Source organism: Cygnus olor, chromosome 2 (genome assembly GCF_009769625.2).
Source record: "Cygnus olor isolate bCygOlo1 chromosome 2, bCygOlo1.pri.v2, whole genome shotgun sequence".
NCBI classification, from domain to species: Eukaryota; Metazoa; Chordata; class Aves; order Anseriformes; family Anatidae; genus Cygnus; species Cygnus olor.
The window spans coordinates 48,303,180-48,444,944 of record NC_049170.1 but is presented as its reverse complement, the minus strand read 5'-3'; the positions used below and the strand labels follow the sequence as shown (position 1 = coordinate 48,444,944).

The 141,765-nt window shown below is 41.6% G+C and overlaps 4 protein-coding genes across 7 annotated transcripts; 2 read left to right on the top strand and 2 right to left on the bottom strand.

Annotated features, from left to right (window-relative positions):
- The first annotated feature begins 36,402 nt into the window (after positions 1–36,402).
- Positions 36,403–62,064, top strand: KCNG2 (potassium voltage-gated channel modifier subfamily G member 2). Its single transcript, XM_040547665.1, has 2 exons — positions 36,403–37,226; positions 57,452–62,064. Exons 1-2 carry the CDS (start codon positions 36,483–36,485, stop codon positions 58,259–58,261), a joined length of 1,554 nt encoding a protein of 517 aa, XP_040403599.1. The 5' UTR covers positions 36,403–36,482; the 3' UTR covers positions 58,262–62,064.
- An 896-nt stretch (positions 62,065–62,960) lies between these two features.
- Positions 62,961–117,242, bottom strand: SLC66A2 (solute carrier family 66 member 2). 3 transcript variants are annotated; one of them, XM_040547666.1, is made up of 6 exons: positions 117,134–117,242; positions 116,630–116,934; positions 107,294–107,427; positions 103,274–103,327; positions 82,509–82,725; positions 62,961–66,109 (listed from the first exon to the last, which is right to left on the bottom strand). In XM_040547666.1, the coding sequence occupies exons 2-6, from the start codon at positions 116,830–116,832 to the stop codon at positions 65,902–65,904; spliced, it is 816 nt and encodes a 271-aa protein (XP_040403600.1). In that variant the 5' UTR covers positions 116,833–116,934; positions 117,134–117,242; the 3' UTR covers positions 62,961–65,901. The 3 variants fall into 3 exon arrangements, with proteins under 3 accessions (XP_040403600.1, XP_040403602.1, XP_040403601.1); XM_040547668.1 differs by lacking the exon at positions 103,274–103,327; XM_040547667.1 differs by lacking the exons at positions 103,274–103,327; positions 117,134–117,242 and having other exon boundaries at positions 116,630–117,052.
- An 8,431-nt stretch (positions 117,243–125,673) lies between these two features.
- HSBP1L1 (heat shock factor binding protein 1 like 1) lies at positions 125,674–129,013 on the top strand. The gene is made up of 4 exons (XM_040548537.1): positions 125,674–126,158; positions 126,586–126,652; positions 127,673–127,767; positions 128,711–129,013. The coding sequence occupies exons 1-4, from the start codon at positions 125,979–125,981 to the stop codon at positions 128,714–128,716; spliced, it is 348 nt and encodes a 115-aa protein (XP_040404471.1). The 5' UTR covers positions 125,674–125,978; the 3' UTR covers positions 128,717–129,013.
- Positions 129,014–130,128: 1,115 nt separating this feature from the next.
- On the bottom strand, positions 130,129–139,313 carry TXNL4A (thioredoxin like 4A). Of its 2 annotated transcripts, XM_040548536.1 has the most exons (5): positions 139,063–139,212; positions 138,709–138,882; positions 137,487–137,564; positions 131,876–131,979; positions 130,129–130,794 (listed from the first exon to the last, which is right to left on the bottom strand). In XM_040548536.1, exons 4-5 carry the CDS (start codon positions 131,917–131,919, stop codon positions 130,623–130,625), a joined length of 216 nt encoding a protein of 71 aa, XP_040404470.1. In that variant the 5' UTR covers positions 131,920–131,979; positions 137,487–137,564; positions 138,709–138,882; positions 139,063–139,212; the 3' UTR covers positions 130,129–130,622. The 2 variants fall into 2 exon arrangements, with proteins under 2 accessions (XP_040404470.1, XP_040404469.1); XM_040548535.1 differs by lacking the exon at positions 137,487–137,564 and having other exon boundaries at positions 139,063–139,313.
- Positions 139,314–141,765: the final 2,452 nt, after the last annotated feature.

Sequence of the window (141,765 nt, the reverse complement as noted above, 5' to 3'; positions counted from 1 at the left end):
ATTCTTTTCCCTCTTTATAGCTACAGAAATAATTATCTCCATGACAGGTACCAAAATTTTGCTGTCTGTCTCTCTGTCCCTTCAAAAGCACACTCAGCAATACTTTGTGACAATCTATCAAAATTACTGCAATAATGGTTTTTGACAGTCTTCACAGACACTTTCACTTACCATCTCTGGGATTTCTCTCTGCTATTAGAGTTGAGGAGTGGGAGTCAGGCTTCCTGGGGCTTCCTTTTATCTCTGTCACTTATTTTGAGGAGTGAGTTTCTATACCTGTCGACACAGTCTACAACACATCACAGGCAGTCAAAATTCACAGTCACCCATCACCTTTCTCTCTCTTTTGGGATTCATCTTTTTACATGAGAATAACACATCAGCTTCAGCTTCTGCTTGATGCTGGTGTTTCTAGGCATGTCCCCTGCAAAGACTTCCAATTTACCCCTTGAGACAGAAGGAGACAATTCGGTTTCCAGATAACACAACCTGGCTGACTGGGCCACCAGGATGAAACTGCAAAATTACTCTGCAGCTTTAGTATGGGTTCTTACTGCCTAAAGCCATGTCCCATTTCTTTGGTCACCAGTGAAGTAATTTAATCATGGTGTCTCAGTTTCTCCATCTGTAAAACAGGAGTACTAATACCTATATAAACCTTAATCCCTAATACTATTATTCACAAAAGAGTCCCAGGAAGGTGAAAATATTTATAGAGTGTTTTTCAACACCCATCTGAAACATTTTATTGACCCCACAAAATCCTTTCTGGATTAGATAATACAAATCCTAAATCAATTCATCATGGCAGTGATAACAACCAAGGTGATAAAATAATCTAGAGAAAGCAACAAGCAAGTAGTGTTAGGGATGATCCTACAGTAAATCTAGAGTATGGCAGCCTTTCCCTCTTGATAGCTCTTGGATAACAGTCTATTTTTTGTCAGTTTTCAGATAACAAACCTTTAAGGATTGCACTACAAACTGCTTTTTCTGCGTTAGGAAAGTAGGTCTCAGTGAGCACTGCAAGCATGTCAGGTGTAAATGATTTTAAGTTTATAAGTTTAATTTATTTTCTAAATGGTTATTTAAGACATTTTAAACTAATTAAACAAGTTAAACTGATGTATGCCCTGGCTTTGGTGTTTGCCCTGTCATTGTCATTGTAGCTTTTGTGGAACAGAAGCAACGGTAACACTAGAATGGATCAGGAAGAAATGGGCAAACACATCTGCAAAGCATTTAACCATGCTTTCTTTGACATAATTGGGACTTCAGGTGATAATTTCATTTGAAGAAGAAGCAACTAGACCAACTAGAAACTGGAAACTTTAAACTGGAAGAATGGTGAGGCTGTACACATAAATTCATGTAAAAAATAGCTCTTCAGAGAAAACCATAGAAATGTCTTTTTAGTTGCAATAGGAAGGCTTGATTGTAAAGAAAACCTGAGACATTTACCTCAGGCAAGCACTGGAACAGGAGTAAGAATGAACTGTAGCTCTCCCGCTCTTCTACAGGCACGGGCATGAAGCAAAGCTGCCATTCTGCATTTTGATTTGTGGCCCAGTATTGCTGCTATGGTCTTCAGTAGGATTGAAAAGGAGTCTACAGCCTCCCTGCTGCAGTTGTGGATGTTGTGTGAGGAGGCATGGAAAGACATGCATGAGACGGCCCGTAAGGAACACAAGCTCATAGCAACACAAAGGCAACATCACCGTGTGAAGAAGACTGGAGGTGGAGACTTGGCTTTCAACATCAGTTCTGCCATGAATGTACAACTATGATCCTGTCCAAACCAGTGAAGTGCTCAATGCCACCTTTTCTCCATCTGTTTGTAAAACTGGATGTGTATTTTTGAGGGTAAGTGGCGTGGACCCTATAAACGGCATACTGCTCTTTATCCTGCCCTCTTCACCATCACAGTTATAGAGTCTAGTAGAGAATTTTGTTCAGATGTCTAGGAACTCAGTGGAATTTGGAGAATAAAGACATTGTTAAATACTTTGGACATATTCAGATGTGAAATTACACTTGTACAGTCTTGTACAGTCATGCTCACTTTTCACTTCTGGGACACCCAACTAACTGCATGCAGAATGGCTTGACCCACTGCAAGCCAAAAGCTAACTTCTGAAGTTCACCTGCACGTGAACAGAATTGGGCTCCTAATGTCCACAGACTTCTCAAATTACTGGTTAGAAATTAGAGGAAGAAATAATAAAGGTATGCTTCAGCATTTTTTTAACTCAGAACATTTTGATAAAACACCAGCTGTATATGGTGAAGCTAAGTGGATAAATAAACACAAGAACATTGGAAAGTAAATGGTAGAAATCTCACGCCAGCGGAAATATGTCCTGGGCTGTGTGTGCTGCCAGGCAGCAAACAAAATAAAAAAGATCTTGCTGTGAGAGAAAGGCAAGTGGTTTTGGATATTTCTTTAGTATGGGTGAAAACAAGGTCAGATCCTGAGATGCCTGTCTCACTGCCACAGACTTCAATGGGAGAGCTGAGGCGATGATTCATGGAGAGAATGCAAGAAGGAGTGCCAAGAAAGAGCTGAGAAGGACACACGGAAGGGTGAAGAGGTGGTCCTGTTTGTTCTTTTTTTCCAAAAAGCAAGAAGAGAATATGAAATGAACTTAGAAGGCAATATATTTAAATTGATGGCCTCTTCTTCAATATTACTTTGAAAATCAGATACTTAAGAACAATGAAGTACTCCCTTGAGACCTGATGGACTTTTGTATTAAATGTAAGCAATAACTTGTAGAAGGATGAAATGTCTATGTACATACAAAGAGAACCTCTCTAATGCCTACAGATTGTTCAAACACAACTAAATGGGGACAGAGAACATCATGCAGCATGAGATGTGCAACCCACTGGCTTCTTTCGCCAAGCTTCTGTGAGTGGGCATCCTCAGGGCTGCTTACAGCAGATAAGGGTTTGCTGTTTTCTCTGAGACGTGCAGAGCTGGCTTCTTGCAGAGGCAAGGGGCTGCTAGAGACTGGCAGTTTTCAATCAAGTTTGATGGTTCCTATATTCTTGCATCAGATTCACTAACATAGAAAAGACACTAATAATACAAATACAGTCTTTGCTTTGGTCTTAAGACGCAAAAACCCTAACAGAAGCCAGTATTAGCCAGAAGGTTCCCCAAGGAGATGGGGCAGAAGAAATACTAAAAGAAATTGGAATGAATGCTACCATACACAGTAAATAAATTAAAAAGACCGACAAAAATCAGGAGCCAGATACTAAGCACAGAGACATATTGAAGAAACTGGGTAAGGAGACAGGAGGTACCTCAGGAAACATATTTCAAACCCTCTTGCAAATAAGGTGCCTAGAACAACTTGATGCAAGGAAGTCCAGGACGGTGTTCTCGTTATTAAAAACACAAAAATTGCAGGCATTATGTTTCCTGTTTGCACGGTGAAGTGGTACACATGGGCAGACCCTGAACACACACTGTCATCAAAAGGCTGTACATCCTCCTGAATCCCTGCATGCAGACCACAGGCTTCAGGCAGGGAAATGACTGTCCCTGTCCGTCTGTGAACGCTGCTCCTGGCTCTGCTGGTCCGACAGGTCCTGCACACCCCACTGGCACCTGGAAGAGGGTCTCTGCACACCCCCCGGGGTGCGCTTTGCTGGGGTCCTGAGGCACTGCCTCGAAATGCATTTCCTCGGCGGGCTCCCCGCACGTAGCCGCACAGCAGGTGCACCAGAGTTAAGCAGAAACTTGGGAAGAAGACGGCTCTCCCGAGGCGTGGAAAGCACTTCTCTCGCGGTGCGGGCTCGCTGACAGCTCTCGCCTGGCGGAGCCGAGCTGCATCCGCTGCACCGATCCTACGAGAGGGTTTTGGAACGGGGTGAACTTACCCGAGATGGACGGCGCGACCGGGGCGAACCCGTCAGCCGGGAGGGTGCCTTCACGATTTCGGAAGGTCCCTCCCTGCCTCCCCGCCTCCCCGCGCCCAGCCCGGCGGTGAAGGGCTGCGGGCAGCCCCTCCGCTAGGCAGCCCCGGCACCGTGCGGCGGCTGGCACGGGAGCTTGTCCCGGGAGAGGCGAGCCCCCGGCGGCAGGCGGCGCTCGGAGGGGCGCCGAGTCCATCCCCAGCCAGCGGGGCCCGCCATGGAGCCGAGAGCACCCGGCGGCGAGGAGGCAGCGACTGAGGTGAGAGGGGACCGCGGCGTGCGGGGACCCGCGGCCGTGAGGGACCTCCCCGCGGGCCCTGAGGCGGCGCCGGGCTCGGGGGGGCTCGGCCCGGGGTCTATCGGCGCCCCGCTCGCTCCTGCCGGCCGCCGGCCCCTCCTTCCGCGGCTGAAGGTAACGGGGGGCGTCGGGGGGGCTCGGCGACGCACGGAGATAGCGTGCTGTGGCAGGAGACTACCCCCGAGCCCCAAATCCTGTACTTTTTGCATAGGCAGAGCCCCCGCTGGGTTCCGAGGTCTTAAGATCTATTAAATACTCGGTCGGGTTGCCACAGCCGCTGACTAGCATGTAGAGCCAACGCGATTATGAATTTCAGTCTGGATCTTAAGCAATTTTTGCCCTGAATATGCACGTCAGTCGTAGTCATGATTTGTTAAACGTCTTAGAAAATGCAAGTGTTGACAAATTCTCGGTAAGAACTGGCTGTAAATTGAGAATAATTATGATTATTACTGATTCAGAACCACACTGTACAGTTTTAATGTGCCGTCCCGAAAGCAGGGGTTAAGATTTGTCCCAGGGAAGAAGATTTTTGTCTGTGAGACCCTTGATAACCTTGATCGCTTCTAATGGCATTTTTCCATAAGAGATGAGCTCTCTTTTCCTGGAAGTGTTGGTGCCAGAGTTACTTTTGCACAAAGGAACTTTTTGTCACTTTTTTTCCTGGGGAAGATTGGTTGGGTCCTTAAAAAACGGGAAACCTTCACGTGAGGGCATATTTTTGGCACAGCCTCCAGCACCAAAGCCGTTTCGGAAGGATTGGTGTCTTCCAAGTCTGCTTTTCCACCCTTGCTATTTCTGTGGTTCTGAAATGACTTGGGGATGGCATTCAGAGGAGGAATTCAACTTTGTTCAGAGGATTTCAGACCTCTTCTGTTTGCTCTTCTTAAGGCTTCCCTAAAACAAGCAAGTAGAGCATTTAGAAAGAAACCTACGGTTGAATATTCAGCACTTCCCTTCCCTTGAGGGAAAGCTGACAGACATCCCCACTTGTTTTGGATCCCAGGAAGGTTTCTAGCCAAGCAAAAAAGATCAGATTTGATACTGCTAAAGGACAAAATGGGGCAGGGGAAGGGACAGTAGTCATTTTTTATACATCATTCCCTATGTGGAAGAAGAGGGTTAAAAACGAGCAAATTGTCTCAGATTTTTTCCAGGTCACTGTTATTTTGGTTGTTTAATCAGTGTGTCGGTTTCTGTGAAATCTCAAGACTTCTGCCTTTTAGATAATATTAGCAATATTGCCAGATATTTTCATGCAGTGTGTATCCGAGACACAACTGCACTTGTTAGGAGATTAACAGCACTTGCCCTTGCACCTCTGTTCCTGTGCCTATTAGCAGCAGTGCATTAACTGTCAGTACATGTCTGTCATCTCTTAGGGCTTAATTATGAAATGGTTTTAAAATGGCATGCAAGGGAAACTTTCAGCTCAGCTTTTAAATTGGATACAGCCCTGTGTATGAGTAACTCTAGTGGTGCCCAGACCTGCTGTCCTTATTAACAGAGCCCTCCTCTGTTCCTGTGGCTTCAGTTTTGAAGCCCTAAAACACGTTCTACTTTTTTATTTATTTTCTCCTTTAATAGTGCTGTGTTGATAGAACAGAGAAGTGAACAGATGCATTTTTTTCTGGAACAAGATGCTTAGACAGGATCACAATGGTCATTGTATGCTTTTTTGCCTTTCCCCTTTCTTTGCTGTTGTGTTTGATTCTCAGAGAAGTAACTTTAAATGCCTGACTATGATTTCAGAACAGTCTGAGGTTGCTGCTAGGTAATTCATCCTGCATCGGGCACTGAACCCATTTCTGTCTGGAAACATACAAGCCAGTGTTGGCTTTTTTTTTATATGCTGTGAAAACCCTCTGTAAAAAAAAAAAAAAAGTCATAGTTTTGTAGCACAGGACCTGTCTAATTAGAGAAGCTAGGGCCAGAAAAGCTGGTGGAAACTGGATATATGGTATCTAACCTACACTAACACCATGCACCAGCACTGTTGCTACAGGGTGAGTGTATCCAGACAGTGAGTAGAATAAGCAGAGTAAGTATTGTCTTTTGAAGTCTGAGCACAGCTTTTGTCTTGTTAACTTGCTTGTAGGCAACTCTTTGGTTGCTTATTTTGAGCAACTGGAAGAAGGATGGAATTGGATGTGATCACCATGTCCTCACATAGTTTGCAAGGCAGAAATATGGGCAGCAGCATCTTGAGATTGAACAGACAATAAAATAAATTTCTGATTTGAGTGTTATTAAGGGAAGAAACAGAAAACAGGAGATAGTGAAAACTCTAAACATTTTCTAAATGTCTAAGTGATTGAGGAGGCATTTTCCTATTTTAAAAATTACATAGGCACTCTAGGACCAGAATTTTTGAGTTTTTGATACGGGTAGGTCTCATTAGGGGATTCAGAAACTTTGTCAGATGTATGTAGGTGATGAGCGTCGAGATTGTTTCTTTTCAATTTTTTTTGTAGTATTCCAAAAAAATGAAAAAGCCCTGTGCGCTCTGATCAGGTACCCCTTTAAATATACAGTGTGTATTGCATTGCATTGAGTAGTTCATTTGCTCAATTAAGGCATCAGTTCAGAGTTAATGTGACTTACACATTTCCCTACTCAGATTAATGTCTTCATCACAGTGAATACTACACCATTTATATTCAATGGACTTTAATGTTTTGTTTTTGTCAGTCAGGCATTGCTAAGTACTCATTAATTAAACTAGACAACTTCAAGTCACTTCATACTTCTTTCCTGGTGAGTTTGTATTCTTGTTCTGTACCACAGCTGAACCTATCTCCCATTTCAGGATGCAGTTTAGCTATGTGGGAAGTCAGACTTTTGTTTCTTTTCCTCTTGTATAATCTTGTGGGCTTGTCTTCCTCTGTGGAAGACTTTTTAGACTTTTTCCCTGGTTCCTCTTTTTTTTTTTTTTTTTTTTCCCCAAAGATACGAAAGTGAATTCAGGTTCTGTGCAATGTGGTTAAATGTTGAGTAGAACCAAGATTTTAAAAAATGTATTTTGAAGATGCTGGCACTGGTCATATTGTCTGATATGAGACAAGTGCTCTCTGTCTGTGTGTAGCTTTCCCCTGGCTTGCCAGCAGAATGTGTGGATGCTCCCCTTGTTATTCAAGATGAGAGAGGGGCCACAGTCCCTCCACTTTCTCATTATTGTCCTTCTGCCCTTACCAAACCAAAAATCATCTATGATATCATACTAAAAAACAGTGTGCTTTTAGTACTGCTTCCAGTAACTTTATGTGCATGTATTCCATTGAAGAGCAATTTCTGGAGCATAGTTCTGATTAAATATTTACAATCTCTGTATTTTTTTTCACCCTGGAAAAAAAGATGAGGAATATACAGTCTCTCAACTTTCTAACATGAACTGACATCTCTGTTAAACATTCAGGTTATACCAACATATTTGCCATTTCAGAACCATAATGATGATAAAATTTAAAATACTGAAGTGAAATAGATGTTGAGGTTTGTGGCATGTTTTCCTAGTGACAGAAAACTAAAGGAGGAGCTTAGACTACTATAACTGAATTGAGTCACTTTAAAATGTTTCTACTCCTGAGTAGAAAAGGTGCCAAATGATCTCTTTCTCTTTGTCTTTCTTTTGTCTTAACCAAAATTAAAAATAATAAGGATCATTAATACTGGTAACTGTGATGCCAGCTATTGGGAAAAAATATCACAAAGCTGCTGTGCTTACAGGATATCTACACAAATAATGGTTCTCCATGTTACTTGGTTAACTAGTACCTTTCATTTTCTGAGCAATCTTGGTAGAACTTGTGAAGTTTGTTGAAAACAAGGGATCCAACTAAAATGTGTTAAATTGGAGCTCTGCACAGCTGGCAGGAAGTAAATCAATATTAGACAAATGGGAAAGAACACAAATATTTAAAAGGAAAAATATTGTACTGAAGATTTCAGGAATACTAAAGCAATAAAGACTAAACAAAAATAAAGCATTAAAAACATATCCTTTCAGCATCACTTCAGAAGGTAAAGAATTACACATGCCAGAGATTATTGAGGTTATTATAGTCTTGTTTTTCAGAACTTCACAATTCTCAAAGAAACAAATACTGATGCTACCCACAGGAAGCATTTTGAAAGATCAATGGTGTTGGGTTGTTTTGACAATTGAGTTAGAACCATTTGCCTGAGCCTTCTATTGATGATTCTATTAGTAGATTGAATAGATTGATATCAATAGGTCAGGGAATAATTGGTCAGCTTTAGGGCTGCCTGGGTTCAGAGTTGTCCTGTGCCGGGATGTCCAAGTGTAGTTCTACACTCCCTTTGCTGAACAGGAGCCCCACAAGAACAGCAGTGGGTGTGCTGGTGATACCTTTCTCTGTCTGAGCTGAGTTTCATATCCAGTCATTGCCTCACTTCCCATGTGGAAAGGGGAGCTGACAAATATGTTTGTTGGCTTTGCTTGGTCCACCCAGAATTTGAGCATGGTCCCCTGGAAACTTGGGAGAGGAATGATAAATAAATTCAACTTTCTGAGAAGCCAGTCCATTGCCACACTGTGATTTTTTGTTTTTACGTTTCCAGTCAGACACCATTGTAGTGAGCTGAAAATGCAGTTTCTAAGGTGTACTGTAAAGCAGGCATTGCGTGTTGGCTGCAAGGCAAATTCCTCACATCTTGTTGTTTTATGTATATTTACCCCACTGTCTGAATTATAAGACATATGTAATTTTAAAATGTTTAGGAAGAAACTGGACAGGTCAAGGAAAGAGGAGAAGAGTCAGATTTAGGATAAACCTCTTCCTCCTCTGTCTGTCCCTTGCCATTGCTCAGTCAGATCATGAGCCCTGGTTTCTGTGCCTTACACTGCTGCTGGTTCAAGTAGGTTTGGGATTATTGGGCTGTTACTGGCCTGAGCTGGAAGAACTTCATTCAGATCTAAACTGAAAATTTGGTTACAGCTAAAGAGATTCTGACTTGGGTTAGTAATAATGTAACAACACCATATTCAGCATCAACAGCAACAGGAACACGCCGGTTTAACCATAGAAAGGATGTAGATTAATGATGTGCATTGTAAACACTGGAAAGGTCAAAAGAATAAGGGACAGACTGAGCTTGAGGAAGGTGAGGGTCTTTGAACTTCTCAGAGTGAAGTGCAAGAACCTTAGGTCCTCCCTGCTGAGCAGATTGTGGTGGACAGCAGTAGAAACAGTTGCTTTCCTTCAAATTCAGTGCAGTTTTTTTGAAGTGATAAAGGCAGGAAGCTGGAGATTCTGGAAATCATAATATAAATTCATTCAACAGAAGTCTGAATGAAAGCCAAGTCTCTTTAGTTTAGAGCTTTTCAAATATTATTCCAAGGCTAAAGTCTGTATAGGTTAGGATGATACTTTATTCTGACCTGCTCGAATGAAATTTTTACATGGCTGTCAAGAATGATTTCTCGTTCTTTCTAGACTGCCTTTGATAATGGGATTGATTTAAGGAGGAAATACATTAAAAAGCAATTATTTCCCAGCAGTTATTAAAAAGCATCCTCAGAAGTTCTAGTTTGTAATTCTGACATCAGAAATTATTCCTTATGGCGGTCACTGTGAAGTGTTTCTGGTTTATGAAGATTTTGATACATTATCAGGATTGATACCATATTTATTTACTTCTCACTTCCTTTTATCTTTTAGTTTTCTCTGTAGTGAATTTGCAGTTATATTTTGATGGCAGAAATTTGCTATGTGTCTCCACAGAAAAGCTACTACCATCACTGTTACTGGACCTTTTGCCATCTTTTCAGGCTACACAACGTTGTTGATCAGCTGAACTGGTAAATTTGTTTACAAGAAATAGACCTGGTTCTAAGCTAGTTCTAAGCTTACCCCACTGTTCAGAATTATGACTGATCTTAGTGATCTTACCTGCCACCAGTTGTCAGACCTAAGCAGTCAGTGAAGCCACAAGAAGCTTGTTTGGGGTTTCTGTTGATGCGTATGTATGCTTACTTTGAATTATATTCAAATCAGTTCATTTTCATGAATTAATTCATAATGAATTAATATGAATTTAATTCATATTATAATTCATTTATATGATGTCTCTCAATGTGCACAAGTACACATTAAAAACCTTGACCCTGTTATATTTAAACACGGAGACAATTCCTGTGGCAGTAGTCACATTAACATACAAAGCCTTACTTCCAAGTTAAGTTTTATGTACCTCCTCCTACGTGCCATTCAGCTGAACTTGAATTTGTTGAATAAGGGAAAGTTGTGGTTCCACAGCAGTGCATTAGACATGCACCCTTCAGCCTACAAGAAAGGAAGAATAACTCCAGGCATACCAGTTTGAGTTCACGTATAATTGGTTTCCTCTAAGTTCTGTACATAGAATAATTTTCTTGCTGTGTTCTTCTTTCTCATGTTTTTCAAGGTCATTTATTCAGGGTTGCCTTTCAGCTGTATTTTTTACTGGTATTAGATGTCTGCCATGTCATCAAAGGTGTTTCGGGAAGGACTTTACTGAGTAGGACTGTAGATGGTGAATCTTCCCTTTTGTGTGTCTATTCTTTAATGTAAATGTCACTAAAATATTCTCAGTTTAGTATTAAATTTAGTATTTCACTAAATCTCTTACTCTGAGTTCAACCTCTCTTTGTGGTTTTATGAGGCTTCGTGCTGTGAAGGTTTCATCTGACTGCAGAAGGACTTGAATTTGTTCTGGAGACTGCTGCTAAGGGCTCTGCAACGGAAGCAGTTCCTGACTAGATGGCAGGGGAATGTTCTTTTTGGCTGTGCCAATGTAAATCAAAGGAGCCTGTCCAGAATTACTTTGGTATAAGTGAGAACACATCCAAGGTCTAGATGCTTGTTCTAGTATTTCTTTGTACTTGTACTGTAGTCTACGGTTAAAACCTTCAGTCATGGATTGATAACATATTGCCCTTGGGCTAAACAAGGGTAAAACTTCTGATTTGATTTCTTTTCTAACATTAAAATAAAAATTTGTGAAAAGAGCTTATGTTCAGTGTCTGATCCTGCAAGACTTTTAGTCTTTATTGGTAATTATTCACATAAACATTGCTACTGAATACATAGGTATCCTGACGGACACCTGAAGGAAGGGGTTTCAAGAGTGGGTCCTTACAGAACATTTAGAAACCTTATATTTATTAAATCTCATGCATTTTAATTACTAGTTCACAGTTCCTATGCTTTGTCATGTTAATAAGTGTGCTGAATCATTTTTAATAACTATTGCATTTCTCTGTAGTCTCTAATAGTCTATGTGGTAGATTGTGACAAATAACACCTGTTCAGATTCTGTAGATGTATGTGTGCATACTTCTCAGAAGTGTGCTTTTTAGTTTCATATCAAACAAGCTGCTTATGCAACAATGTATTATTATTCTAAATGATGGTGTGTTTTTTTAAGATTGTCTAGAATAAATTTATTCTCCAAATGAAGGTATCTTCCTTCAGCTTAAGTGAGACAAGACCAGTGTATGCACCCAAGACTCATACGTCAATGAACTGGGTTAACTGCACTACTTATAAAAATATGTTATAAGGGGGTTACCTTGCTGTATGCATTTATCAGCCTGAAAATCCAAAGTCAGATAGGGATTTGTCATATATAATGGTGGCAGCTTGATTCTTCTCTTAAGCCTCTGGAGTCAACATTTCCCTGGGGACTTTACTTGCTTCCCCTTCTTAGTTGAGAAGACTTTTCAAGGATGACCTAAAAATCAAAGAGTGTTGCTGACATGATTTTATTTCCCCCCCACCCCTTTGGCTTCCTTGGGATCCTTTGTTCTGATTATTCATACTTGAATATCCTTGCAAATAGGATAGTGTCTATTTGTTCTTCTTTTACTCTGGAAGTATGGCTAATTTGGCTAATCACAACTATAAAGTAAGGTTGCTGTTCATTGTAAAAGGCTAATATAAGCACAAGAAGTGAGATGAAGCGTAGGCTCAATGGTAGCACATGCAGCGGTGAGCTCTGCAGATTAATGCCTGTTTACACTCTGATTGCATCTCTCTGGAAGCAAGAAAGAAGCCAATTACTACCGTCCTGGCCATGATGGGGTTAGCAGTAGCTTTGACAAGATAGATTTCATCTTTCTTTCCAGTACTCTTCCATCATCATCACTTAAGAGATCTCTGCAGGATCCTGGCATCACATGCTGCAGTCATTGCCTTGAACTTTGTCACAAGAGCTATATGAGGCCCATAATGACCTATTTAAAGGATTTTGATAGTACCTTCCTTCTCAATAACCTAGTTATTGCCTGTGTACTTTCCATAGCTTGACCAACCTCAATTGCAGGCAGAACTGTTGAGACAGAGTGCAGATCTCAAAGGAGTTCACAGGAATAATTTGCAGTCCTGATAGAGAGCAATATTTTCTTAATTATCTTTTACCTGGAATCTGAAGAATCCACAGGAGTATGTCACTTTATGCCACTCTTGGCATTCTTAAAAGTGGAGCATTGTTGAAAAAAAAAATGTAATTGTACTACAGAATAATCCTACACTACAATTTTTAAGTTATTCTATGCATCACTGGAGCTTTCAGTGCAAAATAATGAAGCAAGGGAAACAGCTGCAGTTATATTAAATAGTATAGAAAGGTATAAAAGAAATCAGACCATTTATTTTCAGAATGTAAATGAAAATGCACTGTCTGGGTTTGCCCTCATAAGGGCAAGATAGCCATTACTGTGCATTATGAGGTTCCTTGAACATTCCAGTGAAATATGTTATTTTAGCCACTGATTTTTACCTCTTATTTATATTAATGAAGGCTAGTAGGGGAGGTCTGACTTTGATCCATTTGTTGCTGGTATTTCAGATGGCCATCAAATGTATTAAAATGGACATAATGTAAGCAAAACAATAAGAAGTAAGTGTAAAACTGCACAGACTGGTATTCTGACTTCAAGTGGTACCAGGTCAAAGTAGGACAACAGTATTCAGGCTGTTAATCCACACACCTGGCAGTATATTTAGTCCCCTGCTGTCCTGAACACGAAGAACAAGTTTTGTCCCCATTCACTTAACCATTCAGAGAGTTAACTGATGTCTCAAAGAGCCATCTAAAGTGGCTTTGCAGCCACCAGCTGCATAATCTCTGAAATAAGACATAGGTGCTTACAAGCTAGGGTCTGCAATGCCTAATTTGTAGGCTTCTAAATCAACTCCTAAACCCAGGACTGTGCCCTAGGTGTTAGCGCCTGTATTAGTGGTGGTATGTAGCTTGCTTCTCATCTAGTGAGAGTGGATGAAAAATAACAAATTAACATGATAAAGCAATGGGTTTCCCAAGTCAACGTGGTGAGAGGAGTGCTTTCTGTAACCTGGCATGGAGGGCTTGGCAGGAGAGAAGACTTAGGTGAGGTTACGAGAGGGAGGTCTTGGCTGGAGCTTCCATTTCAAAAAGATTTTTTGAGGGTAATAGGTGATAAGGTTTATTTTACTGTGGAAGGGTGGGAAGCTAGTGTTAGGGTGCATGGGTGGCTAGGGAAGAACGGGGACAAAGCTATAAGGGCTTTCAGTAGTATTGCACGAGACAGTTCTGACTCCAGGTGGGTGTTGGTGTTGTAGAGCACTTCAGAGAGTCTGTCTTTATGCAGAAGGTACTGCTCAACTTTAATGATAGGTAGTGAAGCTGTTGTTTTGTTATAACAAGTGTTAAAGGCAAAGAATTGGGCTGGGCATAGCAGAGGTTTAGCTCTTCTCCCATTGCCTTTCTCTCCTGCTCCCCTGATGCAGTGCAGGGAATCAGAACAACACAATGGGTTTCCTCCACCACCTCAACCCTGTGTGCTACTCACAAGGAGTCAGAGACAAAAAGACAGTCCTAGCAAAAGACTACCCCTTCTCCCTATCATCTGCTTTGTGTCTTTGGCTTAATTTGCCATGGACGCTCACATGAGCCCATGTCCCTGTTGCATCACCTAACGCAACATCTGTGGAAAAGATCTATATGCTTCTTTTAAAGGCACCTAAAGCACTGAAAATGTATTTCAGCACCTTGGGGCAGGGTGAGAAGACACATCCGTCTGCAAGTAGATACCAGTTGTAAAGTACAAAATTTTTAGGAAGTCTTAGTGGACTTAAAGTACAGAGAGCTGATGTCCTCCAGAGAGGATGTGAGTGAAGGAGAGTTAAACAACATCATATGGCATTTTGGCTCTGAAAAGGCACTGTGCAAAATGACACCTCCATATTTAGCAGATTCATTTCCTCCGTGGGAGCAGGACCATGTGCCCTAACTTTCATTTTGTAGAAGACCTAATTCTTTCCTTGACAACTGAATGGTTTTAGTCTGGAAATGGAAAATCTCAAGGTTCTGCTGACTGAAGTTTTTTCCAAAGTGGAAAGACACTATCAGCTTCAAGGCAAATAACATACGTTAGAGGAGAATTTTAGAAGGCAGTATACCAAGATTTTAAGCCAAATCCTTAGAAAACATTTCAAAAGCATTTCAGGAGTAACTGCATACAGAAGAAAGAATTATGAAGAAAAAGTCCATTTACTTTCATAGAATTATAGAATGGTTTGGATTGGAAGGAACTTTTGAAGACATCTAGTTCCAAGCACCTTGCCATGGATGGGGACGCCTTCCATTAGATCAGGCTGCTCAAAGCCCCATCCAGCCTGGCCTTGAACACTTACAGGGATGAGGCATCCACAACTTTGTTAGTTCATGTTCAGTTTTTCATTCACCAATACCCTCAAGTCCTCCTCAGGGCTGCTCTCAGTCCAGCCTTTATTTGTGCTCGGGATCACCCTGACCCAAGTGCAGGACCTTGCACTTGGCCTTGCTGAACTTCACAGGCTAACCTCTCAAACCTGTCAGGGTCCCTCTGAATGTCATCCCTTCCCTCCAGCATATCAACTGCATCACACAGCTTTGTGTCATCCACGGATTTGCTGAGGGTGCATTCAACCCCACTGTCCACATAACCAAAAAAGATGTTAATTAGTGTTGGTCCCAATACCAGCCCTTGGGGAACATCACTTGTCACTGGTCTCTACCTGGTCATTGAGCTGTCGACTGCAACTCTTTGAGTGCAACCATGCAGCCAATTCCTTATCCACTGAGAGGTCTACGCATCAAATTCATATCTTTCATCTGCTTCTGAGCTGGACAAAATCAAAGGAAGATCTTTGCGTAACCACAGACACATCTTGGAAACATCTGCAGGCTGACACTTCAGATAACCTACTTCTTCCTGCTCTGAAATATCTGCAGGACAGGGAGGGGAAGTACAGGTAGGAGGAAACTGGGACTTAGTAGAAAGAGAAGTTATGTTTGGTGTGACCAGTTGCAGATTTTATTGTCACTTGAAGCTACCTTGAGCTTGGTCTCATGCTCTGTGAGCCACCTTGAAGAAGCCATGGAGTGCTGCCATGAGGTGTTGAGCAAATGATAGATAGTTGCTGATGAAAACTGGAGTGATGTGGTTTGAGTAGACAGAAGGCCAGATAAAGAAAAATAGCTCAGTGTAACTAACTGAGATATTGTTTCGTATATTCCTGGCCCTTTTATGTTCAAATCAGCATGAGAAATATTCATTTCCAGATCAAAAATTAGAGCAGGAGATGTATAGAGTGTTTCCTTAAATTTTGACTTTTCAGCATGTTGGTAATCTGGTATACAACTTGGTGGCCTCACCCTCCTAAAGAAAGATATTAAAATAATCTATATCCAACTACGTTAGGGAAAGTAGTCAGATGGTGTGATTTCAGCCAGAGTACTTGGAATCTTATAAAAGCGAGGACTAGAAGGAAAAAACTTTTTCCTTTTGAATTTGAATTGCTTCTTTATCCGTTGACTAAGGAATGAAGGAATAAAATAATATTTTTTCTAGGACAGGCATATGTTTTGGGTTTTTTTGGTTCATATAGTGTGCCTCAGGTATACTTGTAGCCATTGCACGGTAGATGAAGTAAAACTAGTCAGGGCTAAGCAGAGCTGTGTGCTCAAAATTTGTCATACTCTCTTGTCAAGATTATAAACTGTCCTTATGTCATCCCATACTGATATTGAATTTCGGCAGACTAAATTCTGAAGGTTTTTAGAACTCCAAGGTGTAATCAATTGAGATAAATCTGTGGAGGGAAAAGATGTTGATGGAAGATGAAAAGTGCTGACATTTTATTAATTTAGTAAACTGTAAGCTTAAAGGTTACATATGCCATCTAACAGGAAGAAAGAAGGCTAGTGAAAAGAAAGGAAATTTGATACTTTTCTTCGTCCTAGAAGGTAAAAGATTATATGAGAAAAGGGGGCATATGTAAGGTTAAATGTAAGTATCTGCTAAAGATACTCACAGTAAGTTTCAAGCAATAAATTTTGCAGAACTGAACAAAAAGAAATGGGAGGACTTAGAGTAACATTCATTAGAGCATAAGATAACTTACAGGAAAAGGTTCCAAGAACAGAAGGAATATAAAGTCAGTAAAGTAAGTTTGAAATAGTCTCCATGCACTAATCATTCAGGTCTGCTTGTTCTATTTGTGGGAGCTTTTGCACATTCTAAATTTTATAGTACTCTCTAACCAGATTTATTTTCAGTGAATCACATGTGATTCTTTTCATGCACAAACTGCAAATGATGAATGGGGTATTAAGCAATAATTTATAATATTAAAACTTAGATTTTGTTATTCAATATGCAATATCCTCTAGCATTAATAGCCAAATTTTTGTTGGGCTTCTGTTTTGTGTGTTTACATTCATTCAGATATGAAAAATCTGTATTTGCGCATACAGAGCTGCATTTGAGGAAGCATTTGAATAGCTGCTTAGCTAATTAGCTGATACATCTATGTGGGCATACTTTGTGCATACAAACAAAGAGACAGTGAAAAATGTAACCTTAAATATCACTTACTTTTGTCACTGTTTGGATAATTAAAAAGCTATTAGTCATTGCTTATTTAAAGTGTCAGGAAATTTTTGTTGACCACGTATTCCCTCTGTGGTAATAGTAGCTCACAAATCCAGTTGTGTCAGAGCACACAGCAGCAAGCTGTGAAGAACACAGATGACATCAAAAGAAGAACAGATGACATCAGAGCACAGAGCAGTAAATGAAAAGGCAGAATTAAATTAACTTCTAAAACAAGTACCAAATAAAAGTTTACCATTTGAAAAGCTGATTTAAGCCCTCTTTCAAAAATCAGTTTCAAGGCCTGTGTGGATCAGATCACAATAGCTTAGAAGGTAGGACTTAGGTTAATAAATGACAAATTTTCAAAACCCAGCTTCAGTAATCTGTATTCAGTCAGAGCAACCATAAAGAGCAACCTTTATGGCTTAGATTTGATGGTTACATATAATTGTAATAATTGTGATGAATGAAGTTCAGTTGTGGAAAACAGTTGCAGGACTATTTTTTAGAACGCATGACCAAATTATATGTGATTTATATATACTAAATGGTATGTCTCTTTGGAAGAGAAAATTGATCTGATAATGAGGAGACCGAACTGATGCATGATGAGTTGATACTGTGAGATGTTTATTTGGGGTGAAAGGGTCTGTAAAGAGAGCATAAGTATGTTGCTGTAGTGGAAAATGACTTGGAGAGATGGTGAAGAAACTGCTGCACCCTCAGTAAGTTTGCAGATGACACCAAGTTGGGGGGGAAGTGTCGATCTGCCAGAGGGTAGGAAGGCCCTGCAGAGGGACCTGGACAGGTTGGATCGATGGGCAGAGGCCAATGGGATGAGGTTCAATATGGCTAAGTGCAAGGTCCTGCACTTTGGTCACAACAACCCCATGTAATACTACAGGCTTGGGTGAGAGTGGCTCAAAATCTGTGCAGAGGAACAGGATCTCGGGGTGCTGATCGATGCTCGCCTGAACATGATCCAGCAGTGTGCCCAGGTGGCCAAGAAGGCCAACAGCATCCTGGCTTGTTATCAGGAATAGTGTGGCCAGCAGGACCAGGGAGGTGATTGTCCCCCTGTACTCTGCTCAGGTGAGGCCGCACCTCAAGTACTGTGCTCAGTTTTGGGCCCCTCACTACAAGAAGGACATCAAGGCCCTGGAGCATGTCCAGAGAAGGGCTACAAAACTGGTGAAGGGCCTGGACCACAAGTCCTGTGAGGAGTGGCTGAGGGAACTGGGGTTGTTTAGTCTGGAGAAGAGGAGGCTTAGGGGAGATCTTATTGCTCCCTACAACTACCCGAAAGAAAGGTGTGGGAAGCTGGGGGTCGGCCTTTTCTCGCAGATAACTAGCAATAAGACTAGAGGGAATAGCCTCAAGTTGTGCCAGAGGAGGTTTAGGTTGGAAATGAGGAGGCATTTATTCTCAGAAAGAGCAGTCAGGCATTGGAACAGGTTGCTCAGGGAGGTGGTGGTGTCACTGTCCCTGGGGGTGTTCAAGGAAAGGTTGGACGTGGTGCTTAGGGACATGGTTTAGTGGGTGACATTGGTGGTAGGGTGATAGTTGGACCAGATTAAGGTTTTTTCCAACCTTAACGATTCTATGATTCTATTATTTGCTAGATTGAGAATTAAAAAAAAAAAAAAAAAAAAAAAGTAGCTCCATGCCTTTTTATTATGAAAGTAGCAGAAGCGTGGCTATTAGAAGAACAGAAGATGTTTTATTCACAAATTAGGAAAAAGAAGCTCAAGATTTCATTGGGAGGAGAGAGCATTAAACACTGGCAAGGGTGTAAGAGTCAATGTCTAAAAGGGAGGTGCTTGGCAACAATTATGGCACATCCAGGAAAATTTGGCATGAAGATGTTTACAGCATCTATAGGTTTCCTCTCCACTATCCACCTGGGATGGCTTGGCTGGGGGCAGTGGAGCTTTCACTGTTCCAGTCTTTCCAGGAATTAAAGCTGTTTGGGAGTGTGACATTGTGGGGTGGAAAAGAGGATATGTGTTGCCCCTTCCCTTACCTTGTCCTCATCTTATTGCTACTATTTTGCACTCTGTTTCCAGGAAGGCTCCTATTTAGTGATTTCTCATTCTTTGCTTTCCTCTTTTTCATCTCATTCAGTGGAACCTCACTGGATCCAGTAGGTCTGCTGGAGCTGAGGAAGCACTGTTTTTTGTGTGTGCAAATTAACTACAAATCTGAAAATCTTAACAGGTTTTCAGGAGTGAGGACATTCTACGCTGTATGCTGTACTGTATATCCAGAATTTAAATGAGCCTTCTTAATTAAGATACAAATAAGCAGTCCATGTTGCGAGACTACATGTACAATTAAGGGATCTTTATTAGCTGGGTATTTATAACATTTGATGACAGTGTGACAACGAGCACAATATATAAGCATTCTGAAATAGCTACCAATTAATGCTTATTTGATATTTGTACATACATTATGAAAAGTAGCTTTTTATTTTTTTATTTTTTTTAACTGTTGTGGACTAGTGAATTCAATGACTGACTTTCCTATCGCTGTAACAAAACGCAAGTTGCCTTAAATCAGTGGGAATACAGAAAATACATAAAACAGAGGCAAAAGGTAAACGCCTGAGATCCTTACACAGGTGTTACAGAAAAGGATATCAAGTTGATTAGTTATATTATTTTTTATGACTGAGCTTTGTTTCCATATAAGTAAAATGAATAGAGAGATTTCTAGGGTTTAAAGGAAACTTGCATTTTTTTGTTGTGATTCCTGGGGAATGGAGTTCAGGAAGGGTATCTCCTATTTTTAGCTGACAACATTTATCCAGCACCAGAAGAGGTGACACCAGCTGACAGTCTTTGACCCTTGCACTGGCTTCTCTTTTGCAATATGACTCTTCTTTATGTACATGTGCCTTAGAATGCATGTGTGAGCACTGTCTGAAAGGAAAAACACAGCCCTTTTGTTACATGAGGACTGTCAAGGTATGTTCTTTCCAAATCCAGGAATAATGTATTCTGTTTCTAGCTTAAATACACATATATTGTCATAAACACACATACATGTATTTCCACCTGCTTCCTGTGACAAGTACCTGTGTATGAGTAGACACTCGATCAAGCTGTGCACATTGGAAATTTGAATGCATAGGCTGAGTACAAGCAAAAAAAAATATCTGCAGAAATTACATTTAACAGAAGAAATAGAAGGGGATATACCCCCTAACAGAAATTTTTGGAACATGTTCTGCTTCAATAAAACAAGAAGCATTTAGTAATAAATATACCAGCCTATTGTGAATCTTATGGAAAACTTCTTCAAGCATAGCACTCAATTTTAATTACAGAACATTTTAGGTTTATGTGCACTACAAAACTGTAGAAATCCATTGATTTTTAATAGTATTTTTGCTGTTTCAGCCAGTATCTTCTTTGAGAGATCACTTGATACTCAGTGCTGACTTCTGAGGTTAGAGTGCCATACTTACAAAAGTTATAAATGTGGAGGATCTTTTGTTACGGACGGGGAAGGGGAAGGGGAAGGGGAAGGGGAAGGGGAAGGGGGAGGGGAAGGGGAAGGGGGAGGGGGAGGGGAAGGGGGAGGTGGAGGGGAGGGGGAGGGGGAGGGGAAGGGGAAGGGGAGGGGAGGGAAGGGGAGGGGAAGGGGAAGGGGAAGGGGAAGGGGAAGGGGAAGGGGAAGGGGAAGGGGAAGGGGAAGGAGAAGGGGAAGGGGAAGGGGAAGGGGAAGGGGAAGGGGAAGGGGAAGGGGAAGGGGAGGGGAGGGGGAGGTGGAGGGGGAGGGGGAAGGGGAAGGGAAGGGGAGGGGGAGGGGGAGGGGGAGGGGGAGGGGAGGGGGAGGGGAAGGGGAAGGGGAAGGGGAAGGGGAAGGGGAAGGGGAAGGGGAAGGGGAAGGGGAAGGGGGGGAGGGGGAGGGGAGGGGGAGGGGGAGAGGGCAGGGCAGGGGCAGGGGCAGGGCAGGGGCAGGGCAGGGCAGGGCAGGGCAGGGCAGGGCAGGGCAGGGCAGGGCAGGGAAGGGAAGGGAAGGGAAGGGAAGGGAAGGGAAGGGAAGGGAAGGGAAGGGAAGGGAAGGGAAGGGAAGGGAAGGGAAGGGAAGGGAAGGGAAGGGAAGGGAAAAGAACTATTGGCTGAGGATACATGGGTTGTCTGGTCTGGAGAAAAGAAGGCCAAGAGGCAACCTCGTAGCTCTCTACAACTTCCTGAGAAGTGGAGAGGTAAGCGCTAGTGCTACCACACACATCACATCTACATCACATCTGCCATTCTCAGACATTTCCGGGTGTCTCAGATTGCCCTCTGGGTGGGCACCAGATTCAAGCTTCCTTGTTTCCACTGCCCCTTGTTCCTTCCCTGCCCTGTGCTCCTGAGGGCTGAGCTTGGAAATGCACAAGTGTTTCATGTCTCAAATCTCATGTCTGTCGTTGCCCTGTCTGTTCAGGGGAATATATCTGTATGTGTGTGTGTGTAATATATAGATGTATGGGGAAAATATGTAAGGGGAATACACACACACATATTTAAGCTTGTCCTTGGTACCAGTTATGCATTTACTTGGAAAACAGTTTTCTTAGGTGATATTGCAGACTAAAGGCCTGGTTCTGAGAGAGGCAGAGAGCTTACTACTATTATATTTTGCTTGGCACTTACTAACTTCCATGTGCAGGGACTCAGTATATGCTTGGATTAGGCTCTAAAATAATGAAGTAGCTGCTTTATACCATATTTGTCTCTATTCAAAGCCTTTTATCCTTCACTTCCCCTCCTTCACAGCATTTCAGGAAATTACATATTTCTTTTTGACTTATTAGTTGTTGTAAGCATAAAACCACCGAGCAATCTTAGTTCATTATCACAGTTTCTCCGCAACAGTACGATTTACATTTCTTTGTCGACCACAAGAGGTTTAGCTAAGTGATTTCTCTTTCCCATTCTCTTTCTGTAAACCCGTTTGTGTTAGCTCATGTTTTATATTTATTTTACATTTTGCTTAGTTTCTAGATCAAGGAGCTATTCTTTACAGCCCCAAAAGATCCATGTAATGACTACAAACACAGATACTTATATTGTGAACCGGACTCATTGTGTGACACTGATAGGATCTTTTCTACTGATTAGCTCTATCAGGCAAGCATTGCTAGTAATCTCCTCTGTTCCATCCCCTTAAAAGCCTGAGGATTTACCTCCCCAGAAGCCTGTTTCCATAGCCTTTCAATTCCTGTTGATTCAATTGAGGCTAGGGCTTATGGAGTATGATAGTGTACTTCAGCACAGTGTTTATGAGACCAAATGGGGCTGCAAATTCCTGTCAGGGTGTAGAATTATTCAGCAGCTTAATATTTATTTCATGTAGTTGTACGGGATTGACTTTGGAGAGCTAATTCTCTTGTAGGGAAGGGGACTGAATAAACTGGAGAGCAGCTACTTGTTCAGAGCTTAAGCTAAACAATTCTGTGTCAGTGTAAGCTACTGAGACTGCTAAATGCATTAAATAAAAGTGTAAAATAAATTATGCAAAAAGAATTATGCACTACAAATCAGATTACATGCTTTCCTTTCAAACATCCTCATTAAGTAGCTGTTATCTACTTATTTACTTATCTTTACCTACATTTGTAGATGCTGATATCCATGTTTACTCTTCACTTGGTGAGAAAGCAAAGCGGATATGAATTTATATTTTATGAAATGTTGTATTTATTGGAAATTTTCAGGAGGACAGAGGACAAAAGTTTTTTTTGTGCACATTTCCTCAATGCCTTCTGTATGAGCAGTAGAAGTGGCTAGCAGGAAAACAATAAAAAAATAATGAAGTTTTGTTTGGGAGTAATGCCATAGGATAAGTAAAATAGAGGTAGGTAAATCTGGGGTGTTCTGTTTTATTGCATGATGCAAATATCACAGAGCTGTTGAGCATATAAGCAATGTGCCATAGAAACACTTTTACTCAGTACTTTCGCTATGGAGTGAAAGTGCCTTTATAGAGACCAGGCTCTAAATTCCTTACTAGACAAGGCATATTAGATATTTGCCACTCACAATACAAACTTGAAACTGAGATGGCTCATATCTTCCTTTTTGTTGTTATCTGTGAAACTCTGCTTTCTCATTTAGCCAAGCATCAAGCTTCTCTTCCCAAACAATGCTGGTAATGCAGTGCTCCAACAACAACAAAAAAACTGTGACCTGATGAGTTAGACCAGCTTATTCGACTGCAGAACACCTTCCAGGGAGCCTTCTTTGGCAGTCAGGAGCATTGGTCTGAGAAAAAGAGGTGCAAAGTTACGCCTACATGTGGCAGTCTCCAGGTCTTCTGAGAACATGCTGGAGCTTCTGGCAACAAAGAAAGTTAAAGCAGCCTTCCACTGCTGAAAAAGGAATAGTCATACATATCCTCTTAGCTGAAAAAATAAAATGGCTAGCTACTATGCTGGCCTTTCAGGTAAAGGTGGAATGAAGAAGGAGCAAGCAACCTGGAGTTGCAAATTGGGAAGAAGGAACTTAGAGAAGCAAATTCCACAACTCTACAGGCCCAGATCACCAACATCTTCATCACCTTTTTCTTTTCCATTGGTAATGGGGTTGCCACAGGTCTGTTGCCCTTTGTACAAGTTGTGAGCAAAGTCATGAAGGCAGGCACTAGGGTGATCCTGCAATACACGGTATTTATGTCCAGACTTGAAGTGTCAGATATCCAACGTAATCCAGGTGTAGGGTAAATTAGTTTATGTGGTTGTAGTGCTTTTGCTGATGTGAAACCCATTGTGGGTCTGCACAGTACCACATAATAACCCTACACCTATGGAGCTTTGTTATATGTAAGTTGCACTGGGAAGTTAGAACCATGTGAGAATGATCATCTACTGGGAACTCTGAAGAAGCCCTGGATTCTGTAGAGAAGTCCTACACACCTTCTGAACAAAGCCCTTGGGTTAATTACCTCCTAAATTTCCATTTTAAAATGATGAGATAGTGCAGCTCATGGAGCCTTCCTCACAGAAGAAGGTTGGGTGGTAATGGGCTGCAGTAGCTTTAAATTCCTGGTCATCTTTCTGATGGTAATGAGATTTACGATATAGGGGAAGAACAACTTGGAGAAGAAACCCATGAGGATTGGAGTGTGCCAGAGGTACTGGGATTTCCCCCCCTACACCACCCTTCTGAGTCCCCACCTGGAGTACTGCATCCAGCTCTGGGTCCCCCAGCACAAGAAGGACATGGACCTGTTAGAGCAGGTCTGCAGGAGGGCCACAAAAATAATCAGAGGGCTGGAGCACCTCTCCTGTGAAGAAGGGCTGAGAGAGCTGGGGATGTTCAGCCTGGAGAAGAGAAGGCTCCAGGGAGACCTTTTAGCAGCCTTCCAGTACCTAAAAGGGACTCATAAGAAAGATGGGAAGAGACTTTTTACAAGGGCATGTAGTGATGGGACAAGAGGTAATAGTTTTAAACTGAGAAAGGGTAGATTTAGATTAGATATTACAAGGAAATGTTTAACTCAGAGGGTGGTGAGGCACTGTCACAGGCTGCCCAGAGAAGCTGTGGATGCCCCATCCCTGGGGGTGTTCAAGGCCAGCTTGGGTGGGGCTTTGGGCAACCTGGTCTGGTGGGAGATGTCCCTGCCCATGGTGGGGGGCGGTGAGCTAGAAAATCTCTAAAGGTTCTTTCCAACCCAAACCATTCTATGACTCTATGATCTGGCAGAGGGATTTATTGTTTGTAGAACTTGCAGAATAATGTATGCTTTGTGAGTAACAACATGTTCTTCTGCAACATGAAAATAACTGCTCAGAATCAACCCTCTGTCAGTAGCACTGATGCTGTAAAATGAACTCCATAGCTTTATTTTATCCTGATATTTCTGTGTATCTGCTGGCATTTCGGGTAGAACAATGGTGAACAGTTCTGCAGAAGCAGAAGGTGTTCTGAACACAGGTGTGCTTTCTCATGGAGGGCATCAATTGTACATTTGCTAGCACAATAAAATACCTGCTAAAACAATTAGTAAATAAATTACTAACCTGAGCATCACCCGAAGGCCTGGATTGTTTTCTTAACGTACTGTTTTCTTACCTACTTTCATTGCCCCAAGAACTCTCCTTACTCAGTGGTTTTTATAAACCTGTTGGGTCAAAAACCTCTAAAGAGTAGGCACGGTTAGAGCTGAGCTTCTTGTGTTTCTGTCACTGAAGCAGTTCTTTTTAATGTTATGCCAGAGTCTGTATTTGCAACCTCTAGTCCACCAGTGTTCTCCAGCAAGTCAGTGCAATGTTTTCATCTTTTACACACAATTGTTGTCTGTCACCCTACCTCTTGCACCTGTTCCAGGGTTTTTGGAAAGGGCTGTGATTTTTGAAGGGTTCAATGTGATTGTTGAAGATATTGCACATAATTGGGACAGTCATATTTTACTTGATTTTAAAGCCATCATGTTCACAGTGAAATTCCCTCATTGCCACTGTGTCACTTAGACAAGACCATCAAAAATACAGATGTATAGAGAGCAAGGTCTTAAAATTCTATCACCATTGCTCTGCGAGCTGCCTGAAGTAAGAGAAATGAACAAACATGTTTAGTGAATTTAAGGGTTTCTCTGCAGAATGCAGCAATGGCAAGTAAGGGCAAGGAGAAGTGGGATGCTGATGAGATGAATTACAGAGATTCCTTGGACTATTTTGGGTCATTTTCATCCTCAGAAATTTTCATCTTCATTTTCAGTAGGTCAAGAGTGTGAGATCTGTTACACCAAACTGCCAAAGGTTTCTGCTGTCACCTGATTGAGGAAAAATATCCAAGCCATCTACTGCCATTCCAGCAGCCAAAACCAGCAATGTTTCCACCCAGAAGCTCTGACTTCGTCCTGTCAGCTTTTTTTAAGTAGGTTAATGTTGTTAGTACAGGCACCTGCCTAGGAGGAATTCAGAACAGATGTCGTGAAATTGAATGGTGTTTCAAAATGGTCTTTTATGTTTAAAATAATATAAGCACATGAGGGATACTTTTCTAGTTATATTATTCATTTTCGTATTTAATTCAGCAAAAAAAAATATTTTTTTAATTTACTTCAAGCTGCTGCAAAATTTCCAGTTCACCACACCTGAAAGCTGCAAAATGTACATGTCACTTGGTAAAGACTACACAGAATAGAAAGGCTCTGGGATCTTCATCTCCAGACAATGAAGCTTATTAGTTGTGAAAATGGAACATGTATACAGGGCAAGATCTGGAGAGCCTTTTCATTTAAGAACATGTCTGCATTCATTAAGAACATGCAGACAGGATTCCCTAATTCTGCCCGCAGAGCAGAGGACAGAGAATGCTCACTGCGTTATGCAGCAGTTAATTGCATTTTTTTCATTATTCCCAGTGTTCAGTGTGTGGCACCATGCCTCATTGGAGCTCTACCGTAGAGTTAATAAACCCTCTCTGTTTAAAGGTCACCTCACAGAACAGTTCTAAAACTGCAGCCTTTTTTGTATTGTGCTAAGGTATTTGTCCCTGTGCATATGCACAGAAATGGGAGAAATGGGAGTGAAGTTCAGCCTTGGAAGAAGAGGGGGTGAGGGGAAGGTGTTTTTAATTTTAGTTCTCACTATCCTACTCTGTTATTAATTGGACATATATTAATCTTCCTTGAGTTAAGTGTGTTCTTCCTGTGACAGTAATTGGTGAGTGATCTCCCTGTCCTTATCTCAGTCCATTAGCTTTCATAATCAGTTCTTGTTTTCAGAACGTCTTAACAAGGTACCAGATATGAACAAAGCCTAGCAATGGCTAAAGTGAACAGACTTCAGATCAAGAGCTATACTTTAGAGTCCAAGGCGGTTAGATTGCACATGGAGTACTGTTTGATCCTGTTAACTACAAACATAGATCAGTCTCAAGATTTTAAAATTAAAATGTGTTCTGTCTGCACTTGCTTGGTCAGTGACCGAGCCATGCTAACAGGGTACCTTTGATCCTGAATCCTGGCAGCCACTAGATGATGAAGTTTCTATCCTTCTATGAATCATACATGAGTTTGTTCTAGGAGATTTAAAAATTAATCCTTTTTCTATCCTGTTTAATCAACCTGTGTAGGAGACTCAGATATGGTTGTGTACAAATACTAAACTTTGCTACTTATGGTGGTGTTAGTTGCCAATCTGAAATATTTCTTTCCATGCCTTTAGATTGCTGTATTTCAGTATAACTAATCGTCAGAATCCAGTTTTTTTAAATATCTACTTCAGTAACGATTATGCATCCACAGCTGGCCTAAGGTACAATGTGAATGGTACTATCAAATGCAAGTGACAGACTGTGTAGTGTGTTAAAACAGCATTGTTTATTCCTCTCACCCAGGAAATTAAACAGATTATCTCATTTCTGTTGCCAAAATTCTGGCAGCATGAAAAAACAAATGAGTTACGGTGTCTTTGCAAGTCATGGAATTATGATTCAGGTGTTCCAGTGGATCTGCATCACTGCAGTAGGGAAAGCAGTTTATAGCTCCTTCTCTAATGCAGATACCAGTATCTTTTATTTCTGATCTATCCTACTGGTTTTTGCAATTCTATTCTTAGCAGTTTCCCACCCAGATGACTAATATACTTGATTTAATACAAAATGTAGCATTTATACTCCTGACTGGAAATACGAAGTTCAGACTGTATGATGCCACTCTCGGCCCAGTTTCACATTCAGATGTTCATGATGATTTGCTGGGGCACTTTTCCTAATAAAAGGGTGAGTGTACCTCTTCTTATGTATCTTTTTGGGCCATTTACAGGTTTGTATGAATGGTTATTAGATATATATGTTCAAATAGATATTTTTTTATCAAGTGCCTGTAGGTTTTAAATCAACATCTAGGCTTTTTTATCTTCTGTATGAAATCCTTTACAGAGAAGATAAAGTGTTTGTATAAAGATGCGTCTTGCTCCTTTTGTTAGATTTAATTAGTTAACACTGGATCTTATGCATTTTCTTTTTTTTTTTTCTTGCTGCTGACATTCTTTCTCTCATGTGTTTCATAACTTATTTGTGTATTGCCATGAAGAATATTCCCATTTTCTCTATTTAAAGAGAAGTTTCCCTTTGAATTCAACATGATTTTAGTTTATCACTAATGTCATTGCATAGAATACCTTTTAATTTTAGACTTTTGAGACTGTATACTTCATCCATGTTTGTAGTTAACGGGAACTGCAGGGAAAATCTTTTCTGCCTAATCCTTGTAGGATCTGCCCAAATCTTTTAGGTTCTTCCATTTTTTTACTGCTTAGGATCCATCAGTTCCCTTTACTTAAATACACTTTGAAAGTGCACTCCAAATTTTAAGATGTTTGTGACATCTTCAGGCTTGCTAGCCTGAACAAAATTCTGTAATTCTGGGGAGAATGTAAAAGCAAGCATTAGTTCCTCTCATTTGTCCGTTTTCTAGCATGGCTGTCTTCATCTGCTGTGCAGCTGAAATGTGCAAATAGCTTCACAGAAAAAATAAATAAATTCTGTTTAAGGACAGTGAAAGCTTGTGGAAGTGCAGAAAAAGGTTATTTTATGCTATGGAGATACAGATAAGGATCCCATACCTTAAGGTTGGACCAACTCTCTGATTTCTTAAGAATTTCACAGTGATAATGCTTTCACTGTACAGCTCTGGCAAGTGCAGATAACTCATAATCTGCCTAATGGAGCTATTTGTATAGCTATGGACGCATGTCAGAATAATTAGTGTCGAGTCAAGTTATTTGACTTGTTCATTTTACAAATTGAATTATTTCAGCTAATTGTGCAGCATGGCATAGATGTGGTGAGGGAAGACAAGAAAACTTCCTTTTTTCCTCTACTAAATTAATGAAATTGTTAAAAGAAAATGTACATTCAGGATGTGCCAGCAATGTCCAGCTTCACATGCTGAATTTTGCAACTACCATTGCAGTGCGACTCTTCCTGTTTTTGTTTTGTTGTTGTTGTTGTTGCTGGGTTAACTGATGCAGCATCTCCCTGTAGCCCCAGACTACTCTGGAGAAGGCTATTTCAGCTTTTCTGATCCACTGTGAGGAGCCTGTCTTTCTCCGTTAGATGGGGACATCTCAACTAGGTGCGTAAGGCTGTGCTCCTGCCTCCTGTAACTGATGAAGAAATGAAAAAAAATAATAAAGGATTGTTCTCAATTTCAACTTGTTGGACTACTGCCTTTTCTAAGTGCGCTTAATAGGTTATTGATAATAAAGTTTATTGATAGTAAATACAAAAATACATAAAATTCAACTCTTTGGAGTTACGCAGAAAATATTCTGTGTGAAATTAAGCCATCTCCTCTTTGTCCTTTGTGGTATACCCTTTACTAGTTTATAGTAGTTTGTGCTAATTTTCTTTCTTTTTTTTTTCCCCTTTGAGTGTTTTGAGAGTAAAGCCAGCACCATACATAGCAAACAAGTTGTATTTACATGTCTTCATGATTTTTGAAATCTAGATTAATTCCAGAACTGCTTATCAATGATGTCTCTACTCCAGAAAGTTTGCAGAAGGGTGCTTTAGGTGTTTCTGGGTTAACCAACGTTACTGTCCCACTTTCATTCCTTATGAAACAACACTCTGTGATGTGAAAGTAGGAAAGCAACAGGCAGAATTCAGGCCCTTGTTGTGCTTGGAAGGGTACAAATATGCAGAAGGATTGTTCTTGCTTAGAAAACTTGAAAAAAAACTTGAAGAAAAGTGTGAGACAAATGCTGTCCATGTCTTTTATAAAGATACTTTAACATAGATCGGAGAATTGAGGTACAAAGTCTTGGATCTGTATTGCTGTGGTTGATCTCTTCCCAATTTTGTGTCCAAGTTGTAGTCCCTTGTTGACCACACTGTATATGTCTTGGTTTATAGTTTGGTCTACTTGTACGCATGTAGAATAGTTCCTTTAGCAAGGGAATTTGAATGTAGATATTCAAACACTGCTGCCAGAAGTAGTCTAATGCAACCCTTAGAGTTATGAATGCTCTGCCTGTATGGACGAGTATCAGACTGCAAAAATATTTGATGTGGACAAACTCAGAAACTAATCCCCCAGATCAGGAGAAGTCTGCTTTTTTGCTAAGATGTGTGTTTTATTGTTTCCATGTCCTCCTAGTCTCAGTTTCTTTTTTTTTTTTTTTTTTTTTCCGTTTGTCTATTGCATCCCACCTGTTCTATATTGTTTAAGCCCCTGGGGCAGGTGCTGTCATCTCATCATCTCTGTCATCTCTTCAGGTTTCCACAGTGTCTGGCAGGGAATCCAGGTTCTACCAAAATGTAGTAAGTGTAAGGGTAACATGGATTTCCTGAACGTTTTCATCCAAAGCATTAGCTGTAATACCACCACATGTAAGGTCAATTGCATGTGTAAGCTTTACCATTAAAATAATTGTGTACATAGTAAATTATAAATAATGTCACAGTAAGCTGTGGGCACTGCTTTGGAGTAGGCAGCAATGTCAAGTTCCAACATGTCTCTGACTGAAAATGGCTGAGTGCTGCAGAATGAATTCACTGACTCACCTCTCTTTGGACTTGAGAGAAAGCATCTTGTGTTCACCTTATTTTATGCTTCATGTCTACGACTTCAAATTATGACGAAGTAACCTGTGCTCTGTCAAAGTGTGTTTCATTTCACAAGGAAAATTTTAAAACTTTAATTACTAAAAAGCCTCTTGGCTTCCTTTTGCTGCCATAGTATGAGTATAAACCTTCAGAACTTTGTAACTTAAAGCAAAAGTTCAAAAGAGCATATTCACAAAATCACAGAGTAGTTGAGGTGGGAAGGGACTTGTGTAGTTCGTTGAGTTTAACCCCTACTGCTTAAAGAGGTGTCAGCTAGAGACACTCTCTCAGCATTGTGTCCAGTTGTGATCTGAATATCTCCAGGAATGGAGAGCCCACAGCCTCTCTCAGCAGCCCGTGTGACCACCCTCACAGTACCAGTTTCTTCTTACATTTAAGAATACAGGAAATGCAAGAATTTCCTATATGTCTATTTGTGCCCATTGCCTCTTGTCCTTTCACTGGGGACCACTGAAGAGAGCCTGGTTCCATTTTTAGTGGCTGCCATCTCATACACATCGATCGGATCACCCTGAGCCTTCTCTTCTCCAGGCTGAACAGCCACAGCTCTCTTAGTTTTTCCTCATACATTGGATGTTCCAAGCCTTTGATCATCTTTATGGCCTTTTGGTGGACTTTGTCCAGTACATCCACGTCTCGTTTGTACTGGGGAGCTCAGAATTGAACGTGGCACCCCAGATGTGTGGCACCAATATCCCACCTCCCTCAGCCTGCTGACAGCAATCTTCCTAATGGGCAGTCCTCCAGGAACCCCATTTCCTTTCACAGTTCCTAGCTGATTGGCACCCAGCTTGTACAGATGCACGGGGTTATCCTTTCTTATTCTTTCCCAGGGGAAGGACTTTGCATTTCACATTTGTTGAACTTCTAGAGGTTCCTCTTGGTGCATTTCTGCAGCACGGCCAGGTCCCTCTGAATGTCAGCACAACCATTTGATGTATCAACAGCTCCTCCTGATTTCATATCATCTGCAAACTTGCTGAGTGTGTACTCTGTCCCATCATCCAGTCATTGATGAAAATGTTAAAAAGTATTGAACATCGCTATTGACTGCCCTCCAGTTGCACTTTGTGCTATTGATCAGAACCCTTTGGGCTCAACAGTTCGGACAGTTTTCAGTCCGCCTGACTGCCCATTTAATCTAGTCTGTATTTCCTCAGTGTGTCTGAAGATTCTGCAGGCATCCCTGTCATTGTTAAAGTCAAGATAAAACATCATCCCTGTCATTGCTAAAGTCAAGATAAAATATCATCCCTGTCATTGCTAAAGTCAAGATAAAAAGAATCCACTGCTCTCCTAGTCCACCAAGCTTGTCATCATCACAGAAGGTTGTCAGGTTGGTCAGGCACATTATCCTCTTCATAAATCCCTTCTGATGACTCCTAGTCACCTTCTCGTGATTTCTTCATGTGATCAGAAATGTTTTCCAGGATTATTTATTCCATCGGATTCCTGGGGATCAAGATGAGGCTGACTGGCCTGTAGTTCCCCAGATCCATCTTGCCCTTCTTGAAGGCAGGAATAACATCAGCTTTCTTCCAGTCCTCAGGAGTGTCTCCTGACTGAAAGATTGTCAAGGGTGGCCTCAGAATGACATCAATCATCTCGCTTGGTACTTGTGTGTGTACACTGTCAGGTCCCATGGACATGTGTATGTCCAGCCTGTTCAGGTGTTTCCTATCCTGATCCACCTTCATAAAGGGCAAATTTTCCTTGCTCCATACTTTACCTTTGGTCTAGAGAGCTTGGGATTCCTGCAGGCAAGTCTTAGCAGTAAAGACCAAAGCAAAGAAGGCAATAGATACCTTGGGCTTTTCCACTGTCACTAGGTTCCCTGTGCTATTCAGCAGCAGGCCAGCATTTTCTCTCCTCTTCCTTCTGCAAGCTGATGCACGCCTGCTATAGCCCTTCTTGCTGTCCTTCATGACACTCATCAAATTCAATTCTAGGTGGCCTTCAGCTTTCCTAGCCATTTTCCTGTATATTCCTCCTGGGTTCCCCGTTCCTCCTTCTGGCCCGCCAGCCCTGACCCCCAACCTCTTGACAGACTCATTGCCATTGCCAGCCAGAGCCCTGTGCATTCCCCCTGCTCTCTCACATGCAGGACAGCTCTAGCTCCTTGCCATCCCAGTCTGTCATTCAAACTGAAACATTTATACGGCATTTCTTCCACAGCATTTTAAATCGATGAACAACAAATATAGAGCCAAATTCTGTCCTGTGTCACTGTACAGGGAAGAGTATTACAGGCTCTGCTTTTATAGTCCTTCCCGCACCTATGGTAGGCATATGGTAGGAATGTCAAATGGATGATAATGTACCATCATTTCTGGAAGTATTGGCTTTTAAAGTTAATCTTAAATGGGATGCTTTTCAGTAGGCATGTGCATACGTTAAATAACCATGGCATGCAGAAAGTATTTTAAGACCCACATAATTTTGAAATACCCTTTAATATTTAGCGAAGGTCATGGTACGTTCCATGCACGTAAGATCAGAAACAAACTTTCTAACGTTATTTTACTTCTCAGTACAGATTTCTGATTGGGAGCCCGCATTAATGTCTTGTTTTTCTGTAGGGCAGTTACAGTGGCACAACAAGCTTTTTCATGCCATTCCACTGACATCTCAGTCCTGGTCTTGGGCAACCGCATCACAGAGGTGTCAAGAAGAATGATAATACAACTTTATACACATGCTTATCTCTTAGCTGAGATTTCCAAAACAATTGCTGCCAACTAATAATGTATACTGTTATGAATTATGGAATCTGGAGTGTTTGTCTTACAAAGAATGAGGACAAAAAAAAATTACTTTAGGAGCTGAACAGTCTAATGTCCAGAATCAGCCTATTAAACTAAAGGCAACAGCATCTGTAACTACTTCTAATATCAATTTCTATTTATCTACTGATGATCCCAAAAAATAAAAATAAAAATGAATAGATACTTCCTTAAGCTTTACATTTAACCAACATAATTTTATATTCGCAACATAAAAAGCTAACCATCTGTAAGCCAGAGATTTTGTAATAAAAAATATACTTTCAGATTTTCACATTGAATTAGCTGCTTCTTGGAAGAAGGAAGAAGCAGATATAAGGTTAGATTCAAAATAGTTCTGTGAAATGTATCTGATTCCTTTATGCAGCGACTTGCTACATGAGGGAGAGGAGAAAAGCAAACTGGACTTGATGTCAAAACAATGTACATTACTTTTTAAGTGTTGACTTGTGTAACAAGCAAGGCATGAAAACAGAAGCACAGTTCCCAGAGTAGCGGCAGTGAATATTTTATCTTACTGACAAAAAGCAACAAGAGAGTAAATTCTTAAGGCATACACTGTGCTTACAATGCACTCTCATTGTGACAGTAATGGTATTTGCAATCCCAGCTGCACTCAGGCCTGTGATATGAAAGCACCTGTTTCTCAGAGTGAATCTTGCTATCATTTACCCTTTACTGGCCCTTAGTCAGAGGAATGAGATTTGGTCTGCTGTTCGTGTTGGCGCATGTAAAGAAATGTCTGAAAAACCTTTTTTGCCCTAAATTAAACTGGAAACATTTTGGCATCATTGGCTCTTCTGAAATTTTCTCAGTGCCAAAAAGTATCTTTTGGTGACTGAGCACCTTTTTTATATGTAAACCAGCCTTTTTCTGACTTCTTACAAATATACAACATAAATGCCTTTCTAAAATTTTATGTCTGTATCTGAAACATAGAAGCAGGAGTACCACTGCAATTGCCGTAATTTAGTTGGATGTGGTTGGTAGTATTTAGTGGGTGACTCATGGCCTTGAGTAGCAAACGTTCACCACTTCTTTTTTGGAGATTGTTTTGATTAAGTCTGATGAACTCAGAGATAGTGAGTTGATTATGGATAAAGGAATATGCGTCTCTGGGAAGGTGCTGTAATTTTTCTTGGCACCCTTTTCTTCAGTATCCTCTCCAGGCTGAGACATGAGACTCAAAGGGAATTAGAGAATGTTGCTTATAAATTATGGAATTACAACCTCATGGTTACCATCTTGTTATCAGTAACATTAGACCATCCTTCACACTTCAACTTTTTCTCCTGTCCTTTGTCAGCTTACAAGATTTCTACATTCTCTTCTTAAAATCATTCACCATCACTGCATCCATTCTCTGTCCAAATCTTTCGTGTGGAGTCTCAACACTCACGCCAATTTCTTGTTTCCTACTTTACATTTAAGCAGTTGAGGAAATTTTAGGTGATTCACTAATGCAGTTACACGGTAGCAATTCAAGATATCCTAGTACTGTTTTGGAGAGACAGCCCTGGAGAACTTTGGTGGAGAGCTCTGGAAAAGGTGAGGAAACAACACAGGTGAAAAAATATGTTCAAGAGATCTGTGGATGATGGTGTGATAAAGGACGTGTAAGCAGAAAGTGCAAACTGAGTCCTGGAGTTACCCATAATGCTTGATTGGGTAAGGCAGAGTGCAGCAGCATATTAGCCTACTTAGCTGTCTGAGCAAAACTTCTTGCAGCAAGAATCTTTCACTTCACATTAAAAAGCTGCAAACTTCCCTTTTGTCTTGTAGCCTGACTAGAAAAGGAGGGTAAAATCCAGTTCCCAGCCCCTTGCTTTCTGCCACCCCTTTGAGATCAGTGGGAAAAATCTATCTGATTTCACTCTGGTTATTTGTTCAGGAACATTTGTCAGGAAGAGGGCAGAGCAATCACTACCTTATACCTACCTCTATTAAACTGGGATCAGCTGGATTCGGCATTATCCAGAAGTAAGAGCAGCGAGCAGGTCGCCTCCAGCTCTGCTTTGTTCTGAGGTTCAGCCTCCCATTTCAGAAATGCTGCCAGGCTGCAGGGCATTCTTTCCACCTCTGTTAGTCAAAACCACACCAGAATCTCCCAAGGTTCCTGGAGTGATTTCTCTTCCAGACTGCCACCTCTGACAGCCTCCACTCAGAGGCAGGATGTGCACCTCCCTGCAGGAGATTGCTTTAGACTGTATGGCAGTTACCTAGGCATGACAGCACAGTTTTGCTACTTTTATCTACTGGTAGATATGCCCAGTATAGCTTTTAATGCATTTTGATGGGACAACAGTAGCGAATGAATCTCAGTAGTACAGACTTTGTGCTCAAGCACCCAAACTGGCTTGGGTGCTGGCTGCAGACTTGATTCTCAGCTCCAGCATATTCATTGCTAGTAGTAGCTAAACTTGGTAAATTTAAAATAGGAGTTACCAGCATTACTGCAATCACATTTCCGATGGTACTGCAGGCATACATTTTATCCTCACACTTCAGGCATTTTTTTAATAGGTATTTTAAACAGATGGGTCAAAATAATCAAAAAACATTTGCAACTAATTTCCTTCCTTAAGTTGCTAAAATGTAAATTCCCATTAATCTAAAAGCCCCAATTTCCCTTTGCTAGCGATCCAGGATAGAGCTTGAACCTGTAGAAGAGAAATTGCTGAAAATGTAACACACTGGTTTTTTTCCATTCATTCAGTGACTAAACTATAGAAGTATGGACATGGCTTTCAACCTTACTGCAGTTTAAGTTCGTACTCTCCAGTGGGTATAGGGCGAATATGGTTCTAACATAGTAGGGGGAAAAGTAATGTCATGGAGAAAAGTTTAATGAGATGAGATTGTTTTTCACCTAGCAAAGTACTCATTTTGTTGTCATTTAAAAATTCTGTTTCACAGACCAACTCTCCAATCAAGGACCAGACGCTCTTGTTTGAGTAGCCTCTACCTCCCTATGAACTCCACACATGTATTAAGAAATGGCATTACTCACTGGAAATGCAGATCCTGCGTTCAGCTCCTACTCCTTCAATAACTTGGAAAGCTTGTATGAAGTGCAAACCGAGAAAGGACTTTTCTACAAAAAGGCCAAACTTCTGCACCCTGGGGAAGACTTGTGCTGCTTAGCCCGCCTGGATGACCGGACCAGGTTTGTGATCATCAATGTAGGTGGCATTAAATACAAAATCCCGTGGACCACCTTGGAGAACTGCCCCTTGACCAGGCTTGGGAAGCTAAAATCTTGCAACAATTATGATGAGATCATGAACATCTGTGATGACTATGATGTTAGCTGCAATGAATTTTTTTTTGACCGTAATCCTTGTGCCTTCAGGACAATCATGACTTTCCTGACAGCTGGGAAGCTGAGGCTGCTCAGGGAGATGTGCGCTCTTTCTTTTCAGGAGGAACTTGTGTACTGGGGAATAGAAGAGGACCGCCTGGAGTGGTGCTGTAAAAAGAGATTGCGACAGAAAGAGGAGGAGGCAGCTGAGGCCAGGCTATATGAAGGGGAGATGGTATTTAGTGAAACTACGCAATGTGCCTTCCAGGACAATAGCCGGTTGAGTTTGTGCATGAGAAAGCTCAGGGATATGGTGGAGAACCCCCACTCAGGGATCCCAGGAAAGATCTTTGCTTGTATTTCAATCTCTTTTGTTGCCATCACTGCAGTCAGCCTCTGTATCAGCACCATGCCAGATGTCAGAGAAGAAGAAGATCGGGTGAGTGCAGCTTTTCTCAGAGTAAAGTGTGTTTTGTGTTGTCTCCTTGGGGAAGGTGATAGGCAAAGTCACTCTGGCAACCACGCAGGTATTGTATTCGGTATTTATGATGTGGAGAGCTAGCCAGAGTAGAACACAGAAAGCATTATGCACTTAATATTGAGGGAAGACTGGGCCAAGCTCTGTCTTGCCAGCACATCTTTGCCAGTTTACACAAGTTGATAGTTTTATCTAACAGATTTGTTTTCTGTTATCATGACAAGACGACAAACTAGCTGTTGTGGTTATCAAAATTAGCCTTGCTTGGGAGTTAATGCTTTGAAGAGCATTCAGAGTTAAAAGCTAACAGATCAGTTTTCCTTAGAAGAACTTTAACATACCCCTTTTAATGAACTCTCAGTAAATCATTGTAAAAAACACATCTAAAAATATTTTAATGTTACAGGTGAGTTAAAGGGCAGGGAAGCTGAGGCAGAGATTTAACTGTAGAAACAGAGTAAATTTCCCAAGAATTTAGTACTTTGTTTGTGCAGAAGTTCAGATTCCTAGAATTAGCTGTATGTAGGCCGAAGAGAGCTCATGTGAAGACTGATAAAGGAGGACTTTCACAATTGAACTCAATATATGCTGGAATGCAATCTAATGGGTTTGGAGTGGCAACTTTTGGCAGAGTTCATGGCCTCTTTAGTTTTATTCAGATCATAGAATAAAATCATAGAATCATAGAATCATAAAGGTTGGAAAAGACCTCCAAATTCATCTGGTCCAACTATCACCCTACCACCAATGTCACCCACTAAACCATGTCCCTAAGCACCACATCCAACCACATTAAACACCCCCAGGGACGGGGACTCCACCACCTCCCTGGGCAACCCGTTCCAATGCCTGACTGCTCTTTCTGAGAAGAAATGTTTCCTCATTTCCAACCTGACTCCCGCGGCACAACTTGAGGCCATTCCCTCTAGTCCTATCACTGGTTATTTGTGAGAAGAGGCCGACCCCCAGCTCCCCACACCTTCCTTTCACGTCCAAGAAAGATGCTAAATGTTTGGACTTCTTTTCCAGCCCAATAATCGTTAAGTGTGTCTGTGAACTTGACCTCCCAAGACAGTACTTCATCCAGCCAAATTCTGTCTACTAGTTGAATACTAAGCTCACGTTAAAGCAGATCTCATCTTGTGTGCCATCTCCTAGCTGCTGAATGGCTCATCACTCACTGCTATTAAAAGAAAGAGTGTGGTCATTAACTGTCAGAAGACATTTAGTGTTTTGTAGTGTTGGAAGTAAAAGCATGCAGATGAAAAATGGGTCCAGCAATTCCACAGAGACTCGTGCTGCATTTGACTGAGTACTTTGTGTGCAGTTAAATCAACCTTTGCTTGTATGCTTAGGTTAGATTTCAACTGAGTTGTTGGATTTGAATCATTCAATAGCAGGAGTTCATGCCAAGAAAAAAGAAAAAATATTTCATATGTTGCTTAATGGTTGATTCATTATGACACCTTTGTTTTCAAGGCTTTTTATCACACAAAATTTGAGGATAGTAGCTAAACTGGGTAATAGGTAAAGCTATACTGTCCTAATAATTTAAAAAAAATTATTTCCAAAATATATGCCTTGTACTCTAATTAAACAACGGTGCTCCAGTATGCTAGAATTTTAAGCACAGGGGGAATATTTTACTGTTGAATACTGAGATGTATTTTATATTTAGAGGTTCCTTGCTTTAAATGAGAGCTGAACAATTGCTTTCAGAATAATCTGTTGGAGTTTAGGCTCCTTACATTTTTACCAATGATCAGAACGTGAATAGCGACTATTTGCTAATAAAATTTCTTGGGAGGAGAAGGGTAATGAGGGGGATAGAGCAAACATATGAGAGAAGCATGGAGTTCTTGGTAAGCTGTGGCCATTAAAAGGAGCACGTTTTCATTCAGGCAAGTACAAAATTGTACAACGAAAATGAAGGCAAACTTACTTTTGCAAAAGTGTGGAGTCTCTAAAAAGGATTTAGAGGACAAGCAATGGAATACAAGTTCCTTTTGCAGTATAAAATCAAAAGGGTTAATACAATCCTTGAATTTGCAAGCTTAGGGAGTAGTGATTAGAAGCTGAAAGATAATTTTGTGCCTCTATGCAGCATAGGTGAGAGTGACACTAGAATACTGCAATCAGTTCTCACATTCACATTTTTAAATGTTGTTTTAAAAAGTGGAAGAGGATGCAAAAAACTATCAATATTAGACACCTGGAGAAAATGCCATACAGTAAGAAACTTGAACATTTCCATTTATTTAGATTATCAAAAGGAACATCAAGGTGACTTGATTAATCAAACAAGAGTCTTTTATTGGGGGAGGGAAATACATAAACTAAAAGACCTTTAAATTAAGCAGAGAAAGGATGTATGGTTAAAAGCTGACTCCTAATAAATTCATATGGGAAACTAGGTGCCAATGTTCAATACCATGGTGATTAATTACTGGGGCAGTACGAAGAGAATTATTGGATTTTGTGTTTTTTGATATTTTGAGTTCTAAGCTCAGTGCCCTGCTGGAAGGTAGCCTTTGGCTAAACACATGCTAATTCATTCAGAAATAAATTACTGATTTCAGTTCAAGTTGCAAAGGTGAAATGCTTGTGATATAAAGGAGATCAGAGTAAATGATCTGATGTTTTCTTATGCCCTTAAATTCCAAAAGCACAGACCTTCTGCAAATAAGCTTTGTTCTGTCCTTTCCACAGAGAAGGACTGTGGACAGACTGGAAGCTGATATTTTGTTTGAGATAAAGGTAATTCTGTAGCACAGAGCACAGGTGAGGTATCACTTCTTACATAGCTTATTTCATGTCATGTTCCTGGCCTACTACTGAGTCAGAGCAGGTCAGCGCTCTGAGTTGTAATTAGTCATGCCAGGAGTCATACACAGTGACTGATTTTGGTCCTGCACAAATGGATGTAAATACTTGTGTAGATCTTTTCAGCCTCAGTAAAGCTGGGCAAGGAGTCAGGCATCTGCCCACATGGAGTGGCTTGTAGGAGCAGAGACCTAAGTTACAGACTCCTTGTGTGTCATCTGTACGTGGCTCGGCAAGGCAAAGCAGCTCCTCAAATAATAGGTGTGGAGAGAAGAGAGCTCATGTGAATTCAAAGGCATGTTAATCGTCCTGAGCTGTATCCTTTAGTACCTACTATAATATTCGTACTCAGGGATAGCTCTTTGGTCTGATTTTGCAGTCTCCTAACAAGCAGAAATGTGTCTGCATCTCTTCTGGCTAAGGAACAAAAACAAACAGTAAATATTATTTCAAGGACACGCAGTACTCAGTGTGTACATTTTCCAGGCTGTCTGGCTGGAGTTATTGTTGTTATGATTCTGTGTCAGAGCTATTGCGGTAGGTACTCTGATTAACAAGCGGTGGTCTTTTCCCTGAGCTGGCATTTTCTAGAAGAGATTTATGTGCCACCTATCTGTCCTGTTATTGCTGCAGGGAAAGAGAGGACCTTATAATGAACTAAGTGTGCTGGAGAGCAGTTTTTCATACCCTGAGCCTTTAATATGATCCGAAGGGACCAGCTGTTACTACCAGTGATGTCTTGCAGAGGTGTAAGTAAATGTGGGATCTTAAAAGCCTTAATTACCAAGTATATGAGGAAATCATAGAATCATAGAATCACTAAGGCTGGAAAAGACCTCCAAGATCATCTGGTCCAACCATCACCCTACCACCAATGTCACCCACTAAGCCATGTCCCTAAGCACCACGTCCAACCTTTCCTTGAACACCCCCAGGGACGGTGACTCCACCACCTCCCTGGGCACCCCCTTCCAACGCCTGACTGCTCTTTCTGAGAAGAAATATCTCCTACTTTCCAAACTAAACCTTGCCTGGCACAACTTGAGGCCATTCCCTCTAGTCCTATCACTAGTTATCTGCAAGAAGAGGCTGACCCCCAGCTCCCCACAACCCCCTTTCAGGTAGTTGTAGAGAGCAATAAGGTCTCCCCTGAGCCTCCTCTTCTCCAGACTAAACAACCCCAGCTCCCTCAGCCACTCCTCATAGGACTTGTGTTCCAGGCCCTTCACCAGCTTTGTAGTCCTTCTCTGGACACTTTCTTTCTGGACACCTTGATGTCCTTCTTGTAGTGAGGGGCCCAAACCTGAACACAGTACTCGAGGTGCATTATTTTAGGTATCTGCCTGTGTCTTTTCAAATACAGAAAAAGAATCAATCATACATTTTGTTGACTTTATTAGCTGCTCCAGATGTTCTAAATGACAGTGGCAATGCCTAGTGTCAGGAGTGGGAACGGGTAGTGTTCCCATGCACTGCAACTATCTTATTCTCATTAATGGTCACCCTGATTCATCTCAAGTTTTACTCTTTTTGGAAGTAGTATCAGATTTCAGGTGCTGTACAATTATTAATAAAGATGGCAGAATCAGATCCTAAACTACTTTTTACTTACCAAACTATGACATGCTGTTGTGGTTTAGCCCGGCTGGCAGCCAAACACCACACAGCCGTTCGCTCACCCTCCCCCTCCCTCTCTGGGATGGGGGAGAGAAACGGGAAAGTGAAGTCTGTGAGTTGAGATAAAGACATTTTATTAAGACAGGGAAAATAATAACAATAATAATAATAATAATAATAGTATCAATAGTAATAATGTGTACGAAATAAGTGATGCACAATGCAATTGCTCACCACCCATTGACCGATGCCCAGCCTATCCCCAAGCAGCCGGCCCCCCCTCCACCCCGGCTAGCCACCCCTATATATTGTTCAGCATGACGTCAGATGGTATGGAATACCCCTTTGGCCAGTTTGGGTCAGCTGTCCTGGGTCTGTCCCCTCCCAGCTCCTGCTGCATCCCTAGCCTGCTCGCTAGCAGGACAGAGCAAGAAGCTGAAAAGTCCTTGGCTTGGTGTAAGCACTGCTCTACAACAATTAAAACATCAGCATGTTATCAGCGCTCTTCTCATTCTAATCCAAAACATAGCACCCTGCCAGCTACTAGGAGGAAAATTAACTCTGTCCTACCTGAAACCAGGACAGATATATTCTATGATTTTTTTTATCATTTAGCTTTTGCTTACTGATTAAATCAAATAAAACCCACCAATCCAGTGATGCACATGCTAACTGCTTCTGAAATTTTCAGGAAAGTGAAGTGGCTTAACCAAGTTGGGAATACATTACAGTAAAAGCTTTAAGAACACAGCAAGAGCTGAACAATCAAAAGACTTTAAGAGATTCATCTGAAAGCCAGGTGGTCATCATACTAGACTCTTCATTTTTCTTCTTGGAGAAAAAAGAAATTTCAACCATTTCTATCTGAAGAAAGCTTCTTTCTTTTGTTAGACAATCTTCCTCATCACAAAAAAATACGGTGAACAAAGAGATTAACATCAGCCATTTTGTCCTGATTCACAAAAGCATTTGTAGGGCTGAGTCCCACTGAGCTCAATCATTTGTAGTGGTATTGTGTAAAAGCAGGAGAAGAAAATCAGATGGTACTTCCTTCTTCACTATGCTTTCTAATGCATTGGGAAAAGCTAGGCTAATTAAAGATGCTCTGATAGGAAGTTACAGTTCAGTAACCTTCAGCTGAAGAACGTTACAACAAAGAGAGAGACTCATAAATAATGAAGTTAATAATAGCTCATAAAGAAGCCTGAAACTATTTAACTTTCTAAGCTTAATTTGCACACTGTGCTTCGACTTTCATGGAGAGTAGATAAATTTTGAATGTGTGTTTTAAACAAAGTCGTGACTAAAGACTTCGGTTCGCAAAGGTACATGACAAACCTAATCTCAGACAAGGTTAAGAGAGTCTTGCATAACGAGTCATCAGGAGAAGCTGTTGATGTATGTATGGGCTGGATGAGCAGACAGTGAGGTGCGTTGAAAACTGGTTGAATGGCCAGGCCTAGGCTGGTGATTGGTGGTGCAAAGTTTGGTTGGAGGCCAGTCTGGTCGGGTGTCCTGGTGGACACCAAGTTGAACATAAGCCAACAATGTGCCCATGCTGCCAAGAAGGCTAATGGTATCCCGGACTGCGTTAGGCAAAGTATTGCCAGCAGGTTGAGGCAGGTCAACCTTCGCCTCTACTCAGCGTTGGCGATGTCACCCCTGGAGTACTGTGTCCAGTCCTGGGCTCCACAACAGAGTACAAGAGAGACATGGAGCTACTGGAGAGAGTCCAATGAAGGGCCATAAAAATGATGAAGGAAAGGTAGAGAGAGCTGGGACTGCTCAGCCTAGAGAAGAGAAGGTTCAGAGGGAGTCTTATTATTGATACCTGAAGGGATGATACAAAGAGGATGGAGGCAGGCTCTTTTCAGTGATGCCCAGTGACAGGACAAGAGGCAGCAGGCACAAAATGGAACGCAGGAGGCTTTGTCTGAACATGAGGTGACTTTACTGTGCAGGTGACTGAGCACTGGTACAGGTATTCCAGAGATCTAGTGGAATCTCTCTCCTTGGAGATATTCAGAAGCCATCTGGACATGGTCCTGGGCAATGTGCTGTAGGTGGCCCTGCTTGAGCAAGGGAGGTGGACCAAATGACCTTGACCTAGAGGTCCTTTCCAACCTCGACCATTCAGTGATTCTTTGATTATTAATGTTGATTTCTTTAGGTTTGTAGTCTAAATAGGTCATTAAATGAGGAAGAAATATAAGTATTCATGGACTCGGGGTGTCAGAAATGCCAAACATTTTGTTGAATGAATGATAGATACTACCTCATCTCAAAAGTCTTCCAGTTTGAGGTACTTCTAGGTGGGGAAAACTGTCATTTTTACGTTAAGTCATTTACTGATTTCAGTGAAAAAGTATTGTAGAGGATTTTAACTCAGCGGCATTTGTGTTGCATAGATAATTTGTTTTCGTGAATGAATGTCTTAATAAAATTGTAGCTTGTGTTTTTCTTTTCTTTATGGAATAAACTGTTATAGGAATTACCACACAGTCAACATAAAACATGTATTTTAAAAAAATCCCATCTGGAATTACAGATAACTATTTATAGCATATAGGCACCAAGGGTGAGGTTTTATAAAAAGAATCTTAAGAAATTGAACTAACTTATTTCCCTAGGGATCATTGGAGAATGCTTTATACCATTTCCACAGCTCTGTTGCTTAAACGCAAAAACAATGAGCTTTGGCAATATCATCAGTTAAGGCATCTGAACTGGCAGTACATCATACTGATGTATTCGTCTCGCATATTGCTAGGTTGCATTTTGTGTTCACTCTGGGCAGTCCAGGCCACAGCTAGCTGGGGGGTAGGGATGGAGGGGACCAAATAACTTGCTAAGATTTGTGACCTGCCTTTTCTACAGCATTGTTGTCAGTGAAGTTCCTGCAGACTCCTAAGATTCATGTTCAGTTTCACTTTCATGTAATACTCACACCATTGCAGAGCTGTATTTTAACTATAATTGAAGTGTTCCTTTTTTTTTTTCATCATAAACTTAAGGTACATTTTCTGTTCAGATGGTGCTTACACTAAAATATTAACATAAACACCAAATTATAGGCTTTGAGAGCATCCTTTACCCACAGCTTTAGTCATCAGAAATAAGCAAAAGTTTGTTTCAATGTTTGCATGCTCCATCTATTTCATGTAGTTTGATCTCCTGTTTTGTGTAGTCTGTGTAGGGTAGTAGTTTTGTGTAGTTCAGTTAGATTGTGATGCTTTTGGACAGAAAGCCTGAATATGTTTGGGGACTTTATCATCACAAATAAAAATTGCATCTATAATGCTGTTCAGATACAAGTGCACGTTCCTCATATGTCAGCCTGGGAGCTAGGTTTCTAAGTAAGGATTTTTTTATTATTATTTTCATCAATGAGACCATCTTAGTTCATACAAGATGCAATCACTGTATGATATCGTTACTATCTCAGACTGAGGAATAGCTGCAAGGTTTCTTGCAGTGCAAGTCTGAGTCATCGTAGTGTAGTCTCCCAGCTCCTATCTGACGGTCAGAGAAATTTGCTGTGCATGTTGCCTTTCAGGCAGCTGAAGGCTGACTGAAAGTGGTTGGAAATGATGACGTTTGAAAAATAAAAGGGATGTTGCTTCTGTGGGTCACACACATACCTTTAAAGTCAAGGAATTAAGGACCTCTCCACAATGTTGAATTATGTGGGTTGTTGTTTTTTTTTTTAGTTGTGTTCATCTTTTATCTAATTCCCATGGAATCTGCAAATAAAAGACTAACAGCAAAATGTTCTCTGCAAATACAAAGAAGTGGTGATAGTGGTGATAATGTCCTTTGACCACCACAGCACAGGGAACTGTGCTTCGCCTGTGATTCATCTGAATGGTACAGCCCTTAATGTAAAAGGAATATGTGTATTAATCTTTCTTTTGTGGATCTGAATCTAAATCTGTATTGGTTATCTGCAGAGTGTTTCTCTGTACTGTTAGCTGGGGGATGAAGTAAGAATTGGGTAAGATAAAATTCCTATTGACTTGTTGATAACTTTATGATATACTAATGAACTCTCAGTTTACAAGGTATCTTCTCATGAATAAATAGCAGGCTTAGGTTTTCTTTTAAATATTGTATAAATATACTGCAATATAACATTAGTGATAAATAATTAAACAGCTAAGACTCTTCCATAAAAACATTGGTAATTCTGTCACGTTAACTTGTGTATGTTCAGTGCAATGTGTCTCACCCAGCAAAATGTACTCATATTTAGTTTCTTTTAAATTTCTGTGGTTCCACTGCCATAAATATCAATACCTACCAGTGGGCTTATTCGCCAGATCTCCAGGTAAATCATCCAGGAAGTCTTTGAAGCAATCTCATGATAATAGTTGTGTGGTCTCAAGTCATATTTGTAAAATTAATACAGCTACTAAGTATAGCCTGGATTGTAATATTGTCAGGGTACAGCATAGCTTCTTCACCCCAGAGTTTGTGCCACTGCCTTTTGCAAGACAGCTTGTGCTGTATGAGTATGTTTAATATCGTCCTAGTGTTTTGAAAGAGAGGAATCTTTTGTTGATTTGTAATAAAAATAAGGTCTGTGTATTCATCTCAGATCTCGAGGGCATGTTGCTGTCCATCCCAGGGGTTTCGAATAAAAGAAAGAAACCAGATTTTTGATTGGCTAGATCTCATAGAAGTAGGCTGAGGTAATGAGCTGACTGGGCTGTGCACTAAAGCATTTAAATTTATACTTACATTTTCATTGCTTAGCATGTCGTGACTGAGATGAAGTGTAGAAGTTCTTGAAATTGAGGACTTTTTATAGTGTTCATGGAGACATTTAAATTCAAGACAAATTAAGAGAGGAGTGGTATACAAATAGGAAAAAAAAGGTTAAAAATTTTGCAATAGCTTTTTAACAAAGGCTTAAGAAAGGGCTTGAAGAAAACTATAAGGTTGATAGACTCTAAAAAGATAAGCATAATATTAGTTCCAAGTAAAACTATTAAAAAAACAATTCTAGTCTGTTCAGAAGACGACTCAAACAATATAATTTTATAAGATTATGAAGTTTTCTGGAAAAAATAACTTCTAGTGTAGGTACTTATACTTCTGTAAGATATTTAATTCAGTGCCTCATATCCTTCTTTAATTAAAATGCCATTTTTCAAAAACTTACCTCCAATATTAAATGTTTTACAAATTTCTATTAGATTTCAAAGTAGCAGAAAACTAACATGAGAAATCATCACCCAGTGACAGTGTATGTGGAAAGTCATGAAACTGTTTCTGGTTTTGGTTCAGAGCTGCTTAGGTGTTTTGTTGGTGGTTTGGGAGAAAATATAAAACAATTGCAAATTAAATTTACACATAGCACAGAAACAACACGCTAGTCAGGTGCTAGAAGTACCTGTCACAGTAAACTGAACTGATTTGAATGTGGCCAGCTAACTCTATGTTCATCAGCAGAGACCACAACTTTGTAAGTGAGTGTAAGTGAGTATGCCCAGGATGAAAGACTCTTTCAGAAAGTGGGAACGCAAGAGAGGATTTGTAGATGCTGGTGAACAATCAGCTGTATGCAATTTCCCGTGTGAGAGTAATTAACAGACAAAGCACGAGGCTTGAGATAGTGTCCAGATCTGGTATCCATTAAGCAGGTAAATTAGCAAAAAAAAGTGAAAAGAATTACTTAAAACTTGAAAAATCTGCTTTACAGTGAGATAGTGAAATATTTTTTAATGTGATAAACAGCAGAATAAGAAAATGCTTGTGGACAACAGTGAACAAGTGTCCAGAACCCGAAGGTAGACAAATCCATGCTCTAAATAGGATATATCACATTGTTGGTAATTAAAACACCTAAAGATACTGGAGTACATCTTATGTAGTTTTTAAATACATTCTGTCAGCCTTTCTAAACCTCTCTGGGATGGCAGGATCCTGAACCTCATCTGTCACTGACTGTATTGGCAGGGTGTCCTACAGAGGCTGGAGCATCTTACAGTCAAGGTTTAGTCTCAGTGCTTAGCTCTGTTCAGACTTGAGCTTGCAGCTTCAAGCCATTCAATACATCCTGAGCTGTGCTTGGAACAGAAATTCCAGCACCTTTTTGAAAAGTTCACACACACACACAGAGTTTCTGTGGGCAGAAGCTGTGGATATTTCATCCAAGACCCTAGCTTGCTGCCTGTGTACACAGTGTACACAGAACTGTGTATGCAGAACTTCTGCCTAATTCTAAGGTAAGTCACCCAGTTCTGCTCTGCTTCAGCGTCACAGGAAACACCGTTGCCTTGGGCAGAAAGAAGAAATATAGAAGAGTGCAGGGCTCCACAGTGGTCAGATTCATCATGCAAAAAATTCACCCACTTCACAAATTCAGGAATACAGCTTAGGGTGTTTTAGTGCAAGGGCAATGCAGCAGCAGATTGCCAGCTGCGACTGAGCCACTACAGAGCAGGGGAGCAAATCTGCCCAGAGGCAAGACAGGCAAATCCTTCGCTTGTTTTCAGCTAATAGGATAAAGTGAAAGAGGGGGTTAAAAAAAGCAGGTTTGGAAAAACACGTAAGAGGAAAAGAATAAGCTTGACTCTGTCCTTCATTCCTCCAAGTTGAAAAAACAGACACCCCAACTTCTATAGCAGGTTGCAGGGTGGCAGGAACCAGTAAAACTAATGTGGGTCAGTAAAATAGAACCAGCAGTGAGTGGGAGGCAGGAGGAGGAGAAAAGCGTATAAAATGGATTGAAAGAAAGGGAAAACTAGGGAAAATAATCTTTAAAATGCTTTAAAGAATCAGTTGTTCTTTTTAATCCAATTAGCAAGTTACAAAATGTGTGTGTGAGAGTGAGAATAAGAAAGATTCTCTTTTAGTGTGTGAAGCAATCTTGAAAAGAAGAAGAAAAGAATATGATGCTGGGCTTACAAGCTTGAGAAGTGGGCCCACGTGAACCTAATGAGGTTCAACAAGTCCAAATGCAAGGTGCTGCAGCTGGGCCGGGGCAATCCCAGACATGAGCACAGGCTGGGAGAAGAACACACTGAGAGCAGCCCTGAGAGAAGGACTTGGGGGTTCTGGTGGATGAGAAACTCGACACAAGCCAGCAGTGCGCACTTGCAGCCCAGAAGGCCACCTGCATCCCGGCCTGCATCAACAGGGGTGCCCAGCAGGGCGAGGGAGGTGATTGTGCCCCCTGCTCTGCCCTTGTGAGGCCCCACGTGGAGTGCTGCATTCAGGTCTGGGGCCCCCAGCATAAGAAGGATGTGGGGCTGTTAGAGCAGGTCCAGGGGAGGGCCACAAAGATGATCAGAGGGCTGGTGTACCTCCGCCATGAAGAAAGGCTGAGAGAGCTGGGGCTGTTCAGCCTGGAGAAGAGAAGGCTGAGGGGTGACCTCAGGGCAGCCTTTCAGTACTTAAAGGAGATTTGTAAAAATCAGATATTGACAGGATGAGGGGGAATGGTTTTAATCTAAAAGAGGGGGGATTTAGATTAGAGGTTAGGAGGAAATTCTTCACTCAGGAGGTGGTGAGGCACTGGGACAGGTTGCCCAGAGGTTGTGGATGCCTCTTCCCTAGAGATGTTCAAGACCAGGTTTGATGAGATCCTGAGCAACTCCACCAACCAACTAGTGGGTGGTGTCCCTACCAGTGGCAGGGGGTTGGAACTGGTTGATCTTTGAGGTCCCTTCCAACCCAAGCTATTCTATGATTCTTAGGAAGTTCACAGTTGTAGAAACAGTATATCTGTATAAAGATAAAAAAGAAGACCTGAAGGTCTGAAAAGACCTCTAAGATCATGTGGTCCAACCTTTTAAAAATCATCATTCTTTTCTGTGTTACTGTTGGTAATACTGGCAGTGGCACTGATAAACAAATCCTTTGCACTGAGTCCCCTGAGGTTAGGCTGGGCAAGAAATGCCTGGTCCAAGCATGGCAGGCTTTGTGGGAGCCACATACACACATTGCCCCGGGTGGTTCCCACGGGGAGGATCTGCTGCAGAACAAAGCTGCTAGAAAGAAAGTGATATGGGCAGTGCCCTGTGAAATCTTGCTTTGAATGCTGTGGGAGTTCTTGAATTTCAGATATAGTATCTTATTCTCATGGACCTACGTCTTCTTGTGTAGCTGTTAATCTTCAGACAATTTCCAAAGGTCACTGGGAGGTTATAAAACTGCCAAAGCAGAGCCCAGATACAGCTAACTGCTGTTTTGACTCAGAATATCTGGTCACAAAAATGATGGCAAACATGTTCTTGAGGTCGTAGGGCTCTAAATGTCATTACTAGCCCACTTATAGTCTTACACTGTCCTTTAGATTAATAACAATCACAGAATCACAGAACGGTTGAGGTTGGAAGGGACCGCTGAAGGTCCAACTCCTTTCTTCGAGCAGGGACACCTAGAGGTCACTCATGACCATGTCCAGATGGCTTCTGAGGGAAGTGAGGGAAGTTTGGGTTATCCTGTTTGTGCTGAAGAGGACTAAAGAATGATAATTAAGGGTTATGCAATAACGAATTAAAGATTGAAAAGGATTAAGTCCCATTCTGTGGACTGAGCTGGGGACTAAACATCCAGGCAGTAGATTAAGATTACAGTATTTTCAGCTAGTCCACATAAATCTGTGTGAGAACATTTGACCACACCATTAAACAGTGCTTCTCTTCATCTCCTTGTAATATTTACAGACAGCAACTGTGCCTCTTTTCCGCCTTCATTTGACGATGGCAAACAACTCAAATGCAATTAATTGTCTGTTTTTAAGATAGTTTTTCCGTTCCACTAATCATCCAAGTAACCTTGGGTTATTACTTTCTCAACTCATTCCAGTTTGAACCATCCTTCTTGAACATGAATGGTTCTTGAAGAAATCAAATCCTTCACTTACATCTTGCAATCTGTCAGTGAGCTCCACATACAAATGTTGTTTGTTTCTTCTGAAGTAGCAGTGTAGTCCCTCTCTCCTCGTGTGTAGTGTGATCAGACTGAGAGATAGCAGCAGCTGGCTGCTGGGGCACATACCATTCCCTCAAGTCAGTCACAGAGTCTGAGGAGTTTTTAAGGTCTTAGATGTCTTTACATCCCCCCAGCCTCTCCAGATGAGGTACTGTTCCATTACTGATAGGCATCTGAAGAACAGGGAGGTTGATCGTGTTCTGTTTCATGGATATTTATGGTCTCTTTTACTCTTTACATGCTTCTTCCTTGCAGTTCTCAGTTTTTGGTTGCTTTCCATAAAGTGCAGCCAGATAACACTCATTTCCCTCCAACAAATGCTGTTGGTTTTTGAGATGTGGGTTTTAAAACTAGGTGCAGCTGTGAGGAAAAACTGGTTGAGAAGCAGATGCTTATGACAGGATGTTTTGTGCACCTGTAGCACTAGTTATCTGCTTTCCATTCTTCCCAGATATTCCTGTGTTTTCCTCCAATATTCATATATACACACCCAATCTGTGCAGTCAGAGTGCAGCTGTTAAGAGGTTTACAAGATTTTCAGGGAAAAAGGTTAAACAGGTCTCAAGGTTCAACATTTTTAGCTTAGGAACATTTATAGCTGGCGGTTACCATAGTCTGTAGGCATCTCTTGTTCCTGTTGGTGTTCCATGGTTATTTGCAGCTTCACGAGCAGATTAAAAGTTACAGGCTGAAAGGTATTGAAAAGTGGTGATTCGTGGCTGTGTTGTATTGGAGGTCAAAAGGAATTCAGAGAGAGAGCAGGTATAGCTCTTGCCTGTCTCCTCTGTTCTCAATAAAGTTCTATGGGGAAAAAAAAAAAAAAAAAGGAAAAGGAAAAGAGCTATCTTATATCAGTAATACCACTGCAGACTGTTAGTGACAGTCCTCCCCAATAAAGGCAAGGCTCTTGTTATCTTTTCTAGCAGCTAGATGAAGCACAAACTGAGCACTAGCTCCAGATCAAAGTGTCTACAGCAAGAACCAGAGGGTTCTTCTGTGGCCCCTTGGTGGCTTTACAAACAGATAACACTACTTTGAATTCACAGCCAGAGAGCTGTGAGGACAGACTGTGCAGTAGCTGAATCATCTTTGCTCAGGAGCACAAGAAATGCTCGCAACAGGCTGGCTGCCAGTTCAGACTGACCTCAGTTTTAATGGCAGAGGTACTAAATTGCAGTAACAGAGTCTGTCGGTAGCCACCAGGAGAGGGGAGCATGCCTGTGCCCGAGGCGGGGGGTTGCTCTGCCATTCCAGCACTCCAGCGGTGGGTCACATAGCAGGAGTCGTACACCCATCCTTGCTGTGAAAATTGACTGGGTACTTTTATCAGAAAATCGGTCTTCATCCCGAAATTGTTTTTCATCAGAAAATGCCAGTGGGAGCAAAATCTTTGTGTCTTCTTTGTGTGTATGCCTGGTAATGCTGCTGGCTTTGCTGGAACTTCTGTCAGGAAAGGGTTCTTCGTTTCAGGGTGATGCTCGGGACCTTGACCCAGTAAGGCAGGGCAGGCTGGGACAGGGCCAGGTGCAGGTTTCCACACTCCTGTTTCAGAGCAGCAGCTGGGTCTCTCACCAGCCAGGCGAGCACACCAGTGATTAGGCCGCTGAATAATTGGAAGTGTGTCTGGGGGGAGAGGGGGTGTGGGAAAGGAGTGTCTGTCCTCTAAACCTCTCTGCAGACCTTCAGTGAAACAAGCAGTTCAGCCTCACACCCAAATCTGGCAGGAATGACATAAAGCACCGGGCTGGGGGCTGTCTCGCACTCTGCAGCTATGGACACCCTTCGTATAAGGACCTTCGTCTGCAGGTCTCTGCAACGCTGATCTCCAGTGCTGAGACCTTCATTACACAGAATTTTTTATTTAAAAAATAACTTGGTTTGTCATGCACAGAGCAGCATTCGAAAAACAAGACCCAAAATGCTCAAGTGACAAAAGGCAAGTAGAAGAGGATCCAAATAACATTTTAGAAATGTCGTGATTTTAAAGCTTATGTAAGGGTTTTTTTATGCAATTCCTCTCATGGTTTTGTTGTTATTGTTTTCTTACGCTACAAACTGGACAGGAAGGGAAATCCTTCTCTATACGGGTAAAGGGGGTGGCATTGAAACTTCTTCCTTGAAAGTACTGTGGAGCTACTGGACATGCAAAAATGTGTGCAAAACAACACAAGAGCTGGGATAGTTAAGAGGTGATCTGGCTTTTGGCATCTTCTCATACCAGAGGGGGCAGATGACATCAAAGCCTGTGAGAATCTAGAGAAAAGTCAAAATTTCTTCTCAGGAAATCAAAGGGAAAATCAGGGGAAATCAGACAAAACAAGGATCAAGAAGTCACGTAACAAAGTCTAGAATTTTTCTGAGGCACAGTCCAGGGAAGTGCCAGTGGAAGGGACCCCACAGGCCAAACCACAACATTTCTGAGAGGCAGCTGAAACTTTTAGGCTATGTAGAGCAGTGAGTACAGTTGGGCTTGAACTCCAGTGACACCAGCTTTTCTTTATGTAATTTTCTCAGTAGTTCTTTTGGCAAAGAAAATCTGTCCCCAGCAGAAAGGTACTGCAGTTGGCTTTTTGACAGCAAATTTCTGTAAATCCTAGTGAAAGAGACTCACTTTAATTTGACTGCACAGAATTATTCACTAAGACGTTCTGTCTTTTCTTTTTTTGTGTCCTGAGTTGACATTCACATGTGTCCCCACAATCCTGTGTAACTGCAAATGTATTTTTACTATATCACTGCTTTCTGTAATCAAAAGCTTAAGACATTGTTTATTTAATGGTATAGCTATATACATATTTAAAAAATATATATGTTAGTCTTTTAGTATTAAAAAAGTGTAATGGGAGTATCCTTTGTGATTGCTGTTCATTCTATTTATTTTTTTTTTTGTTTAGACCCCTAAATGACAAGAAGAAATCAAACTGTTGTGAAAGCTAAAAAACTTTTTTTTTTTCCGTGGCCCATCTTTATAAAACTAGGTATGAAAATGTAACCATAAAAATGTATCAGATTACCAGACAAAGAAATATGGTTAGTCAGAATGAGAGCTAGCTAAAAGCTAGATTTTTTACTTTGAAAAAGTAAAAAGCAATATGTAGTTGTTAATGTACGTGTTTATAGCCATGATATAACTTCATCTTTTTATGAGAACATACAGCATTGATACAGATCTGTTTTGGGCAGGACACTATCTGATTCTGTTAGGACTTGTTTTTCCTGTATTCCAATGGCTGGTTCATTCTTGGTTGCCCTTTTTTCCATTTGTGTGTGTGTGTTTCTGTACTTTTCTATTTGTTTTCTTGAGTGGAAAAAAAAAAAACTCAAAAACCTAAGCACAGTTACAGCACCTGGATGGACTCTTGAATACATAGTTAAAAAGTTTAGAATGAGAATATGTTTTTTTACAATGCTGTTATCGAGGGGAAAAATCTGCAAGCAAAAGCATCTGCAGCCAAAAGAAGCAAAGTGCAAAGAGCGTGAAACATGCGTTTGTTGTTTCTGTTTGTGATTTCATCTGAAGATTGTAACAGGTCATGCCTAGATGTAAATGAAACATGGTCCAGAGAAGAGGAAGACATTTAATTAATGCAAAAAGGCCTGTGGCAGGTTAATTGATACACAGGTCTGCTTTCTAAGACCTGCTCAGACCCTCTTATTCTCAGGACAGCTTTCAGACAGAGCCAGACTTGTTCAGATTGCAATAGGTTAATAACAATATGGAGAAGGAGTCATACTTTGCTGAAGATAATTATGCATCAGCTAAAAAAGGGGATTGTTTCGTCCCATTAAAGTGAGCTCTGTGTATCAGAGCATTATCGCTCCACTCTACTAAAAGTAAACATCGCAGCATTCGCAATGTCAGCTGCAGAAAGTGGGAGGAGTGGAGAAAAGCCAGAGCCCCCCATCAGTTCTGGATGGAGTACATTTCTGCTCTTCATTACAGTGATGGGTAAAGATGCTGGTTTAATTCTGCTGTATTGGATGGCCCAAACTTCAGATACATCCAAGCCTCTCATGCTCAGCTGAGCGCAGCTTGCCAGGCTGCTCCTGCACTTGCTTTTTTGATGTAGTTCTGCAGAAGACTGGAGGCATAAATAGCAAAGCTGTGGATTTGTGGATCTACCCAGGATAAACATGTCACAATGTAGGAGGGCAGATGGAGTCTTACGGAAGACATCTCTGCTGGTATTCCTTTAAAGAAGAACAATGTTCACTCCTCTTTGTTCCCATACCAAAATTCATATACAGAATAGCTTAGGAATGTTATCTTCCCTTCTGCACCACGTGGGGTGGAATACTAGACACCAAGTCAACTATTAAATATCTTAACATCTTCATAGGTTTATTCCAAGGCTAAATTTTCCATAGGCTTCACTGACCTTCCTTAAACTTTTAATGGCATGGAAAACACATAAAAATAAAGACCATTTCTTGGCATATAGGTCTGTTAAAGCAGGCTACATTTTAGTCTCCTTGCATGGTGGTCCAGGTAGTGATCTACCATTCAGAGAAAGGAAATGTGCACATTGGTGGGTGTTGGGGTTTTTTTTGTTGTTGTTGGTTTTTTTTTTCCTTCTTGTCATTTCTGCTGCTTCACTTTAGCCATGATTATTCTTCTGTAGGTTTTCTTCAGAAAGTCTCAGTTTGATCTTTTTGTGTAAGTGCAAGGATAGTGTCAAGAGCTGCAAATCACCTGCAACCATTGCCCTTAGGAGTGAGAGCAAGCATATCCTGATAAGCTAGATTTGTGCAGTGGGATGAAAGCTTCTTTGTTTGTTACCTATTGGAAGAACCTCACAACTTAACTATGACGTGAGAGAAACCCCTAAAAACTACATTTTGTCCCACATGTTATATCTGTAACAAAAATGCTTATGACCATATTAGTGTAGTGAGGCAGATATAAATTCTAGTCTTCGTACCTATCAAAATTAGAGAGGAAGTTAAATACAGGCTGAGCTACTACATTAATAAAACCAGATTCTCTTCTCCCTGTGATATGCTTAAGATCTTGGCAGGGCAGCAATTTCAATGGGACAAGTAATTAATTTTCTTCCCATACCAGAATGACCCCCTGGGAGACAATGGGAGGTGTATCATGCCAATAGGAAGCAGAATTTAAAAACACCTTGAAGTACAAAGCACTGCAGTCTTTCGTGATGTTTCATACAAGGATAACAAACGCAGGATCTGAGGATTCCTATCTTAAATGTGAAAAGGGAAGAACACCTCAACACTTTGGATAATATCTTGGGGTAGCAGGGCTTTTGTCCTCAAAATGTGTATCCAGTTATTCCCCCATGTTTTGGGGAATGCTGTAGTTAGCGGGCGAAGAAAGATCCATTACTTCTTTGCTGTTATGTTTAACAACAAGAATAAAAGAATGTATAAACACTTAGAGAAGTGATGAAAGTAGGATGTGTCACTGTGCAGTAAAAATTTCCTCAGCTCTGTCTTGCAGAAGACACCTGTGGTGAGCGTGTGGGCAGAAGTTGTTTATAGATGTGCCAGGTTCTCAGACTGACCATTGGTGAAACAGGCCTCACCCACTAACACAGCCTCGCAGCTCTTTAATGAGATTTTATCGCTATAATTTAGCATAGGCAAGCAGAATGATGTTTTACGTTCATACCTAATAGCTGGTGTGTTCAGTGGGAATTACATATCCCTCCAGTGTGGATGTATTCCTACACGGTTACAAGAGTTTTCACAAACTCTTCCAAGTCAAACTGATTCACCAAGTAAATATACACTTCCCATAAATAAATACACACTTCCCTTCCGCTCAAAGCCACCAGTGCATTAACACTTTTATGTGAGCATTTACAGAGAAAACAGCGCTAGCCCTATAATTGTCCACATCAAAATCTATTTAAAGAAGCTGGTTATTATTCAGCTGGAGTTACCAGCAGTGAAGTAGAGGAGAATTGCCACAGTCTTTCTGCTGTTGAATTAACAATCAAAGAACAGTCATCATCACCATTATTGTTTGTTTCTGTTCACATGTTCCAGATGCTTGTTTACAGGCTTTGTAAGGAAAGAAGTAAGGTTCTGTTGATTTTCCACTCATTGAGCCTGGGGCACTTTTTTTCCCAGTGCTTTTCTACCTCAGAAAGCTTGTGGGGTCATCATGGTCATTAGTTGCTATAGGTTAGGTAATTTTAAATGGTCCATGGAGTTCCTCCTCTTTTTCTTTTAGAAATACCTACATTTATCAGTACTTCCTATGAGCTTTTGGCTATAGGACTAGTGGGTTAATAAATGCTCGCTGGCATTTCAAAAACATTCTATATTCTGTGAATAATAGATTGTAGGTGACTCCAACCACACAACATAAAAAGCTGTGGGTGTTTATGAGCCATTTATAAGCAATTTATCATTTATGAGGAGGGGATGGTGCAATCTTCCATTTATTAAGGTCTGTGAATTGTGTACTAATCCTTTCTGCAGAATGTTAAAGGCTTACTCAGAAATGAGGTGTGAGCCGCTGGCTTTTCAGCAGGGGCTGTCCGACTGGCAGCTGATAACATCACACCAAATTCTTGGCAGCCCTGGGACACTCCAGAACATTGTTAACTTGTCCTGCAGCCAAGCACACAATTAGTTGCTCTGTTTTTCAGTCATTCATTCCAACTGCTCTTAGCAGTAATGATTTTACTTTGGTAGCTAGCGATTTGTATCAATGTAACATGTTATTGGTACTTGCCTTCAAGAACTCCTACTTTGTGTTTCTTTGGTTTGCTCTCTGGCTAAATCTTTTTCTTCCCCATTTTTTTTGTTTTTCCTGCTCCTCTTTTTCCCAGGGTGAATGTTCACAGAAGTGCTACAACATCTTTGTGCTGGAGACAGTGTGTGTGGCTTGGTTTTCGTTTGAGTTCCTCCTGCGATCCATCCAGGCAGAGAACAAGTGTGCTTTCCTGAAAACCCCGCTCAACATCATCGACATCCTGGCTATCCTGCCTTTCTATATCTCTCTCATTGTGGATATGGTCTCTACAAAAAACAGCAGCAAGCCTGGTGGAGGAGCAGGGAACAAGTACCTGGAACGAGTGGGCCTGGTGCTGCGCTTCCTGCGGGCTCTGCGCATCCTCTACGTGATGCGATTAGCGCGGCACTCACTGGGGCTGCAGACCCTTGGGCTCACCGTGCGCCGGTGCACGAGGGAGTTTGGGCTCCTCCTGCTCTTCCTTTGTGTTGCCATGGCCCTCTTCTCGCCACTGGTATATCTGGCTGAGAGCGAACTGGGAGCCAAGCAAGAATTCACGAGTGTGCCCACCAGTTACTGGTGGGCTGTCATCTCCATGACCACTGTTGGCTACGGGGACATGGTGCCTCGTAGCATTCCTGGACAAGTGGTAGCCCTGAGCAGTATCTTGAGTGGTATTTTACTGATGGCCTTCCCGGTCACGTCCATCTTTCATACCTTTTCCCGTTCCTACAGTGAGCTGAAGGAGCAGCAGCAACGAGCAGCAAGCAGGCAGATGCGCCAGCTAGAAGAGAGCACCAGGCTCACAGGTGGTGACAGTTCACAGGGGCTCGGTGTTGCATCCCCACTAGATGCCACCGGGGAGGTGGGTCAGCCAGCGGTGGACCAGGAAGCCAAAAGAAGTTAATTCTCAACAGTTAAAGTGAGTTGGCAGCACAAGAAGCTGTAGACATGGTGGATGGGGTCAATTCTGCAATCAGAACCTCCTGAATTGCATAAATTAGGAGCAGACACACACAAGATTTTCCCCAAGGACCAACTTTTGATCTTAAGGGCCTACTGAAAAGCGTCCCTAGAAACTCTACCAAGTTCAGCTCTGCTCCATCACTATTTGTAGGGCGTTTCTTTTCTATTGAGCAACTGGTTTTGGCAACCTCAAGGAGCAGCTGTTGAACGCAGCCAGGCAGGAGGATATAACAAAGCACCAAGAGTCCACACCGGGGTGCCATTTGGTGGGGCAGTGAACGTGCCACCTCCTCCCGTCTCTGCGACACCGTGCGCAACACGCCGAGTGAAGGGTTTCCTCTCGTGTGCTCCGTGCACGGGGAGTTCGTTTTGGCTGCTCCACCGAGGAACACAAATCTCAGACAAGCAAAGGGATGAGGGGGAGAGAAGGGCAGAAATATCTCTTCAGCTTTCCCAGGGGCTTGGTTTTGTCTGTTTTACAAATCAGGCACCGCCAGCTGCCAGCTCCAACGTGTGCTCTAGCTCAGTATGCGTTATTTAGTAAATATGCGTATTTACCACAGTAAGCTTTGTATCTTAGCCCCATGACAGAAATATACATAGAAAATCTTCCTGACTATTGTACTGAACGTTGAATTGTTGGTTTTCTTTCTTTTCTTACAGTTGAATATAACGAATACTTTTACATTCACAACATTTCTCCACTTTCTTTTAATGCTTTCCATCTCCCATGTATCAAAACCATGTTTAACAGGTGAATAAACCTCAAATACGTGCTGCCCAGGAAGGGGAAGGTGATGTTATACCAGCAGTGACTCCCAGTTCCGCATACTCTTCCTCAGTGACTGCCGTCAGGAACAGTCCAAATTGAGTAAAGTCAATGAGACTCCTCCAGTGGCCTAAGCTGCAGCACAGCAGCTGTGATCTACGTTAGGAGTAGGCTTTTTTCCCCCTACTAAGAAAAAGACAATGCTGTCATCTAAAAATCAATATTACTCTTCTGCCTGTTCCTTCTGATTCTCAAAAAAATTTGTCAGTTGAAAGGGAAAATGAGTATGGTGTCATCTGTATGTTGTTTACTGCTGCTAGTCTCATGAGCTTTCCAGTCCTCTGACGTGGTTTTCCAACTTGAGGAGCTGTGTAGCTGGTCTAAGTCAGTGCATTGTGTGCATTTTTAGGTATTCCTCCAAGTGGGATAGTGGGATACTTTAGGAGATAGCAGGAAAGGGGGCACAAATGCCTCTTGTACCTACAGCTCCACTGGTATTAGCAGAGCTGTAGGACCAACCATGGTGTCGTCCTTCATATTCACCTCCTCCTAGGAAGAGAACAAAATATTAAAGGTGGGTTTGTTGGGGCGTTTTTTGGTTGTTTTTTTTTTTTTTTGCCTCAGCTTATAGCACCAACCCTACACTAGCAGAGTTCTGTATTAAGCCATTCCTTATAGGAATGGAGCAAGGGAAAATAAAAGGTTACACTCGATTTTAATAAAAATTGGAAGCTGTGTTGCAGAACAAGTGCCTCTAGTGATGCTTACAATTTGTGTGACATGGGGAAGGTGATGTTTCTCTGTTTTGTGCTGGCATGAAGGCCTGTGTCATAGTGGTCCAGCCAGGATCCCGTGCCCCCAGTTCCCTACAGCCCCTAGAGAAGAGCAGCACGTGTCCTCTCAGTACGGCTGCAGGCTGTGCCTGGTGGAGTCAGCAGACAAGACACATGCACATATGCACACGCATACAGGTGCGTGCACAGGCTGTGCAGCAGCCACTGCTTGGCACAGCCATGAATGCATTTTGCAGGGAGGGGAGGGCTTGATGCCCTCTCAACACCACCTGCTTTGGGAAGGGAGCTTCGTGTGCCTGTTTCTGGGGACAGGAGCGGGGCCGTGGAGGCACGTGGCTATGCCAGGCTCCCAGCGCCAGGGCTGTGGGACACACTCTGGGCTTTGTGCTTGCGGCCACTGGAGCTGCAGCCCTGGCACTGCTCCCTTGCTGCCGCAGCAGAGGGTGCCTCAGGGAAGCACAGCTGTGCCAGACACCCCCGAGCACTGCTGCGAGATGTGAAGGGAGCACACTGAGCCCGGGCACTCAGCAGGCTGTGCCTGGGTCTCCGGTCCCCTGGCTGCGTTGAGTTACAAACAAACTCAGCACAGCCACGTGCACAGGGCTCTGCCACCAGTCACAGCCTGCCACCACACGGAGCTCGTTTTCGTGTGCCAGGCGAGAAGGGCTAAAGGGTGATGGATGCTACTTGTGTTGACTCAGACTCCTGGCAAACCAATACCAGCGTTAGGTTGCTGTGACTCATTGAGAGATTTTTTTTTTTTTAAATCCTGACACAGGAATTTCTTGCATTAAGGCTTATTAAGGTTTGACATTGAGGTTCAGCATTGCGGCTGTGAAGCAAAGTGAAGAACTTGGGAGGGCAAGGCATGGCATGGTGATGGGGAGAGGAACAATGCATTTTATGATGTCTTCACGTGCATTCAGGTGAAAGCCTTCCGTGATACCTCATGTCCCATGGACATCCCCTGCAGTTCAGAGCTAAATCTCTGGTGTGAATGCAGTGAGCAGCGGCCCTTCAAAGGGTGCAAAACACATCTCCTCAGGGGGGTAGGGCCCATGAACATTCATCAGTATAAGCTTACTCCTAAAAGCTTACTCGTCTTAAAGCAGACATCCTTGCAGAATGAAGAGCTTCATGCTTGCAGTGCTAGAAATAAGCTTTAATTAATGCCTCTTGTGGTCCTACAGCATGAAAAAACTACACTGAGACAGCTAACTGCAGCTCAGCAGCTCTGTAGCAAAAGTTGACACCCATTATTGCTGCGGTCCATCAAGTTGCTATTGTCCTACAACAGCGAGTTCTTTGTATTTTCAAAAGGCACATAATTAATTCCAGTACACACAGAGTTTTAATAAAGTGACAAAACCCACTCATCATGTTTGTTAGTCGAGGTCTGACTTTTAATAAAGTTTCATTTTATCTATTGAGATGACAGATGAGGAGACAAATATAAACCAGGAACCTTTTAAACAAATTATTTTTGGAAGCTGTATAAAGTTCTGATGCACACATTGCCAGACATGAAAGATACCCAGAGGACAGTGAGTTCCCCCCAGCATAGCTGTTATTATGAGCGATGCTTATTACTTTTGATCAGTAGCTGGAGAATTGTTGGTTTTGTGTGTGGTTGTTGTTTTCTTTGACATGGCACACGAATGATTTAGGGCCATTTATCACTAACTAGAAAAAATGCTGTACTACTGCCTGCATGCACGCCAGTGCCAGTAGATAGTTATATATACTTCTTGTGAAGCACAATCTAGCACTTCATGGTTGTAGCACATTCTGTTTGCATCAAAGAAAAAGGAATGTCCTCTCTGGCATGGGACTGAGACTCATTACATGTTTGAGAGCTCAAAATGTGGCAACAGGCTTGTAAAGGGACAGCGTTAGAGGGAGCGGCACAAAGTCAGACACAATTCCTGCTGCTGGTATGGCACACGTACAGCCATCTTCCACCTCAGAGCAACCTTAATTAAGAAAAATTACAATCATAAAACCATGACAGTCATAACACACTCCTCAGTGGTCACCCAGACAAAAGTTGCTGTCTCACATCAACAGGGCCAGAACAGGCATAACCTGTGGCAGCCTCACAGCAGTTGCTTCACAGGGGGCAAAATATCCATAGCTCTCACAGCACCTCGCTCCTATGAACTACAGCCTTAAGAGAGTGTGAAGCACTGGAGCAGAAGAGGGAAGAGGCAGATGAAGGGAGTAAGGAAATCCTGTGTGGTTCTGCTGGCCCGTCTGAGGCTGAGCAAAACCCCTCAGTTTCAGCTTAGCACAGGTAGGACAGTACCCGTGAGAGTCAAATCCAAGTAAACTGGGACACAGAAGGGGCAGGATGGGGGTCTGGAAGTCACAAGTTGTCCATTGGGGCACTTCCAAATACTGCTTTCTGCTTGGGACCTGGTTACTTTACAAGGCTTTCATATGGAGATGTGTCCGCTGTTTCTGGGCATGCCTCACATTTTGTTCTAGTCCGCTTCTTTTATTTGTTGCTGTTATCGCAGGTATTCCAACAGTATGTTTATTTATTGGTATACTGTTGAATTCTTTCTGTTATCAACAGTGAAGAAGGTGAGCACTCCTCCTTGACACAGTGGTTGACAATGAGATGTCACACCTGTTTTCCTCATCTTTTGTGCTGAGGCTGTGAGGAGCATGTCCCTCATGTCCCCCTGCTTGTCCCTCAGCTGTGTTTTGTCTTTGACCTCCTTGTGCAGTTTGCCTGACATGGTTTTGTTTGCTTGCTTTTCTTAAAGCTACATAGTAATCTCTTAGTAATTTGTTTTCACCCTGACCATCACAAGCATACAAGACAGTAGGTTAAAAAAAGACAGCGAGTGTAAGTTCGCCCCAGAATGTATAAAAGAGCTGAGGATAGATATCCACAATTCCTGTCATCCTCTATCATGACCTCACGACAAACCACACCTTGTGCTTACCCACCCATCAGGAGGAAAAATACTGCTAATTATTTCTATGGATGATGCTCTGTACAGGATGAACTACAGTAGCATTTAAGAAACACGTATCTTATATCCAAACAAAACACAGCAATGCTGCAGTTTATGTATAATAGGTTTCTTTTATTTAAAAAGCATTACAACTGACAGAAAATAAACTCATGAAATGTGCCATACATTCAGAGAGTTATTTAAAGTAATTGATTTATTATTCTCCGAGGTGATCATTGATACAGATACTTCATGACAACTAAAGAACAAAGTTCTGTAACATTTTCTCTGTAAAGTATCTTGCAAGGTGATGTTCAACAGTTCCCAGCCAAGAGTCCTACCTTATTAAATGCCACATACAGAAGATGACTTTAGATGTGTTTTCACTGGCTTCTCTTCCAGTATTTGCACCTCTAGTGTGAATGAGACTGCACACTGGTTTGGGTACTGGTGGCAGGCTCAAGAAACTGCCCAGGGGAGAGTCCCATAAGGAAAAAAACAACAGTTGTTTTATCAGTAATACCTGTAGTTTAAAGCCAAAGAGGTGGCCAAAAGTGTGCACTCCCAGGTGAAGCTGTAACATACAGAAGCATATTTCTTAACAGCCATTTAAATTTAATATCCCCTTTTCATAGATTAGAAAAGACCACCATATACAAAAATCTTATCATTACAAGGTATTAAAAAAATCAGACCATTAAAACACACAGGAAAGTGTTCATTTGCATACAGTAGAAATACAATCCTCATTAAAGCAGCATACCAGAGAAGCCAGTTGTTAAATAAGTCTTCAATTAAAAAAGACAAAAGCCCAGATGTTCATTTAACATAACCAGAACATTGGAAAAAAAAAGAGAGGAACAAAACATTCATAGTCTGCCATGCCGGGTACATTGTCATTGTAAGGTCACTTCAGGCCTAAAAAAGAAGGGTATCGAACAAGGAGCGTGGAGGCAGTGCCCAGGCAGAGCATCTCTGCCCACCCCTCAGAAAGAGCAGCTGTCCTCTGTTCTGGTCTGCTGGATCTGCCTGGGCAGGAGGGACTTTGCGAGGATGCCCCTTACCTCCACCTCCAGCAGTGCCCCACGGAAGGGAAGGATGGCCCAGCCTCAAGGGACCACCTCTGCTCACAAGTTTGGGGCTCGGCGCTCCACCACCAACATGGCAGTGCCAAAACCAAATGGCACGTGCAGCATGAGCCCCGATGTCAGCCTGGGCTGCCTGGGCAGTGGCAGGGGCATGGGTCTGCAAAGCAGCACAGACCACGGGGCCAGCCCACTCCCCCCTGTCCTACAAGGGACATTCCCAAGCAGGCGTCATGCAACTGTTGCTGTGGCCTGCTGCTGCTTTCCCAACAGAGGAGAGTTTGCCACCAGTGAAGACAGTCCAGACTCAGGTCATGAGATTCCCAAATAAAATAGGGTAGGGAAAGTACCTGATTTACTCACTGAAGTTATTAAACCTCAGACTTGCTCCGGTTGATAAGGAAACATAAGCTCTTGTGCTGATCTTGGAGTAAAAAAAAAATGATTCTCAGAAATCTATCCTAGCTCTAATGCCTTGCCTGCAGTCACACGGGGCTCATCCCGCAGCGGGGAGGGAGTTTCACAAAGAAGAAAGCAGCACAGGCACAAATGCTCCTGGGGCTCTGCGTCTTGCTGTAGTTGTCTCAGCCCAACCACGGTGGTTTCCTTATGGCAACTGGCAGAAGCCTGTGGGCTTGGGCACAGCCTCCTGAGGGTCCCACACCACCTGCAGCTGCTAGACATGTGCAGCACTCAGAAGTGCACAATGACCTATGCTGGCAAGCAGCCAGTACAGACAACATCTGTGTTTATAAACTCTCTGTCCTATCTGTTTTCTCAGTCCCTCTGTCTAACTACAGACTGTTGATTCTCCAAAGAGCTTGGAAGATCTTAAGCAACAAAAAAAAAGGAAAAATGTGGACTCCTTCCTTTTTGGGTCAGTGCAAGAAACATCCCCAAATACAAACTGGTTCTTGTTTGGCATTAAACTGCGTGAACGTGACTCTCAGCCTCAACAAATCAAGTGGTCAGATGCTAGGCCTATTCCATAGGACACGACTTTGTCTCAAACTTTTTCACTTCTCCCTCTAGGGCAATGAAAGTGGACTCACTTCTACCTCTGTGGCTCTGATTTGCTACCTAGAAATACCTGCCTGGCAATGCATGTCTACTGGCTCCTGGGACAGGCATCTTCCAGCCCAGTCCTATCCTATGCATGGCTGCAGCAGTCAGTCTGTTCCCAAATCCCATTGAGCAAGGCTCTGTTAGAGCCCCTCACGCAATTTCCTGTTCGCTTCTCCTTTTGACTGACCACTTGATTGACTGTGCCTGCTCTACACGTGGCACAGCATTGCCTGTACTCAGCCACCATTCCTCACGCTGACACTTCTGCCTGCTGCACTGATACTGCAGCAGGTGTGTGTTACAGTTCACTCTTCGGCATGCTGACACTTCATACTGTGTATGACTTGCTCACTTTCAGTTGTTCGCCTCTTTGCAGGGCTTCCCTCCCTTTCTGCTTACCCTTCTTCAACAAAAAAGAGAAAGCTCCAACATTTGCTCTTCAATACTTCTTCCTACATCGTGGAGATACTGAATGCTAACATATGCCACAACCTTCCTGCCAATATACAGACTTCATATTATATAAATAGGTAAAAGTCTCAGACAAAATATCCTATCATTTCTGTGGTGTAACATTTTTAAATAGCATTAAAAACACAAAACATCCAGCCCTTGTGATTAATATACAAACCTATGTGAATCAATAAGGCTCATAGGTACATATGCAAAAATAAAGTGTCCCTTCCCCCACCAGGAACCAGTTCTGTACAGCAAAGCCTGAGAACAGAGAGAGCAAGTTATTTTAAATAAAAACCCCAGAGCTGGAAGTGCAACCAGGCTTTCGATCCTTGTTCTCTTATCTGCTTTCAGCTCAGCAATGCAGGAGTATTTACAAGTGGAAGAGGAGGTGCCATGGCTGACCCTGCAGCACCACTGACCTGCAGCCTGTCCTGCCGAGCGCCTCACAGGGCCTTGGTGCTGGCAGGGTGCGCCGTGTGGGAGGTGGGCTTCTGAGGGTAGGAGCTGTACAAGTAAACCTGCAGCAGGATAGCGATGTCCACAAAGACCTGCAGGAGTCCACAGATGGAGAACTGTAAAGGGGCCTGATTCAAGATAAAGTAAACAGTCTTGAAGGTGTCCCCACTCATCCACATCAGCACCATCTTGACACTAAAAGACAGAAAAGAAGGGTAATGGTATTTATTGCAACGAAGAACTCAGCGTGCGATTAGATCAGCTGTACCAGAGGATCCACCTACATCAGCAAGGGTTTACACTCTACAGTGGGTTGAGATTCCTCTCTGCTAGGACACACAGCTTAGCCTAGCCACGAGGCATGGCGCTGTACTTAGAAATTCTCCACCCCACAACCTCCGGTGCTCTTACCTCAGCAATTACAGCTTCAAATGCCATGGCTATGAAGGTACATTTTAGGCATCCAACATTTTAAAATGTCCAGCTAGGATATTTGACTCAGAAGTGCTCTGTAAACATGACTGATACACGCTGACAGCACTGACCATGAAACAAAGTAATCCAGTGCATGCAGAAAAATCAGTTAATCCCAGCTTCTTCTTGTGTGTACAATTTTGTGCTCACATCATGTCAAGTAACAAGATACACCTGCTCCCTCATGCACACACACTTTTTTAGCATCTTGTAGAAACACAATAGCATCATGTTATTTTACCATCGTGTAGAAACACACGTTTCTGATAGATACAAGAAATCTTTTCTTATTGAAGAAAATAAAAATCTAAAAACCAGAAAGACAGACTGTCCAGTAACAGGGAAAGAGGGGAAATCACGTGTCTGCAGCTGTTTACCAGAAGGCTGAATATCACCAGGGATTTTCATCAAGGACACGGAATAAGAACAATGCCCACCCAGACTTCCTTTTAATTAGCCATCTTTGCTTTTATTTTGCTGTATCACCGAGACACCTCCTGTCCTGCAACCCAGCTCCTGCTCTCCTGCATCAGAAGAAACTCAGGGGAACAGAAGCAAGTTCTTCAAACTTCACACAAACCAGTTTTCTTCTATGCCTTCAACAAAACATGAACAGCTAGTTCCTGAAGGCTGTTTCTGAGGTTAATGTGCTTTAACCAGAGAGTTTACAGAGCAGCTGGATAAGCGGCAGTAAACAAAAGCTTTGTAGTTCACAGTATGAGCATTGTGCATGATTTGCTGTAATTATGAACAATTATGTTTTGCCAGCACTGACTTCAATTCATCAAATGCAGTCACGCACACGCAGCAGGCTAGGACAACGTTCATTTCCCAAACATTCAGTCAGGGAGCTAGCACAATTTTTGTTTTGGACACAAGTACACAATGCTGTTTTGCAAGCCAAATGCTGCAGCCCGCTCTCTCCCCAGATGGGAATGGTGGTCAAGAGCATCAGTTTATATTGACTGAGTGCACTACAGAAACATAAGCTTTTGTAACTCATGTCACCCAACTGACAGCATAAAACAACAAGTCTACTATGCTACAGACCTTCCGAAGAGAGGCTTTGTGTGGAAGTGCAAGCAAGGACATGGGGCTGAGTGAGCAGTCACTCCCCACTCAAGGTAATTCTAAAAATGTAAATAAATAATCAGAGAAGAAGGAAAGCAACTGCTGAACCCACAGCATCATCTGTGCTCAGCGCAAATAGCTTGCGCCACCTGCCTTGCATCCATCCCGTCTCAACAGATCACGTTACGTCCCACTTACAGGAGGTTTACACGTGTAGGGGGTGGTGGAGATTGTGTGGGATTTTAACTGGGGAGAATGGTGAACTGTGAGGGTAAGAAAACTGCCGCTTTGCTTGCAGGCAGCCAAGATTCCTCCTCCTCTGATTTTAAGCTTGTCAGTGTTTGCTGGGCAGCTGATCACAATTTAAAAGCATGGCTGGGGACCGGCACTAAAGGTGCAGTACATGCTAACGTTGTCAGGCCAGACAAACTGTATGTCATCAACTTAAAGTTAATTTAGGCATGCCACCAAAGATCTGAATAGGAATTTAACATATGTGGGATGTTTGTCATATATTCCACATGGAGAAAGCTAGCCAGGTTTTAAGAATGACCCCACAGTGCAGTGAAGACGTGGAGAAAATGCACATTGTCAGGAGGTTTATAGTTTTAACAGTTTCAACACCCAAAGAAGGAATAATCACTGGGTGAAACCTTATGGATACCTGCAGTTCAGCAGTGCCTTAGGAACTGAACTCTAGACACACACTTCTGGTTGTGTCACACATTGTGCTGAGTTTTGTATTAGGCTTACATGGAAAGGTTTTGTTAGCTGAGCGGGCTGCAGGGGTGGCTTCCGTGAGAAGAGTCCAGAAATTGCCCCATGTTAGATAAGAGACAGCTACAGCTGGCTCCAAAAGGGACCTGCCCCTGGCCAGAGCTGAGGCAATGAGCAATGCTGGCTTCACCTCTGTGGGAGCACGTTTAAGAAAGGCTAAAATATGCTACACAACAGCAACTGAGAGGAGTGAGAAAATGTGAAGAGAAGCAGCCCTGCAGCCCCCCAGGTCAGTGCAGCAGGAGGGCAGGAGGTGCTCCAGGCACGCAGCAGCAGTTCCCCTGCAGCCTGTGGAGAGGCCCCTGGTGGAGCAGGCTGTCCCCCTGCAGCCCATGGGTCCCACATGGAGCAGATCTCCACGCTGCAGCCCATGGAGGAGCCCCCGGTGGAGCAGGTGGATGTGGCCTGGAGGAGGCTGCGGCCCATGGAGAGCCCCCGCAGGAGCAGGCCCCGGGCCGGAGCTGCAGCCCGTGGAGAGGAGCCCACGCAGGAGCAGGGGGTCTGGGGGGAGCTGCCGCCCACCCGTGGGGGACCCGTGCTGGAGCAGTTTGCTCCTGGGGGATGGACCCTGTGGTACGGAGCCATGCGGGAGCAGTTCTTGAAGAGCTGCTGCCTGTGGGCAGCCCCCTCAGGCTCAGTTCGGGAAGGACGGCATCCCGTGGGAGGGACCCCACATGGAGCAGGGACTGAGTGAACATGACCATGAGGGAGTGGCAGAGACGAAGCATTAGGGACTGACCGCAGCCCCCATTCCCCGTTCCCCTGTGCCACTTGGGGGAGGTAGAAGAGGCTGGATGGGGGAAGGTGTTTTTAGTTTGGTTATAGTTCTCACTACTCTAGCCTGTTATCAGTAGGCAATAAATTACATTAATTTTCCTTACACTGAATCTCTTTTGCCCATAATGATTACTGGCGAGCGATCTCTCTGTCCTTATCTCAACCCATGAGCTCTTTTCATCATTTTCTCCCCGTCTTTTTGAGAAGGGGGAGTGAGAGCATGTTGTGGTGGTGCTGAGCTAGCCATCAGTGTTAAATCACCAGAGTTTACTGAAGTAAACTCAGGGTTTTGCTAGAAAGCCACCTGTAAACTCAGCAGCTTGCAGTACCAACTGGGTAACTTGGTACATATTTCACAAGCCTTTGCATGTTCTAGAGTCCCTCTCTTCAGCTGGTATATCAGATGCTCAAGGAAAGCAGCAACATGCCTGAGGTGTTGCCACTGGGATCTGGCAAAATGCTCTATACACAAGAACATCTCAATTTGTCCTTTTCAAAAATTATTTTAGAAACATCATGGACAGTTTAAAAATCTAACAACAGCAATCAAAAAACATACATCCTTCCTCTGTTGAATATCTTGAACAAAATCTGCAAATCACCAAAGGACTATAAGAATACAAAATAAAAACACACAAAATACTAGGTGTTCCACAAACATTTCGTATTGCAGCTGCACCTAGCTTGCCAGAACCCAGGGTTAATGCAGAACAGTGACGGGGAGTGCCAGCTGCTCACTCTCCTCTGCTTCCCTCGAGTAGAGACTTGGTCTGGATGACAGGAGCATGTACAGCACAGATCTGAAGGTGTGTGAGGTAGCCAAAAACAGCTTGGCAAGGAAACGGGCACAAACAAGTGAGAGGAGATGAAAAGCCCTGGAGGAAAGCTGGTAAGGTACTAGAGGCTGGTTGGATGAGAAGGGGAAAAAGAGGCTACAACGGTGCAGGGGATGACAGGAAATGGAAGAGAAGTGCAAACTTGTGGTACAAGTCTTTGGGAAGAATGCAATAGTAATGGTCCTGCCCCCATACTTAGGCTGTGCAGTTGCTTTGTCCTAGCTGCATACGCCATTCACAGTAATGCAAAGGTGCATGCATGATTCTGCACGACCAACTGCATGGTTATACCATCACTGCTCTCCTATCTCCAGCTACTGTTTCACTTCCAGATGCCACGCTGTACAGAAAAGCCAGTTTTTATCTGCAGCTTCTCAACATTGCCCACTTGCTCGGGAAAGGGAAGTTATTCGTGATTTTTTTCTTACTTTTGGAGTAGAAAACAAAGAAAGCAACAAACCCTAGTCAGATCAGCTGCCATCCTACCTGCCTTGGAGGAGAAAAGAGCAGAGTGTCTGTGCAGAAACGTGGTTTTGTTGACCAAATAAATATTTTTTTCAGTTGGTTGTGGGGAAGGAACAGGAAAAAGAGGAGAGCATACCTGAGCCTTTCTTCCACTGCTCTGCTGTAACTTCCACTTGCTGAATGAAGCTCCAGTCCCTTCCTGTAAGATGTGTGGGTCTCATTTTTAAAAAGCCACCAATATGCCAAAGGGGACAACTCACAAGTCCCTCAGCTTTCTTTCCCTGCAGGATTCTGCATGCCACATGACAGATGTGCAGGATCACACTAACAGCCTGAGCTGTTACACAGAGCCACATGATGCAGCAGCGGCTCTAGTGCAGGCTGTCAACAGCGGTGAGCAAGCCTTCTGCCTGGCTCTGCGTCTCCAAAACACCATGCACCAGGTGCCACCAGCTGCCAGATCACAGCATCACAGTGCAAGAGGAGCTGCCGTGCTGTTAACGCAGATGAGCTTTGCTGGAAGAGGCAGGCAGGCCCCACTGTCACCACTGCCCAAGCCTGGACAGCTCAGCACATGGAAGCTGCACACAGTAGACTTCCCAATCTGTCTCACAAAGTCTAACTTCACACTTGATCTTCCTGACACCTGCAAAGCTGCATAAGTGAGCTCAGCTTTGCTGTTCTATGCAGCACCAGGTACACAGCAAAGCAGGATTTAGGAGTAAATAAATTCGTATCCCTCCAGTAATAGCTTAAAGCCACACCGGAGAGGCATGGAAGGCAGGAAATGTTCACCTTGTTGATATGAAGGATACAGTCATTAGGAGAGTACAGTGTCCACTCTGCTCCTGGCACAAACAAGTGAGTGGGTTACAGGTGTGCAGAGCCACAGAGCAGTTTGAGGAGGCAGAAAGAAACAAATGGTAGCATTTGGTTTTGTAATAACAGAAATGCCAACTGGAGGGGCAGGAGGAAGGAACTGCACAGAAATAGATGGTATAGCCAGAGGCCAAAACAGGCATGAAGCAAAAATAGCACTTACCAGCAATGTAATGTAATGTAAAAGTAGTAAGTACTGCAGTGCCCAATGACAACAAACCTAAAAGCAAGCACCTTCCTTAGATCATCATTTCTGATGACGACTAGGGGTGCGTTGCTAAATTCTATTTTTAATATGGTAATATAAAAATGCCCTACAGTGCTTCTGTTCTGTGCCACTGAGTACATTTCATAAGGACACTGTACCAATATCATTTTCTAAACAAATAAATGGCATGCTGGAAAACAGCATTCATTTTTCTCAAGAAATGAACTTGCCTCATTCATGTTCCTTGTCCTTTGTGTATTAATTCTGAGGTGACAGCAACTAGAGATAATGTCTATGAGTACGTCATTATCTACAGTCAGCCAATGAATAATGATTTTTAAAGAATACTCACCAAATTATTCAGGTGTAGAAAGAGTTTGAAAAGTGTATTAAAAAAAAAACACATTGTGTTTCTTCTCTGTGAGTAACCGTACAAAAGTCTGTGTAATTTACAAAACAGTGAGACGAGCCAGGTGTTTAGGCTCAACACCCATCCCAGCCCCATTATCCAGCACTCATTCTGCTGGAAACAAAGCTTTTCAGTTTTTTCATTCCTTCTGCTCAAAACCTGGCTGTCACAATCTCAGATCTTTGATTTTCTGCTGGAGTCTGTTGAGCATACTCTGCTCAACATTAGCCACTTCTTGGTCGTTACACCTTTCTTCTGTCTTCATCTGGAAGAGCAAAATTGCAAAGAAGATCTTGTAGAAAAAACTACACAAGAAGCTTCCTCCCTCCCCTCCCTGCTAAACCACTCCGTCTTAAGACTACTTGCAACCACCTATCAAAATAACTTACAAACTGTGACACATTAGCAGAGCTGCAGAACAGCAGTTCGCAGAACATGGGCTGATACTTGGCACCAACCTACACAAAAACAGAAACACGGCAGTGCTCGCTTCCTGTTTGCTCTGTAGATTTTCTCACATCAATGTTATGACTGCGTATTTGTATCTTAACACACAAACCCAAAAATACCCTGCATTCTGGAAGGCACAAAGAGAATCAGACATTAGACAGTGACTTCTGCTGAGAAATTCTGTAGTGGTTTGACCAGACATACCGGCACAAATAGCAACAGAAGATACGTGTTGCCCTGATGTAATTGCATCCTGTGACAGCCACAAACTTGGTGCCTACTGTGCTCAGACAGTCAATGATCACAAAAATCCTAACAGTTACGTTCAATAACAGAGAAATGAATATGATTTATTGATCTTCATATACTTCACAAGTTTTTCTTTTCCTTCTGTCTCAGGCAAGTGGACATTAAAAAAAGGAGAATTAGCTTAGATTCCTTTCGTTGAAGACTTAGTGGAAGGTGACCACAATTTCTCCAAATCACGGCCAAGAGCTAGACCAAGACACAGGCAATGCTGGATTCAAAGTCTGATTTTTTTAGATTGCTACAATTTCCGGCATTTATTCATATACTGGCAGCTGGCTTCCATATGTGTTAAAAAATGCAACAGTTCTTGGGATATAAAAGCAGAATAAAGTCATTTCAGAGCTGACAAGCAAGTATCCCCTTTCGGGGACAAGGTCCACATGAAAATAGTTTTCCAATGCATGTTCTGAACACTGCATTTGCTCTTGGGAAGTGAGGAAGAGGGGACAGAAAGTCTCTCTCTTGCAACCTTTTAAGCCGTTACCTCCCCCAAGCCATTTGCATGGGAATGTTTGGAAGAGAAAGCAGATTCTGTTACAATACCCTGACTCTGGAAAACTTTCAGCTCCCATCTGCAGCTCCAAAATAAGCTACTTAGACAACAAGTATCCCAAACACTGCACTTCAATCAGAGGCTGGCCTGCCTTCAACAGTGAAATGCAAAACCGGAAAACATGAAACCCTAATGGCATGGTATTTTTAACACTGTACAAAACAAACAAAAATCAGTAAACACAGCATTTGTTCCTAACAAAACAAACAAACAAAAGGCTTAACAAAGAAGGAGCTTTCCTGATGCTAAGCAAATCACACAGCATGCCAAAAGTTATTGGCGGGAGTGGGGGGGAGCAACTTTGGGATCAAATATACAAAGGCTGAAGTTCGAAAATCTGGGAACTAAATGTGTCTCCAGGTCCTTCTGGGTAAGCAAGCATAGATCTTGTGTTTTAAATATTGCACAGCCAGCTAGGAATCCAAGCATGAAACTGTCTACCAGTCCTACATGCCCTATCTTCAAGAGAGCTCCTTACCTCACTTTTCAACAATTCCTCCAAAGCTGGAGCAGCACTGACAGTCTCCAGAGGGAGCCACTTGTCCAGCCCCACACTGCTAGCAGACTTGAGAAGAATGCAGCAAGAAAGATGCGGCATTTATTCTGGGTCTCTGGAGCTGAGTTGAAGCCTCATCCGTAAGTAATGGATACCACAGAAGGCTAAACACAAGAGCAAACTATGTGAAAGCTCCCGTAACTTGCAAGGACTGTAACACTTCACTTAGGAAAGATGGAATGGAAGATTTCACTCTGGAACACCACGAGGCAGACAAACACAGAAAGATGTAGTGAATGTTTGTTGGTAGCTTTTTTTTAATACATGCATTTTATTGCAGGCACACAAATAAAAAAAGTGTTATAAAAAAAAAAAAAAGGTAAGCAGACATTTATCAGTTATTTCTCCTCATGAACACCTGTTTCCTAAACTCCCAAGAGCAGCAGGATGTCAGGCATTTTGACACTGCTTAGCACACACACTCAGAAGCCAGTGTTTGTCAGAATAGATCTACCGAAGGAGAGTTAAGAGGAAACTACAAGACATGCAACATGGGGACGGTGGATGGTCCAAGATCACTGCTCTGGCGATTTCAAGCAGCTATGCCTAAAGATTAGTCTGTAAGGATCCCCTGACTGGTAACCCTTAATGTCCACAAAGCATTTCTAATGCGTTACAGCCTTTGGCTACATGATGCTGCAGGAAGAAGGGCAGCAGATCTTAACAGCCTCAAACACCCTCAGTCTGCACAGCAGGTGTTAAAGTAAACCTCTCCTGTGGATCAGAGGAAAGACTTGAACCACATCTCACACCAGTGCCCTCCTTCCAGGAAATGGAGAAATGGACGCTGGCCAGACTGCGAAGCCCAGGTCTGCTCAGACAACTGGCACAAACATGTATCAGAAAGACTCTGAGTTTCTGCTCCTGATGGGTTTGGAAGTTGCAAGAACTGTCAAGACAGGGAACTGCTTTCCTCAGGTAAAGGGGCTGGGAAACAAACCACACCTTGCAGTGCTCACAGTACAGTCTGCAGCACTGTCTGCCACCACCACAGAGCACAGTAGTGTCAGTTTAGTGGAGATGGTCTAGAGCACACCTGAATTACAGCATCCTTTAGGATCTCCCTCATGAATTTGTTCTGGAGCATTTGTCCCCCTTTACCTCTCTCTCACTCCCCCTCAAGACACTGTAATCAATGGAGCTGTGGGCACAGCTGCTGGCTCATGCTGCTGTTGATGCTCTCACGCAGCCCATCTCCAGCGGTTTGGCACAGCCAGCTGAATGAGCAAACTTGCCATCCCCAGGGCCCCACACTGCCCGCTGTGGCACTTCAAGGGCTGCCCTGTACCCCCACGTCACATCTCCCAGCAAAGCAAATCAGCCCCCTGCACAAAAGTGCTGCAGCCTGCCTGCTTGCAAGAGGGACACAGCTGCTGCTATCCACAGGGCTGCTGCTAGAAACAGGGGAGCAATGTCTGTGTGTAATGCCCATTAGAGTCTTTCATTTTATACTTGTGTTGTGACACAATCAATTTAAAGAGGGATAAAATCCAAATGCAATCCAAAAGGGACAGACATCCCCTAGGCTAACTTCATCACCAAACTCTTTCCCATCTCCTCCTTCGCCCAGTATGAATCCTGTTTTAGGAAATTCTCTAGCACAGGATTTAGTATCTGAAGGGACAGTTCTTCCACCACTACTGTGAAAGCTTACATGAAAATGCCAGGACGCCTTTCTTGTCATTTGATTCCATTCCCTTATGTTCACATATAACATTTCCAGCCATCCTCCCTGGAACAAATTATAACCCTACCTTTGAGCATCATTGAAACAGCTTTTTTTTGACAGCAAGTTTCATTTCTTTCATCATCCCACTCATGAATGTTACAAGCACTTCTTTCCCTCTTTTAGCTTTTGGGCAGACCATCCAGCACAGCAGACACAGCACTGCCTGCTCTTCTTCTCTTTGTTTTTCCCTCTGTATCTGAGGAGCAGGGACCAGATGCACCATTGCAGGTCAACTTGAAACAGAAAATCCCATCCTTCTGCACCATTCTGCAAAGTCAGTTCCCAGCCTAAATTCCACTAACCCATTTTTCCTGCTATTCAACTATTTACCACTTAAATCGCTTGCTACTGTGTTCACTTTACAAATCTTCATCACAATTCAATATCACCACTCTGGATATTTGCATCCTCACATCTCAATTTATATTTGTCCCAAGCAGAATCTCATTCTACTTCCATTCCAGTTTCCTTATCTAGCTTGGTACCACTGTATGGAGGGGGGTAACTCTGTAGCCAAGCAAGCAGACAAATCATCCTTCTTATACAACTGGCTGCTGTTAACAATAGCAGAATAATCCAGGTGCTGGAATTTCAAGAATCAAAGCATTTTTCTCTCAAATTTCTTAGGTAACAAAGGAACAATATATTTTTTAGAAAAGTTTCCTCTCTCAGGTTCCTCTAATAAGACCAACTCTGACCTTATGTGATTTGGCAAGGCCTGACCTTAATTATGCAAAATAACTTGCATGAAACTTCCTTGCCGGCAGAAAACAGTGTGACCAGACTTAATGGAATGCTTTTGTTACAGAAGTACAAAAAATTTTTTCTTGTATTTCAAATTTTCAGGACACAGAAGAAAGCACCAACTGAACAGAGCATTGCTTAGACATGCAGGCAGTGCTTTATTCCCTTTAATGTGATGAAGCCTTGAACTATTTGTGAAAGATGAATCCTTTTGGTATGGAGTCATTTTCTTTGAATTTGCTTTTTGAGCTGATAGGATTAGGTGCCAGGGGAAGAGAAAAGAGAAAGAGGTTCAATATGTACAAGAGCTTTAGCAATCCATACCATGCTACGATCTGGATGATGCATAAGGAAGCTGATACTGCTGCTCATACACTGTCAGAAGTGCTGGAAGGGCGAGGGAAGGAAGGTCTCACACTCCCTCCTGTGTTTTTTTTCAACCCGCCTCTTCCTTCAGTTCCTGAAATTCTTACATGTTGAGTACACAGGGCACAAAGAACCGTCTTTGTGTGACTGCAAGTCTTGAGAGAACAGCTCTGGGGAGATATGCCAGGCAAGAACAGAGGTGAACATGGTGCTGGCCTCAGCACAGCAATCTGCAGGCAACGTGTCGACAGAAAGTCTGCGGACACAGAGGAACAGAACAAGGAAAGGAAAGGACACAGGACCAAGGGCAGAGAGATCACAGGTTTGCTGGAACTGAAAAGAGGAGAGAAGCTGTTTGCTTCCAGGGATTGGAACAAAATGGTTTTCAAACTATCTGTTTACATGCTGAGAGAGGACTCCATGCCATTCTGAGTGCACTAAAGAGAGACCAAGCCTGTTTATTTTCCTGATGTAGTAACTCTTAGAAGAAGCTAGAAATCTTCTGAGGACTTACACCTGCTTTACCCACTTAACTCTAAAGAAGACAGATTCAGAAAGGGAATCTGATGTTTCTGGTATTCATTAGAACCTCAAATGAAAAGGTGAAGATAGAAGAGGTAAAGAGAGAAGTGCTAAGCCTTCCAAAATCTTGTCCATCTTGTCATGAAAACTCCTTACTGGCTACTCCATAAATTTTTGCAAACCTGGATGTATATACAAAGACCAAAAGCGACAATCCCCAAAGAATATTTTTTATAAAGGTCACTATAAAGGACAATGGTAACCAGCTAATTGGTGCTATAGTAGTGAAAGAAGAAAAGTCAGCAAAGCAAAATGATGAAAGAATTAAAACTTCCCCAGAAAAATCGTATGAATGCTGTTTGGAGCCTCAGAAGCAATGACAATGGTTTTAGCAGACACACGGAGAAAACTAAATATCTGACTAGAAAGAAAGAGTATCTACGAAAAAGAATACTACCACAGAACTGCAGCAAATTATAAGAACAGCTTAAAACAACCAGTTTGTAAGTACACTGACAGACAGTTTTGATTAACCTCATGCAACAGGAAAGGCAATGAAACTACGGAATGGCCTATACAGCATTAAGCTAAGCACAAACCACTTTTAAGAAGTGCTGCTGATTTTGCATTTACCCAACATCTTTCTGGCTCACGCTTAAGACCTTGATTTTTCCATTTGCCTCAGTCCCAGATCTACCTTTTTATTCCTAATTATTCTCTTGAAAACTGCTTTCTCTTCTGCAGCTTAGTACATCACAACTGTTCATACAATGCTTTCTGTAATAAAAACTTGCTTCGCAGTTGGATCAGATGCATTCTGCTTTTTTTTTTTTCCCCCAAACTGAACAGCTCCACCCTCTCATGGCCCATCCTTCACCTTCCTTATTTTGACGGCTTAATATATAAAGAAACTACTATTTTAAGAGCAGACACTACCCTATATCAGCATCTGGAGCCTACAATTACAAAGACTCTCTTAAACAATTAACTCTCTTCAGTGCTTTCATTGGTTAAAGTCCCGGATGAGACACAATGCATTACCAACTCAGGTAACCATCACATTCGACAGTGTCTACTTTAGAATTTTGATACAGGCATCCTTTATTCCTACACTCCTATTCTTTTTGATTTTGCTTTCATCCATGCAAGTTCTGGCAATGAGAAACAAGAGCTGGGATAAAAACTAACAAACAAACCACAATACTGCCACTGACTGCATTCTCCTCTCTTCATTTTCCTTCTTTTCAGCACTTTTTAAATCCTTTTCCAGTTTATTTCTCTTCCTCCTTTACTGAACTTCCCCAAAGAACCACAGATATTAACAAAATTGCTGTAACAGATGTTGATTGCATCTAACATCTCTTTTCAATGGAACTAAATTTATTTATTAGTTAAGAAGCTAATGTATAGTTCGTGCCTTAGTGGAAACATCCACAACTCTTGCCAGTTCTCTCTAATTTAGGGTTTTGTTTTCTTTTAAACACCAGAACTCCAAAGATAAGAACTCGCTTGAGTTGTTTTACCTACTTGCTGTTCAAAAATTCCCTTAACCATTTTTAGAGCACTTGCCCAATATGCTTAAATGCAAAATCTCACTAGTGTAGGTGACCAGATACTGGTTAGCCATTCCTAAATAAAGCCTTCTACATGTGTTTATCATGGCATCTGACTAATCTAATGCAAGCAGAAAAGTCTAGCAGCTTTCCTTAACCTTAATGGAATTTGGATAAAGTGAGGACTTGTCTTTGGGACAACCCAAAGAAAAGACTTCCTCAGAAGCCAAAAGCTTTCCTTAAATATGATATAGAGCTGCATGTGTCATAAAGGAAAAAGCTATAGAGCAGCACTGAGTAAAAGCAGCCTACAACAAAATTTCATTTTATCTCCCCAATAAATACCAACTTGTATTTTTTTAAACTTGCTAATCACAGTGACCTACATCGCACTATTATCTGACTGAACGCCATACCGAGTTTTTCCTCGTTCAGCCTTTTCAGGTCAGCTTTCTCAAGACAGACTGATACGGACAGAACAGCAGGCTAACTGATTGTGCCAGCTGTCTCTGTGTGACAAAGCTTTGAGCCTTCTACCCAATGTTGGCCAAACTTGGCAAAGGATTTGCAGAAAGGTGGTTCCTCTCAGGTAGACTGAAAACTGGCAAGAAGAGGGAGACCTGGGGAACAGAGGACCACCACAGCCCTTCCCTGGTTCTGTGCCTGTAACCCTGCAGCCACACACGTGGCCCTGAGCCAGGCACAGCACTTTTGCTGTGCTGCCTCTTGCTTTGGGTGCAGCTGGGTAAGTTGACAGGCAAAGATGGTCACTGCCAAGTGATTCTGATGAGCTTTTGTGAAAAACCTTCAATGATGGTCAATTATTGTCCCAGAACAGGGCAGGACAGTGGACAGGAATGAAAAAAAAAAAAAAAAAAAAAAAAAAAAAAAGACTGCCCTGAAGCAAACCCACCCCCTGTGCAGTACCAGGGTTAACACATCCCTGCATAGGACAGCACACCTACAGCTTTTTCACAGCATACAAAGAGGCACAACCTCCACACTCCTCCTTCAGTACAGGTAGGTCTAATGGGATTATGAAGGGTGCGTAATAACACCAGTGCCTGCATGTGCCTGAGCCTCCACAGAGATGAGATTCTTCCCACCAAAAAGCACACAACTCCAACTGCAGAAGCTCTGCAAAAGCTGCTTTCCCCATAAGGATGGGATTCTCTCAGTGAACTGATCAGGAGGTCCCTACCTTTGTGTGCAGCAGTGCTAGATCTACAACGTCCTTCTCCGGTGCCTTTTCTCTAAAATGCAGCTTATTAGAAGGGGAAAGCAACTGTAAGTCAAGTATCTCAGGAGAGGGGACACAAAGATAAATAAGCGGGGAAATTCTTGTCTGTATGGCTTTTGTCCCAAAGCAAAAGCATTGAGTAATACCAGGAGCATCTGATCGCAACTGTAGCAGAGTTGGCATCTCTGCCTCTATTTTGTTGGTTTACACTTAGGAAAGTAATTGTTTGCTAAAGTAGAAAAGGACTTAACATATCAGCTGCTGTGTCCTATTCTACCCTAATTCAGTGACAGATGCATGTTGCTGTTTTCCTCAGCCAAGCCATGAGGACGTTCAAGGAACCCCTTCTCATACCCCAGTAAATTTTGTGATGCACATCAGCGACATGGGCTCCACTTGCGCAACACAGGTCACAAAATTGCTGTGGTTTAAAAAGTTATCACCTCTAACCAAGACATAATTGTCCAGAAGGTCACTAAATAGACTAAATAGGCTAAACAGAGCAGCTAAATACTCATCGCCTTCCCCATTAAGTTTAAAGCCACAAAGATACTTGAAACTCATCTATTTTACTTTGCCACTGAGGACTGCTACAAGAATATCTGGCAGCCAGCCATTATGGCCCAACTGACAGGCAAAGGCTCACCAGCTCAATTGCTTTTGACGGTGTAAACATCCACAAGCATGCTATTTCTGCATGGAGTGGTAAACAAATCCCTGTGGGCATCAGCAAGTTCATAAATTCAGTCCTATGAGTAGCCTGACTGGACTGCGGCACGTTCAGTTCTGTCCTTCCAGAACTGGTGTATCTTCTCTGACATGCTTTTAGACAGAGAAGCAGGCACAGGAAAGGAAGTTCAGAAGAAAAATTTCTAACAGCTCCTTCAAGAGATGTTAAAACACTAGCAGAAGGCATTCTAACAGTAGGAACAGCCTGGTAATGCTTACCATTAAGACAACTCAGTATTGCATACTGCTAGAAAGTATAAGTGGTTCCGGCAACACATATAAAACTACAGTATAACCCGAGAAAAGAAAGATGAACATCTGCATTGGCACGAACATAAGTACATGTACACTAAGTGGTATACAGTCTCATCAGTACCCAGGCCCATCAGTGTCCGATGTCATGCAAAGTACTGCTTTGGGAGTAGAACCCAGGGGAAACCCATTGGCACAGCTGATAAGGAGGGTGGCTACCTTTGGACCTAGTTCTGTTTGATGGCAAGGGAATGAGAGCTTTTATGCTGTTTTCTCTTGACTAAAAATAGCACTCTTCTCTGAAGCAGTTTTAGATGAGAATTCTGCAATTCTTTGCTTAATGCTTTACATGGGAACACAAAGATTTTTTTCCTCCTTTTACGAAATAGCATATACAGGAGACTGGAAAACTAAAGCTCAGATCTCCAGAGAGGAACTAAGGAAAAGCGAAACACTACCTGGCAGCAGCTATTATAATATGGCATTATGTCATTACAACTCATAGATAAAAAACATACAAGGAAAAATCAAACCAGCGTATAAACAAGGTCTAGCAGGTAAATGGTCATCTGGGTATCATGGGTACAGACAATTCCAAGGCATTGTGTGCATGCAAAATAATCAAATATTTTGGAAGAAAATCCTGACTCTGTGCCAAATGGACTCCCATTCAAAAAATGCCTTGAGCATCAAAGCAGATTTCTAAACATTCCCTCAAAAACATTTCAAGCTGGAAAAGAACTTAAGTAGCTAACATAAGTGTTTCCAAGCCAAACAAGCAAGGGAAACAATATCAACACACAAAGGACATAATTACTTTGAGCTGAGAGAGGTGAGGCGTGGTTATTTGTTGTGACTGAAGTAAAAATTAGGCTAGCAAGCTTAAAATCAATGAAAGAGAAAGTATTTCAAAACAGTGAAGGAGAAGTCAATCACAAATGACCAAAGCACTTAGTCAATTGAATTTGCTGCTGAACTGTTTCTACAGACCTGTGCACTGATGCACCACAGTGAATCTTTCCTCTCTTAAAGGTTTTACAAGTTGCCTTTGCAATTTGGAAACCTTCGTGTTAACACTGACATATCCAATAAACAGTATGAAACAGTAATCTAGTTTAATGCCTCAACAGTGGGCACAAGATGAAAATTTTCCATCCCACACTTGTTTACATGACTGTAAACTTCTCATGTTTGAGCTTTTTCAAATATCAGTATTTTTAAATACACTAATAATTTATTACATAAAAGTGATGAATACATTTGTGAGAAAAAGTGATGAGCAAATATGTGAGTTACTCTTGACAGTCACAAGCTGCAGACTCAAAATACCTTCTCTTTAGTCCATTCCTAATCAGAAGCGTGGCACAGCTTGAGTTGAACCACAATATGTTGCTAATGGCAAAAGCAGTAGTTTTACACATTTATTTTAATAAAACGCATTCCACCTTTGAACTGCCCAGCTGGACTTGAACAACGGGTCTGACCTCAGAGGTGTAAATGAGGTCTCACTGCCTTCAGCAGTGCAGCACCAGCCTGTGCTGACAGAGGACCTACTCCAACAACTGCTGTATTTTCAAGCAAAATTTAAAAAGATGATGTCGCCCCACACAGAAAGTATTATACCCACACAATACAAAAGTTTGCCTACACACACATGCACACACTTACTTGTTTTATTTAAGACAAACACCATACCTCATTCCTTCTGTAGACCTATTCTGGTAGTTACGGTAGAGCTGGGGAACACCTAACATAGCCTCGGTGAACACTGCAAGGAAGCCCAGTGTTTCCACGAACAGAGATGAGTCAAGCCAGAGGTAAGTGATGTAACCAGTGACACCAGTGAAGGTCAGGACACACTGCACGTAGTCTGTAAACTTGCTCCAATGCCAAAAATAGTTCAAGTCAAAATCTGCAACAGAACAGGAATTGAGAACCGATAAGCACAAGCAAGACACTGTCAGCCTTTGGGGATGGGGAGAAGCAGAAATAAGAGGAAAGGGATTTTAAAATAAATAAATAAATAGATAAATAAATAAAAAATCAATACATATATATAAATAGAAAAAATAAAATGAAAAACAAAAAATAGAAAACTTGATCTGCAAAACGTTTTTTGGTGGGGGTGTTCAATAAGGAAACAATAAAACAAAGATTTGCAAAATCTTTATTTTTAATTTAAATATTACTTCACAAAAATGATTTTTTTTTTAAGACAAACCTTTGACCTTCAGGTATGAAACATAAACTCTGGAGATGAATCTGACAGAGTTGGCATAGGAAGTGCTCCACAAAAAAACTTCACAATACCAAGCATGGGTCCCAAGCACATCAATGCAAGCGTGCTTTCATTTAGTACCATTATCTTTAGCTTCAAATTGCCTGAATCCAGGCTGATAGAAGGTCACTCGAAGTCTACATCTCTGTACCCTGGTGTGGTACTGCTGCCTGCCACAAAGGGCAAGCTGTGATGCACAGGCAGTACAGGTTTACTGAGGAAGATGCAAAACTGTGAAGAGAATCCAACCTGGAACAAGACCTCCCACAGACATCACCACTTTCCTCTCCAAGGGCAAAATGTACTTTTTCACATTTGTACTTTGCCAGCACAAGTGAGTGTAGGGTTTACATTCATTTTTACACCTATGAGAACACTATGCCACAAAACACAATGCTCTCTCTCAAGAAAAAATAAGACAAAGAACAAACCGAGTGTGATATTTGCTTACATGAACAACGTACCACTGGAAGATACAAATTTATTTTATTGATGAATAATAAAATATACAAACCCATAGTCACTGACAGTATAGAAAAACAACAGCTTAATTTCCAATAATAAAAGTTCTGAAATAACTGTTCATTTGCAGCTGCTGTTCGTGTCTTCCTTTCTAAGAGCACTTTAAGTTAAAAAAGCTGTTAGTCTGGTGGACGCTCTTTATTAACTAGTCTCCCTTTTTTAGTACTCGGCAAAACCATGCCTCAAGACAGCTACTGCACCCAGTTAAATCCTTTCTTTGCCATACAAAGAAGAAGGCAAAAGCAGCCAGAAGCCATACCCAACCTGTACCATAACACATTTTTGTACGTCAGCCATCACCTACATGAACTACACTGCATTAAATAATCATTACATTACACTGGCAGAGCCACTGTCAACGTAATGTTGACCTTCAGTAGTTTATGGCAGTGGCTCCTCGGCCTCAGAGTTCACTTGCAGGGACATAAGACTAAATAAAAGGTAGTGCTAGTGCTGGCACAGCCAACCCAGCATGCAAGCATCACACACGCACTTCTGGAGCTCTGTGAAGGCTTTCCTTTGTGGAGGTGAAGGGAGAACAAAACAGAAAGCAGAAGAAAAAGGACATAACAGGACAGCCATAGCCACCAAGGCAGGAAATACATTATTCATTTTACTTTACCACATTAAGCACAGCATAGCCAGCTGGCCAAAAGAGGTGATTGTCCCACTGTATTTAGTGGTGGCGTGGCCTCGCCTTGAATACTGTGTACAGTTCTGGGCTCCACAATATGAAGTGAACGTTAAGGTACTTGAAAGCATCCAGAGGATGGCAACAAAGCTGGTAAAAGGGCTGGAAGGCATGTCCTGTGAGGAGAGGCTGAGGACATTTGGTTTCTCGAGTTTGGAGAAAAGGAGGCTGAGAGGCAAACACATTGCTCTTTACGACTTCCTGAGGAGGGGAAGTGGAGAGGGAGGTGCCCATCTCCTCCCCCTGGTAATCAATGAAAGGCCACATGGGAATGGCACACAGCTATGCCAGGGGAGGTTCAGCCTGGGCATTAGGAAAAATTTCTTTATCACGAGAGTGGTTAAACTCTGGAACAGGTTTCCCAGCGTGGTGGTTGATGCCCCATGCCTGTCAGTGTTCAAAAGATGTTTGGACAATGTCCTCATTAATATGGCTTAACTTTTGGCTAGCCCTGAAGCCGTCAGGCAGTTGGAATCAATGAGCACTGTAAACCCCTTCCAACTGAACTATTCCATCCTATGCTATCCTTATTTTAATACTAATTAGCAAGAGGGAGAACAGAGTAAAATCACTCTAATTTTCCCACTATGCACTCAGCTTCTTGAGCAATACCAAGCAAATGGCCTGACCCAACAAGAGACCTGACACTATGCAACTGTTAAAATAGCGAGAGATTCTCTGGGACAGAGACATTTGGGTGTACAATGGGGACAGAATAACGAACAGCAGAAGAAAGTGTACAGAGAGAAAATGTGGCAAGGTTACGGATCATTTTAAAAAGCAACCTCCATTCTAGAAGAGGAGAGCTACTAATGACTTTGGATTAAGACATAATAGCTACTTTCACCAGATTATTTCTTTAAACCCCGGTTCTGAGATGTTCTCAAAGAGACTTTCGTTGTTTTGTTTGTTTGTCTGTTTTACAGACAACTCAAGCATTGGCTTTCATCCCTTAAAGAGGCAATTGTTTTATTATAATTCAGACCTCTTACATTCAAACACATTGGGTGGAAAACCTGCATTTACTTTCCAGCACGGGTCATTCAACTTTATACAGTGTTCAACAGATAACTGACTCAGACCACTACCAGAAAATTAGTAACCAGTGGCAGCCATAGACAAGAGCACATCAGCCACACTCCTCCAGCCCTAGAAGAGGCCCTCTTGGCTCTCAAGCTGGCCATATAGTTGTTACACCTCGAATCATGGACTCGACAGCTTAGTTTGGATCTTGCTTGCACAGCGTCAGGACCCTTGGCCCCTCACTTACTAAATCCTCACACAGCTGCCACAGTTGCTCTGCATACATTGTGTTTTTCCTCCTGCATTCTCCACATGCTCAAAGACCCTTTTTAAGATAACCATCACTGTACACCAAATTTTTACTTCCCTAAATCATTGTCATAACAGAAATGAACAAAGCAAATCTCCAAGGAGGTGCAGAAGGTTTAGAACTTCGTGAAACAAAAGAAGTCAATGTTCATACAGCTACCGTGAGGCCAGCTACAAGATCCATGGCCTCGTGCAAGCACTTGAACACGATTACCTCCTACTTTGTCAGCTGCTCGTGTGCCTTTTCAGTATTGCTACACTGAAGTTCATTTCCATTCACGTAAATACATCTCTGAACCCAGTATTAGGCAGACAGGAAATCTGGTAATGGCAGTAATTTAGCCATCATCCTTTATCTGAAAACATTAAGTATTATTTCTATTATAATAACACACACAGATGAGAAAACCGTTGTGTGAAACAGGACTTCAGCTGAAGCAATTAATTACTAAACAAGGAAAGAGACTGAGATTCTTTTGTTTAATCTTTTGCCCCAAACTATCATGATGCTATATAGTGTCCATTTTGCTATATTAAGTTATAAGCAAATTCTAGTTTCTGAAATTTATGAGTAAATTTCTAGTTTATAACCAAGGTTATAGATTATTATTGAAAATATTTACATCTGAAGAAAATCACGAATGATAAAGAAAATACTGGCTCTTCTGCCCCCTGCAAACACCACCCTTTTTCTTTAAAAGGATGAAACAGGAAATTCCACTGCAGCACAATTTATTTCCAACAAGCATCTCTAAATCTGTCCTAGTTAAGCCCAGATGCATACCTTTCTATTCCCTGAAATAGGAAAGCGCGGTTTGCACTGTCCACTCCTCTCACTAGCTCCCCCTCCTCCTCTTTATGTTTGAAAATCCTATTGATGCTGAGGGGAAAGGCAGCTGCAGAAAAGTCTACACAGGTTGAGGGTGAAGAAAGATGAGATTAAAATACTCCTTTGAGAGGCATATTGCAGGTTAGATATGAAAAATGTTAAGCAGGCAGATATACTATTGAGAATAGCCGTGGTTGGCATTACTCAAGATAGGACATTTAGATGTACTTCCCATCTTGTTCATTCTCAACAGCTCCCCAGTCAGCAGGCAGGTTTCTCCAATCCCCCATTCTGAAATGCCTGAGTATTGGGCACCCAAGAAATAATTGGGGTTACAAGAGCTCGAAGGCTTTGCATGACTCTTCCTAGGTGATCCATAACCAATTCTCTCATACTCATCAGCAATGCATCCAGCTAGACACTTCTTTTCTTTCAGCAAGAAGAAAGGAAGCAGCGTAAGAGACATACAGTGAGTACTGGTACATTTAGGATTTTTTTCTTCATTTTTTTGAGAAAGTGATGGAAACCTGCAACATGCTGTGTGAAGCCAGAATTTCTTTTACACTTTCGGGGACTGAAGAGGCACTTGCTATGTTTCACTCAGGGTACAAGAGAAGAAATGAGAGTTTAGCACCAAGAACTTCTGGCTCTGATCCAAACACCTCTCCTTTAAAAAAAAAATTAAGGAATCCTTCATCTTGCACAGATGAAGATGCTACTATCAACACCCTCTGTATCACCATTCCTTCAGGCTTGTGACCTAGGAATTTCTGCGTCTGTTTACTCTTAAGTATCTGACAGCCCTGCTACCACAATACACAAGCATCTCCCCGTATCTATCCTACAATGCTCCTGTCCTACAAATTCTTGCTATCTGGCCTTCACACTTGGTAGTAAACACCGTCTCTTCTTCTTCTCTAGCACTTCTAGGATGGAAGCAAAATAATGCAGAAAGTCCTAAACCTTCTGAAAATATCAACCCAGCCTATACAAAACAAATTTTTGTCATTTAATGAAATCCATTTTTGATATCCTTTGAAGGTGCATACTTGTCTTATTTTTCTTTGCCTCATTTTATGTGTTGTCATCAGCTTTTATAGTCTCTTATACTAGCTCTCTGCTTTGTCACATCAAGTTCATTTCTTCCCCACTATGAGGTTGTCACCCACTCTTCTTCCTCCTTCTCAACAAAACTATACAGGAGTGGGGTGATATCTTCCTTATTTTTTTTCCAGCACTGTCCCCACCTCAGAGTTTTACACTCATATTCCATACAGTTCCTCAGCACAGCTCTAAGCATCAGCAATTGTTCTGCTGTCCTCCTCCAGTTTCTCTAAGGTCCACTCCACCACCTCACCAAAGGAAATTAATAATTGCAAGGTTAAGAAACACATTAGTTACTTAAAAACAACAACAATAACAAACACGCAAATGAACTGGTATATATTAAAAAGTCGCACAACCCACACTCTATTTTGCAACACCCCACCTTTCCCATTATTTTGCTCTTTTCCTTATTTTATGGTCTTTGGCTTAAGGGAAACCTTTGAATACCACTTAGCACACTGGTCTTTACCAGAGATAATTAGCAGTAACAGCTTTATTGACTATTCTGTGAACCTTAAGGAACAGCAATTTAAAAGTTACACTTAGTCTGAAAATTTCACCCCCTGCTGCTAACAATACATAAGACAACCTAAGAATGAAAACCCAAACCAAAATACTCTTTCCCTGGGCACCTCCTGGGCAGCTGACAGACAGCCTTTGCTGTGCTAACAGTGTAATTTGCTTTGTACACAAGCTTCAGTTTATGGGAGGCTCACACTAAAAAGAAGAAAAAGCATTCTAGAGAAAAATGCAGTTATATAAACCCACAAAATTAAATTAAAAAAAACAAGTCCCTGAAACTACATTTAACTCATCTTCAGCATTTTATGCTGTTTTTACAAAAAGATGCAAAATTATTTACATCACTTATGGTGCCCAACAACCAGCCTCTGTTTAAATTTTCATGTGTGTTTTTATATATACACATACATACACTTGCACCCACATACATACATCTGTATTCCTCATGGCACTACTGCTAATTTTATAAGCATTGAAGAGAAAGCAAAATTATGAAGCAAGCAGAGGAGAAGAAAGACTTTTTGTTTTAATACAGATGGCAGATGTTTTCAAGACAATCTTGCAGAGGGTATTCTTGCAACACCCTACCAAGTTACCTTGTGAAGCATATGCATCCAAACCCTCTTTTCCCCCCAATTCCAGGTGAGAGAAAACACCAAGTCTGTACTCCTACAGCAGGTCAGTCCAATTAGAAGAAAAAAGAGAGACCCAGTACTACAGATACATACCAACATTGCTACTAGGGCAAGGCACTTAAATTTATCCTAGATATACCAAAATGAACAGGAAAAATAGGACTGCATTTCCTCTGCGAAGATTGGCCTTCTCAGTAACGTTAACACAGAAATTATCTACCACGATACTGCTACTTTGGCCTGTTCAGAGCAGAAAAAGGCGCTCTCTTTCTACTCCAATGCACTGACCATTCTTCTTACTCACTGTCTCTATGAGATCATCTCAACTGCTGGAAAAAGCAGCTATTATCTGACCTACAAGATGACTGATGAAGGAGAACAGCTTAATAATTAGGCAGATAATGGAGCTAGGAAAGCCACTGAAATGTGGTAGCTGTGACCCAAAGGAATTAGCGCTATGGAAAACAAACCATGCATTTGAAAGCTGGAGTGAAAGCAGCATGAACAGCTTTATAAACCACATGAGACAGAGCTAGCTTGGACTTCAGGAGGAGCATCTCTCAAGGAGCAGCAAGGGAAGAAGAGGAATGGCAAGCCCAGGGAGCAACCCAGAAGAAGGAATTTTGATGACTACAGTAGGCAAACATCCCTGATCCTGCTCACCTCCTGCCAAGAGCATCACAAATCCCAAAGTACCACAGAATCACAGTAAGTCAAACTAAACAAATAAATCCCCAACCCTTTGCCCACAAGGACAGCCCTGAAGTCAGGCCTTCACTCCAAATGACATTAATGATGGAGGCAGCAGATTAGAGCTAAATTCTTCTTTTGGCTAGATACTATGCTAACTATAGAAATCAGCTTCTTTTTTAATCAGCTAGCTACACATGGATGATGCGGATGTCACAGCAAGAACGTATAGCACCAAGTTACTATTTTTACAACCATTTCAACAGCATTTTACACTATCCTCAGCATGGTTTTTCTAAGTGATCACCCACAGCCCTATCAGGCAGTACACAAACGTCCCCAGACAAAAGACTTCTTTCTAACAGGCAATCGGTTAAGTACTGCAGAGCAGGCTGCCTTGGCTCCAAGTTCTTGTAGCTAGAGTTATACTCTATTGGAAACAGTTTAATTTATTTTGAATAGTACCAAAGCTAATTTAGTGTCTAATTAGCAAAGTCTAATTCTCAAAAGATATCAAGCCTACTACAGTGCTAGAAACAATGTGTACTCGTCATAGTCCATTCCAAGACTACAATTAGACTTACAGGGATGAATAAAAATTCTTCTAAATATTACAAAACAAGCTGTTCATTAGCCTAGATGCAGGCTGTCTCAGGTACCACAGTGCCAGAGATTACGATGCCAGGTTGCACATATCATACAGCAAGTTACCCCCAGAAACTCTGGAAGTGACTGTCAGACAGCAACACACCCCCCTTTTGAACTGTATGTCTCTGGGGAAAACACTAAATAGCCACCTACTTGCATAAAGAGAAATGATCTCTCTTACTTTTAATTAATCCTGAGCTGATGTACCTGAGGCCCTATTTTCTCTGTTATGAAGACACCGCAGAAAGAAAGCATTTTGTGTGATTTTATTTTTATTTTTTTCAGAAACTGAAGTCAGCCATGCATTTGCAAGCGTGTATACAACACAAAGCTAAACAGTCTTCCTAAAAATATAAACTCCTCTCTTCATTTAGGATCTTTCTTTGAAAGTTTAGTCCTTTTCCTAGGTAACCCACCACCAGGCAAGACAAATTCTAACCCCCAAACTGGCCCTACTAATTTAGTACCCAAACAAAGTAATGCATTGTGCAGCTGCCTCCTTTGCTAAAGTATGTCATGTGGCCTGCTAAACATCTCCTGGCAATTGCCTAAATTAACCTCAGAATGACCCATTTTCGGTATCAGTAGTTTAACACCTCAGAATCCTCAGATGGAGGGATTTGGGAAATAGATTCAAATTTTTACCCTCTCTGGTTTGAAATAAGGACCTTCAGCACAGGTTTTTCTACATCCTAAGGGACCACCCAGTCACTAGACCTATTCAGGTCAGAAAGCATCTTGTCTCAGCATAAATCCTACCCTTTACAGATAAGCAACTGCGATCAAACAATTCCTTGAAATCATTTATGCGTGTGGTTTGTGAACATGTGATCATCCACCAGTGACAACCTTTATCCCCAACAATCAATTCACAAATTTCTGGGCAGCACTAGCAGAAAAATCTCAAATATAATTTCTCATTTGCTAGCATAAACATCAGGTAAGCATGCCAGCACTTTTAGTACTAATGATGGAAAATCATCCATTTTGAAAAAAAAATGCTTTTCAGGTAGATGAAGTTGGAAATAATTTTATTCCATATGATTTTTTAAGGAAAGGAAAAAAAGGGCCTTCTGGCAGTGGTAAGTTTTCCAGAACCTACATAGCCTGCAGTGTTCTCTTACAACCTTTAAACCAAAACTTATTCTATTTACCACATGTCTCCAGAGATCTAAATTACTGTATACGGTGACCAAACAGGAGAAATTTCCATACAAATGACTTCATTACATTAGCAGGAAGAATTTATAGGGAGGGAGACCCATACAGAGTTTCACTTGAGTGCCTGCAGACTGCTTTACTGATTACAGCACTTGTAACTGGAGGAGCCAAGTGAAACAGAGCTACCCTGAAACAGAATTTCCCCTTCAACTTCCCAGCTGTTTAGTTTGACCACAGATAAATCCCTGCTTTGACAGGAGCAGTGATTGTTAAGCAAGATGCATTTTTGAATACCACAGGGTTTCTGAACGCCTTGTGTCTACAGTTTAACGTTCCATTAGTCAATTGTCTTCAAGATCTGGAAAGAAAGGTAGCAATAGTAGATTTAAGGTGAGTTTGGTTGCAATGCAGGTAATGCACTCACAAACTGTTCACATTTCCAAGCAGAAGTTTAAGCCCCTCTCATCCCCCTCAAGCTGCAACAAGACAACTGTTTAGTTTCCTGAAGCAACTAGTTCTTATTGAAGATGAAGAATGTGGACTTTTTTTAAAATTAAAAAAAAAAAGCCTACATCATCAGCCAGATCTGTTCTTTATTTGGTTCGAAATGTAATCCCAGGAACAGTTTTCTCAGTACCACTGCGAGAGCAAGAAAGTGGGAGCAAGGAGGTTGGGATAAGCAGGAGGGGGAGTGAGTATCAGGAGGGGAGGAGGAGGATCAGGACTATCTTAGGCAGGCATTGCTGCCAAACGGTTTGGCACTCAGCCACTGCTGGAGGCAAAAGTCTTTGGCTGTTATGCCCCATTATAAATATAATTAGTTTTTAAAATGACAACAACAAAAAATCCAAAGCAAACAGAAGACAGTACGCTGTCAGTGTCTACCAGTTAGATGACTCTGTCACCACAGGTTACAGTCCTTGTTCTCCTGACCAAGCGATGCAGTAATTTGCCTTCCTTTGCCACGTCCTTTACACATCCCTTACTCAGGAGTGCAGGGGATGCAGAAATGACAGCTGATGAACCATAAATAATTAACTGCTGAACAACAGTCTTACCCACAAGTTCCTTGTTAAATTTCTGTGTGCAGTGGCTGTCAAAGGCTGTTCTTTGACAGCCACTGCACACAGAAATTTAACAAGGAACTCGTAGATAAAGATTATCTTAAGCCATTTTGATATTAAGTTTGCTATTTTCCCTCAGTGTACAGTTACATGTTCTACTACATCCCACTCCCAACAGGGAGTGAGAAGTAAGGCATAAGAGAGTAAATAGTGTCTCTGAAGACAAAGTAAGGAATTTAAAGCAAATTAAATTTTATGAAATAACTGCTTTGATTTTTTACATGCCAAAGGGTGAAAAGACTAAAGAAAGCACAGCAATTTAAAACTTCAGAGTAGGCGAGGAGTCATTCCAAGTTTTGCTGGTTTGTATAAATGGACCAAAAAAAAAAGTGTGAAAGAAAGTAGAGAATTTCCAAAAACAGCAACAGTTTTTGGTTTTGTTTTCCAAAGGCTATAAAAATTGGAGATAAGGAGAAAATCCTTTTTCTTCAGGTTTTAAAAGTGGGGTAGGTGGGGGTTGTAGGTGTAAATAAGTAACCCACAGAGGGCAGGAAACCCACAAAGGCTAGTGTGTATAAAAACAAAGCAGTCTTTCTAGTTTAGAAACAGCTACATTGGTCCTGATTCTGATGGGGGGAAAAAAATCCTAAAACTCATAAATCTTCATTGAAGAAAGAGATATTTTGAATATTTAAAATGTTTAATCTCCAAAGCTCTCATCAGGCTTTTGAGCTGCAATAAGTAATAGTAAAAAAGACAGCTTTAAGCAGCTATTAAAAATAAAAAATGTTTCCCTGAAATAATCAGGATCTGTCTTCATTTCTCTAGTTCCTACGCCTCCAAGGAATCCATCCAGGTTGAACAAGACCCCCCCCCCCTTTTTTTTTTTTTTAATCTACAATGCAAGTAAAAATAAATCTGTCAGAACTGAATTCTGGGTTTTGGATTTTTCCCCTTCCCATGGGAGGGAACGTAGGATCCTGATGCAATATGTGTAACGCATACTGATCACAGAGCAGAGCAAAGAGAAATTAGGGCACATAACAAATGCATATGAAAGGAGACATGAAGAACTTCAGAATTACTGGTGGTATGCTTTCCTCCACAAGGAGTAAAACATGCTTATTACTAGCCATGAAAGCATTTGAATGGAGACTGCGTATGCTCTGACTCTCACCATAAATTCATGATTTGCAGAAAAAAAAGCTACCTCATCTGTTACTGATTCAAGAGGATACAGGATGCACCTTCTCAGGAACAGCTAGGTTACATTCTTTCTTCCCCAACCTCACTCAGCATTGTCATCTCCTCACACAGACAGAGTGTATATAATCATTCTAGTAACAAGATAAAATGAAATTTTAACATTTATAACATTTACTCTGAAGAACAGAACTATCTAAAAATTAAAAATATGATTACAAACATTAACTGAGGCCTGTGATTACCAATCTATTATATTAATTAAATCACTGTGCATCTACTGCATAGGTTTAAAGAGTCAAATACTAAATCTAAATAATTACCAACTATTTCACTGGAACCAGACCTCAGAAAGCTTTGTTTGCTTCTGCAAGAACAATTATTTTATTTTTTTTAAGATTTTTCCATAAAAATACCTTATTTATTCAAATAATGGGAAACAATGATTGGGAACTGAATGAACACATGCTTCCCTCTCTGTCTTTGAAGAATGACTGAGAGTTAAAAGAATGAGATAAGAAAAAAGATGAGCAAATGAATTTTACTGAAAATTTATCAAAAATAGATTTTAAAAAAAATACAATATTTTTTTAAAAAGTATGTTCCCACAAAATAAACATGCAATATACTGTAGCTTATTTACAATTTTTTTTAATTTAAATAAGTTATTCTGCAGTTCAATTGAAATCAGTTTTTAAACAAAAACTGTTTGACATAAGTTGCAAGTAAAAGCAATCTAATACATGAACATCTAATGTATTTCTAACATGATAAAAAAATGTAATTTGTCACAGCACAGGCAAAAACTTGTGTTTATTTCATTATGCAAGAGATGGGCAAGTTCTTCTTTCCAGATACATTACAGTGCTATTAATTTGTATGTCTCAACTTTAACATTCATTTTAACTTTTTTTTTTAAACATGCCTCTTAAAAATACTCATGTCTAAACCATTTGTCCTAACATCTGCTGCAATTATCTCTTCTAAAATCATTTATTTAGGGTGCATGTAACAATAAAATGTATCATGCCAGGAGGGAGGGAAGGGAGATGATAATGTACTGCATTTCTTCAAAAGTTGACTGTCATGATGAGACAGAGTACAGGCATAGGAAGAAGATATTTCTTCTAAATTCACTAAATTCAGAAGAAATAGATTTCTTACGTTATCCGAAGTACGACAAACCAAGAGTTTAGCTATTAGCTTCTATGTGTCAGCCAAGTCTGTGCTACTGCAGTGTTCCCATTAAACAGCCATTGCACTGAACACCTAGCTCTATGCTGTTTTCCTTAACGATGCCTATCTCCCCAGCATTTGGGAACAGAGCCTAGGAATAATTCCTAAACAAATTTCTTCTTGCCAGCATTAGTAAGTTGCTCTTCGGACAACCTGTTAATTTGCCAGCATCAAAAGTGACAATTTGGTACTTGTACCAGAGGGGTGCTTGTTTGCCTTTTGCTCTTCAGTATGCCTTGGGCCTGCAGGTTCATAAAAAATAACACAAAAAATAAACATTAATAAAGACAACTGTGAACTCATTGTCTTAAAAGAATAGTTAGTAAGCAAAACTCAATAACAGAGAGGGGGGAGTTTTATGCAATGCAATGCTGATCCTCAGTACCACAGAGCACAGTCAGTATTCATCTCACCAAACCTGAGCGATCTAGATAAAGTCTAATCCACTGCTTAGTTTTCTGGTTTCAGACCTCAGGCATAAAATGGAATTTCCTGCATCTTCTCCCAAAAGCTTACAGCCCGGGGAGACTGGCTAACTGGAGTGTACCAAAGATTTTTCTTCTTTCTTACTTGAAAAATCTACCTAGGGCTTGTAAATCCTTTTCTAGTAAATGTATCTTTGGGAAATCACTGTTTGTAAAGTGGGAGTGCGTAGGGCATGAAGGTGGGAATCTTTCAGTAAAATAAAGTTATCCCTAATCGTTTTCATTCAAGGATAGTCAGTGTAGTGCATCACAAGTTAAAAACATGACACTTGGGTTTAAATAGAAGAGGTCATTTTTTCTTTTTTCCCCCCCCGTGAAACAGCAACAATGCTGCAGTGATACATGCCTTTCAATATCCAGCATAAGGAAATACCTTATTAACATCTTTATTAATATATAAGACCTTCTGAAAAGCAGTCTTAGTAAATGTGTTCCCTATTTCTAGCTTAGCAGAAACTATTAATTTTACATTCCCGGAGCACTTTAAATGACAGAAGGTTAATAAAATGTAAAGGACACAAAATGCAGTGGAAAAAATAGATCAGGCTGACTGCAACAGTAAGTACGGTCCTTTACCATCAGCTCCACATATAGCTCAGTTCATAAAGTGCATTATGCCAGCTCAGACATCCTACTGTCACACAAGCCCCCTGTAACATCACTGCAGTTGGGACCAAGTGAGAGCTGCCACCTAGCTCAGCACTTCTAAGTACCAGACTTTGGGTCACCTCCTTGACCATTACTCCCACTCCATATACTGCAGGGGGTATGGTTATCTTGGCGGACTTATTTCCAACAGACCAAGACAAATTGTAAATGGAAGTAGGAGTCCTGAGCATGTATCAAATGAGCAGCTTTCCAGAGTGACAGCATGTCTGCCTTTCATATCGAGTCTATTTACAAGAATCATCAGCAGAAATTGAGTGCGAGCCATCCCCCCATCTCTTGTACAGGACAGAACTGTTGATGAATTGACCCTGTTGAGGTGTTGAACTGCTGATTCTAAATCACTTATATAAATGCAAAGACAGTGTTCTTTAGAAATACATGAAATTTACATAATATAGATGTGCCTGGATCTATAACAAAACCCTAAAAGTGTGCTGCAGCCAGATTTTTTTCCCTAGAGAGCTGTCTAGCCAATCCATTATGTCTGAACAAAGTTGGGTAACAACACTTCTTTAAGCGTACTTCTTGTCATCCTGTGTTACAAACCACTGAAAAAACAGTGCTACCAACATATCTGTACTAAGAACTAAAAGTACTTCAACTTGGAAGATTTTTTGGAAGTCTGCAGGGAGATTAGTGTCTGTCAACTTGGCCATCATATAGAAAATCCTGGTTTCTTCTCACCTGCCTACTTTGCTTAGAACTGAAAGACATGAGACAGGCAGCAAAGCAAGATATCACGAAAGCTAGACAACTAATTCTCTTGGATTTAAACTTACATTCTACTTTCTTGCATTAATATAGCTGTGCTTTAATGCACTTTCACTGGCAACGTCTGCCCTCTACAGTTCCTGAGCCCTACTAACAGGGTTGAGTGTGTGAAGCATTACCCACAGATGATGAAGGTATGAGTTTGGAAGCACTTATGTCAATGGATTTATACATGTCATGGGATCCCGATGGCAAGTATCTAAGGATGTGAAAGTGCAAGGCTTATATCTTTGCAAGGATGTTTTCAGTCACCTCTGGAAGTTCATGGTGATTGGGATGGGTTCTCAACGGTAGGAAAAAGGAAAAGGAAAAAAAGAAAATAAAAATCACACCCATCTACAATAAAGAGTATCTGTGGAACCAACATGCCAGTCACCCTAACCTTATCGCTAGGAGGATTATGGAAGAAATATGGAAGAAAATGATTCCTCCAATCCATTTCAAAGCACACGAAGGACAAAAAGGCAACTAGTAACAGACAGCACAGATTTACAAAGGGCAAACTGCATTAGAACAACATGATTACCTTATGTTAGGAGATGACTGACTTTAAGGGAAAGAAGAGAGGATTGGATATTGTTTATATTGCCTTTAGCAAAGCAGTTGACAGTCTCCTACAATATGCTTATTAGCAAGATATCAACTGGTAAGTGGACACTAAAGAGTGCAGAAAATTGTCTTGAGCCACCAGGCTCTAGGAATTTTTCCTCTCAATGGAAAAACATACAACTGATGATCAGTTACAAGGCAACCTACTAAGCAATCAATACTAGGGCCAATACTCCCTAATGTTTTGTTAGCAACCTGGATAAGAAGTTCATGAATGATACCAAGTTATGGAGAGTGTTTGATAGACTGGGGGTAGCACTGCTATTCAAAGGGATAGAGATACGAGCTGACAGGAATACCATGAAGTTCAGTGCAGCTGCACACCTGGGTAGTGATAACAACATGCCACAGTACAGCTATAGGGGGCTGCCTTACTAGAGAGGAGGCTTGGGGAAAAGTGGAGGGGAGCCTGGCAAACTGAACAAGAGTCAGTGGTATGCCCTTGTGGCAAAGGCAGCCAATTGCATACTGAACTATACAGTTGAGTAAAAGTGTGTGGCCAGCAGGTGGAAGGAAGTGTTTACTCCTCTCTATTCAACACCCTCGAGCCCCTGTTTGGAATGCTGTGTTCAGTTTTGTGCCCCCAGGTGCAAGACAGACATTGCTGTACTGGAATGAGCTCAGAAGTGGGTCACCAACATGACTAACGGGCTGAGATACAAGGCATACAAGAAGAGACTAAGAGAACTGATTTTTTTCAGCCTCCAGAAGACAAGGCTTCTTGCTGCCTACCACTATTTAATGAGAGTACAGAGAAGACAGAGGCAGGCTCTTCTTAGAGGCACACGGTGACAGGAGGTTGAAGACATGCATTGCAACAGGGAAAATTCCAGTTAGATGGAAGAAAAACTTCCATCACAAGGACAGTCACACTGGCACAGGTGCCAGAAAGGTTGTGGAATCTCCATCTGTGGACACACTCAACACTCACCTGGACAAAACTGAGCAACCTCATCCCATTGGACCAGCTTCAAGCAGGGAGCTGTATCAGATAACCACAGAGGTTCCTTCCACGCCAAATTATTCCATGACCCTTGTTTAAAGAACAAGTCTAACCGTTCTGATTTAGATGTGATCAAGCATGTAAAGGCATGTGACACGCTCAAGACGTAAGCACCTGGAAAAGCTTCTCACATCTCTCTATCAACTGAGGCAGGAGCTTTGCTGCACAGATGTTCCCTAATCTGCAGGATCAGCAGATGAACGGATTGCATTTGAACATTTAGATGTTTCATTTTGAAACTGTAAGCTTAAATTAATTAGTCTGGATCTCACCCCGAAAGAAGATTTTTCAAAATCTGTTTATTCACTATTTCTACAGGTAGCACAACAGGCCTGAAAGCAGGATCAGTCCCTCACAGGTTCCAGGTGAGTGGCTCTGCTCAAGCCTGGGAAACCCGAGAGCACCCTCATGTGGCTGGATGTTGCTATGAGCTTTTCTTCCTCCAGTTAAAATACATACAGCAAAGCAAAATTTAAACTTTATTCACAGGTTTAATTCCCCAACCACACCAAATGAAATGCCCAAGTAGTATCTTAGGTCTCCAGCACAGACCCATAACTGGGTAGAGAAATTATTTTCTAGATGTCTATTTGTTCAACTGCAACATAACTAAGAAGTAACCAAAACTATATATTTTAAATAAGATTCTACAGTTTTCAACATAAGAATTTTCTTATAACAAGTTCAAAATTGCCACTTTATCCTTAGACTCTCCATTTCTGATTTTCATTTTCAATGTTTTCTGAAAAGGATTAAATACTACTGCAGAGAAAGAAGGGGGGAGTAACTGTTCCTACCACACGCAGAACCACAACCAAACTGCCGATGCAGCTGGATGTCATTCCACCAGGCAAAGCAGATCTGTATTCCTGAACAGCTAAAAGGCTATTTTAAGGGGAGGAAAAAAAAAAAAAAAAAAAAAAGCATCCTAGTTTCACACAGAGACACTGTTACAAACCCCTCTCCTAGACTCCCTTCCTAAAAGACCAAAAAAAAGCACTTTAACATGAGTCTAACAAGGGAATGTGTACTCCTGGCAAGAAGGTATTTAACTCCCCTCGTGTCTATTTGCAGTTATGCAGGGACAGAGGCTGTGACAGCTGCATGCCAGCAACAACTGGGTTTTTGTTATGTATTTAATTGCCCAACAGTTGTAAAGGGAATTCAGTAACTACAGACTATGGTGTGAAAGACATACTTTCATTGAAACCAATGCAAAGCCCACATAACTAGCAAAAAGAAACTGTGCTTCTCCACCGCCTGTGGCTCTGCTCAGGCTAGCGAGGCCTAGACAGAGAAGCACGCTGTAAGCACCCGCAGACAACCACATCGCACATCTGCTTGTCTGCCAGCTGGATGCTCCTGTTCGACCCAGACAAATTGAATACTACGACCAGAGGGAGCCAGAGAGCTGACTGAAAAAAGCTTACAGCCTTCACGGCGCACGCGATGTATCAGCTGCGTCCCAGAGTGTGCCGACTCCCAATTTATCACGAGCCAACCAATCCCCTGAGTAAAGTTAAGGGACAAAAGAAGAGGTGAACACGTAAGTTACTTACAGGGCTGTCACGATGACTGTGTAGTGGTTTAACTCAGCAGGGAGCTCAGCACCACACAGCCAGTCATTGCCCCCCCCACGTGGAATGGGGGAGAGAATGGAAAAATGGTAAAACTCATGGGTTGAAATAAAGACAGTTTAATAGGAAATGGAAGGGAAAATAATAATAATTATTATTATTATGATAAAATAATATACACAGCAATTGACGTACAGCGCAATTGCTCACCACCCGCTGATTGATGCCCAGCCAGTCCCCAAACAGCAGCCAACCTGCTCCCTGGCTAACCCCCCCAGTTTTACTTTTCAGCATGACATCAGGTATTACGGAATATCCCTTTGGCCAACATGGGTCAGCGGTCCTGGCTGTGTCCCCTCCCAGCTCCTTGTGCACCCACGCCCAGCCTCCTCGCTGGCAGGGCAGCATGAGAAGCTGAAAAGTCCCTGGCTGAGTGTAAGCACTGCTTCCTGTAAGCAACTGAAAACATCAGTGTGTTATTTGCATTATTCTCATCCTAAATCCAAAACACAGCACCATACCAGCTACTGGGAACAAAATTAACTTTATCCCAGACGAAACCAGGACACGGCGGAAACAGCAGAGTAGCAGATGACTGTGCCTACTTCATTCACATTGCTCTTTTGTCTTCAACACTATGCAGGTTCTAACTCTGAACTTACCTGCACAGACATTTTACATTTTTCACCCAAAGAAAATGTCATTTTAAATATTAACGCAACAGGTAGATCATCTGCATTTCATTTATTTTATTACTGTTGCTTTAAAACTTGTTACTTGGATAACTTTCTGTTTGGGCAAAAAGCAAGGTTCAGGGTTCAACATCACAGAAAGTTTTAAACCCAGCTTCACAGAAGGGAGGAACACTCTTGTCATCTACTGGAAGCGTCCTTCAAAGCGTTTAAATATTTACTTGGAAAATCAAACAAATCACATTCACTTTGGGACTCGTCTGCCATGTCAATGAGACCCTTTGAAACAGTTTCAAACAATACATCTTTGGAGCAATGTCTTGTTTACTGTTTTGCTACTTCTGTGACAACCTCTAACTCTTATTTTACTTCATTTCAGTGAAACAGATTAAGACATTTATCCACAAACTAGATGATTTTAGAGGACCCTTCCATCTCAAATCATTCAATGATTCTATGATTTGTTCTAAAGCACCTCATCAAGAAAAAATAAATAAATCGTGTCCTTAACTTTCACAGTACATTCTCAAATTAATGCTTCAACATCTACAATAATAGTTTTCGTGGACAGCCAAAAAGAATAGGCAGAATGTTTACTATGTAACAAGAAAAAGAAAGTAATACAATGATCTCTGGAGTCTAAAAGCATATTGAAGAATATTTTCAGAAAACCAAAATAAACAGGGAAAAGGAAGAAGCCAATCTCTCCTTCTTGAACAAAATTTTCCTTAAAACTCATTAAAAGACATTGTGAGAACGTCCTCATACCACTTGAGAATACAGCAAATACTCCCCTTAACTACTCTGAGTGAGCTTTCCAAAGCTGTAGCAAACAGCACCTCAGGACACAGCTCACTCAGTTTAATAACCCTCTGCCAGTCAAACTATGACTTATGCTGTGATGTAAAGCACTGTATAGCCCACTTGTACGGCCGCTTGGGCGTACTTTTGCATGTATACTATACACAAATATCTCAAAACATTTCTTACTTTGCACCAGTAAGAATTACGCCATTTGAACAGAGAACAGACTTGCCAACCTATCATTAAACCTCTGAGCATGAGACTACCCTTTTCCTTAGTGATAATGCGATTCATCTCATTATTTTGCTAAGCAGTTCCAAAATGACCTTCAGTCACCATTTATTAACCAAATGTTTCAGATTTAAATCAGTTAGACTAAGATTAAAGGTTTTTTTTTCCTACAAACATCAACCTTTTTAAGCACTTGAATCACCAAGCAATAATTTTTAACAAAAAAAAAAAAAATCAAAAATGAATAAAAGGTCACATTAAGTTACTTTTTTCTGTTTAATTTTAACCACATGAAGCATTTTGAAATAACCCACTCAATTGTATCTAAGAGCAGAGGCAGCTGATTCTAGCTCTGCCGCTGTAAATAAAACATTTCTGAGTATCAGTAAAAGACAACAGGAAGATAGGTGCAAAAACGATAGAATTGTTTAAAGCTTACATTCCATTGGTTAGTGTTGCAAGCCAGTGAAAACCACCACAAACTAGAAAACAGCAAAATAAAGCAGTTTCATAAGAAGTCCAGAAAAAATGTTTTGAAAGCACAAAAAGAAAAGGCACTTTGCAAAACACTGCCAACAAACCAGTTTAAGATGCATTTTGCCCCTAAATCTGAAAGGAGAGGTCCAGAAGATTAATGAAAGGGTCTATTTAACCCTTACAGGTTTGGTCTTACAGTTTCAAGACAGTACTCAGGTTAATGCTTCTCTTTGTGTTTCTCAAAGCTTGCTCAAGTTTAATTAACTTGATAAATATAGAAGTAGAGACTCTTTTGCACCAGGAATACTTTTCTTTACCCTGTATATCTTTAATTGATCCCTTATTAGCTTGAGAATTGCAACAGAGAATAACAAGTATCAGTGTGAGATTCTACATCAACTCATTTTAAACCAATATAAAAGTTGACTTTGGGCAACTTTTGTGTCTGCGGCTGGTATAACTACCTTAACATGATATCCCCAACTAGTTTAAAAAAAATAAATAAAGACCACCATGACTTGACAAAAACTGTCTCCCTAGCTAGTGAGAGCTGAAAACACTACAAGGCTAGTTTGCACCTAATATTTCCTCTTAGACAAATTAAAAGAACGTAGATTCCAATTCTGAAACTGAAAACAATTGGAAGCTCTCAGTTTAGGGCGTTACTAATTACCAAGAAACAATTTTGAGGCTACTCTATAAGAGAGGAACAAGTCACGGAAAAAAAAAAAATCACAAAGACGCAGGCATTTTGCTGAACATCAGATGTTGCGGGAAATTTCTTATCTAGCATTCTGAACAATGCTGAAAGATACTCCTGTATTTTCCATTGTTTCCTCCAGAGGCAGGGCTAGAAGAGGAGGAATATGACTATGAAGATATGGATCCCTGTATCACACAGTATTTTGCTTTTCTACCTTAGGGAAGGAAAAAGAGAAAGATATTATTGAAACACACAATGGAGTGAATTCAACTGCCTTCAAAAACTGATTTCTGAAGCAGAACTGTAAGCATGTTTTCCATTATGTAGGTTAAGAGTGAGGAAGGGAAAATTAAAACAAAACCATGCACCAGGCTTTAGTATGTCACAAAAACGTAATGCAAACGTTTAATATAGAAGTGGATCATGCAAGTGTTTCTAAAAATGGTTACAAAAAGTGGCAAAGCATGAAATAGGTAGTTCAAAAGGCAACTTCATGCAGAGTGAGTTTGGACAGTACATACCCAGATAGGATCTCTTGGGAGGTGCTTTAATTTCTTCATCCTTACTATCTGCAGCTACGTAAAAAAAAAAAGTTGAGGGGGGGAAAAAAAGGAAGGAAAGACAAAATAGACTTGTATGATTAAATGAAACAGTGGGTCTTTTAGTTCAAATTTAGTCAGTTAGTATATTTTGCTTATAAAAAATAAAGGACAAAACAAAACATGACAGAAATTTTAGTCTCCATGCTTTCTCTAATGCTCCCACCCAGTGATATTAAGATAGGGTCGAGCAGCAGGAAGGCCCAGAACAGTCTCAGTGAACATCCCCAACAGCAATTTGCTCAGGGGGAGAAAATTAAGACTTAAAAACAGTGGAACAAAAAGCTTAACTCTCACTTCATATATTTCTCACAATCAGAGAAAACAAGTTGTTAGCCCAAAAACATTGAATATCTACACACATATATAATCAGTTAAGTCAGTACAGTTGCATTACCTCCTGGAAAAATGCTGCTCTAAAATGGTTTCAAAAAGCCTCAGCTCAAGCTACTCATATCAACAAGGACAAAGTAGACCCCATCTGCAATCATTCTGCATAGTAAAATTTTTAATTCTCCTTTTCCTGCCAGTTGAAAACCATGTATTGTGCAAGAGTGCTTTCCAGTGACAAAATCAGAGCTCCTCAAGAGATCAAGATGCTATAATAAGATACAAGTTATAAAGCAGGTTAAGAAAATAAGCAGCCGGAAGGAAGATAAAACTGGACAAATGACCAGACAAAATCATCTTTGTGTAAGACCAGACAACCACAAGTTCTACTTAAGGAGCCTTCACTATCCTGTAAGAAAAAGAGATGTCTAAGAAGCTGTTTTTAACAAAAGTTGCCCACTGGTTTTCAGCAGAGTTCATATACTCAGGGCGCTTGACATCTGGCACAATGCCTTAGGCATAACTGCAACTGAATCTTTGTTGAGAAGAGGGTAAAGGTTTATACTGGGGAAGAAAAGGAAGACCCTTAGTAGAGTGTCACTCCAAGCATATGAAGTCTCTGTCCTGGCCTGTCAACATTTCCAAGAGTGACTAGATGCTTTTAGCAGTCTGTATTTGTGAGCAACTTGCTTCAGCCTCCTGAAAAGGCCTTGATTCTGGAGTCGAGACATGAGTTAGGCACGTGGATTTTGTTTTTCAGTATGTAGCTCTCTACCATGGTAGCATCATTATGACCCAGAAATAATACAGCATTTTGAACACAACCAGCTTTAACAAAATAAACCAGCACTGAACCTTGAGGCTTTCTGTACTGAGTCAACAAGACAGCATAAATACAGCTGGACAGACACCAATTTAAACACCAGCAATGAAGAAGGAAAGCTGTTACCACAACAATGGTGCCTAGAAATCTACATGTAAAACATTCAAGCTTGAATTAAAATGGTGTTAAATAAAGGATAAAAGATGATAAGCTATCATTCATGCCTGTTGACTTCATCTGAGGACTTCTTCACATAAACACTACCTTTCATAGGTAGTAGTCACAGGCAGAAGACAAAACTGCCCTATCATTACAGGGTTTAAAATAAAGTTTTTGTGGTTCTCTTGATGCTTTTTTTATTTTCTTTCAATCCAGAACAGTTAAAAACAGGCTATACAGTCAAGTGTAAAAAAGTAATACAACAATTGGACATATAAAGAGGGCTTACTCTCTTTCCAATCAGTACCTGCAGTTTAAGGCTAAATTTACATATCCAGAACAAAAAGACAGAGAAGACAGCAGCAGCACAAGATGGGCTCTGCCACTTTCAACTTGCTTTCTCTTTGCAGGACTATTAAGTGACCTTACTGTGAGAATAATGAAAACAAAAAAAAGGAAAAGGAAAAGGTAACTCCCACATAGTTCAAGATACACTGATAAAAATACATTAATGTGACTAGGGAGGAAACACAGCATTTGCTAGTAATACAAGAAAGCAGTAAGAACAACTTCACTTTCTAAATATTTTGGATTATTTTGTAGAAACATTCAGAGGGAGGATAGAAATTAAAGGAGAAAAAGATTCAAATCGAAGACCAGCCATATGAGGGATTATAAATTACACTATCATACAGAAATCTTGCACCTTCCACTCAGGATTCTGAAAGGTTCATGAAAAACCACTGACTTCAAACCTAGCTTCCCACTAACCTGGTAAACTATGAGGAAAGAAAGTAAGTACACAGATTTATCAGCTTGTCTGAATCACCATAAAACTTAAGATAAGATTAGAAGTAGGATTAGAAATGCAGATCTCACTCGACATGCTTGAAATACAAACCCTCTTCTGCCTCACTTGAAAGGAGTTTAGTATGCAATTAAATGTTTGTTCTAAGACATCCCATTATAGCTTGCAGAGGGTCAATGTCCTTAGTGTGTCTGTTTTGTCCGGCCTGATGACATTTGAGATTGATTTTTAAGTAAGTGATGAAAAATCATCACACATAAGAAAAGGATTTTAACTGGTCTCAAAGTTTGTGGGAGGATGCAAGTATTCCAACAAAAAGAAATAATTAAGGTCCACAAGTAAAAATCAATCTCTCTAGCTAGTAAAACACGTAACAAGCTGAGTTTCAGGAAAAAGGATCAAATGACACAGCACAACCTTGAGGAGTTTCCATTACCTGGTATAAAAAACTGTATGTCTTTCAGGAAGAGATGTTTAAAGAAGGCTATATACTAAACTGAATAGCCTCCCTTTTTGTCCAAAGGTTACTGAGGGAGCCTGCAAGAGTATGCATAAACGTGCACAAGGATAATTTCACCTCATAAAGTGCAAACAGAGAAACCTTTCTGCCAGTTCATGAAATGCAAGCATTGAGAGGCAGAAAGCATACATATCCCTCCTAAATACTCCCCGAATTTAATTGCTGCTAAATATGGATGAAACTAAGTTTTTAAAACATTCATCCTGCCAGACTAACAATACTGGAGGACACGTTGGCTTTTGTTCAGGAGCTGCAGTGCAGCCCCCCTTCCACATGAATTTACTTAACTGAACAGTTTCACACTACACTCCACAGTGAGCAGGGATGGAAGTAGTTTCCTCAGCTATGAGATATATTACCCTACTGCACAGGCAGTATCCACTGCCTTCTAATGAAGGCCATGAATATCTGGAACTAAATCAGACCCTCGATTTTTAGGGAGTGAAGGAAGAGAACAGATGGAGAGAATAAATCATGCATCCATATTGGTAAAACAACTGCCAAAAAGCTGGTAGTATTAATTCTGATCTTGTTGGTAATAAGCTGTGAAATAAAATGTTGTAAGTCAAAGTCACTCGAGACAAAAAACCAAAACTATCCCTTTCATGTCATTATCCGGGGGAGGGGTGAAAAACAAAGACATTCTGCAGAGCAAGAATATTTGATTAAATAAAGGATAATACTCTGGTCCCAGCTGGAAGTATCAATGCCTAAAAATTAAATAAACAACTATATAAAAATATACGTGAAAGTTCCTGTAACTCCCACATTAAAAAAAAGGAAAAGGTATACAAAAAGACAGTTTTGCATCTCAGATATGACAACACCTCCTGTTTTGATAGCCAATAATTTATTAAGCAGAAAATAAACTCTGTGCAAAAGCAAGTGTTGGCAACTGCAAAATAAGATCTCAGATAATAGTGTATGATCAGGATCTAACTCCCACCTAAGAACACAGTAGAGAATATACTAGAAGAAAATTTCTTATGCAGGACAAGATCTTAAAAAATACCCAGGCTAGCATAACTGCATGACAGCCAGCTCTGTATCCTAGGGCATGATGTGAAACATTAAGAACTCCTACTTCCAGACTGAACCAAGACCCATTTAAAATAAAGCTAAAACATTAAACATTCATCTGGAAGGAAGTGGTTTCAAAAAAAAAAAAAAAGTTCAAGTAGCACTACACTGATTCATCAAGAAAGGAGACTGGGTTGCAATTCAGGCAGAACTTTTGTCCAAAACAAGTGCAATACGCTTTCAGAAAGGTTCATTCTGCAACAACTAGTTCCTGTCACTAACCTGCAAAAGAGCGGCGTTTTATGTTTAGGTCGTTGGACACACGAACTTCAGTGCACAGTTTCAGCATCAGTAACATAGTAATGATCATGATAATGCTTTGCCACAAAAGAGGGGATTCAAAACGCCTTCCAAACCTAAAAAACAAAAACAAAAAACAAAAAGGAAAGGAAAATATATAAAACATCTCAAAGATGACAAATGTTGCATTCAGTTACTTTTCATTCTTTCACCCTAAGCACCTGAAAAAGGAAACCCTAAACTACCCTTACTGTAACAGGTGTGAAAGGTCAGGAAGAAAAAGTCACTAGCTAAATCTAGATGCCCATATAGCAGGCTCAGAGTCACAATCCCCTTACAGGAGTAACAAGGTTGTTGGATAAAACATCCTCCCTGTAGACTGATCCTAGTAATTGTGAAACTAGAAGCTTAAGTTTTTGTTTCTCAAACCAGCAGCAAACCTATTATATTGAAAGGACAAGCAGATTCAACAGCAGTTGAAACGGCACAGAGACTGGAGAATTATGCTGCCCTAAGATCAGCTACATGTTCTCTCCATATACATAGCCCATTGATTTCACAAGGACATCCGTGCAAAACTTCTCTCTCTCAATTTTTTATTGTTGAGGACATTTGTCCTATAAAAAAATACCCACAGCTATTAGCTTAGTAGGATTAACATAACTTCCTCCTATAGAAAAGAAAAAAACATAAGCCTCATGCTTTGTCTGCCTCCAGATATCTGAGCAGCAGGTCAGCAAAACACACCAACTCACTCATCAGGTTATATCTAATTTGGACCAAGGTTTGGGAAAGAAAGAAGTCTAAAAGGTACTAGAACTGAACATTCACACTTTGTCCTTTCTTGCCCTCTCCGCTTCCCCCCAGCCCCAAATTCAATTTCCATTTGCTCACAGATGATGTGTGGTGGGGCCTACTGAGCTTTCCTGAACATAACAAAAAAAGAAAAATTTGGATCGTGGCCAGTCTCTGCTGAAGGGCTTTCTCTTCTATGATCGCATAAGGTTCTGCCACATGAAAACAAGACCCTTCAGTGAAGGCTCATGACTCCAAGTTTCTCTTCCTGCATTGTTTGATGGAAGTTCCGCAATCCTCACCAGACACGCTTCTTAAGTGGATTAGGGGTAAAAGGTGGAAGCTTTTCACATGCAGCCCTCAAAGGGTATTAGATTAACAATAGGAAGGCTACACAACCCACGGAGCTGCTGAGGACGGAGATGCTGAGAATGGTGAATACACATCGCTGTACTCCCCAGCTCCTTCAGCCTGCACCATGTTACACGGGCCTTCCAAGATCCCTGACAGCAGTTACTAACGCCTTTCTCCAAGCACATCACGCTGCCAGAGAACTCAGCTATACTGCCATCTGCAACCATGTCCAAGGCCACGATAACCGCCTCTGGACAGTGCCTATGGTAAAAGATAATTTCTTATGCCTGGGCTAGTTCAGTGGCAGAGCTCTGTTGGTAAAAAAAAAAAAAAAAAAAAAGTTAGGTCATCATCACACTCTCTTACATGATACTGAATTTACACTACAACCATTCCAACAGAGAGACATTTTTTTTCTTGTTATGAACCAACTGATAAGGGACAGGAGACCAGCTTCCTTGGAAATCTTCCTGTACAGAGCAGCCAACCAGCCCACACCAAGGAAAATGACTAAGTATTCCCTGCCCAATGGCACAGCCAGAAAACTACAACGCCTTGAGCCTCCACATCATCGTCAAAGATGCCACTGGAAGAGTAACAGTGACACATACTTCACTAGTATATAGAAGTCCGACCCTTCCTTCTACCATCAGTGGATTTGTGGTGGGCCCCGACAGCCAGTATCTTAACACATTTGGAGGACCTCACGAGGAAGGAAGTAAAGAACACAACTGATACATATAACTGCAAGCACAGAGTGCTCTGGCTTTCACTGCGCTGGGAAAAAATGTAAGGTAGAAGGAACAAAAGTTGGCCCAGTCTATGTCCCATGCCCATGATACCAAAGCTCATGCAGCCTCTGTTGCTGACTGGCCAACGTCCCCTGAACCACTGGAATTTACTGCTGTTGTATTTGTCTCCTATTCAGGGAATGAGGAAAAACTGGCTAAAACTTAGTTAAAATTAACACACAGCTAAAACTTTTTACGCCAAGCTTAGAAAAACCCTCTCCAATTACAAATACACTTGCATGTAAAATCATAAGGTATTTAAGAGGGGCCGAGCTAGCAGTGCAATGAGCTAGAAACTATTATGATGGTAAATCCAGCACAGGTTGCTGCAAGGTTAGTTTCTCCCTGCTGATGAGACTATCGGTGATTCAGTAATGGCTGTGTGACAAATGCATGGCTTAGAGTACAAACATCCACCCACTACAAACACACATAAGCACGGCCACCTGCTGTCTCGTAACAATTTGCCGTCACTACAGCCTTAACGTAAATGAGACTGGAAGTATTACTGCACATCTTCTCTCTCTTTAACAATTAAAAAAGCACATCAAAACTCTCAACACACAAGAACTGTTCTGTAAACCAGAATTGTGAAGATTCTTAGTAAAAAAAAACCACACACACACACCACTCCAAGCTGCTTGCTCTACTTCACGCTGATATTAAGATCTGCCAAGGCAAGATTCCTCAAACCAGCTTGACCTAGGAGCACTACAAGATGCAAGCACCGCTGGGAGAGCAAGCTGTCCCCACGTTCTGTTTGCTCAGGATGCTTTCCTTTCTGTCCAGCAGATGTTATTCTTGCCTTTGTCAAGGCAGAAGCTGGGAGGGGAGGAACACTGAAGTAGACTAAGAGAGAAAGATGGAGAGCCTTAGGATACTAGAAGAGGTTCATAGAAAATAACACCTGTGAAGCCTTGGGGATGACACCATTATTCTGCATTTTCACCCTATGACTACAGCGTTACGTGACGATGCAATCAACCATGACATTTGCAATATTCAAAGACCTCATACTTCAAATGTTGGACTATGTACAGACAAAGTTTTTCACTGTAAAAATACTGTTAACAACAAAAAGAACTAGTACTAGTTATGTGTGTGAAATAAAGAAGAGGGTAGGGTCTTACATTTTATTAGTATTTCAACAGCCTTAAAATAATTAATGCGTAGTCAGGTGATGAAGACAAGAGGAGGAGACATTCAAGCCACAGCAGAAACTAACTAGTCATCGGGAAAACTACGTAATTCCATCAGTATGCCTCAATTCTACTGCAACAATCCTGTTAATCCAGTCCTGTGAAAAAGAAGCCCAAAATACATTAAACAGTATCTCTTTTCCTAAAACATCTCTCAAAAAGAAATTGATTGCTGTTGGTGCAGCCAGATCACCACCATCCCGACCGCACTGTTTCCTCCTATGCTCACGGCCACCATTCCAGCTTCCAGCTGCTGTCTGCTATCCCCAGCAGCGCCCAGTCTGGGGCAAGGCTTTCTCTTTGTGCTGTGCCCCTACACAGGGCCATCACAGCACTGCCTTAGCCCACAAAGGCAGTTCTACTCACTGCGATAGTAGAAACCACCAAGCAACCAAAGCTACCACAGGCTTCACCACCCTGGATCAACTTTTCCAACTCTTTGGGAAGTTAAAGATCCTAAACAAGATGGAAAGCATGCAGGACACTGTATGCCACCACCTGGGCACTGGAAAGGCATACAATGCCTTTCTTAAAAGACAGCCCACACAATCACAGAATGTAATCAGCAAGAAGCTCAAGAAAGAAACTTGTTTAAAAACAGGATTTCTTTATGTGAGCTCCTCCTTGACATGTAAACTTCCAGGACATTACAGAGCACCCAAAACAAGCTTACCACTTGGGCATACAAAATCCTACTTTACCTTTACTCTCTGTACAGAACAGCAGTGCATTTTGTACTTGGCATTTAAAAGGAGGAGGAGGAATTGCGTAGCACTTTTGCTCTCAGCACCTGAGCAAGACTCCACTAGCAGACCACAGGTAAAGCAATCTCTCAAAGTTACATTTATAGCATCATCTCACCCTCCCCGTATGGAAAAAGCTACCAGTATTCATTTTAGTAACAGAAGTCTTAAAAGTTTCTCCTTCCCACAGTACGTCCTACAGACCCCACTGGCCTACTACCTGAAGTCAAAGCAACACCCAACATCAGGACCTGATCCACAAGTGGCACTGTAGGTGTTGCAGCAAAATAAACATGTAGGAGCCTACCCCATCCAAAAGCAAGTCCAGCACCTTCCTACAGATGACCTCCAGCTGCATACCTGTCTCAGTAAGCCTGTTAGTAACAGGAAGCTGATTCTACAGACTCCAGCAGAGAGCTCTCAATTCTACCGGCACCAGCTTTCAGAACCAAGTTTGTTTCAGATGAACTGATGTGGAATGGGTAGGGGGGACACCTTTGCTCAAAAGTAATAAAAAAAAAAAAAAAAGTAAAAAATTCAGTAGTTTCCGCCTTTTCCCTTACTGTCAGAACTTGTTTCCAGAGTTTGCCTTAAGGCAACACTTTTGCAAGAACGACTCAAAACTTGGAAGGTTTTGTGTTACTTTCTGTTGTTTGGATTTCTCTGACGTTACTGCATGAGGCTTAGGCCACTGGCCAACAGAATTGTATCTCAAAACTCACGGAAAGAAGATCATCTTCCTTAAAAAATATACAAGTTATGTTATACTACTGTATGAAGCATTTTATTGACTGCACAACCGAAAAAAGTCCAAAGCCCTCTGGAAACAGCAGGAAGCTTTTGGAAACAGCAGGAAGCTTTTGGCTGAACTTTCCCAAGATACAACTAAAATGCCTACTGCTGACTTCTAGGGAATCTGTAGTTCTTTTTCCTCCAGCTATTTATTTATTCTGGTTTTAATAATATAAGAAACCGTAATTTATTTCATTATAAGCTCTGTTTTAAACAAAAGAAGGGAGGCAATGAAGGCAGGGAGAGAGAACTCTCGCAAATTCTTCTGCATGCTCCACTCCCAACTGATTACACAACTCTTCACCTTCTTATTCCTGTTCTCGATCACAGGAATTCAAAGCTAGTCAGCTGGCAAACTGAAGGGCAGACGAACCAAGCAGGCATGTTCATCTTTGTCACCGCTGTGTTCAAGTGCCACAGTGAGCTCTGACGCTGGCAGCCAGCCCTCAACTTCAGAACAGTATAAGACAACTTCACCAGATCATTGACCACCCCAAGCTCAAGCACCAGTAAAAACGCTTATCCCTTGGATATTTTACCAACTGATCTAGAACAAGAAATCAGAGCTAACTCTAGCAAGTACAGTAAGAATCAGCTAACAAAAATGGTACTGAAGTGCTTTATCAAAAATACAGAGGAAAATAAATTGACAGCAGACTTTTTGGAGCTTGTCATAGGTTTTTATGTGTAGCAGAACTAGGAAGGCAGTGAGTTTTGTACTGCCTCTTCATCTTTATCCACAGCGCAGACCTTCTCCAAGCCAACCAGCCCCGAAGCTGAACTGAGTGGAGAGTCAGAAACGATGATCTATGGGGTCTGAAGAAGACAGATAGGAGAAGCAGCACTGACAAAGGCAGAGGACAAGAGCAAAGAAGCAGCTGATACTGACAATCGATTGCAACAAGCAGCTACCCTGACGCCCCAAAGTAAGCGCTGATTTGAAGCATTATATAACTGTGTAACAACAGATTATTATTATGAAAACAAAACTAACTTTATAATGTCTAGTCACAGCACAAAATCTACTTTTCACATTAGCAAATGGAGACCCCACTGTGTGATGCTGTGGGCACAGACTGTCTATTTTTGATATTTTTTTTAATCCTCTTTAAAAGGGACAAAGACTTAACAGGCTGCCAACACATTAGACCAAAAGTTTGCAAACCCAAACTTCTACTTTCTTTTTCCTAAACGAAAGCCATGTATGCATAAACAAAGTGAAACGGACTCATGCACGCTGCTATCCGTGTGCGGTTTTCATTTTTGCAGGCCAGTCCTCTCCCACTGCTTTTCCATGAAAGTCTGGCATAAAGCTCACTACTGGAACAGACAAGGCCAAACACACCAAAGCGAAAGCAGAACTCTCTTTCTAAAGATGAAGTTTTGAGATACTCTGAAACAGAGAAGCATGAAAAGTGGTTTAGTAGATAACGTGTTACCGTCATCACCAGCAAACGTACACTCTTCTCTTTGAACAAGCCATGAAACTAAGGGTTTAGGTGGGAGGAAGATGAGGAGAAGAAGCATTGTACTAAGTCCTCTGACTTTAAAAATTGCTTACCATTAGAAACAGTGTAATCAGAGGAGAAGAAATTGAAAAGAGGTAACTGGAATCAGGATTGTTATCTTTGCTCTCAGAAGTGCTTTGTTCATTAGCTACCACCACAGTGCTACCACTCCACCTACAAAAATATGCCAAGAAGAATTGGAAATAAATACTCTATTTGGAGAGGAGGTCAAACTCCATGACAACATCAGAGGGAGAGGAGTAGCGTTCTAGGAATGCGTGGAATCTGCCCATTCACAAATAGGAAATGAGGGAATTGTCCCAGAGCTTAAGTGAACAGGCAGAGTAGAGCCAGAGGGGAGAGGTGGGACTGGATGCCTGGACATCTGTTATGACTGACACAGATACAGAAAGACCAGCACACAGAAGAATGAAAACACATAGTAAACACGGCATAAAAGGCAGGAACTGTCTGTTCCTGTCGTGTATGGATCGAAAAAATGTGACATTCAGCTCTGTGACCCTTGTGTTTACGAAAAATATATGAAATTAAGGAAAATCTGGAAGTAACAACAGAAACAATCAGCAAATTAGAGAAATGTCTTTGACGTCAAAATATAAACAAACAGCCATCCTAAGAAATAATTAGAGCCTGCAAAGCAACACAATTAGAACCTGAGAGTTTTTAAAGACTACCATTTTAAGTACTTATTTTTGGATCAGGGTGGAGGGGAAGTCAGGAAGGATGAATCTGGCACATACATGGTAACAAAGTAATGAAGAGAAACTAAAAACAATTGAAAATAACAGCCAAATGTCACTGAAGATTTCAAAAGAGAGACCTGTGTTAAGGTCTGGATTGATTTGCTAAAAAGAAAGAGGACTAGTCTTATCAACTGGTACTTTGAAAGTCAGATTGGGGAAAATTATATGCAAAACAAAATAAACAGCTCTGTTCAAGCACAAGAATGGATCAAATTATTCAATAAATTTAAAATCAAACATACCAAAACCTTCTAATTCTCTCCAATAACATATATGATTAAAATAATTCTGATGCTTATGTCACATTACCTAGAGTGCTGCATCCAAGACAAGGTACATAATATCATCAGCTACAGATGACACTAAGCAATTAACAGAAAAATCGTTTTGCCAAGTTGCTCTATAGGTGCATTTAAAACATGTTCCAATAAATCTGAGGCTCTTGCTCTGCTATCTTACTTTAATCAACCATATGGCCAAGGACAATATCCACCCTCAATACCGTATTTGTGACTTACTAGTGTTTATTGTGGACTAGTAGGGATGCCTAATCTTTACAAGTAGAGAAACTAAATATTGTCTCTCCGTGAACACTGAATTATCGTTATGCAAGTCTTCTTTCCTGTCTTTTAGCTAAATAGAAATAGAAAGAAACACTTCATTATAAGCATAGATAGAAATGTTTCTGCAGGCTCATGCCTACACTATAACCCTGTGGAAGTGGCTGTATCACAAGCCAGCAGCATCCCTTATGCTCCTGCTGTAGCCATGCCAGATATGTCTATGTATATGTATGAAGCCATTCAGTGTCACTGACGAGCTCTGAGATGACCAGAGCGCACACAGAACTACTATGTGTCAAGGAGTAATACTATCATATAGCTTAAATACATGCAGCAAAAAATAAAATAAAAAATAATTATAAAAAAAATAAATCACATAACCAATGTAACTGCATTTTCTCTCTTTTCAAATGCTGACAAAGCTTTTAAGGTTAATATCAAAAAAAAATTTCACTACTCACAGTATTTATTCCTGTGCACAACTCTTAATGAGATATACTTAAAATCAACTCAAAATAAGATTTTTCAGTTCTTCCATACTCCATATCTCATTTAACAGATGCACTCTCTTGGGTTACCTAGGAACTGCCAGCATCTCCATTCAGCCGTAAATCCTTTGTATATTTCAGCTTCCTCAATAAAACAACAACAAAAAAAATCTTTAATTTCTCCCCTCCTGTCAGCTCCTCTACTTTCCTTTTGCTTTTTCCAACACCTATTCCATACACTTCTCCTGCAAATGCTTTTTCCCCAAGAAAACAGAGTTCCAATGCAACAAGTAGGTCTGATCTAGTGATGATTCCTCAGTTCAACTGCTAGCTATGGTCTCAGGAGAGGGTCCACTGTTTTCCCTGCTCTAGTGCAGCACTGATTTTGCTGAAGAAGAATCCAGAAAGCTGCATATACTTAAGGAAGTAGCGAAGCTTTTAAAAGAAACTGGAAACGAACAGAAGGAAGTAGCTTGTTATCTATCAGTCCTTTGCAGACTACGAAGCGCTATTTTAAGTCAAAATATTCTTAGAATAACTGTTCTTAGTTGCAGTCATTTCCCAGACTTCCTCATCATTGGTTTCTCAAATATGTTACCAATGCTGCAGCATCTACATTATTAGAAGTAACAAGGAATGTTAAGTTAATAAAATTTATTCCTGGAAATCATGCACGCCCTAATAAAACATTCTTTGTTCAACAGCACAAGATCAAACTATGAAAAAAAAACGTGCCTTTAAATATTGAAAAGTATGTTGGAAACAGGAAGAATGTGCTTTGAAAAACAGCCCACCATTTTCCTGCTTATCAAATTACGATGCTTTCATCTGTGGAGCTCCGGAAGTGAACCTCCTCTGAAGCCAGCTGGCATCTCAGGAAAATGCAGGAACATCTGGCAAGCGTCCCAGCAACTTTAATACCTACTAGATGTTAAAACAAGCGCGCAGGACTGGGGCCTTCACTCAAAGAACAGAGCTGGAGGGAAAGGGAAAGATAAAAGAGCAAGAAAAAATGTCTGACTTAAAATAAACCATTTTTATTTACCAATGAGTCAAAAAATGTTGTGTTTGGAACACCAGAAGACTAGTGATCAGATCTGGCAAGGTCAACACGCAGCATTCCTGTGCCCAGTTCATTTCACTCGGCGCAGATTCAGCCGCTAAGGGCAAAACAGGTTTTTGATGTTGAAGAGAGGGGAAGAAAAGTCCATAAATGGTATTATTTCCTCGAATATTCTAAATCAGAGCTTGGAAGTCAGAATACGAGCGCGAAGGCTTAGAAGCGTGGAGATCCACGCCCGTACGTGCAAAACCCACTCACCAAAAGAGGATCCGCAGGATGTTTGCCACCAGCAACACCAGGCAGACGTAGGTGGAGAAGCCCTCGGCGTTCTGCGTCCGCCTGATGTCCCTGTACTGCGGGATGTAGGGCACCACGCCGCCGAACACCATGGCCCCCGCGGCGCCCCACGCCACCAGCTGCCGCACGGGCACCAGCAGCCACTCCAGGCCGTCCGTCTCCATGGCGGGGGCGGGCAGGCGGGCCGAGCCGCCGCCGCTTTCAGCCACTCGCCTCGCCGGGACGCGGCGCCGCCGCCACCGCGGCCTCCCTCGGGCAGCCGGGACCTGGCGGGGGGAGACGGGAGGCGTGAGCGCAGCACCGACGACGGGCGAAGGGGAGCGGGGCGGGCAGGCGGCCCCGCGCCCCTCCGACCGCAGCCCCGCCAGACCGGTTCTCGGGCGGGGCCTCCCCCGCCCCTCCCGCACGCCCCAACCGCCCCCGGCCGGCGGCTCACGCCCGCCCGCCGCCGCCGCCGCCGCCGACCTGCTCGCCGCGCTGCGGCCCCCGCCATGGCCCCTCCGCTCCCGGCACCGGGCCGCGAACCGGCGGCAGCGGCGGGGCCCCGGCAAGCCCCGTGACGCCGCGGGGACCGGCAGCGCCTCCGCCAATGGGCGGCGAGGCCGCCCCGCCGCCTGTGCGCGCGCGGCCGCCGGGGCTGCGGCCGCCGTGAGGGGAGGCCGGGCCTGAGGGAGGGCTGCCCGCCGGTGCCCTGGGAGGGCAGCTGTTGTTAACGTAAGTACCGGTGTTTTGAGAAAACCCCGTGAAATTGTTTTGAGGAAATACGTATCGTGAAGCAACAGTTTATCCCTACAGAAGAAGCCCCACAGGCTGGCTCCAGTGCTCCATCTTAGCTCCCAGAATAAATTCAGGGCGTTTTGAAGCCATTTAAGTTCATTTAAGATGAAAATGTAAGGGTAAAAATAATAAATCATCAACACATTGCTGTTTGAGCATAGCTCAGATCTGGTCACTTAAAAAGGTCCTCATTGTTCAGGAATTAATCTAGTCACGTAAGCTAAAATGATTACCGATGCCAGGCTGGGTAACAGGTGCAATGACAGGTTGGCTTCAACTCCTCAAGCTGCTGAGCCACACAACAGCTTGTGCCAGCACAGGGGGGCACTGCTCAGGTGTCAGAATAAGCAGCTGAATATCCTCTGGCAGCAGGGCCAACCTAAGGTGCTCCCTGGCTAAGCACAACATACAGCCTGGCACACGGAATATCCCACCACAACAGTCCCAGCAAGGCTCTGATAGGAGAGTCCTGCAGAGAAAATCTACAGCTTGGGAGATAACAGCTGGTTTTAAACATTGCCTCACCGAAGAAAAGTTGAGCAGCCTACAGGCCTGGGTTCAGCCGGATGAAGGTGTTCAGCCTCGTAAGGGTTTACATCCAACTACTTTTCTATTTATCCAATAGTTAGGAACTTTGAGGGAGCTCAAAAGGACCACTGCGCTGGTGTAAAAGCAGAGCCTACCATGGAAACAGTACTGCTACACTGCCAGAAATCAATCTGAGTGAACTGCAGACAAAAATAGGTGTATTTAGTTTTTCCTATGGACTGGCAAAGTTCCCCCTTCAAAATATACATCTCTAACTATCTATATCTTTCATTTGGTAGAACTGTATTACCCATTCAGAAAACAACAGCAGACAGGACGCTTCACACCAGGTCTGTGAAGACTAATATTAATCTTCTATGATAACATGCTGTAAGAGGATTGAAATTGAGTATGTGAGCAACTTTAGTCGCCTAGTTGCAAACTAGCTCCCAGCAGTTAGTATTTTGGTAACAGCACGGTACCTAAACTTCTAATGGTAACTTGAACTTTGATTTATTCCAATTAAGAAATCTGACAGAGATGGTACCTATCCAGAATTGTCCTGTCTTTGGATAGAGTTTACGCAAGATGAAGGTGTTGAATAGACATGGGATGTTTTCAAATAGATTTTAACATTGGAGAGGTAGAAAATTCTTATATAAGGTTTTGCTTTTTGCTTTGTAAATAGGTCTACTGAATTAGAAGAGTTAGAAGAGGCTTGTTTCTACAATTGGATGCATGTAGCCATATTCTCAGCAGAAGGATGCTAGGGCCTTCTGGGACACTTGGGAGACAGGAATCAACCATCCATGTTCAACCAGTTTCCAGACTGAAGCCTTAGCAACTTCTCTGCAGTTTGGGGTTGTTTGTTTATTTGTTTTCTGTGGAGAGGGGGTGCTTCACAGGTCATCATTGCAGTAGCAAAAGTAGCAGATTGCTGCAAGTCTTCTACCTGGTCTGTCGTTCTGACAATTCATTTTAAAAGATGAGTATTGAAATTATTTTATAATCTACTTTAGACAAATGATGTTACACTGAAGCAAACATAGGAAGTCCCTGCAAGACAGACTAAAGACACAGTGCAGATAAGGTCCAAGCCTTGAATGCATTGCACAATAAATGCTGTCATAAGGGTTATGTGAATTCCTGCAGTAGCCAAAATTCCCTTCGGTTATCACATCTTATCTCATCCTATAAATAGAGTCACAGTGAGATTAAAAGGAAATATTCACTGTACTGTTCATAAAACAAGTAAATGAGCCTTAAGTACATTGAAATTGACCATTCCTACCAAGATACATTATCGCTAAATCAGCTGTCCTCTTCACTCCACACTTGATTTTCTAAAGCAACCCTGTTGCAGCTGGTGGCAGAAGCTGCCTCCTGGACTGTTCAAAGCACAGGTGAGCCCCTGATTTTCCAACTGATAGAAAGAATCAAACTAACATTAATGGGAGACACTGTTTTATTGCTCATCTTCACCACTTTTTCTTTCTCCTTCTGCTCTGTTCTTTGTAAACTGACCAAAATCTCCACAGACCAGTGAGTATAAATGTGGGTGCAACACCCACTGGTATGACAAGGAATTCCCTCTCCATTTTTAGGACAGACCTACAAAACATGTCTGGCATACAAGCCCATCTCTCTCTCACTCCACATAGTGGTGGCATGCTCCACTTTGCTGTGTCGCTGTGTCCCTTGACTGCAGAATCACCTCAGCCAGCTCCTGGTGGCAGAGCAGCCAGCGGGCAGCCCCCACTTGGCACTGGTGACCACTCCACCTGTGTGGCCTTGCCTTTATCTAACAGTGCGGGAAGGAGTTGTCATGTAAACAACTTTTATAAATGGAGTTGTTCACTTGTAAGAGAATTATTTAATAGCTCGAAGGACCAAAAAGAAGGAGCTTCTCTCTATGGACAGGAACTGCACAGCATCCCTTGGGAACATCCATCCAGGGTCCATCTGATGCTGCATGAACATATGGTGCCCAGCATTTGAAGGGGCACTAGATTTACTTGCTATCTATATTCCTCTTCTTATTCTGTCTTATAAAAACAGCTGTTTTATTAAGCCATTTGTTGTCATCAGGCCTTCATTATTGAGATGCAAAAAGAGCCCTGTACTGTCTCTCTCTCCCTCACTTCACTCCCCAGTGCAAAACACTTACTAACTACTGGACCACTGCATTCAGCAAGGGGCTTTTGATACTGAGGAAGAGACATTGTGGTGGGCTGACCCCAGGCAGCAGCAAAGACCCTACACAGCTGCTCACTCCAACAGGATGGGGGAAAGAATCAAAAGGGCATAAGCAAGAAAAAAAAAACTAATGGGTTGAGATAAAGACAGTTTAGTACATGAAGAAAAACAAGTGATGCAATGGCAATCACTCACCACCTCCCACCAGCAGAACTATTCCATCTTTTGCCCAGATTCCAACCTCTTCAGCACAGGTCTTTTCATCAAATTTTGTACTCTTTCCATCATACCCCTGCCCACACCCATACCACATTTAATCTCTGCATATAAAACATACATTCTGCGGTGGCCATGAGGCACCTAAACAAAGACAGGCAAGGCTATGGGATTTGAGCAGGGGGCCTTCCCATGTGAAGCTGGATCACCATCCCTATGCTGCAAAAGCTGCTTTGCCTCACCAGTGTGGTGGGACACAGGCAGATCCTTACCTGTCACACGTTTTTTTCTTCAGGAAAGCTCCATCTGGCACCTACAATATCCAAGCATAAGAAGCAAGACTGCAGGGTGATTTGAATGTAAACTCCAGATCTGGTGCCAGGTGTGCCACTGGTGGGCCACAGGGACAGACATTGTTCCCTTTTCCACTGTGGATTTGTCCTCCAGTCCCCTCCTGCAGCAGTTCAGGACAGGAACAAATGCTCCTCTACCATCACTGCTCAAGGACAGTAGGAACAAGGTTGGAGCAGAAAACAGCACAAGTAGCATCTTTTACCACCCATGCCTGAGAAAGAGAGCTCGAGATTTCTGGATTACAGCATAATAGTTTGGTCAACAGCAGCTAGACAGGTGATTTCACGCAGCTACAAGTTATACAAAACTCTTCTCACAGCCAAAGGACACTACCACTCCAGTCTCCATAGCCGAAGCATCTGCAGGTGGGCGTTCTGCTCCTCCTACAAACGCGCATTTATCCCCAGTGCAGAATACTTAGAGAGAAAACTATACCCTATTTTCTCTTACGGTTACTTGGTGATACATGACACCCTACTTCCCACAAGGAACTTCTCATAAAGAATATCTTTAACCCTGACAGTTTTCTTTCTGGAGAAATTTGTAGAAAGGGGCTGAGTGAACAAGCTTCACATTTAGGGGATTCATGAGCAGCAGAAACAAAAAGCAACAACCTTGTTGAAGGCAGAACGTGTCAATCAGAAATCAGGTTTCCTGACCACCGGAATTACCCCTTTCTCCTCAGAGACGCAGAACTTGAGATTTGAAACATGCACAAACACCCAGGTTTTTAATCTTCACCTCAAATGACTCACCTTTCAAAGAAGTGTTAGATCTGCCAGACACTGCTGACCTCAACTGCTCTTCTCCATGCCTGAAGCATTTGCATTTCACTCACCACACCTTTCCATACTTTCAAATAACAATAACGTTACTTCTCCTGATGTTACCAGATGAAAGAAAACTGATGCCTTCACCAGTGAGTATTCCAGCGGAACATGTTTTCAGTGAACTAGATTATGCCGAGTCAAGAGAAATAAACATTCACAGCTTGCAAGAACCACCAGCTACATTTAGGATTTCAACATACAAAATCTGATTACCTAGCAATGACAGATGTTTTTTCTGCATATTATATCCTTCCGAACAATGACTGCAAACTGTGATGTAATAGAGACTTCCTAAGAGACAGGGAAAGACCAAGAAAAGCACAACGCAAACACCCAACTGTCCAATTTGGTAGCAGAAATAGCACATCTGTGGTGCAAGAACTAGCTTGTACCTAGACCACTTCTCTTCAGAATAAAATTTTAACAATTGCTCGTGCCTGTGCCACCCTCCCAATAAAAAATGCAAAACCCCCAAAAGCTGCAGCGTGATTTGCATATCGCCTTCTGATCTACAGTATGACAAGCTGCTACCACACCTTGGTGTCCCAGGAATGCTTGCTTTCCTGTCTCCTTCTAAGATTAAATTTCCTGATCTCTTTCTTACCAAACACATGTTTGGGTTGTTTTTTGGTGTTTTGTTGTTGTTGGGAAGCTCTCTCTCCATCACCACCACTGCTCCAAAGCAGCCTTGAGCCAGACATGCTCCAAGTATACGACTGAAGGATTCCTGACTCCTGTTATATAAAATCTCATTTGTCAGCAAAGAGGAAAGGGAAGGGGAAGGGACTTTACATAACACCTGAACAACAAGAATAATGCTTTTACTTTTTTTTTTTTTTTAACTTTTCTACAAAACAATTCCTCTCTCTCCCCACACTGCGGGCTTTTACAGCATGGTGTCTTATAGTAATGGCATTGACAGAATGTAGAATTGTAAATGCTTAAAAATATTTTTACTTCCTGTCTTGCTGCCCAGACATCTCCTTCCAGAATGAGAGGGACTGGAATTTCCCTAGGAAAGAGCAAGAAGTATGCTCTGGGTATCATAAAAGCACAGTTTGAAGAGTTCATAGTACAGGCCTACAATTCTGAAATAGGATGTAAGAAGATGGCTCCCCAGTTTCTAGGTCAACCCATTTTTATTTTTATTTCATGCGCTTCATACCAAGGACATTTTTAAATTGACAGAGACTAAAGTCCAAGACTTTTTCTGAAAGAAAGTAACATAGAGCCTATTTTGGATGGTAATTGAATTTACATTGTCAAATCTCTTCCTCTCTCTGGCCCCCTCAAGATCTGTTTTTGTATTCATTACCAACATCAACTTCCCTTTTAATAAATGAATTGTTCTTTACTTATTGGAGTAAGTACTCATAAATACTAGTAGCACTGGCTATTTATGGGTTCTCATTTAAACCTATGCCTTTGAAACCAATAAAAAAATAAAAACATTTTTGCTCAGGTTCTATTAGCCCATGAATGCACTCCTAACATGGACAACTCTTTAAAATACAGTTCATTTATATTCCTGGATTTCAGACCCTGGAAATGAATGTAACAGCTCAGCTCTGAAAAATTAAGCCCTGTAAGGAGGGAGAGAACAGTGGACAGCAGGGCCAAGCTGAGAATGCTATTTTAAGTATATTCTTTGCTAAGCAAAACCGTCTTCTGTTTGTCCCCTCTATTCTTAGGTTTGCTGAACTTTGGAACTTTTCCACAACCATTTTTTGGATTTACAAACAGTTTTATTTCTACTCCATAAAAACAGCTTTGTACCAGCCATACACGACTACATGTTTCAGAGTCATAGAATATCCTGAATTGGAAGGGACCCTCAAGGATCATCGTGTCCAACTACTGGCTCCACAGAGGGCCGACCACCGTATGTCTGAGAGCATTGTCCAAACACTTCTTGAACTCCAGCAGGCTCAGTGCTGTGACCGCTGCCCTGAGGAGCCTGTCCCAGTGCCCGACCACCCTCTGGGTGCAGAACCTTTCCCTAACCCCCAGCCTGACCCTCCCCTGTCCCAGCTCCATGCCATTCCCTCGGATCCTGTCGCTGTCCCCAGAGAGCAGAGCTCAGCGCCTGCCCCTCCGCTCCCCTCGTGAGGGAGCTGCAGGCCGCCATGAGGCCTCCCCTCAGCCTGCTCTGCTCTGGGCTGAGCAAACCAAGGGACCTCAGCCGCTTCTCATACCTCATGCCCTCTAGACCCTTCACCATCTTGGTAGCCTTCCTCTGGATGCTAATAGTTTTATGTCCTTATATTGTGGTGTTTATAATTGCACACAGTACTCAAAGGTGAGCACTGTGAGTACACCAGTGCAGAGCAAGACAATCACTTCCCTCGGCCAGCTAGTAATGCTATGCTTGATGCACCCCAGGATATGTTTGGCACTTTTAGCTGCCAGGGCACACTGTTAAACTAACTATTAAATTTATTTATGGAGGCCATAAAACAAAAGAACCGGGGGGGGTGGGGGGGAGGCAGGGGAAAGCATGATGAATATTTCCTTTATTCTCCAGTCTCCTTCACACTTTAAATTGCCCTTCCTCCATTGCTGTACTGGCCGAATATCTTGTGGGTTTTGTTGTTGTTGTTGTTTGTTTGTTTTTTGTCATGACCCCAGTTACCTGCCTCACCAACAAGGAGAACTAGTTGGAGTCTTACCTAGTCATTGCTAAAATGCTGCACTACAGAGGTTTAGTGCAATTCTCACAAGCTTGTTGTTTGTATGATGAATCCTCCATATTTCCAGATGTTTCTGTACATCTGCAAGCTCTTCACCACAAATAGGACTCTACGCCTTTATTCAAGATAGCTTGACCCAAGGAGCCAGAATCTTTTCAACTGCCTCAAGGGGAAAATGCAGCTGCATAAGAGGGAAGCTTACGTAGCTGTTCTGGCAAGTGGGAAAACCAGCAAGACTATTGTTGTTATCTGGAGTAAAAATGCAAAAACAGTACAGCTCTACTATCTACTCTTAAGGGAAAGGAGATCTATCAGCAACTAATAAACACGTAAGAAGCAAAAATTGTTTCTTATTATTTATGCAATAGAATGAAAAAGCTATGTGGATGCAGCGAGTTGCTACATACAAATGCAAAACATATCAACATAGATTTATTTTTCAAATTGTTTTATCTGGAAGACTTCTAGAGCAGTGTGATGCTGCTAGATTACTCAAACTCTGAAAAACTTGCTTGATTTTTCTTTCTACAACAGGAAAGGCAAAGAGAAGAATCTGCAGGAGTAGGAAGATAAGGATGGACAGAGGAGATGCCGTGATTATGGGAAGCAGGTAGCAAAGGGGAGATTTGTTTTGATGCCAGAATCTCACCACAGAGATTACCACTCCCTCCTAAATCAGGGAGGATAAAGTCAAAAAGAAAAACAATTATGTTTATTAAGAAAGATACCAACTAGTAGACTTACAAAAGATAATCCTTCCAGCATTTGAGGTTACTAGCTCAGCAGAGAGAATTATTATGGAGGAAAGCACTGTTACGTATTTGGCACATCTGTGAAAAACAGACTAAGGAAAGCTATTGCCCAACAGTAATATTCTAATTATACAGGCACTGTAAATTGAAAACCTCTTCATTTGCATCAGGCAACAGTTACAGCACCTGGAATACTCTACATACAGTAAGACACCTTTGCAATAGATAGACCGGGAGGTTTTTGTGCTGCAAAGTTGAAAACCATGGATGACCTATGTGCTAGCTGGGCTGCTAGGAAGCAGCACCCAATTCTTGTCAATGCCTTTGGTCCTGTCTGTTTAGAAGTTCTGGTGCAACAAGCTTCAAAGAGCACAGGTATTTGGGCCACTCTGTATTACAAAACTAATTACAAGGAAAAAGGAAACAAACTTAAAAAAAAAAAAAAAGAACTCCGGCCTTATTAATTGACAAACTTTTTTCTTCATTTAAATGATCACTTCTGTCCTGTGAAACTGTAAGACCCCTGAAGATCAAACCCCAATATCCTTATTTATTGCCTTGCACAACTATTTTGGGGAAAAAAAAAAAAAAAAAGAAAAAGAAAAAAAAAAAAAGGAATACCACAGGTAGATAAAATTTAATGATTCTTTAACCAAAAATAGTTGTTTTGTGAGAACATTTATGAGACCATTTTTTCTAGCCTTGCCATACCTCTCAAGTTTTACAGTGTTGAAAGAGCTGAAGAATCACTAGCTCTATCCGTAATGCCTTACAAATAAGTGAACAGAAAGTCCAGCTAGTACTAACTTTGTAGTAGTAGCTACCAGCATTTACTCGATAGTCCTCTCAAAACCATCGAGTCCAACCGTGAGCTCAGACAAACGTGAGGCCAGGCTGAAAGCCAGCCGGGGAAGACACTAATCCCACTCTCAGGTCGGAGCAAGCAACGCCAGCGATTTGTCAGGAGATGAGAAACAAACAAAACCTGCTTCCTACTTCCCACAGCTGCCTGAGAGACACCGACGCGGCCCGGCCCGGCCCCGGCGGGGCGCTCACCTGCCTGGGGAGGCGGGCAGCGGGGCGCGGCGCGGCACCGCGAGCGATGGCGGCCGCCGAGCCGCCGGGCGCGGGGGACCTCCCGCAGCTGGTGAGCTCGGGGCTCGCTCCGGCAGGGAGGCCCTGCGGCCGGCGGAGGGGGGAGGCTTGGGACAGAGGGGGTCGGGGCGCCCACGGTTCGGGGTTGCCCCTCGGAACGCCGGGCCGGGCTGGGTTCCCCCCGGTCAGGCGTCTGCCTCGTATTGGGGCGGCCTCAGCGGGCCCCCCAGCCTGCAGCGGGGCGGCTGCCCTGGAGGAATAGGATGGAGAAAGGCAAAAAGCCCACGGGGCGCGCGGCTTTCCCTTCGGGGAGCCGGGGACGTACGGGGTTTGCGCCTGGGGAGGCCCGCAGTACGAGGGAGGGAGGGAGGGAGCGAGAGCCGCGGCTATGCGAGGGCTGACCCCCGCCGCGCCTCCCTCCTGTACGGGGCCTTGGTGGGACCGTCCTGCTTTTTATCTCATCGTTTCTTTTTTCCTAGGCGGAGAGTCTGCTGTGTCAGCTGCAGGAGAATTTTCAAGCTCTGACTGAAAAGATAACGCTGAGAAATATCCTCTTTTTAATCTGGGTTACTAGTTCTGTGAGCCAAGTTTCGTAACTTCTGGAGGTGTAGTTCCTCCACAGGGTTAGGTTTGCTTTCCCTTCCCTTCTGTGGGTTACCAAATACATGTAAGGAGTTTTGTTGTTGTTTTCTTTTCTTTTTAAAATCAGGATGTGCTTTTTTTTTTTTTTCAGAATATCAAATTAAGATATGATTGATGTTGTTAAGACACCTATAATATGAAGACAGCTGAACTGTACCCTATTTCTTTTTTTCCTTTACTAAGGAAATCCTAAAAAAGATTTTACTAAAAGCCGGATCAGTCCCTGTGAGCTAGTCTCTGTACATCAATTCTAGCTTTCAAGTAAAGTACAGGACAAATTATGTGCAACTATTCTGAAGATACATTTTAAAAAGAGCCATCTTCAAAAATGCATTTAAATTAGTGTATCATTGCATGTCGGTGGGTTAGAAACAACTCTGTTAGGCTCCTGAGTTTGGGAAGGTAAGCACAAATAAAAAAAAAAGGTGTGAAGGGTCACTGAGCTTTCTCATTAGATGTGGTTAACAAGATCTGTCTCTGCTTTCTGAAACTACAGACTCACCACATTTTACTCTTCTGAAACTCCCCACTTTCAGGAAGTTGCATCTTTAGTGTAAGAGAAGAAAAATAAATGTTTAGCAGCAGTTATATTTTGATTATTTATGTTGACCATATGGCATTACCTAAAATAGTTCCTTGGACAGAAAACAATCTTTTACTCAGAAGATACTCCAGTTCGCTCATAGGCAGACAGGAAAGCATTTGAAAACATTTAGAACTTGAATGCTTCCCTGTTTCAAGAGAAAGTAGGATTGTCTTGTTATAAAACAATCTTGTGCTACACCTGTGAGCTTCACCTTGCATTAATGTTGAACACGAGTAAGTAAAAGGCTGAGGCATCTGGAAGAAAGCTCCATATTTTTCTCATAGAAGAAAAAATACAATCATAGCATTCATATTTCTTAGTTATCTTTAACTTCTTACTGGAAGAAATGGGCGAGCGCATTGATGACCTCGAGAAGCACGTTGCTGACCTAATGACAGAGGCTGGGATAGAGAATACCGATGAAGAGTCAAGAGTAAAGAAACTTTACTTTTCCTGTATTATACGTATTTCTACTCAGTTTTGAAGTATGGGCAGCACCTAGCATGAAAGTGGTGTTTATGTATTTACTATACCTGCAGTTACTTGGATTTTAATATATACTGAGAATTTATTTAAAATATTTAAAGTTACCCTGGATTTGTTTTTCCCCAAGAGCCAAAATATGCTACCACTTTTGCAGAACCCAAACTGTAGCTTGCTGTGCAAACTAATCCAAAATACATAAACTGAGGCTGTATATTTGTAAGAAAATGTGTGTGGCTTAAAGCACTCCTGTCCACTATTCCTGTCTCTCAAGTATGCTAACAGATGCGGCTGAGGATTCTGTGGTATAAATTTATGTACATCTCTTTTAAACCTGCTACAGCTTCCCAGTGTGACTCAGAGCACACCTCATAAACACCTTGCCCAGACCAGAGCAATGATTTATTCTTTGCAGCAATGAAATGTGAGGTGGAAGTTAACAAGGACAACTTAAGTACTGTAGTCAAATACTCAGTAGTATGAGTAGGTGGGCTGCATGATAGATTTTATATTGCTGTCTGTTACAAATGATCCCCCCAGATGTATGCCTTAGCTGGTGTTCTTTGGTATTTAGCTCAGCATTGTTTTAGAGTTCCATATGTGCTGATGTTGCCTTCTTCCTCTTGTTGCAGGCTTTACTGATTTAAACCAACTGAGATCGCTTATGCAGTGAAAGACAGAAATGTCTGTAAATATGTTGAAGTAATTTTGGTGTCTATTTATCCTGCCTTTTTTCTGGTGATAAGCTGTGAAATTATTTTTTACAAATATGGAAAGAGTCTCATGAAGATGTATTTAACTGTATATTTAACTGTATAGAGATCTTATTTTATGCTGAATCACATTCATGAATAATTAAACCACTAACCTACTTATTCACTGTTTCTTTGCAGCACTGAAATGAGGATGTGATCAAGAAAGATAATGGGAGAACAGCACTGCAGCGAATGTGTCATTGCTTGCAATCAGTCACAAAAAGTATCAGTGAAAACTAACACACTTGCACCATGCCATGATAGAAGCTGGGTTTATTCATCCAAACTGTAATTCCTGTAATGAGGAATGAACCACGTTTCAGGGGAGGCAAAAACAATATTATGATAGAAAACTGTCCTATACAGCAAGCTTACCAGTCACAAACCTTTTCAATGTAGAAAGTGTATTTCATTTAATATTAATATTAAAATTTTCATCATATTTCTTTGTTGCATTTTTAAGTGTTCTCAGAATAACAAGCTCCTTCTATGACAATGCTTTTCCACTTGCATGTGCCATTTTGATGCTCAAATTCTTCACATTAGAAAATGAACCCAACTGTACCAAAGTTGCCATCCACTAGACTAGTTTGTTGAAATGGTTTATAATCTGAGTACCAAAATATTTATGGCCTAACCATATTACAGTGTCTTGCTAAAATCACATGGATTGAGATCACACTGTAGATCAGCCTTGCTATCACTGGGAAGACAAAGTATAAAAACTCTATCTCTATGGATAAGCCTGTAAGCAACTGGCAATACAGAATATGCAACCAAGTCATTAATGAATTGTGTGTGCTTAGACAGTAACAGAGTAAATTTTCTATTTAGGTTTATGGCAACTCTAAGAATAACTAGACTTAATTCCATTCTTTAACATTGTGTACTAAGCTAGTTTGATAAAACCTTTGAAATAGTTTGAATAGTATTTACTTTCCTGTCAAGAATGGACAGCAGAAGTAGAAATTCTGTTTTGAACACTTCATTTTGTGACAAACTGGATTCAAAATACACATACCTCATTTCTTGCACAGTCTGGCTTGCTTTTCATTAATTCTCTAAATATTCATGTATCAGTTTAAAAAAAAAAAAAAAACAAAGAAAAGCCAATAACAAAAAGCAAACAACAAACCAACAGTGACTCCACTACTGTGAAACTGAAGTTACCAGAAACACGTATGGAAACTTCAAAATCCATACCACAGTGGAATCCAATCCAAGTTTCATGAGTACATGAACACTTCCCTCTACCATTAGACAAATTCAGCTCTAGAGAAAGCACAGTTCATCCTTTCTTCAAGCATCAACTATGCAACCAGCTCCAGAACTGAAATTACCCTTTAGATCAGAATCTACTATGACGTATTTCAAATGACTAGCATACATAATCACCATGAAAAAGAAATTCCACCATCACAACTTTATTAAGTTGATTGAGGGGTGGGGGATCACTGAAGATGTATTTATTTAGCTTTGTTAAATATTAACAAATGCACCTTAATATATTCCCTTTTGTTACTGGATACAAAAGACCAAGACGCTATGCAAGAAAATCCACAAAAAAGTGACAAGCCTTTATCTTTAAGATTATGATTTTGCATCCAATTACATTTGTTTTCATTCTCAACTTTAAAGAACATTAAGGCAAATCACTGGACCTCGTTTTATTCTTCTTAAAAAAAGCTATACTATAATTTTCTCAGGTATTTATGTAACAAAAGCAAGCAAAGACAGTTGAAATGTTTTTCTACAAACAGGCTTTTTGTGTACAAAAATGCATCATACCAAAAGGTCAACACAGAGTAAATGTCAAAAAAAAAATACAGCTACAGTATTACTGCAGTCAGACAGTTCCAGGATTTGTCTTCTACCTTTTCAAAACAAAATTCAAAGCTTTTAAATAATTCAAATATGCTCAAAGTTGAACGATTTGAGGTTTTTTCCGTTTTTTTTTTTGTTTTAAATAGACATATCTATAGTACGCACATACACAATAATAAATTTCAGTAGATGCAGGGCTAAAAGAAAAGGCTGCCCCAAAGACGTGTCAGTATCTGTATTTAGTGGAATAATCTTTTGGTGATACCACCAAGCCTCGACCTTTTCGGGCTCCTCTATAAACAGTTTCTATAATGTCAATCATCTCTTGCTTATCTTCCATTGCCCAGTTGATCTTGTTGTTATTACCTGTACCTAAATCAATCATGATGTGTTTGTTCCTTTACAGGGAGAGAAGAAACCAAACAGGTTAATAGAGTTACAATTCAAAAAGAAACTTTATCTATCCCCCTAAGAATGCTTTGTAGATTTCAAAAGAAGCCTTATAACAATGAGGTTATAATAAGTGTCAAAGAAAAGGTATCCGCTCCTGTCACCCTCAAATTGACGTTTTATTGCCTATTCCTAAAGCTAGAACAAAGACTGCAAACATGCTCCCACAACAAGAATGCTACTCAATACAATTATTCTTCAGTATATTCCTTATTATTTGTATTTCTTTCCCACTACTATCTAACACAAGAATCCCACACTTACCAGTAGTATGTTTTACACCAAAGTGGGTGCCATAGCTCGAGAAATTTTAGTACTTTGGGTATATCTTTAGAGCAAGTTTGACAAGGTTGACTCCTATATTACTGCAGCATGTGTTTTTTTTTAAGAGAGTTACAACTTTTTTTAAGAGTTAAAAGTTTAAGAGTTTTAAGAGTTTTAAACTTTTTTTAAGAGTTACAACAACAATAGTGTTTTTTTCAAGAGTTACAACAATACCCAAAGCATAATAAAAACAGTTTTCACTATCACTAATTTGTGCTTTATCATCAAAATACTGTTACTATGCTAATTGGAAAACAAGTCATTTGCCTATTCAATCGTATAATACTAGAATGGTTTGGATTGGAAAGGACCTTAAAGCTCACCTATTTCAACCCCTCCCCCCCACGACAGGCAGGGACACCTTCCACTGGAGCAGGTTGCTCAAAGCCCCATCCACCCTGACCTTGAACACTTCCAGCGATGGGGCATCCACAACTTCTCTGGGCAACCTGTTCCAATCCCTCACTACCCTCCCAGTAAAATTTTCTTCCTACGTCTAATGTAAATCTACGTTTCAGTTTAAAGCAATTACCCCTTTTCCTATGAGTATACTCTCTGATAAAGAGTTTGTTCTTTTCTAGAGCAACATAAACAAACATAAGCATCAGTATGCTGATATGCATTTGGAAATGATCTATAGTTCTACTGAGACACTGTACTAAAGACACATTCACAGCTGAGTTATATTCTAAAACCATCATGTACCTGAAGAAAAACATGACTGTACAGGGATCGTACAATTCATACATCTTGTTGAAGTCTGGTACTTCGGTGATATCCACAAGATAAATAACAGCAAAGTTTTTTACCTAAACAAAAGAAACAGGAAATACAAAAGCAATATATATTAACAAGCCTTTGATTAATTGTATTAGTGATTAAAAGACCTAGGCTTTCATAATTGCAATGTTTATTTTTACAGTAAACACAGTAAAAAAATCACAGTAAACGGTCTTGTCATTCTTTTTAACCACACAAGGACCAATTACATGGAAAATACCCTTAGATACAGCCAACATGTTAATTTCACATCCAGTTTCAAATGCAAAGAGACTATGCTAAATGAACATCCAGAGAAACAAGCCTTTGTATACAGCTGCGACCTTACAGTGACACGCACAGATCTAAATAAGTAACTACTTAAAAAAAAAAAACTGCTGACACATTTTACCCATTTTACACATTTACACATTTTACCTCTGTTGTCAGCTGCCTACACACTTCAGAAAATTAATCATCTAAAAATGTCTTGGTGCCTACCTCCAAGCTTTTTTTCTCCTCTAAACTACCTAATTTAACTAGGCTCATTATAAATGAAAATAAAACCGATAATTTAGTAATAAAAACTAATGTTTTTGACAGTTGTAAAGCTGAAAACAGGAGATTGAAATTTTAATTGATAATGAAAAAATACCCTGATGAGAAGCTGTTCTCTAGGCAATTCTGGTTAAGATAGGTTTTCATTTTCCAGAATTTCTAGATTCTTCCCCTTTACTTTCACAGTGAATGTCTTAATCCCTGAAAGAAAACTGTCATGTTTTTGTTTTCTATACAGAGCATGTTTGACCATAAGGAAGCCTTAGGCCTTAGTTTCTAAACTTAGTTTATACACGTGAAGGTACAGCAGAAGTTAATACATACACATAAATTAAAATACATGACTGCAGGCATCTAGATTACACAGACCTTTAAGGTATATAATTAAATATTCATGCACTGTTCCATGGATGCACTCTGCCTCCATCCTTAGATACAAACACTATCTTCATCCTTCCCATTTGACTATGCAATGCCTGAAATATAACTGGTCTAAGATCTGTGACAATCTTACTGCTTCAAAGTGCTTTTTACTTGCTACCTTTGCTATCTAGCATCTGGAAGTGCTATGGTAAGTGTAATTTCTGGTTGATGTAAAGATGTTTTATTTTAGCCCAGAAAACAGGATTAGACTGCATGAGAAAAATCTTATTCATGGTGTATCCTGTACTTAAACATCCTAGCAAACACCTCAATTGAGAAAGTGTGGAGATGCTCATTCACAAAAAAAAAACAGCAGCACATAGTAAATAAATTTTGACAGACTTCAGAACAGTTTCTGCATTATAAAAAACAATCACACTTTAAAGGTGAAAACAAGTATTATTTTCAAAAATATTTTGAAAATAAGTAGCGAAAAGAAGTCAAATCTCTTCTGGGTTGAAGCACCATTTAAATAGTTTTTATTGTGCTATTATGAAGCCATTTATAAGCTTACATTATTGGTATAATCTAATGAAACCATCCCATTTTAAAAATGTTCCAAACCAGTCAAAAGGTAAAGCCTTAAAAACCCAAGTTAGCCATAGTATCATACTCAGACTAAACATTCTCTGAATTAATTATTCATTCCCATGTCAATTTTACATGAAATATTTCTAACAAACTTACGAGAATGTTCAAAATGAACAATTTGACTGAGAATTGACTGAAGTTACTCTCTGGTTAACCTTAGGAGGCAAAAGACAGGTTTAAAAAAGTAACTTGAAGAGCCTGTTTTAATTTTTTCCTATTATTTCTCCTTCCTTCCTACTGATATTATTAGCATCAGCAGTACAGCTTTACTGTGTGCGGAAATTTCTGCAACAACACAGTAATTTGGCAATTCTTACAAGCTAAACAATCTTTGGACAATTATTTTTAATTTGGAGACAAGAAAATGGTTTTAAGTTGAACCAAGTATTACTACAAGTCTTAAACTAAGATTTTACTTCCAAGAACTTTGTACTTCACATAGTACTAAAACAACAAAACTTTTAAAGTTAGTTTTATATTATGTACATTTGATTTAGTCAAGCTGCTGCAGAACCAGAAATGCTTGTCACTATTAACGAGCCGCAGCAGCATAAGATTTTAGAAAAGAGAACCAGAATTAAAGAGTGTATTATCTTATTTTCTGAAACTCGGATACTTTAAAATTATTAACTAAAAATCACTCAAGAGGACTGTTTCATCTGAATCACCTTTGCACAGCATATATGCAAGTTACCAACATAATCCAAGTATCTCAGACATTAACTGAATCTTCCTTCTCTCCTACATCGAAATAAAAGAAAAAAGGCTATTCACTTTAAAGAAGTGGAACTGATGACACACAGTGGCTTGCTCAAAACCTTTTATGATGTCTAAAGCAGACCTCAAAGCTAGATAAATCACAAATTTTAATTCAGAGGTTTAAAAATTCTATTTTTCCCCGATGTTTCTTAATTTCAGATCTGATGACTAGAATCAAGCACCACAATGAAAAGATACTATTTTACAGCATTTACCCCTCTGAAACCACTTAGCTTCCAATTGCCTTGAAAAAGGATGCGTTTTGTTCTGTACTTGGGCACTGGCTGCCAAATTTACCCATGATATCAGCCTTGCCACAGATCCCTACAACATATGGAACATAAGGTTGGCATTGAGGCCTAAGAATGAAATAAAGAGATAGGTAAGGGGCTAAAAATGGAAAGGGTGATGCAGAAGCACCACAGTGGAACATAATATCTACTGTTCAGTGGCATGCCAGACTGAACAGGCTTGTCACTGAGAGGCATTTTATTTCAACACTAGAGGCAAGCCCTGCAGAACTACTCAAATGTCTCTACACAGTACTGACCAGTTTTACAGCCTGAAGGAGTGCTTACTATCTCAGCCACTGTATTGGAACAAAAACAGTAGTACAGAGCACCTGAGCTACCTTCCCACAGAGCCAGCTTTATTTTCTAAGGCTTGTTTAGCCTAGGCTTTTTAAGCAAAAGCAATTCAAGTCTTTCTGGATTCAAGCTGGCACAGAAGCAGGAGTTCATCTATACTTGAGCTATTAAGTATATGGAGACTTACTCCTTATATCTTAATTTCTCCCCATCCATCGTAACATGAATCCTTGTTCCAGAGAGCTGTCAGCTCAAAACTACATCCCTTTGCTATCATTTCAAGGCAGAACAAGCTTTGCTATCATTTCAAGGCAGCAGTTGCTTAGAAATTCTTTCTTAAGTTTTAACTACATATACGATACGGGGACATCAGAGCAAGAATTAAAACACAACTCTGAGGAGGCAAACCACACTGCAAAAACAGTTAAAGTTGTAACAATTCAGACTCCACTAAGGTACCGAATTTAAACAAAAAATACGCTGTACGATGTGCAAAAATCTTGTGGTGTTTTAGAAGTTGAACACATAACAACCCAAGTTTATTGTGAAAGTACTTAACCTCATAACACACACTGGAATATAAGTTGTTTTCTTCTTTCTGAAGAAAAAAAAACTCCACTGGATCTACCTTCTTTCAAACAGTACCGCTTTCTCAACACCTGAAGATAAAAACCCATTTTCAACAGACAAACGAGAGAGAACTTGTAGGTGTATTTATTTATGACATCCTTTATCCATCTTTCAATTCAAAACTTTGTCTGACAAGACCATTGTAGCTGCTCTCCCTGGGGACAGGAGAGAATAGGGGATAAAAAGCCAGACAGCAACACAGATACAAAATTTTATCAAAACTTATTTTCATAGATTGAGCTTTAATTTTGGTTTTGTTTTGATTTTTTCCCCTTAATTACAGTAGTTTCACATATTAATCTACATTATTCAACAAATATACACAGAAACTAAAGTACATTACTCCTTCACCATAGTTACAGGCCAGTATTTTAATGCTTTACAGAACTGTATCTGTTTCAGTGGACTACTATTAAATCTTTAAATGGAATGCCTCAAGACTATAAAGCAGAGGAATATATAGGACACTTAACATCAGATATAGCTGAACTTAATATACAGATTCTGTAGATCCTGTCTCATACTTAGCTGGTAAATAAAAGATTCAAACACGGGAAAAATCAGATGCCAGATAAAATAAATATCATTTCTCCTGCAAAATTTCATTATCATTCCAATAAATTTAATGCAACATCAGATTGCCACAGCATGACCGAAGACTAGGATGAATTGCAAGGATCACATTAACTTTCTTTGTATTTCTGGTAGAGGTAAAGCCATCTTTTGTTTAATTTCAACTCTCTTGAAGAAGTAAGAAGAAATTTCTCTTGACTTAAGGCCCAAAATGCATACAGCAAATACCTAAAGAAATCTGAGTCAAGAACTAATGTTATATCTTCCTAAAAAGTTTCTAGACCTTTTTTTCATGTTTAGATGTCCTATGGACAAAGAAATCACAGGAAAAAAAAAGAGGAACCATGAATAGCTTTTGCAACAATTGATTCAAGTTGAAGAACCCTAGCAGACTTGCACCACTGAACTGAAAGAGGCTGTAAACACCATTAACTAGAAACTTGAAGGTCTGCGTTGTCGTCAGACAATTTTCTCATTCCAACTATGCTGTAAATTTAGGTGTTAAATTTATATGGTAGAAGACATTATACTACTAAATGTAATGCATAGAGCTAACAATTTTGAAAAACATAGGCATAAGTAAATGGATCAGCTTTGCTCAACTTTAACGATGAACACCAGTAACTATAATGCCAATGTTTTGGGTTTTATTTTTTCCTCCTCTCCTCTCCTTCTCCACCCCCCCCCCCCCCAAGTTTTCCTCTAACTTTAACAGAAAGGCAGAGGTACAACTAATGTTTGAGCAAAAGCCATAGCTGTTCACACTTCTGATTATGGTTAAGTAAACGCAAAACATTTGAACAATCCTCCCTAATGCAACACTCACCCAATACAACCTATTCAGTGAAGTGACCTGGCTTCAAACCAGGGTAGGATTGTATATCATTTTAAAGAAAAGGTAATAAAGAAATTTAGCAGCCAAAGCAAATCATCGCAAGGAATGGGCTTCTGCAATTTTGAGCCTTCTCTGAAGAAAAAAAATAAGGTGTTCCAGGGGAATTTGGTGAAACTCAAGTTCTTAGATTTTTGTTTTGGCTGGGTTTCAACCAAAACATCCATCATCTTAAAATTATTTGTTTTGAAACTCTTTGAAACCATGCCTCTTTTTCATGTTTAACACTGAAAAAAAAAGTTATAGGTTAACTATCAGTGGAATACATTTAAAGGAGAATAATCTGCTTTGTATTTTCATATGGTGTTCTGGTTTCTTTTCCCTAAAGGATTCAAAGAAACAAATAAAAAAGTAAAAACCAACAGAACAGCCCACCTGATTTCATATTTTAAAGTATAGATAATATTACTGCTACCCCCAAATGTTAAAAAAAAAAAAAGTAAAATATGGCTGTGTTTTCTTCAAATATAGCATGTAATTACAGCATCTTAACATTCTGTGTTATTCTCTGTATAAACACCTGTACAATTGAACATTTACTCACTCTTTAAAACAGCAGAGATCCGAATATGGCTTGTAAGCAAGAGGATGAGGAAGGATCTCCCCCTTTAATCTGCCAATTCTGCAGAGGGAGATTTTTAAATAACAAGTTATATTGTTCTTTCATCCCCCAGTCACCCCTACCTGCCAAAATGTCTGCCAAATTGCCAAGCATCCTGCCAAAAGTAAATACTAAAAGTGCTCTCAGACACTCCCACCACATTAAACACAAAAAAAGTCTAAGTTAAACCATGTCACAACTCCTTACTGTATTCTATCACGTCTTCACGTTTCACTACAGACATAGATACTTAACATAGGGATTTTAGAGACAGAAGTACACCTATTTAACAACACCATTAGAATAGAAAGGAGAATACCACAAGAAGATCTATGTGTAAGTTATGGAGTACACATAATTTGACATGAAAATAGCTGACTCCTTTTCCTACCCAAGTTTAATTGTAACCACTCCCAATTCAGATTTCTTGTTTTTTTTTCCTGTGTGATTCAGGTAGAGAAAAGCTCTCGGTTTTCTACACGTATCACCATGCAAAGCCTTTACTAAATGCACAATCAGCTCTGATTTGCCTTTTAAAGCATGTAAACACAGTCTAATTTTTCTTCAATATCTCTTTCTTAAGTGAGAAACGGGCTGTCAGCAGGCATTCAGTTTCTATCTGAAAAACAGCTTCAGCATCTTGCTCCTAAAGTTGATTACAGCCCATGCAACTCAAGAGAGCACCATCTATTTCCACAAAGGATATCACTGATACATTAATCAACACCAGCCAGAACTTCGCCAGGATTTTACCATTTTTAAGCATCAGTATGAATGTAACTTTTAAAGTTAATGGAAGCCTGAAGTTACTACGTACTCTGATTGTAAAGCAATAGTGCTGCATTACCTAGAGCCATGACAGTCCTATTGCCAAGCACTTGCCTCTGTTTGAACGATAACTTTCATTAGGTGATGTTTTATTAACAGTTAGTGACCATGACTTCTGAACTTGCAACGCTTTTCATGACACTAAATGTTATAAACATCAGGGTAGTCGGCAGCTTTAGGAGATGCTCAGGAAAGTGAGCCAAACAGCTCCATTGCTACCTCCCAATGCAGGAATACCTCTCCAGAAACCAAATTACAATCCACCTCAGACTCTGCATAAGCCACTTAAAACACCGAGAGCTGAAAGCGTCCCTCCCGCGGTACAGCTCCGGGTTACCTTCTCGGCAATGCTGTACAACACCTCGTCCATCTTCATGCACGTCGGATCCCAGTCGTGCCCGAAGCGGATGACCACGACTCGGTCCTCTTCCGACAGGATGGCCTGGTCCACCTGCCAGCCGTTGTGTAAGTGCGGGAGCATGTACGACATCTTGACGGGCGAGCGACCGGCCTGCGGGACGACAGGGACCACCCCGGAGCTGAGAGGGGCTCCCCCGACCAAGCGCAGCCCCCCCACCCGGCTGCGGTTCCCGCCCGCCGCCCCGGCCGCTTCCACAACACCCGCGGGGCGCCGGCGGCCACCGCGAGCCCGGGCCCCCCGCAGCCCCTTCGCGGCCCCCCACTCCCTCACCCCGTGGGCGTCCTTCTCTCGGCGGGACCGGGCGGCAGAAGCGCTGCCTGCACGGAGGGGAAATGACGAGAAAAGGCAGCGCTGCCCGGCGCGGCGCTGATAAACGTGCTTCCGGGCCCGGGCTGGGGGTTGGCTGCAGAGATGGCCGAAATGGTGGATGGCTGCTGTGGGGGTGTCCCTGCTGCTTGGAGGCTGCTTGGTCCAGGTGGTTAGGCAGGTTGTGCTGTCTGACAGCCACATCCACAGGCGTCCCCCCTCTCAAGAGGGGTGTGGAGCCGTGCTGGGGTGCCTGGTGCAGCCCAGTAAAATTGAGGTCACCTCAGCCTTCTCCTAATTTCTGCTACTATCACTTTATGGATAGTAAAAACTTCCTGTGCCTCCATTGGATTTGGCCAAGGAGATACTGCAACACAGAGAGCAGCATGTATTTTCTGGTTATGGATTATTTTCTCAGTACATTAATTTGTGACAATAAACATCTTAATGATTGAGCTAGTGATAATTGTGGCTTGAATGCTGGGTGAAAATACAGATATATCGTAACCCTGTGGATCACGACAGCATATACATCTTCTGTGTTTCTTTCCAATATATCTTAACACCACAAGCTAATCCTGTCCTTGGAAGCTGCAGTGCCCTATTCCTGGTACTAGTCATATCAAAGTACCTTATGCCCTGTCTCCTTGTATTGAGTTTACGTGGCAAGGTTTTGGTAGTGGGAGTATGCAGGGGTTGCCCTCTTGAGAAGAATCCAGGAGCTGCCCCATGTTTCAAGGTCCAGTTTCAGCCAGCTCCAAAGGGATCCACAGCTGGTCAGAGCTGAGCCAATAAACGATGTCATTTGTGCCTCTGTGGGAGCAGATTTAAGAAATGGGAAAAAAACTGCTGTGCAACAGCAGCTGGGAGAGAAAGGAGTGCAAAACAGCCCTGCCGCACCCATGGTCAGTACAGCAGGAGGGCAGGAGGTGCTGCAAGCATGGAGCAGCAGTTCCCCTGCGGCCTGTGGAGGAGCCCCCGGTGGAGCAGGTGGATGTGGCCTGGAGGAGGCTGCGGCCCATGGAGAGCCCCCGCAGGAGCAGGCCCCGGGCCGGAGCTGCAGCCCGTGGAGAGGAGCCCATGCAGGAGCAGGGGATCTGGGGGGAGCTGCCGCCCATGGGGGACCCGTGCTGGAGCAGTGCTCGAAGAGCTGCTGCCTGAGGGAATCCCACACAGGATCAGTTCGGAAAGGATGGCATCCTGTGGGAGGGATCAGACCCCATGTTGGAGCAGCGGCAGTGACTGTAAATCACATAATCACAGAATTGTAGGGGTTGGAAGGGACCTCAAGAGATTATCGGGTCCAACCCCCCTGCCAAAGCAGCTTGCCTAGAGCAGGTTGCCCAGGTAGTCATCCAGATGGGCCTTGAGTATCTCCAGAGAAGGAGACTCCACAACCTCCCTGGGCAGCCTGTTCCAGTGCTCCGTCACCTTCACAGGTGACTTTCTTTCGCATATTGGTACAGAATATTGGTTCTTTGGTGCATATATTGGTTCTTTTGCATATTGGTGCGAATCTTCCTGTGATCCATTTTGTGGCCATTACCCCTTGTCCTATCCCCACAAACCACTGAAAAGAGGTTGGCCAAATCCCTCTGTCTCCCACACTTAAGGTATTTGTAAACATTAATAAGATGTTTACATCCTGGTGCATCCCTCTCAGTCTTCTTTTCTCAAGGCTGAACAGACCGAAGTCTCTCAGCTTTTCCTCATAGGGAACATGTTCCAGGCCATGTATCATTTTAGTGGCCCTCAGCTGGACTCTTTCCAGGAGATCCCTGTCTTGTTTGTACCGGGGAGCCCGGAACTGGACACAGTACTCCAGGTGAGGCCTGACCAGGGCAGAGTAGAGGGGGAGGATCACCTCCCTTGACCTGCTGGCCACGCTCCTTTTAATGCATGCCAGGATCCCATTGGCCTTCTTGGCCACCAGGGCACACTGCTGGCTCATGGCCAACCCGTCATCGACCAGGACCCCCAGGTCCTTCTCCGCAGAGCTCTTCTCCAGCAGGTCATCCCCCAGCCTGTACTGATACATACTGATAAAGGAGCATTGGAGACAAAATGTCACAGGCTGACCGCAGCCCCCATTCCACATTCCCCTGTGCCACTCAGGGGGAGGACGTAGAAGAGGGTGGATGGGTGGAAGGTGTTTCTAGTTTTCTGTTGTTGTTGTTTATTTCTCACTACTCTAGTTTGTTAATAGTAGGTAATAAATTATATTAATCTCCCTATGCTGAGTCTGTTTTGCCCGTGACAATAATTGTTGAGTGATCTCCCTGTCCTTATCTCAACCCTTGAGCCCTTTCCATCATATTTTCTCCCCCTTTCCCTTTGAGGAGTGGGAGTGAGAGAACGGTTGTGGTGGAACATGGCTGCCCAGCTGAGTAAAACCACCACAGCCTCCCACAACCAAAAGGTTGGTAGCTGAACATACTGGGTAAATATTTCTGTTGAAGTTATCAGTAGTGAAACCAGGACAACTGCATTGCCAGTATTAGGTTTCAAAAGAACTGAGTTGATCTTTGAGATAAGGCATCTCAGGCCTATCTTTTTGCTTCCTGAAAGTCATATATATATGCACTCTTTCAAAAGGTTAGCTTGCAGCAGGCAAGGAGAAACTAAATGCATATTTTCAACACAATCCACACAAACCTGAACTAGTGC

Bases quoted from the DNA above. Each gene is read 5' to 3' on its own strand.
- HSBP1L1 (XM_040548537.1), top strand. From the start codon at position 125,979: ATGAGAAACAAACAAAACCTGCTTCCTACTTCCCACAGCTGCCTGAGA. The intron at 126,159-126,585 runs GTGAGCTCGGGG...CTTTTTTCCTAG, and splicing joins CGGGGGACCTCCCGCAGCTG to GCGGAGAGTCTGCTGTGTCA. The intron at 126,653-127,672 runs ATATCCTCTTTT...TTAACTTCTTAC, and splicing joins TGAAAAGATAACGCTGAGAA to TGGAAGAAATGGGCGAGCGC.
- KCNG2 (XM_040547665.1), top strand. From the start codon at position 36,483: ATGGCATTACTCACTGGAAATGCAGATCCTGCGTTCAGCTCCTACTCC. The intron at 37,227-57,451 runs GTGAGTGCAGCT...TCTTTTTCCCAG, and splicing joins TCAGAGAAGAAGAAGATCGG to GGTGAATGTTCACAGAAGTG.
- TXNL4A (XM_040548535.1), bottom strand. From the start codon at position 139,302: ATGTGGCTGTCAGACAGCACAACCTGCCTAACCACCTGGACCAAGCAG. The intron at 131,980-138,708 runs GTAACCCGGAGC...TCTTTTGTTTAG, and splicing joins TGTACAGCATTGCCGAGAAG to GTAAAAAACTTTGCTGTTAT. The intron at 130,795-131,875 runs GTACATGATGGT...CTCCCTGTAAAG, and splicing joins ACAGTCATGTTTTTCTTCAG to GAACAAACACATCATGATTG.
- SLC66A2 (XM_040547666.1), bottom strand. From the start codon at position 116,832: ATGGAGACGGACGGCCTGGAGTGGCTGCTGGTGCCCGTGCGGCAGCTG. The intron at 103,328-107,293 runs GTTAGTGACAGG...TTTTTTACGTAG, and splicing joins AAAACGCCGCTCTTTTGCAG to CTGCAGATAGTAAGGATGAA. The intron at 66,110-82,508 runs GTATGGTGTTTG...TCTGTCTTTTAG, and splicing joins AGGTCTACAGAAGGAATGAG to TGTCAAGATGGTGCTGATGT.